Source organism: Bos javanicus, chromosome 9 (assembly GCF_032452875.1).
Source record: "Bos javanicus breed banteng chromosome 9, ARS-OSU_banteng_1.0, whole genome shotgun sequence".
In the NCBI taxonomy this organism is placed as follows: Eukaryota; Metazoa; Chordata; class Mammalia; order Artiodactyla; family Bovidae; genus Bos; species Bos javanicus.
In genome coordinates this window covers 96,197,747-96,316,485 of record NC_083876.1, presented here as the reverse complement: position 1 = coordinate 96,316,485, position 118,739 = coordinate 96,197,747, and the positions used below count along the sequence as shown (strand labels likewise).

Below are 118,739 nucleotides of genomic sequence, written 5' to 3'. Positions count from 1 at the left end.
GACACAGGAGATGCAGGCTCCATGCCTGGGTGAGGAAGATCCCCTGGAGGAGGAAACGGCAACCCACTCCAGTGGTCTTGCCTGGAGAGTCCCATGGACAGAGGAGCCTGGTGGGCTACAGTCCATGGGATCACAAAGAGACTCTGCGTGGGTGCCTGCCTGCAGGTAAGACCGAGGTGTCATTAGAAACTTGGAACTTTCAGCCCCATCTCCCCATTCTCTTGAGCATAAAGGGCTGACATGGTCAGTCATGGGTCATGCCGATGGGGTGAAGCCTGCATAACAGCCCCACTACCCGGGGTTCAGAGCAATCATATCCACACCCCAGGTCCGTGGGGACCACAGCTCCTGCACTGGGACCCACCCCCTACCCCCCACCCCCGCCCTGTGCGTCTCCTGGCTCCTTCAACACTGCACCATATTCTCTAATAATCTGGTGGACAAGTCAACAGTTCCCTAACTTCTGTGAGCCGCTTTAGGAAATCAGAGGCTTCCCCCATGGCTCAGTTGGTAAAGAATCCACCTGCAGTGCAGGAGACCCGGGGTCGATCCTTGGGTCAGGAAGATCCCCTGGAGAAGGAAACAGCAACCCACTCCAGTATTCTTACCTGGAGAATTCCATGGACAGAGGAGTCTGGTGGGCTACAGTCCATGGGGCCGCAGAGAATTGGACACAACTGAGCAGGTAACACTTGCTAACAAATTAGTTGACTCCAAAGAGGGAAGAAGTCAGAGGACCCTGATCTGTAGCCAAGTCAGGCAGAACTGTGGGTCACCTGGGGCCCTAATAGTGACTGGCATCCGAGGAGGGGTGGTCTCGTGGGACTGAGCCCTTAACCAGTGGGGTCTGAGCCTCTCTCCAGGCCGAGGGGGTCAGAAGTGGGTTAAATTGTGGGACACCTGGCTGGCACTGCAGGCAAGTGTCTGGTGTGGGCAAAAGCCCCGCATTCGGTGACCTGAAGTGAAGTGTCCTGGGAGAGGAGTGAGGAGGACTCATGGGAGAAAGGAGAATGGGGTTTCCTACACACAAGGATGTCCCTGCTTTTCTCCAGCACAAGTGGCCCTGAATGCACAGGGCTCCCCCGCCTTGCGTCCTCGGCTTGGGAAGCGGCCGGGTGCTAAGGCCCTGCTCTCAGCTCATTGTGGGGAGGAAGCAAGCAAGGCCCTCCCCGCACCCACTCCCCAGGCCGGACCGGACCCACCACACACTCTTCCTCGAGGAGATGGCAGGCACCCAGGTCTGGGCAGAGCTGCCCTCCTGGTCTCAGTGTCCTGAGAGCTCTTTTCCCCCTCGGACCCCAGAGCAGGGAGACCTGTGCATAGCTCTGCACGGCTCCCCCCGACTCTGTCTCCAAGCCCCTCGGCCAGGTGCACATGGGGTGGCCGGTCATCCCGGGGTCCAGACTGCAGAAGTGACCCAGGCTGGCGGGTAAGTGTCACCTGGGAAAGGCCAGTGCCACCGTCCTCACTGGCATCGGGGGTGACGGGCCAGACTCCTCTCTGAGCACAATATTCACTATGTGATCCCGTGAGAAAGTTTGAGGTTAGAGACAAGAAACCGAGGACCTTGTCTGCTGTCATGCCACTGGCTCTTGGCCAGTTCTTAAGAAATCAATTCACTGAAAGCCACAGGGCTAGTGACCAGCAACCGTGTTTCCAGGACTCTTGTGCTGCAGCTCAACTCGCCCAGCAGCTCAAAACACAGATTTTGTGCAAGACATGTCCTTTGTTCCAGGACAGTTCACCCCAGGCCTTGGGACCTCCTGAAGTTAAGGACAGAGGCTGGGCTCCCCTCTGGGAAAACAGAAAAGGAACAGGCGTTCGGGGCAAGCCCAGAGCTGCAGAATGAAAGCCCGGCCACCAGGGATTCCCTAGGTCCAGATGACCTCCCAGTGGACTGATTTCAACACAACTGGGCTGATTTTCCAGGAGGGCTTTGCGAAGACAGGCTGGCCTGCCTCCCACCCTGTGGCCCCGAAGCTCCTTCCATCACAGGGCGCCCCTCCCACCAGGCTGAGCTGGGGACAGTGGTTGGGGGGCCGTGGCTGTCCCAGGCCTGGCCCCAGGGTTGCTGTTTCCCTCTCTGTGCTGTCCCGAGGGGTCCCCCGGTGACTCTGACATCTTCTTCCAAGGCAGCATGGCTCCATGATGCCATCGGGGACAGGCATTAACTCCAGTGGGGAGCGTGGAAGCCACCAGAGGTATGGGAATGGCATGGGAGCCCATGATAAGGCTCCCGCAAGGCCCTCAGGGGCAAAGCCTGTCTTAGGGGCAAAGTGCGTTCCCTGCACCTCAAGCTCCTTCCCGAAGTCAGGCCGGCTCTGCTGGGTCTGCATTTCCTGCCCCAAAGTCCTGACACTGAAGGCTGCTGGGCAGAGTGCTTCCTCCTCCCAGGCCTCGGTCAGTTGTTTTTGTTTTTGTTTTGATGGTTGAGGATGGTTTATTAAGCTGTGCTTTAGTACGGATGCCAGGGTTTGCCCATGGCGCTCACTGTACAAGGCCCTGACGTGCTGCCAGTGTTTCCTGGCAGGAGTCTTCTACCTCCATTTCTTCCAGGGACAGGGATGGTCCTCCCAGTCGTCTGTGTCTGCCTCACCTGCCGTGACAGTCCTCTTTGTCCCCGCCTGTCCTGGGACCTGGACACAGAAGCATCACCTCATCCTGACTTACCCGCCCTGCCCCCAAAGCTCCAGGGCCCAGTGCCCACAGATGCCACCCCTGGGGCTGGGGGTCCCTGGGGGATGGGGGCTGGCCCAGTAACATTGGCAGAGGCCAGGGAGGATACGGGCATCACCTGGGTCTTCAGCTCTTTTCCGGATGATGCGAGAACATTACAGGACCAGCCTCCAGACACTGTTCTGAAACCTTGTCCAAGAGACCCTGGCCCTCAGCTACCCACCACCCTGTCCCACTAAGGAACCCACCCACACACTTACTCCCTGCAAAGTAGAGCACCTGCGGTCTGCCAGGCCCTGCTCTTGGCAGGGAGAACAGAGCCGTTAACAGAGGAACCAGCATCTCAGGGTAGAGATCTGAGCTCAGTGAGGGAAGTATGGAGACGGTGTCTTCGCAGGTAGGGAGTGCTACGGATACCTCGAGCAGGAAGGGGGGCTGCAGCCTTAAGAATCAGGGGTCAGGGGTGGCCTCTGGGATGCTGAGCCTTGAGGGAGGCAGAAGAGTGGGCTCTAGGGGGTGGGAACTGGAGGACGAACGTTCCAGAGAGAAGAAAAGCAGGGGCTGGGCAGGCTGAGAGAGGAGGCCCATGGGGCAGCCGTAGAGCCAAGCCAAGGGAGCAGGACTGAGGCCAGAGGGGCCTCGGGCCTGGACACAGGGCCCCGCGGGACTGGGGCTTCACCCGGGGCGAGGGCAGCCCCCTGAGGTCGTCTGAGCCAAGCACGGGGAAGCTGCCACTGCCCAGCTGGGCCCAGGGCGCTGGACCAGATGGCACCAGCAGGGCTGGAGAGAAACGCATTCAGGGTCTGATTGCAGGTGGAGGTGGGAGGATATGCTGATGGGCTGGATGTGGGGTGTGAGAGCCAGTGAGGGGTCCAGAGGTGCCAGGCGTTTGGCCCGAGCCTCTGAAAGGACGGCCTTCCCTTGACCAAGGGGACAGGAGACATCCACCGAGCACGCGGACAGCACACGGATGGGGACAGGAGACATCCACCGAGCACGCGGACAGCACACGGATGGGGACAGGAGACATCCACCGAGCACGCGGACAGCACACGGATGGGGACAGGAGACATCCACCGAGCACGCGGACAGCACACGGATGGGGACAGGAGACATCCACCGAGCACGCGGACAGCACACGGATGGGGACAGGAGACATCCACCGAGCACGCGGACAGCACACGGATGGGGACAGGAGACATCCGCCGAGCATGCGGACAGCACACGGATGGGGACAGGAGACATCCGCCGAGCATGCGGACAGCACACAGATGGGGAGGGGCTTTGGAGTCATTCAGATCCCACCTCCATCAGTACACCACACATCTGCTAAGCCTTAACGTTCACGTCTGTAAAACGGGCCAACACTCACCCTCCCTCCTGCCCAGGGTGCAGCCGAGAGGATTAGGAAAGCCTGGGGCGGTGGGTGAGCTTTTCCTCAGAGGCCCCGGTGGTAGGCGCCTAGGTAGAGAGGCCCTTCTGGGCCTTCTAGTCTCTGCAGAGGGCTCCCTTCAGTCCAAGCACTAACACCGCCCTGGATGAGACCTAAATGAAGGCACATGCTTTCTGGCTCCCCGGAGAGTTTCATTTAGGGACACGGAAATTTTTAGTTTCATCTCATTGTCCTGTGTCGTGTGATATCCTTATTTTTGTCAACCATTTTTTCAGTACCATGTTATTTACTGAAAAAAAATCTGCATCTAGGTAGATTCGTGCAGTTCAAACCTGTGCTGCTCAAGGGTCAACTGCACTTCAGCATCAGGGCTGAGGGTCGGTTTCTTCGGGACTTTGACCCCAGGGAGAGTGGTATTGGGGGGACACAAATAGTGGGGGCAGGGAGCAAAGCCTTCCTCTGGGGAGGGCAGGTGAGAGGCAGACGGGGCCCACTTGGCCATGGCCACTGTTAACCATCTGTGTGCCCTCGCAGTCCACCAGGACCCTGCTCCATGGGACCTTCCGAGGAACGCAGAGCCCCGCCCACCGTGACAGCATCCCCGCTGGGCGGTCCGCACACCCCCAGGTCCCAGGGACCACCATGTGCCGCTCCTCTTCTAGGAGACTCGCCGGCCACACTCCCTACACGGACTTCACGTGCAGTCAGCCATCTCGCCTTCGAAAGACCTTCTGCCTCGTACCAAGAAAGGCCATTTCCATTCAAATTGAGCCTTTTCCAAATTTTCTTAAAGCTAAGTCCTCTCCAGTGTTTGCAGAACCTGTCAAAAACCACGCAAAACAAGTGTTCCGTGCGGGGCCCTGCGGGGAGTGTGCTGTGTGAGACACGGGGCAGCAAAAGGGGCGCCTTCTTTCATCCTGAGCCCTTCCCCTGGAAGCCACAAGGTGGGCAGAGCGGGATGGTGGTGGGCTGGGCAAGGCCGGCCCCGAGGGGAGGGCGCCCATCAGGGGTGGCAGAGGGTGACTGTGGGTGAGGAGGGCGACCTCAAGTCAGGGTCACTAAAGTCAAAGACCAGCTTCCCCGATGGAGGGAAACTCAAGACAGGGCAACTGAATGGGGCAGGATTCTGAGTGGGGTCCTCTTAGTGAAAACAGTGTTGCCATGACAACCAGCAGACCAGAGGCACCACAGCTCGAGGGTCCATGTGTGTTGTTTTGGGGGGCGGCAGGGGTGGTGACGTCCCAAGGCATCATGGAAGCAGCTCACTTTCATGTGATTCAGGGAATAAAGTTCTTTGCCTGGTACGTTTCATCAATTTCATTTCTTTCATCTGAAGCCAAGGGTCACAGGGCCTGCCTGGGACCTGCCCCTCACGGTGCCTGCCCCCATGACTCAGCGCTGCTCTGGAGGAGTGAGGCCTGCTCTCGGGATGCTTCCCCTAGGGGGGTGCCCAGAGCCCCGCCAGGTGACCCCTGACACACTCTCCCTGTCCAGGGGTGACAGGACCATTTGTTCAATTCTGTTTTCCTCTAACTGCATCAAAACAGCAGTGTAAGTAAACTTTATTGATTCACCAACTGCCCAAAACAGCATAAGAAGTAAAGAAAGGGAGTGAAAGTCGTTCAGTCGTGTCCGACTGTTCTCGATCCCATGAACTATACAGTCCACGGAATTCTCCAGGCCAGAATACTGGAGTGGGTAGCCTTTCCCTTCTCCAGGGGATCTTCCCAACCCAGGGATCAAACCCAGGTCTCCCACATTGCAGGCATATTCTTTACCAACTGAGCCACCAGGGAAGCCCAAGAATACTGGAATGGGTAGCCTTTCCCTTCTCCAGGGGATGTTCCTGACCCGGGAATCAAACCGGGGTCTTCTGCATTGCAGGTAGACTCTTTAGCAACTGAGCTGTCATGGAAGCCCATAGCTCACTACCAGGAGGAAGCAAAGAAATGTGAGTAATAACTCACAGCCTGACTTTGGCCTTCCCCTGCATCTTTAGGGAAAACAGTTCACTTCCCCCAGCATGGGAATGACAGCGACTGTCATGGGGCTCCTCAAGCTCCACAATAACGCTCCAGCCTTACCTCCCCAGCACCTCTGGCCACTCTGTCCCCAAACACCCAGCTCCCTGCCTTGGAGTCCGTGCAGCCTGGAGAGGAGCTGCAGGACCACCCTGCCTGGGATTCGTACAGTGACCCACCCTCCTGGGAGGCACAACACTCTCAGCCACCCTTGAGCTGCCAACTCCCCGTCGGCCAAGTTCATCTGAAGAAGAAGTCATGTCCCGCTGGGTCATGGGATTCTCCAAAGCTGGTGAAGGGGTTTCTAATCAATCTAACCTGGCCCCCACCCCAAGGCACACCACCTGCTGGTGACCTGACCCCTGGAAGAAAGATAAGACCTCCATGTCCTCCATGCCCACTTCTTGATCTGGTGCAAAGGGGTGGAAGAATTCCTTCTAGACAGCCCCCTGGGGTGGCCGTCAACCTCCCTGAAGGTGGTTGTGGCCAGCGTGTCACAGGTTGGTGGAAAGCAGACAGCTGCATCTAGAAAGCTCTTGGTGGGAGCTGGGTCTCCACTCTTGCGTGGATTTTCCTGGGCACAGGGTTTGCCTACACTGTCCTTACCTTCCACTTATCCCAGCCCCCCGCCGTTCAATACACAGTCTCAACAAAGGTGGGGCTTAAAATCTTGGTTAAAAGGAAACTAAACTAGACTCGTGAAAGGTTGTAATTCTTACTTGCTGTCGGGGAGCGTTTTCCTAAACTCCTACGACCACAGCTGGCACAGACTGTTAGTCGTTTTGCAGGGGCTCAGGGGAAGAGATTACCAAGGTGCTCGAGAAAAGAGCATGAGCAAACACCTCATATGCGTGGTCACATCCCCGTCGCCCTGCGGCTGGCACAGCTGGCCACCAGGGAAGACAGCCCGAGGCGCCGATGAAGGGTCAAGTTCACTCACAGGGCCCGCGAGTGCCTCTCCAGGCAGAGAGGACTCCTGTGTCTTAGTGAAAAGGGAGTGGCTTGGACAAGTTTCCTGGACAAGTTTCCTGGACACAGCATCTGAGAACCAGCAACCGTGGGCCACAATGCAAACCTTTATATAAGACCCCAGAGCGTCCGTCTCGAGAGAGATGCTTGTAAGTTCTCAAGGGGAAAACAGTCTCTCCAGTTGGAAATAATCAGAACATGAGCAGAAAGGAAGGGCGCTGACTCCGATAAGTCTATAGTCAGACATCATACTCCCTGCTCGGTCTGTCTTCATAGTAACATCCGGGAAGCTCTAGTTACTAGTCGGTCATTTCAGGTGGAAACCAGATTCATGCAAGAGAAGCCCCCCTCCCCGCTCCATGTAAGCCTGGGCTGTATACCAGGACTGTGGGATCTGCACTCATGGTGGCTGTTTTGGTAAAAAAATAAATAAATATCCCAAGGTCTGCTTCCTTAGAAGGAGGAAGAACCAGGTGTGGGTGAAGCTGACAGAGCCCCCCGTGGGCCTTGAGTAAGCATCTACACTCGGAGAGACTCAGGGACACTTGTGAAGGGTCGGCCGACACCCGGACACAACTGTCTTTGGAATGGGACAGGAGACGCAGAGAGGGCATCGGACGCGGCAGCAAACTCAGGGGCTTTTCACTTAAGGGCAGAAAGGAGGACCACCCAGTTAATAATTTATCTTTTATTCAAATCGTTGAATACCTTATATTACAGTAAATTTGATTGGAAAAAAAATGAGGAAAGAAATCAATTTTTAAAAATACACTCATGTTGAAATCATATAAGCTAGCCAAACGAGAGTACAAACCCAGGAACCCTGCGGGTTGGTTGGCTTTCCAGAATATGAATACCACTGAGTCTATATACAGCTCTATAAATGCCAGAAAAGTCATCCGTTAAACACTTCAGAGAAAGGCGCCAACAGCCGGGGAAGGACGCGGTCCCCCCTCCCGTCCTGCGGACCGGGCGGCCGGTCTCGGCCGTGCCCGGGCGGGAATCCAAGTGCAAGGCTGGGGGCGAGAGCCTGGCCCACTGGCTTTCATGCAACTTCCGTGAGTCACGCACTGTGCAAATTAAGGCTTCTTATAGGTCGAATGGTCGATAGACACTTTTTTTTTTTCTTAAAAAAATAAGCACAGTAAAGGTGGTATCATGAGAACCTGAAGAGGTGAGACCTACACCCCAAGTCTGGAAAAAAGTCTGACATCTCGACTCCCATTCTCTCAGACACACATGTGCGCACATAGGCACAGGCGTGCGCATGCACGCGCACACACGCACACACACACACACACATCAATCTTTGGGTGGGTTGTTTGACTTCACCAGCTGGCGAGAGAAATACTGATAAGTGTGCTCTGTGCACCTGGAATCGAAGACATCATGCAAAAAAAAAAAAAAAGGCTGCAGCTGTTACTGACTCGGGAGGCAGAGAGCGGGCGGCTCCCTCCACAGCCCAGGCAACCGCAGACCCACGCGTGTGCGCACGCACACACCCGTGTGCCCTGACGCCACAGAAGCAAAAGAGAAGAGACAGAGTGGTGGAGTCTAACTGAGAGGATACATGGTGGACCAGTTCAAAGCGTCCGAGCATGCCCACAGCCTCCCCCCGCCTAAAAGATGGACAGGAAAGGTTACCCCCCTGCCGGCAGGAAAAAACTGTTGGTGGTGTTTTTTTTTTTTTTCTTTTTTCGCAAACCTGAGTAATTGTCAAAAGTCAATAAATAGGAGAGAATTAAATGCTAAAATATAATGATCAAATACCCTACAGGGCCTAAAGCAGCAAGGGTCTTCCTTAAAGGCAGCCCTCAGTCCCAAGACGCGTCTGGCCCCGGCGCCTTTAGGAAGCGCACGGCGGCCACGCTCAAGGTGAGGGCTGGGGACAGACCCGGGGCTGGCGCGGCCATCAGCGGCCGCGCCTCCTCCCCGTGCCCACGGAGAGGGGCGCCCCCCTCCTCCCCCACCACCAACACTCTTCCCTTTTTTGGACAGTTTTCGTTAAAGGCCAAGGACAGAAGCATCACGGAGTCCCATCGGATTTGGTCGGAGCCGGCGCGGGCGAGCCTAGACGTGCAGGAGGTCCTCGTCGCTGTCGTCGTGGAAGGTGCTGATGGGCGTGGCCGCCGCCCGGGGCCGCCCCCGGCGCGCCGGCTCCCCGCGCACCAGCCCCACCCGGTCGTCCGCCCGCAGCGGCGGCGGCGCCTTCCGAGGCAGTGGCCGCAGCGGGGGGCCACCTTCGGCGCCAGGAGCCCGGCCTGGCGGGCGCACCTTCACCTCGGGCAGCGTCAGGACCTCGTCCTCGCTATCCTGCTCGTCGCCGTGCAGGGCGCTCAGCGTGTCGGCAGCTCTCACCGACTTGGCGGCCACGTGCCCGTTCTCCTGGCCCTCCTTCCCGGGCCGCGGCGCCGGCGGCTGGATCTCCTCCATCAGCCACTCGGTCTCGTTCTCGTCCGCCTCCTCCTCCTTGTTCACCTGCCAGGACACCGCAGGGACCATGGGCCCACCTGAGACCTCATCTGACCACCCCTGAAACCCCAGCAGGGAGAGGAAGGGGAAGGCTGGCAAGCGCCAGCTCCTGCTGAGATCCAACCAAGGCAGACAGGGTCAGGGACTCAGGGATGGGCCCTCTGATCCTGAAGCCCTAAGTGGTAGAGAGAGGTGCCGAAGGGGAGAGGAGCCCGGTGGACAACACCACGTGGATGCGTGCAGTTGAGGGAGACCTTCTAGAAAGCAGCTGGCAGGACAATCAAGAGCCAGGAGAGCATTTATGCCACCTGGGCTCAACTGCTAGAAACTCAACCAAAGGAAATCATCCAAATGCCAGGGCACAACAAGTTTCATTGTCATGCTTTCTGTAGAAGAGCCAAAAAAGTAGAAACGATCTGAGTATTAAATGCTGTAAGAAATTAGCCGCCATCACAATTAGAAAACCTTGAAGAAGAAAGGACAAAGAATGTGTTCAGGTTGAGAGCTACGAGAGGCAGTTTCCCCTTCGGCGGTTTCGAATGGCCTGCGATGATGGTTTCCTTGCAGCCACTGGCCGACATCTCGACATGTGGACTGTGTGTGTGTGTCTAGCGGGATTGGGGACGGGGCGGGAAGCCGCCGGAGGCCTCAGCAGGCCTTACCTTCGAGTACTTGTAGGACACGTTCGCGCTCCGGCGGCAGCAGTTGGTAAGCCTGCTCATTACCATCTCCCTGCAAAGGGGGTTCCAGTTACTCCAGCCTGGAGCCACCCCGCCCTGGATCCCCAACACTGTGCCCCCCCGACAGGAGGCTGTGCCCACCCAAGCACACACTCCCTCAACCCACAACAGCAGGGCTTGGAGCCAAGTCAGAGGAAGGAAGGCTATGGAATCAGGAGAAGCAGATTCAAACCCTGTATGCAAAGACACGCCCCATCTTTGTGGTGCTAACAGAGACCAGAGTGAGTTACCCCACATCTCTGCGCATGCTCTTCCGCATGTGGATGGAACAAGCCCACACCTCCCTGCCACCCCAGGGCTGTGCTGAGATTACCGGGCTGAGTGGCAAACCCAGGGCCAGCTCACACCCAGACCTCCTGCCCCACTCCAGCATCTGGCTGATGGCCTCTGGGGTGGTGGTGGTCAGCACTTCCTGACCCTGTCATTTGCCTCTGGATTGGTGGGCAGGTGAGGGGGGAGATAGGAAGCCCCAGAGCCGGCCCATCCCTGCCCTTGGGACACGGCTGACCACATGCAGAGCCCTGGGCCTCGTTCACAGGTGACGTGAAACCTGCTGGACAGTCACACTGGCCTGCCCGTGAGTGACAAGACCTTTCATCCCCCAAAGGGGAGACTACGGCTGGGGGTGAGGTCACAGCTGGCACCTCGTAAATGCTCTCCTCTTAAGGGAAGGGGTCAGTTGATCAGAAGATGGTCAGCTCACGTGGGGACACGTGCAGCGAGCCACGTCCTGGGAACAGGGCGGGCTCGGGCTGAGGCCCATGGGGCATCTGGCCACGTGACCTGACAGCTCAGACGCACGGACAGTCATCGCAGGAAGCTCTACACAACACAGCGTCCAGGGTCTTAAGAGCTCTAGCTGCTGCTGCTCAAGAAGAGGAAGCCAGGGCTTGACTCTGGGCCTCTGGCCTGGCCCCCCGCCCAGACCCTCCCCTCTCCTTACCTGCGCTCCTTCTTGTACAGCAGCAGGGTGAGCAGGCAGGCGGTGAGTGCCACCAGCAGCAGGCTGAGCACTGCCCCGACCGCCTGGCTGCGCTCTGAGAGCCCTTTGTGCTCCTGGGCGTCATCCCCTGCAATCTCCTCGTCGAAGCCCGCCCTACAGGGAGACCACAGCGCTCAGCCCCCTGCCCGGCGAGGCCCAGGCCCTGACTGTGCACACCCACACCCAGGAAGACACGAGCCACTAGCCGGGAGAACCCCCGTGGGCAAACCCCTCTGACGCCAAGACTGAGGTGGAGGGGCAGGAAAGGCCGAAAGACACTGCCTCCGCCACACGAGCTTCCATCACTAAGGGGATGAGGAGAGCTGCTTTGGAGAACATGCCTCGCCCCCCTGCAGCCTTGCTGACCCTGCTGCGGGGCCCTGAAGGCACAGAGGCACTTCTGGAGCAGAGAATCAGGGGGACACACCAGCTGCCCTGGTCTTCCAGGACCACGACTCTCTGCTCTGGGAAGACACAGGGTCACAACCCAGGTAACAACTTCTCCCTCGCAACAACTCATCTCTGGAGCCAGCCTTGGCACTCTGGGGCTGGGGGACACTGTGGGCCAGCACCCCGCTTACCCCAGCGGGCACACGGCAGAGGTGTGCCAGGAGAAGAGGTACTGGCAGTCGGCAGTCTCGTGGCTGAACTCGGGGATCCCGTCCTTCACCAGGGGGTCACAGTGGAAGAAGATGGTGGAGGACACAGACTTTGTCTTGTCTTTTCCACACTTGGAGGACGAGGTGAACACCACATCCAGGTCGCCATCTGTCAAAAAGGCAGACGCACACACAGGCACAGTACCATGAACATGGGTGCTTCAACAGCGGGCTGAGTTTACCTCTCCATCATCTGCAAAAGGTCTGCAGAGACTTAGAATCAGACGAAAGGGTCCTTCGTCTCATGTCCCAGAGGAGCTCTTCACAAGACTGCTCACACACAATATGGAGCCCCTGCCCTAAGTCAGGAAGCGGGAGAGATTTGAACCTTGCCCTAAGACAGGTCTGGCCTTTGTCCTCAGCAAACAACATGATGTGGAGTGGGGGCTGCCCACATGTCTCAGTCCGCCTGGACACCAGGGTTGACCATGTAGGCAACCAATCAACCAACAAATCAGCCCACTAACCAACCAATCAACCAACCAGTCAACTAGTCAACCAGCCAACCAACCCAATAACCGAACAACCAACCAACTAACCAACCAGCCAGTCAACCAACCAACCAACCAGTCAGCAAACCAACTAAAAAACTGACTAGTCAGTCAAGCATACACAATGAAGTATCAATAAACCCTGGACATGGAGGCGCAGTGGGCCTCCCTGGTCAGCTCCTGAGCTTCTGTGCGCGTTGTCACACGTTCACACTGTCACACATTTGTCCGTTGACACCTCCTGACTCCACAGGGAGAAGACGCCACAAGCGTCTGGCTCCCTCCTGGACTTCACCCTGCGGTGCTTCTCCCACTGGCTGGTTTTAATTTACACCCTTTCACTATAATAACCTGTAAGCATGACTAAGACAGCTTCTCGTGGTGTCTTTCTAACGAGCTATCACACCCAAGGAGCGCCCCCTGAATGTGCAGCTGGTGTGAGACGCAAGGGGTCCCTGTGCAGACCCTGCCTCGTGAGGACAGCTTGGCGGCCGGTGCGCAGTTGCCCCCGCTAGAGGGCCAGGGTGTGCGGTGTGTGCGGTGGAGCGAGTGGAGGCCAGCCCCGAGGCCGGCCATGTGGGCTGGGCTCAGGGGGCCCCCGGGGTCCTCACTCGTACGTACCCGGCTGAGCCGTGACCCGAGAGGGCTGCCCCACAGCCTGGACTGTGGACACAAAGCCATGAGGTTGGTGAGGAGCCAAGGTGGCAACACCGAAGCTCAGCCAGAGACGGGCCTGGAGGCCTCCCGCCCTCACCCTCTGGAATGAACGCAGACGTGTGGCGGGGTGGTACGTAGACGAAGGTCTTAAAACCAAACCTATTTCCTACTGGTGGTGAGTGAATGGAGTGAAAAGGTAAGAAAGGGATTTATCTAACCAAGAATAAATAAATGCGCACACACACACACACACACACACACACGCTCCCTAAGTCTGGGGACTGCAGGAGGCCAACTAGACTAGACATAGGCCTTACAGACATAAGGTTCTCAGCCTGGTAACTAGGCCCCTGACCAGGGCTGCGGCGTGGAGCCGGACCACTGCTGCAGACCCACCAGCGGCAGTGCCCCTGGGTGAGAGAAGGGAGCCCCGAGCTGGGTGTGGCAGTGCGGAAGTGGGTGGGGGTGGGCAGGCCGAGGTGTGCCAGCAGGAAGGCCCGAGGAGAAGTGGCAGGGTGCCTGCAGGTGCTCCTGATGGAGAGGCGTGGACGCGAGCCAGGCTGACCTGGCAGGACTCTGCCCAGCTCCAGTGGGCACTGCCAAGCACAGAGACTGGCTTATTTACCACCTACGCATGGAAACTTCTCCGAGACTCCACCTACTCAGGGAGCAGCTACCCACCCCACCTCCTCTCGGGGAGGTCAAAAGTCAGCTGGTTTTGTAAACACATTTAACTGTTTTTAAAAAAGCAAGTTCATTTACCTAGTTCAAAAATCAAACCATGAAATGGTTTACAGAGGAAGACTAGTTGATGAAAACAAAAACACAGGAGCTGCCTCCTGGAAATATTCTTTCCAGGTCAAGAAGGAATTAGCAAAGACATGGGTGAGGGGGGTGAGGAGGTACAAACATCAGTGGCACAAGAGAGAAGCGTACATATGAAGTGCAAAGTGTGGGAACACAGTCAGTAACTACGTCACGTCTTTGCATGGTGACAGATGACAACCAGACCTAGCGTGGTGATGATTTTTGAAATGTACGGAAATGTTGAAAACGCTATGTCGTGCAACTGGAACTAACAGAGCACGGAAGGTCAATTATGTTTCAGAAACAAACCAACAAACTCACAGAAAAAGAGATAAGATTTGCGGTTACCAGGGGTGTAATACTCAGATGCCACACACCACATGCTAAATATAACGAACCCTGCTGTATGTCAAAAGAATAAATCCTAAGAGTTCTCACTACAAGAGAAAAATAATTTTTTTTTCTACTTTTTTAATTTTGTACCTACAGGACATGATGGACAGTCACTAAGTTTATTATGATAATCATTTCATGATGTATACAATGCAGATCATAATTCTGTACACCTTAAACTTATACAGTGTTAGTCATTCAGTCATGTCCAATGCTTGTGAGACCCCATGGACTACAGCCCCCGAGGCTCCTCTGTCCATGGAATTCTCCAGGCAAGAATACTGGAGTAAGTTGCCATTTCCTTCTCCAGGGGATCTTCCCAACCCAGGGAGCGAACCCAGGTCTCCTGCATTACAGGCAGATTCTTAACCATCTGAGCTATGGCTCTATGTCAATTTTATCTCAACAAAAAGGAAGGAAAAAAAGAAACACAGGAAAAAGCTGCATCCGTGTAGCGGAAGGCCTTCCTCCACACCCACTGCGAACACTTGGGCCAGGTCGCTCTCTTTTCATCCTTTTGACAAATACAAAATCTCTTACCTTCCCCTAGTAACATCTGAAGTTTAAAAATAAAGAAGCATTGTGATGAAAACCAAACCAACCAAAAGTAATTCTGGCTGTGGTCCTCCACGCCCACCTCACCACCTCTAGTTTAGACCAGGCTTTGCACATCTGTGTAGGACGTAAGTCTTCCCGACAGTGAACCGCTGCGACTCTGACATGTGCTGCTCAGTCCACAAGACACAGGATTGGATCTGGGGCTTTCAGGTTAAAACCAATCTGATGTTTTAACCGAAGGGAGTGTGTGCTCATAAAAAGGTTAATGTGCCTCCGAGGAAGCTAAACGTGGCACGCGGGTGGAGAGAATTACCTTGAACGTAGTATCTGGTTTGGTTGGAGGTTCCGACTTTGCGACTGAAGTGCTGGTCGTTGGCCTTCCTCTGGCAGATGCTGGCCCCAGAGCAGGCGGGGCTGCTGGAGCCCGTGATGGACGACAGCTGGATCTCGTAGAGGTACCTGTCCCCGTTGGTCCTCACGTCCCCAGAGGCGCTGAATCGTCTGAGGAGAAAGAAAAGGGCTCGGGGACAGCCCTGGATCCCGGGACCCACCTAGTGACGCTGCTAAGAAACTTAAAGAAAGAAACTAGTAAAGCCAGAAGGTTCCTCATCAAAAATCGGTCCAGAAGGTTCCAGCTCCGACCCCTGGGCTTATCACAAATGGTAAGAGGCGGAGGGACATTATTTTCACACTCGAGAGACCTCGCCATCTTTGGGGTTCGACTCGAACAGCTAAGCGATGCCTGCCCTCTGTCTGAGCCAGACGTGACAATGGTAACTGGAAACGGTAACTAAAACGCGCCAACACGGACCTCTTCGTCTCACAGCCTTCAGCCGGGCAGAGACGGGAGGATTACGGGGCGGCGCTCCCACAGAACGGCCCCACTTACTTGAAGTAAATATCCCCGAGGCTGAAGCTCCGGCCGTTGGCCGGGTTGGTGATGGTCCCATTCACCATCTGCACCTCCTGAGGCTTCACGGCACAGGCCGCTCGTGAGTCCCAGCTGAAGTGGTAGGTGCAGCTGTCGACGTCGAACCTGCAGGGGCACACGGACCACGGTCACGGCCCCCCTTCCGCCCACCTGCCAGGGCCCCGGGAGCCCCCCACCGCCCACCTGCCCTTCCGCCCCGGGAGCCCCCCACCGCTCAACTGCCCTTCTGCCCCAGGAGCCCCCCACCGCCCAGCCCTTCCCGCCCCCAGCCAGGGACCAGCCGCTCCAGGCTAGGGGGTTGACTTCATCTCCCTTCCCCAACACCATCCAGCTCAACCACCATGTGAAAAAAAAAAGCAGGCAAGCACTTCAACACGTAATTTTTTTACATTTAGACACTGGGCAACATCTAACAGCTGGGAAGATCTGCTCCCGTATTTTTGAAAGCCTGCTTTACAAGCATTGATTTTGACCCTTTGACAGTTCCTGGGTCTCCCCTTTCCCAAGCCCTGCTTCTATAAGGAAATCGGGCCTGTTCAACAAGCACAGCTCACATGCTCCCTCTGCTGGCCAAACGCCCTCCCAGCACCAGAGGCGGAAATTTCCAGCAAAATAAAAGGGCATTCCAGGTGGTGCCGCCCCACCTGCCGGGAGTCCCAGACCAGCCGCCTGAACAGCTGGCCGTGGGCGGCACCCATTAGTGAAGCCTTAGTTACACTGAGACCTTGAAGACGGAGGCCGGTGAAATCCCACTTTATGCAACTGCTTTATCAGTCTCATGCACGGGTCCCAGCCTCCATCCAGGACTCCTCCCTTGCAGACTTGCCCTGGCCCCACCAGGCTAGGGGTCTCAGGGGCCGGTCCCCCCCATTGCTACTGTGACAACCCCAGTATCCTCTCTGAGGCACGCACACTAAGCCGCCAAGCAGAAACCGCGGGGAGGAGTTCTGACGGGGGCCCAGCCCGCCCAGCGCCCAGCTACCCCCTGGGGTGGGGTACCCCGCACCCTCACCTCGTGAACGAAGGCCGCCCCACTGTCTTGGCACAGGTCAGCTCGATGACAGCAGACGCTGTCTTATTGTCCCCACAGTAGTGGCCTTTAGAGTAAGTTACGATGACTCTGTCATCTGAAACACAGACCATTGAACTGACGTTATCTCTAGGGCATCCTAGGAGTCTCAAGGTCAGAAGTGGCTCTGGAGACTCATCTCCCTGGCGGTCAGCACCGCCAGCCTGGTGACTTGCACCCAGCCCACGTCACTACCTGCATGGCCAGAGGAGACCGGGGGTCACAACTCAGCCCCTACCTGTGAGCACTCTCCTGTGTGATAGGGAGACCCCAGGGCGTGCAGCTCAGGGCTGAGCAAGGAGCCCCCCGCATGGCATGTGTGCAGGGCTGGACCGCAGGTAATGGCGGCAGCCTGAGGTCCCCAGCTCCCTGCAACCTCTGTGCCAGCCCGGCGCTTCCCCCATGTGCCCCACGAGCCACCTGGGATGAAGAGGGCAGGGGGCGAGACCTCCACCTCACAGAGAGACGGCCCACACAGAACCGCTCTGGTCTGCTCGGTATCCTGGCTCCACATGGGGCTCTTCCTGCTCCTGAAGAGGGTGTGGTTGAGGAACCAGCAGAGCCCTAGTATGCAGGGGCCAAGGGAAGCAGGGACTCGCTTTCAGCAGCCTGGCTCCCAGGGGCCAGAGATTCTGAGAGCTGCCCTGGGGATGCCCGAGCCCAGCCCCACTCAGCGGACGGATGGCGGCTCCAGGGGCCGGGACACAGCAGGCTCAGGCCTGGCTCTCGGCAGTCCTCGGGCGTGGCGCTCACACCCAATCCACATCCTTAGAGGCAGTGGGCCCAGAATGGGCAGTACCAGCTGCCAGGGGTCCTCCAGGCACGGCCGAGGCACAGGGGCCAACCAAGGGGAGCTGAGGGGTGAGACCCAGGCTCCCGGCCCCAGTCACGGTCAAAGCTACTCTGGGTGAATTTGTTATAAATAACTGGGCTTCTCTGGAAAACTCTGGAAGTTTCACAGCTTCGAAGAGAAATGCTTAAACTCCTAGAACATGGAAACAACAGGTGGAGGTCTTGCTGAAGTGCTGCCCCGCCCCACAGACGAGATGGGCAGCACTCTTGACCTTCCAGGCCTCAGGCACTCAACCTCAGAAGTGGACTAAGACGCTGACCTGGAGAAGTGCTGAAGGTTACACGTGTGCACACACATGTATGACACACACACGTATGAAGCACAGATCTGGAGAAGTGCTGAAGGTTACACGTGTGCACACACATGTATGACACACACACGTATGAAGCACAGATCTCGAGGACTGCTGGTTCCTGTGATAAGAGTCCGACTCTTCACCCCATTAGGTGATGTCCCCTAAGTGAACATGGGGTCACGGTGACGGGCCTTAGACGGTTGTCCTGTTGGGGCCAGAGAGGCAAGATCCCACCTGGCGTGTCAGAGAACAGGAGGTCTCACTATGCTTTTCAGGAGGCTTCAACCCCCTAGTCTTTGCACTCGGCTGTGGGAAGACCCAGGTCAGACGTCCACACGATAACGAGGCACAGGAAGAGAACAACCCTCAGCCCCCGGCGCCCTTCACGGCAGCAACAACTGAGGTCTCCAAGGTCACGGGCTGGGAGGTCTGGACACTTCTGCTGGGGCCCGGGCGGGGGGTGACTTCACCCCCACTTCCAACCTGCAGAGTCGGGGGTTACTCTCCAGGGTGACAGCTGTCCTCCAGAATTTCCTTTCTCCATTTCAACACCTTGAGTGAAATAAGTCCCCCTGAGCTTTCATCAGGACAGCTTGGGGAACCCCAGCCCCTCCCCGCAGCTGAACAGGCACAATGACGGTTTTCTTCCTTGTCCCTTCCACCAGCCCTGACTGTCCCTAAGTGAAGAAAGCCCAATCTTCTCCCTTCGCATGAAGAGTCTTTCACTCAACAACCAACTGCAAGAGAAATTTTCCATCAGAACTATTAACAAAGAGCTTCATTTTCCGATGTCAAATTATTAAGACATTTACGAGGATGTATCTGGATGGTCCTGACCAGGTTTTCGTGTTTGTCGTCTGGCTTCTCCCGAATAAACCCGTGCACGTGTACGGGGAGACTCGGGCACTCGGCCCACAGTTGGAGCCGCGACTCACAGGAGCCCTGGACATCCCAAGACCACCCAGCCCTCTAGACACAGACCAGGACCTGCCGTCTCAGAGAACATGAGGCGGTTCTAACGCTTCAGGAGGCGCCAGGCTGCCTGAGAAACGGTTACTGAGAATAACACTCCTGCAGGTTCCGACGGAAGCCAGCGCTGACCCTCCAGTCCCAGGACGACACCCTCACCTTCCCAACTCAGACGCGACACGTGTGACCGCAGGGCCTTACCTACAACATCCAGCTTCTGTGTGTGAACGAGCCCGAGGACCTGCACCTCGCCAGAGGTGCTCTTTTTGCACACGCTGGCTCTCTCTGAGCAGTCCTGGGGTCCCTTGTATATTTTCTGACACAGGTTGATGTAGTACCTGCAGAACAACACGGAGGAGGTGAGCAAGGTCGGCGTCTGTCCCGACACGCTTGGGGGCAGCTCTTCCCGCCCTTTCAGAAGAGGCTACCGTCCGAGCATCTCTCAGCACCTCTGGACACAGCCCTGACCCAGGTCTCTGAGTAAACGAAGGCCAGAGAGTGGGTGGACGCTGAAAATGCGCACGTGCCCACCGGGCACACGGGGTGAGTCCCGAGAGTCAGGTGGCTAACAGACTCAGGCGGCTGAGTCAGGACAGGCAGCGGCTGAAACCCTGGCAAGGCATTCCCCCGTCTTCAGGTTCCCGAGGCTTCCGGGTCCACGCTCCCCACTGCTCTAAGCATGGAGCGGTCAGGCCAGCACAGCCAAGGTACTAGGGGCAGCAAAGTGGGGCAAATTAACACCCCCACCAACCCAACACAGATGGGTGGTTTAGTCAAAGTCGTGTCCGACTGTTGTGACCCCATGGACTGTAGCCCGCCAGGCTCCTCCATCCTTGGGATTCTCCAGGCAAGGATACTGGAGTGGGTTGCCATCTCCTTCTCCAGGGGATCTTCCTGACCCAGGGATGGAGCCTGGGTCACCCGCATTGCAGGCAGATTCTTTACCAACTGAGCCACCAGGGAAGCCCAACACGGACAGCATCCCAGACAAGAAGCAAACTGCGCCTGATTCCATCAGGCCCACAGCTGCTCACCAGCTGCTTTGGGATCTCAAGGCTGGCTTTAGCTGCCTCTGCTTCCAAACCCCCTGGAATGCACCAGGCCTGCCCGAGCAGAGGCCTGAGGCTGTGCCACCTTCAGAATCGGAGCTTGAAGCGCCGCACACTCGCCCCGTCGGGGCGACGGACACAGCCGGCAGGCTGGTAGGGGGAGGTACTCACGAGGCTCCGTTGTGGACGAAGGACCAGGAGCCGGTGAGGGAGGAGAGCAGCCGCAGGTCGTAGGTCCGGTGCTTCTGGACGAACTTGCACTCCATCTTCTTCGGGGGGCAGACCACCTTCGTCTTCCACTCGAAGGTCACCTCACACCCGCGCACCTCGCTGAAGACCTGGGGCCGCCCCACGTCGGCGTCCTCGTCACACTTGAAGATGATGACGGACGTCCGGTGGCTGGTGGCTGGGCGGCACGCGAGGCGAGCGTCAGGCCCCCCACCCGGCTGGGATGCCTGCCCCCGCGGCGCTGGCGCTGAGGGGTGCTGTCCATCCCCGGCCGTTCCCCACTTCCTGCTGTGTTTCATTCCCATTTCCACCCTCAAATTAGGACCAAGTTCCCCCTTCTGCACTTAACCACCCCACAGCAACAGTACAATTCCTTTCAAACAGGTATTACTTGATTAAAGTATGAATGATAACGATAATAAGAATCCTGTGATAAACTAAAAATATGTCATCTAACCTACCAGGAAAAAGATGCTTTTGTAATAAGCCTCCAAAGAAGGCTACAGTAGTGCCTTGTAGACTTAATGTTTCTAAATCCTCGTGTGTGTGTGTGTGTTAGTCGCTCAGCTGTGTCCAGCTCTTTGTGACCCCACGGACTGTAGCCCGCCAGGCTCCTCTGTCCATGGCATTCTCCAGGCAAGAATACTGGAGTGGGTTGCTGCTCCCTTCTCCAGGGGCTCTTTCCGAGCCAGGGATTGAACACAGGTCTCCTACATTGCAGGCAGCTTCTTTCCTGTCTGAGCCAACAGGGAAGCCCTAATTCCTTAACATGTATCATTCTGTTCCATGGCCACTTACAAGAACTAAACAACTTGTCATGCAGTTGTCCCATCACTTTCCCTGAGAACTCACATCTGTCTGTGCCCCGCGTGTTACTAGGACTCTCGTGGGTCCATTCTCTTCACAGCAGCAAGGGCACTGAGACCCCCACACCCCGCCCCTGCCCGGCACAGCCCACTGTAGAGCGGACGGTTGCAGACAAGGCCCTGCAGACCTGGGACAGCAGCAATTCTAACGAGCGTGGACGTGAGCCACTGGTGCTGAAAAAACTGGCATGCGGACACGAGCCCCTGGAGCTGGGGAGGGGGAGAGCTGACCGCCCCACACCTATCTGTCACCCTGCCCCACAGAGCAATTGATGACTTTTCTTTATGGAAAATAGCCCCGGCGAGAAAACACCACATGCACCAGAGGCGCTGCCACGAACGTGGACAGTCCAGGAAGAGAACCTCCAGGCGCAGGGCTACCGCGCCGGCCAGCGGGGGCCCCGGCGTGTCCACTTACAGTGCTTGCAGAAGCCCCACTCGTGGTCTCTGTCGTAGTTGGCGGTGGTCGCGCACCAGAGCCTGGCCCTGCTCTCCACAACACACTCCTCGTAGCTCTTCCCGTTGAACACGAAGGGGAACACACACGGCTCGCCGTCCTCAGTTTCTGGGAAGGGGAAATCGGAGTGACCCCAATTATCCACACCGCGTCAGCTGCGCCCGGCCAGGGGCGGTCACCTCAAACAAGGATTCCCCGAGAGAAGCCCCCCTAAACTGACTGATGGTTTGTGGGCCTGAGCACTCACACCCAGGGCTTGTAGGATGGGCCGTTTCGTGCGCTGGGGCTCATGGCATCTGGAGCGCCATTCCTGAGTTCCCTCCTGCTGCCGTGTCTAATTCCTTGTCTACTGGGAACAGACACTCTGCCCGCCCATAAAGACTTACCCGGAGGGCAAGTGTCTCCGTTGGCGTAACTCAGGATGACAGCTTCGTCCTGATGCCTGTAGTCCAGCTTCATGGACGCCAGCCGCCCGAAAGACGCCCCCTTGCTCCCGGACAGCAGGCAGACAGCACCGTCCTTGCAGCCTCCTTCGTCCAGGCCTGCGGCCGCGGTGCACACCCCCACACTGTAGGTGTGCGGGCCTCGGGTCACCTGCGGAGACACCGCCCCGCGCTGTGACTGGGTCTCCAGGGGGGGCAAGGCCAGCGCTAGGGGTGTGGGGGGCACGAGCAGGAAGGCGGAGCTCTGTCCACGGGCCGTGCACTTGCCTGAGAGCTCACCCTCCTTGTCCCCCCCTGCAGAGCGCGATGCCCTGGCCACTCCCGGGCATGTCCCCCCTCACCAAGGCCGTGCCTCCTGGTGCAGCACTGCAGACCATGCTCCCACGGGCCTCCAGCTGCCTGCCCCCTACCCTAAGCCACGTCTCCTGCCAGTAACCCCAGAGTGCTGAAGACTCGGGACAGAGCACAGAGCAGCCACGACCTAATTGAACACGGTTCTTCTCCCTGGCCGCCCCGCCTCTGCAGGCTCTAAGCTGCTGCACACCCGTCCTGGGGGCCTGCACCCAGGCAAGGTCTCTTATTCTGGGAGCCAGAGGGCTGGCACCTGGGCGTATGACTCAGAGCTCACCGCTCCCCGGCTGCCACACGCAGGAGGCGCCGGGATCTCGTGGGCTTGGTCCACAGCCGTGCGACTCATAAGATCTACATCTCAGGGATGGCCTGGTCCACAGCCGTGTGACTCAGTAAGATCTACATCTCAGGGATGGCTTGGTCCACAGCCGTGCGACTCAGTAAGATCTACATCTCAGGGATGGCCTGGTCCACAGCCGTGCGACTCAGTAAGATCTACATCTCAGGGATGGCCTGGTCCACAGCCGTGCGACTCATAAGATCTACATCTCAGGGATGGCCTGGTCCACAGCCGTGCGACTCATAAGATCTACATCTCAGGGATGGCCTGGTCCACAGCCGTGCGACTCAGTAAGATCTACATCTCAGGGATGGCCTGGTCCACAGCCGTGCGACTCAGTAAGATCTACATCTCAGGGATGGCTTGGTCCACAGCCGTGCGACTCATAAGATCTACATCTCAGGGATGGCTTGGTCCACAGCCGTGCGACTCAGTAAGATCTACATCTCAGGGATGGCTTGGTCCACAGCCGTGCGACTCAGTAAGATCTACATCTCAGGGATGGCTTGGTCCACAGCCGTGCGACTCAGTAAGATCTACATCTCAGGGATGGCTTGGTCCATAACCATGTGACTCTGTAACGTCTATGTCACAGGAATGTGGGCCCCAGCCTCTGAAGTACAGCCTCCCAACATTCAGCCTGGGGCGAGACCAGCCCCTGACACCCAAATGTGTCTCAGGTCGGGGCTGAGGGGTGGTCTCTGGGCGGCAGGCAGAGGTGGAGCCACATAGGCTCTGCCAGCCCCGCCCCCTCAGGCACATGGTCACTCACACGGCCCTGAGAGGCCTCCTGCTCTCCATCTGCGACGTGGAACAGGCCACGTGACCCTCCTCACTGAATGAATGAATCCTTGCCAAGCCCACGAGAAAGGCTCACTCTGAACCATGGGGCACAGCGAGGGTACGAGCCGTGACCGGTTAGCACACCATCCAGCGCCCCTGGCAGGCCAAGCCCGCACCGGGGACAGAGTGAGGACCACCCCCATCTGTCCCCCAGACCCCAACAGTGCACGAAGGACTGCAGGTTCTCCACCGCTCATGGAGGCCGCATTATAACACACAGAGGAGCCTGAGAGTGACGCCAGGTGGCAGGGGCCCCGAGGTCACGGGCTCTGGGGCACGGCGTTACCTTGAAGGTGCTCTTGGAGAGGCTGGACAGGTTGAAGCTGTAGTACAGCTGTTCGTCCGTGAGGGAGCAGCCGTCCGTCTTCACTTCGTCGGGACAGACCAGAGGAGTCTCCCACTCGAACACGAAGTCACACACACTGGTCCTCAGCAGTTTTGGCGTTCCCTGTTTGGGAGGGGGGCCCAGGTGTGAAATCCACGTGGATTAACAAGTACAGTAACCTCCCCGCTCCCCCCGCAGGGCTGGAGACCCCTGCCCCAGGCGCTGTGGGCTCAGAGATGCTCCCAGACCAGCAGGGGTCCCGGGTGACCCACGGTGGGCTCTCTCCAAGAGCAGGGAGCCACCATCCTCGCCACGGGCAAGCAAGCAGCAGCCCCACCAGGCAGGCCTGCCTGCACCCAACTCCCCTCCGCCCCCAGGCCCGTGTCCCTGCACTTAGCATGCCAATACTCCAGACCACCAGCTCAGAGAAAAGGGTGGGGGTGGGTCTTTAAACTTTGCGACAGGGAAGCCTAAGACACTGAAGAGTCTCCGGCGGCAGAGGAGGGAGCAAGTGTTTCCTGTACATTCGAGGGGCTGTCCCCACCCACGTCTCTGGAGACTGAGGGGATGTTTATACTGAGGGCGAGACACGATCCAGCCGGACATTCCACAGGCCAAGTATCTAAATAAATATCCATCAACGTCCTCACTGCCTCCCCTCCCTCATTGAGCGGCAGCCATAAAAACAGATGAAGAATTTCATTAATTGTTGCTGAGAATGCGTTTTTCTATTAATGTACACGGAGGAAGTATTTCCACTGAAGATAAAAAAATGCAAGGGAAGGAGAGTTCATCAAATGTCTCTCTGAACTGGACCGCACATGCAGCGTGAGATGCCCTGCTTCTGAGCCCTGCCGAACACTCATCGCTCTCAGCACTCCACCGCTCTGAGACCTAGCGCGAGTCTGGGGGGCACCTGTGGACATGCGTCCAGACCCCCCCCCAGACACGCGAACGCACGTGCAGAGACAAGAGGGGCTAGCGGATCATGGCTGCCCAAACCCCTGTCATTCGGGACTCCCCTCCTGCCCGGCAATGTGTGAACGGAGGCGACATGTCGGTCCAGGAGCTGTGAGGTTTCCACGCAGACGCCCAGGATGGCAGCCCTTCCTGGGAAGGCGGCCGTGAGCCACTTCCTGCCACCATCCACTCACCCACGTCGCCCATTCCCATCAAAGGACTTGTAAGGTTTCCAGAATTTAGGAATTTCAAAAGCACAAGTATGGGGGAAGGGAGTTTCTGACAGACACGTACGCAATGCTATATTTAAAATGGATAACCAAAAAAAGACCTGCTATATAGCACAGAAAACTCTGCTCAACGTTAAGTGGCAGCCTGGATGGGAAGGGAGTTTGGGAGGAGAATGGATGCATGTATGTGTCTGGCTGAGTCCCTTCGCTGTTCACCCGAAACTATCACAACACTGTTCGTGGCTATGCCGTCGTGCTGTTCGGTCACTAAGTCGTGGCCGACTCTTTGCGACTCGATGGATCGCAGCGCGTCAGCCCTCCCTGTCCCTCACTGTCTCCCGGAGTTGGCCCAAACTCATGCCCATTGAGTCCGTGATGCCACCCAACCATCTCATCCTCATTCCTTAAACGACTATACTCTAATACAAAACAAACAGGCAGCACAGGGGGCTGAGACCCAGGCCGCCAGCACAGAGCTCTCCGGTGGAGCAGAGGCGGGGACCCCTGCCTCTGCAGGGCCACGTGACGTCAGGCAGCCCTCCCAGATCATCACGAAACGGGGGCCGCAAACCAATGGTTTATCTCCTGTTCCCAGAGGGAGGGCAAGAGAAAACTTACACAAAACTCCTTACAACAAAACAGCGCTCTTTTTTAAAGGAAGCTGTTTTTTAACTGCAGATAAAAGGAAAATCAATGGCCTCCTTAAAAGTAGATGGCACACTATCACAGCCACTGATACTTTTATCCCAAAGCTCTTCTTTCATTTGCTAATTTGTGAAATATGAATTACATCCGAATGATTACAGCTGCCAAAATGTCTGACTTCCCAACAAGAATAAAATCAGTAATGTTAAAATTTAAAAAGAGAAAACCAAAGTTGACATTTTAGTGTGATGGTAGGCAGGGAGCTCAGACAGTAAAGAATCTGCCTGCAATGCAGGAAACTCGGGTTCAATCCCTGGGTCAAGAAGATCCCCTGGAGAACAGAACGGCAACCCACTCCAGTATTCTTGTCTGAAGAATCCCACGGACAGAGGAGCCTGGCCGGCAACAGTTCGTGGGGTCGCAGAGTCAGACACGACTGGATGACTAACACTTTCTTTCACTCCCAGGCAAAGGTGAAGGCTACTTCTTTGCTCGAGCATTTATCACAACAAGCCTCCTTGTGCCAAATCTGCCCTGGTGACTCCGGGAGGGCCCACTTATTGCTAAACTGAGGGCCTGCAGTGATTCCACACACCACTGACAGCACACGGTGCGAGGCAGGCGCTGTGGACATGGGCAGCCTTCGTCCGAGGCAGGCTTCGAGGGCCTCCGGCTCTGGCTGGCCGGCCCACACACCGGTGCCTCGTACACCGGTGCCCACTTACCATGCTCACGCCCCGCTTACAGTGGAACGTGATCAGTGAGGTGTAGTTGAAGTGCCGGTCCGCCAAGCAAGGAGTGCTGCTTTCAAAGTTCAAGTAAACTTCGTTGGCTATGGGATTGAGGATCGGAGGTCCTGCCACTCGGCCAATATCCTGAACAGAGAAAGCAGATGACGTTTCAGGAAGGTAATCGTTCCCCAGGTTAGAGGAGTAAGGGCTGACGGAGAAGTTACAAAAGTTGCACGTCCTCAGTTTTGAGGACAAGTAGCACCTAAAGAAACCGTGTTATCAGCAGCTCACGTGAAAAGTCCTGACAGCGAGGCACAAAAAAGAAACCTCACTTTGCCGGTGGGCATCGACTACATGAGCAACAGTGGCTGTGCTTCTGCTCAGGGTGGGGCTTCCCTGGGGGCTCAGACGGTAAAGAACCCGCCTGCAGTGCAGGAGGCCTGGGTTCCATCCCTGGGTGGGGAAGATCCCCTGGAGAGCATGGCAGCCGACTCCAGTGTTCTTGCCTCGAGAATCCCACGGACAGAGGAGCCTAGAGGGCTACAGTCCATGGTGTTGCAGAGTCGGACACCACTGAGAGACTAACACTTGACTAAGGGACAAATTTATCACCAAGGCATCTACTCAGGGTCCACTTTCAAAGATTCTAGGCAACAGGAGTCTCAGGTCACACCCGGAAAGCTGCTCAGGCCCTTGACCTGCCGGCCGGAGGCTGGAACCCACATGGCTGCCCTGTCCCCTCAGCGGCACCGAGGCGTGTGCACACAGCACACACTCACACCCCCACCACCTTCTGCGGCTTCGCTCGGCCCTGGCACACACCGGCCGCTCAGCCAGTGTTTTTGAGCAAATAGACACACAAATCAAAGAAATGTGATTGGCCAGGAATGGTGTGTATGTATATGTGTGTTTATGTGTGTGAGAGATGAGTGTGCGTGTGAGATGAGTGCATATGTGAGACGAATGTATGTGTGTGATAAGTGTGTGTGAGATGAGTATAGTGTGTGTGTGAGAGATGTGTATGTGGTAAGTGTGTGAGAGATGAGTGTGTATGTCAGATGAGTGTGGTGTGTGAGAGATGAGTGTGTGTGTGTGGTGTGTAAGAAATGAGTGTGAGATGAGTGTGTGGTGTGTGTGAGATGAGTGTGTGTGTGGTGTGTGAGAGATGAGTGTGTTTGAGACGAGTGTGTGTGTGGTGTGTGTGAAAGATGAGTGTGCAGTGTGTGTGAGATGAGTGTGTGTGTAGTGTGTGAGACATGAGTCTGTGTGTGTGAGATGAGTGTGTATGTGTGTGTTTGAGATGAGAGTGTATGTGTTTGAGATGAGTGTGTGTATATGGTGTGTGAGAGATGAGTGTGCAGTGTGTGTCAGATGAGTGTGTGTGGTGTGTAAAAGATGAGTGTGCAGTGTGAGAGAGGACTGTGTGTGGTGTGTGATAGATTGTGTGTGTGTGAGATGAGTGTGTACATGTGGTGTGTTTGAGATGAGTGTGTATTTGAGACGAGTATGTGTGTGGTGTCTGAGAGATGAGTGTGCAAGTGAGTGTGTGAATGAAGCCACACAACATGCTCTGTTCACCACGCTAAGGCCACGATGACACACCACCCTCTCTGGTTAGAGAACTTTCTCTATTATTTTTAAACCTGGAAGAAGGTAGCCACATGGGAGAAAACGGCTCCCGGCTACCGCCGGGAAGGCTGACCGCAAGCACTTCCTGCCAACACCAACTGTCCAGGCCCCGCGCTCATCACACAGCCACGCTCTGGTCAAGCTCACATCACGGCCAACGTCCCCAACTGCTGCCCACGTCTCTCCCTACCTGCACCACCGGTAACGTCCTCCCGTTACAAGGACATCTCAGTCCCTCGGGACCGGACTCACAGTTAAAACAAGCAGGAAACAGCCCACTCCAGGGGTGCATTTCACTTCAAATAACACACGCTGAGCACCGCGCAAAACATGAACTCGTGAAGGCGATGTTTGGAGAGGCCCAAACCTACGCTGGGAAATGCTGGCGTACACCGAAGCTTTCAAGGCAGAATGCTTAGTTGTTAGCCAACTGGCTTATGCCCTTAATAATAAACTCATTTACCAAAGAACATGCTTGTATTTCACAAGCTTTTCATGACACAAGACCCGCACTTAAGCAGACACCAAGCTCCATCAACATCCTTGGGGACTTCTGACCTGATATAAAAATACCGTCTCTCCGCACACGTGTTCACATTTTCTCCCGTACCTTCTATCACAACAAGAGACAGCTTAATGCACAAACCCTCACATTCCTCTTCCCCTGGCGGACCCAGAATCACAGAGTCCCAGCTCACGTCCCCATTCGTTCTGCCTGAAGACTCTCCACCGACAGCAAGACACACGACACGCTGGGGGGGCTGCTGAAACCCCCTGCGGGGCGAACTCTGCCCTTGGGCCCCACACTCACTATCGGGGGGCCGTCCACGGGAACCTTGCACACAGCCGTGCCGGCGGGGCAGGCCAACCCGTGCATGGGGTTGAGCGGCTGGCAGATGTTGATGTAGAAGTCGGGGCTGGTGTCGGAGCGGTCGTCCTCACTCTCATCGTATGCTTCGTAACCCCCGGTGCGGTGGATGAGTGGGGACAGGTCGATGAGGGAGCTGCCGTTCCTCACGGAGCACTCGGTCTATCAGACGGGAAACACACCTCTGGGTTGGCATCTACAACAACTGAGCTCCTGACCACTGACCAGCAGTCACCGCGAGGATTTAGGCTGAACGAGAAACGCACTAAAGGTGGATCAACCACCACCCCCCACCACGTGTTTTGCTTTATTTAGCATCGGGCACTCTGAACCAAGCGTTATCGGGGCCACGGGAGTGGACGAGAAGCGGGTGGGGTGCCCCAGGACCCATGGGAGAAGTGGAAGGCCCCTAGGTTGGGCGGGCTGGGCCGCCCCGGACTCACCGTCTGCTCGCAGGCCAGGGGTGTGTGCCAGGAGAAGAAAAGCGTGCACGTGCGCTTGTCCAGGGAGATCAGCATGGGCCTGTTGGTGGGCCCGACCTCAGGCCTGCACACGAAGCTGATGACGCTCTTGTAGGTCAGGCCGGTCTTGGAGGGGCAGGGGGAGCCGCCCTCATACACCAGTTGTAAGACCTGGTCCACGTAGGTCAGCCTCTTGCTCGCCTTGCCCACGCTGATCCTGGTCTGCCCAAAGCAGGCCCCTGTGCCCAGCACAGAGCCGGTGGGAAGGACACACAGTCAGGGACCCAAAGCACTTGCTTCCTGATAACGTACTTCCTGCAGACCCGGATGCTGCAAGCCACAGCCTGCACTCCTGGTAGTGCTACCCAATTTCAGCAAATGCTACACGTCTAATACTTCACCCCATGGTTACAAATCACCCCCTCACAGCCCCCGCCCTGACCCCAAGAGGATTGCTGCCGATGAAGGCATCTGATCTCTTCGCTGGAGGGGGCGCGTGGAGGGCAGGCCGCACTCACCCACGCCGTTGGCGCAGTTCTCGTTGTCCCCGCACACGCTGAGGTAGACTAACCCCTTCTCGCTGTAGGCGGCGGTGAAGCCGGCCCGGCCGCTCAGAGAGCTCAGGTCAAACAGGTGTCCTGCACGGGGTGGGCGGTGGGACACAGTGACCCCTCACCCACCTGCTCAGACACGGATCCCACGGGCCATGAGGCCCCGGACTCCTCGTGATGAATCTGCCCCTTTCACCGGCTCGGCCCTGAGAACCTTCCTGACCCGCTAGAGAGTACTGGGGGGAGGTGGGCGTCCTCCTGGGGCCGGGCCTCAGCAGCCCCTGTGATTCGGGGTGGGGGGAAGTTGGGGAGGCCCCGACAGCACTTCCCGCTGCCAGAGAAGCACCCTGCGTTCCCAGTGCTGAGACTCAGCAGTTCCCTGGGTGCCCCTCCAACCTCACCCAGATTAACCCTGAAAGGGAACAGGAGATCGACTCCAGCTCCACAAGCCAAGAGCCAGGGACCGACAACCCCAGAAACAGGGGCAGTGGGAGCACAGGTTTCAGGGGGAGTGGCCGTCTCCTCCACTGAAGGAGAGTCCCGAGTCAACAGCAGCCCGCAGAACTGGCACAAAAGGCCAACGTGCACCCTCCAGACAGGACACTGCCTGCTTCTCAACCTCATCCGGGGCCTCTCATCATGCCGGGGGTGGGGTGGGCGGGTCCCTCACTGCAGGGGCGGGGGAGGCCGGCAGGGTCCCTCACTGCAGGGGCGGGGCGGGGGAGGCCGGCGGGGTCCCTCACTGCAGGGGTGGGGCGGGGGAGGCTGGCGGGGTCCCTCACTGCAGGGGCGGGGCGGGGAGGCCGGTGGGGCCCCTCACTTACCCGTGGCGGGGTTGGTGACCTGGCAGTCGTCGTGCACGTTGCTCTTGACAGCGCAGGCGGCGGCCGTGGGCCAGGAGAAGGTGTATTCGCAGTCCTCCACCGCGCTGATGAACATGGGCCTGGAGTTCTAGAAATGAGCAAAGACAAAGGCGGCTGCCAACGGGCCACAGGGCGGACCTGGGAACAGCGCCGACCCCCGTCAACAGGAGCTCCCCTGCGCCGCCTGTGACTCATCCGTCCCGGGGTCTTCGTGGGACAGAGGCAGGTTCAGAAAAAGCAAGGGGTCAGTGTCTGCTCCGGAGATGCCCCCGAGGGCCCTGACACACACGGACGAGACGAGGCCTGAGATCCACGCAGGGGCCAGGGGTGTGTCCCTGCAGCCAAGCAGTGAGACGGGGCGCGGGGGACGGGCGGGCGAAGGATGAGCAGAGGGCCACCGTGAGTCATGAATGAGGAAACCCGAGGTCATGCTCTAAAAACCGGAACTGAAGTTTGTTATGGGAACAAAAGGGGAAGCGCCTCCAGGACTAGTGACAACTGAGAACCGACCGACCCCGCACCGCCCAGGCGAGGAGACTCCCCGCCTTCCGGACGTGCCTCGTCCACGTGGCTCAGGCCAGCCTGGTGCAGCAGGACCCTTCTCCCCAGATAACCCAGACCCGGGCACCCGCATGCAGAGCCCCCCGGGGCCCCTCAACTGTCCTGCTCAGCCATGAGCCTCTCCGCTCAGTCACACAGGGAGTCTATGGGGGCCCAGAGTGTCTGCACCCCAGGAGCTTGGGGGTCCAGGCTCAGCCTCCGCATAGTCTCCAGAGGAGAACCTCAGCATCCACCCCGTCCAGGGGGGCAGGCCTCAGGCCCCCAGGAGGCTCTCCCTGGGGCTCCCCCACCACCAGTTCTGGCCACACGCAGCTAGACAATGACACTGAGTGGGCTAGCTCAGCCTGTCCTCATGGCCCGTAGCCACAACCCACATCTCCCACAAAAGCACCTTCATCTCGCAGATGGACTTGTCCCCACAGTAAAAAAAAAAACAGTCCAGGAAGACAATTAATTCTGCACCCACCTCCACACTGCACAGACCAACCCTCTGGGGAAGGGACTGCCCAGAGATGAGACAAGACTCCGGCTCTCATGCACCAACCACAAGCCAGCAACGGGGCCCGGAGCCTCCGGTCTCTCCTCTCTAACCTCGCCAGAGCTCGTGTTGGTAACGGGTGACCAGCTGAGAGGGATGAAGGGACTGGGGTGCACGGTCAGGAAGCGGGAGAGCTTGGCTTGGAACCAGGTCTGCCGACCTGCCGTTTTTACCCCCGAAGATGAGGGGCAGGCTGGCAAACGGCAGTTCTCTCTCCAGCCTCCAGGGGGCTGAGTCAGACTTTGACAATGATGAGTCACAAAGTCATGTCGGACTCTTTGCAACCCCTCAGACTGTAGCCCGCCAGGCTCCTCTGTCCATGGGATTCCCCAGGCGAGAATACTGGAGTGGGTAGCCATTCCCTTCTCCAGGGGATCTTCCCAGTCCTGGGACTGAACCCGCAGCTCCCACATTGCAGGCAGATACTCGACCACTAAGCCACCAGGGGAGCCCCTAACTCTGGAAGTTGAATTGCCAGGGTGGGCACCCAGGACCACAGGCCCAAGGCCGCACTGCCTGTGCCCCCTGTTAGGCCGGGTCACCCTGAGGGCTTCACCACGCACCCGAAGGAAGTGAGACGTCAGTCCTGCTGACTCAGGACCCACGCCAGGGTGGACACAGCTGGGTCACTCACCACGTGGCTCTCGCTGCACGTGAAGCGGATGGTGGTTGACTTCTTCCGAATTTGGTCTGGACACAAGTCACCGTCAACGTACTTCAGGAGGGTCAAGCCCTGGCTCCACTGAGGACTGTCCCGCACCCTGCCCAGGTTCACGGGCTTGGGGCCGCCCAGCAGACACACGGCCGCCTCCGGAGGGCACGGATCTGTAGCACAAGCAGAGACGATTAAGAGCGACCATTGGCCGCTTTCCAGACTAGGACTCACAAGGCACCTAACGTCTGGCACGCGACACTCTGACTCTAACAATCACTCCAAAATACCAGTGGTTCCCATTGTTTAAGTCAGATGCTGATGACGCCACGAGCTCTCGTGGCATGAAACATTAATTTACTGCAGATGGATTGGGGGGGGTAGATGTGGAGAGTCAGGAGAATTCAGGACAGGACGGCCTCAGTTTTTCTGACCCCCAAATGGGATGAAGCTGAGAACACCCAGACTGAGCCCAGGGGACGTTGTGAATGGCCTATGTCCACGTGCTATCTTTATTTCAGAAGTCACCAAGAACTGCGCCAACTCCCCAGTCCTGGAAATGTCTGAGTCACCTGCCCGGGGAAAGAACGGGCGGGCCCCACTTCATGGACTGAGAGTGTGGGGTCACCAGGCGGCCAGCGCACAAAACAGGGCCACTTGGCCACGGCCACACCGCATGCAGCAGAGAAAAGTCACTCAGGATGTGAGTGGGCTGCACAGACCTGCCCGGGAGACAGAACAAGCTCCGCCTGCAGGGCCCCAGCAGGCCGAGGGGGCATCGGGGTCGCTCCAGGTTGCTGCTCCTGGTCCCCTGGGTCCAACCAGCTCTCGCCTCATCACTGGCACCAAGGGTCTGGGTGCATCGTACCAGGACCCCCACCCACTTTACTGTCAGTAAATACAAAGGGTGTGTGGCCACATGGCCATTCGCTGCCTTCCAATCTCCTGCCCTGGCTGAGAACCACCCACCACCGTGATTACCTCCCACTACCTCCGACTCTTGACACTTCAAACAGGTCCTCACGCTCCCAGCACGCCTTCAGCACTGACTTACCCTGGACCACACCAGGGCCTGGTCATCAAGACCCGCAAGTCCTCCTTCCACTTCCGGGCTAACGTGTCCCGACTCCCATGTCAGAGAGTGACATGACTTCGAAGAATCCGTCCTGACTCCCTCTCTCCCCCACAAACTCCCTACGAGCCCCGAGCCCCTGCGCCCCCCGCTCACCTGAGCCAGCCTGCGGGGACAGGGACTTGCACACGTTGATGAGGTAGTGCTCGGTGGACCCTGTGCCCGTGACAGCCTCCCAGTTGTCGCTGTACCTCGACAGAGACGAGAGGTCGTAGGTTTCCCCAGCCTCGTTTCTGCAGGGAAGGAAAAAGCGCCCTGGTGAGGTGCAGCTGGATTCCGATTCAGGCTTGAGCACCCCGGCTGGAAAGGCTCAGTGCACAGGAGGAGTGTACTCCTGACACCCAGGGCACCAGACCCTACCAGAGGCTGGACTTGACCCCTGGGGTCTCCAGCTCCAGGCGGAATCAGCAACGACACAGCCTGAGCTCAGGAAACGCCAAGCCTTGGTGCGACGAAATTACGTACTCAACAACAACAGAAAAAGCAAAGTGTAAGTGCGCGCCCTGCTCAGGGCAGTCAGGAGACAGGGGTACACAGACGGCTGACACACGCAGCGCCCAGGGCATCCCGGTCAGGCCACCTGCTGAACAAGCCCGAGGCCCCCAGCGGTTCCCGAAGTAAATGGGGCTGGCGTTGACCTTCCTGGAGAAAGTTTACTTTCTGCACGAACCCCAGGCAGGGACAGGTACTGAGAGCCAGCCCTCCGCCGGGTGCAGAGTCAAGGCTGAGAAAGACACTCAGCCTGCTCAGGGGCCCGAGTCAGGTGGGGACACAGGGCGGCCAGAGACACCACTTCACCTGGGGAGACCAGAATCAGCCACTTGTTCAAAACTACATGCCAAAGGCGGGTGGTGTTGATGGAAACGGATAAAAATCGCCCATCCTATGAAGACTGGAGAGGCCACAGGTTTTTGTTTTTTTTTTTTTAATGTACAGTAGAACAGATGGTAATCAGAGTACAGAGAAAAAATAAGGCAGGGAAGGAATATGAAGTTTGGGAGGGGAAAGAGGAAGTGAGATTTTTAGACAGTGGCCAGAGAAGGCCTTTCTGAGAAGGCCATCTCTGAATAAGCTTAGGATGATGCGGAAGAGCCTGCCCCACAGGAAACCGGGCAGAGGGAGCAGTGGGAACCAGGAGCCTGGGGCACAGAACGCCAGGGTGTCCACAGGAAAACACGGGGCCCTGTGTGGACGGAGCAGAGCAGACAGGAGCCATGGCACAGTGGGAGCTGAGGCTGGCAGCGGGGCGGGGGGTGTTCCAGCCCACCAGACGACTTCAGCTGGTAGCTCCAAACGACACAGGGGCTTCATCGCATCACGGGGCCGCAACGACATTGGCCTGGGCTGACTTACAACCTCCCAGGACCACTCTGGTCTACAGCCATACCACTCTGAACACACACCTGATCTCGTCTAATAAGACCTCTAACCCCTGTGCAGGGCCAGTCCACGGTGGCCAGGGGATCACTGAGGGGCCGCTGCACCCATGCAGGGGGAGACGGGGATGGTCGAAACGGGGGGCGGAAGGGGTTGGTGCTGCTTCTGGAAGACAGAACTCTAGGTACTTTGAAAGCTGAGGGACCATTAATGGGATGAGAGTGAAGGGATGGGGCTGGCATTAACATCGGCATCTGTGGGAGACACAGACATTTGCAGAAGCTGATCCTCAAGAACTCCATATAACGGATAGAGATTTACTGTAAACGGTTAAAGACCTAAAAGAAGAAACTGCAACTATAATAAAAGGGGGGTGGAGTGGAGAGAAGAAATGATGAAATGGAGGAAGAAATGAGAAAGAGTACCAAACAGAACTCAGTCATGAAAATTAAAAAGACAACGAGCAGGTGGAAGAGCAAATCGAATCAGCTGATGAGAGAACCAGTTAACGGGAAATAGATCTAAGGAAACAGAATGCTGTACAGAAACAGATAAAAAAGACACTTAAAATATACAGTGCATACGACAGGCAAAGTTAAGATACGATTAATAAAAGGCCCACAACAAAAGGCAACCTTCAAAAACGCAGTCACTGAAAATATTCCTAACTGAGTAACAGGCATACGTCTTCAGTTTTAGGAAGTACCCCCTTCCAAGCAACGTAAATAACAAAGCCATGCGTAAGCAAAACAGACTGAGACCACAGAACAAACCCAAGAAAACATGTACAGAAAAGGCAGGTTATCTACCTGATAATGAAGCTAGGACTGAAAGGCCAGACTCTCTAACAGCAACCCGAGATGGCTCACCTCCCAAGGGCTGGTGCACACACGCAGAAGCATTCACCTGGGCTTCTGTGCCAAGTGAGTGGTGATAAAACTGAGCCCTTTCACATGAAGGCCAAGATTAACGCCACACACTCCCTACTGGTACAGGACCACCAGGCAGTGTTACGGTGCGCGTGGACCCCAGGACCAGCTCCAACAGCCTGAGAAGCCAGCGTCGGAAGACGCACTAATTCCTTCCCAGTCCCAAGTGGGACATCCTGATACAAACTCCTTACCCCAACAGAGACCAGAGGCAAGCAATCTGCAAACAAGCATGCTGCGTAGCATTATACAAACAGAGCACTGAGAGAATGAAAATTAGGTCAAAAGGAAAGGGCGCAATGCAAAAAGGAAGAGTAAGCCAAAGAAACAGAGATATTTCTTTTCCTTTGCAAAGGGAAGAAATTTATATAGTCAAACAACCAATGAGTATTTTTTAAAACCACAACTTACAACTTATGTGAGAAGGAAAAAAATAAGTCAGAACTAAAACACTAGACCACAATCCTGTGGAGTTTGGGAGAGTGTGTTTGGTGCTAAAACATTCTCTATTATTTCATGGTTGGAGGGGTGGGTAGAGCTATGGGTCAACTTTAGCTTCCTGTTAAATCAAAATTACATGTGTAAAGCAACCACTAAAAGAAAATGGATTATAACTCAGGGAAAGTGTGATGAGATTTTTTTAAAAGAAAACAAAAATTAGAATCCGTATCCTCAGAGATAATTAGAAGGACTTATGTGAAATTTAAAATAAAACTTTCCAAAGGATCGTTTTTTTTTAATTCAGAAAATATTCCAGAATGGAGTAAAAACTCATAGAAGATGAGCAACAAACTTTTTCACCAAATGTGCATGGTTCTTGTTGGAAATGGGACAAGGCCTTCAAAATTGAAGGAAACCTAATTTGACTCTGTCGTAATCCTAGTCCCAGCTAATCAGATCTGAGAGCAAGTCAGTGGCATTTTCAGACACTGCATGGGTCCTCTGCTACCCAACCTCTCCACAGTACAGGAGGATACACTCCAACAAAAAAGAATACAAAACAGAGGACCTAAAACCCAAGAAGCAAAGGACCTAAGCCAAGAGCGATCCAAGAGTTTAATATGCAGAACTAAAGCCTAGAGTACTCACCTAATCTAGTTCCCCGTCCCCACAGGCCACTATTGAAGCAAAGTATTACCGTGTAAACCGGACTGCCCCCCGAGAGTCAACGCCCCATCGACTTACTTGAACGAACACTCGGTCAGGTCGTAGGGCGGGCAGGCGTACTGCGTGCGCCACTCAAACAGGTAGGAGCAATCGGACGTCTCCTGGAGAAACACGGGCTGCAACGGCAGAGACGAGATGTGAAACGGGAAACCCTGGGTGGCCGGTGCTTAGGACGCATATCGGAAGGGACAGACCTGCTCATTAAGCTTGAGACAAAACTGATCGAGGTTTTGAACACTGAGTCTGTAAATCACACACTTGAACTACGTTTAACCAGGAGGTTGCACGAGACAGTAAGAGCAGGCTCGTTTTATGAAAGACAAGGCAGCAAAGCCAGGGCGAAGTCCCGCCCTGAGTGCACTCACCGCCTGCGTGCTGCGGTCGCAGTAGAAAAAGATGGTGGTGGAGCGCTGGTACACTTTGTGGCAGGTGTCGCCCCCGGTGTAGTTCATCTTCAGCACCCCATTCTCGTAGGTCAGCTTCTGATTAAACAGACCTGCCGAAGAAGCAGCCAGGGATGTGAGGATGGGCTCAGGAAGGCCCCGGCCGGTCAGCACAGACGCGGCCCATCGCATACCCTGAACAAACCCCCACAAGACCAAGCACGCCAGGCCCGCCAGCTCCTTGAACCAGGCCTCCTCTCACCCCAGGCCGTGACCTTCAGACCAACAGACACGCAGACCACAGACCAACAGATAGATGCCACGCAGACACTCCTTGACCTGATGAGCTCAGAGGATGCCGGCTCCTCAGGGAGGCCCATGGACTCACTCTGCCAGCTACTTCATGATTTGTAAAAAAGTCGTAAGTGCATCACCACCTGCCCAGCTGCTGAGAGAGCATGAGGACCGACAGTCTGCCCTACCAGTTTCACGGCCCAGCCCAGTACCAGACACGTGCCCTTCGTCTCTGTTCTACAAAGTACCACCCCAGAGCACCTACCAGTAGTCCAGTGGGTCCCAAAGTTGGGATAAAAAAGAAGAAATATGAGCTGAGAACTAACCAGTGTCGCTAAGTAAGAATGAAATAAGCTCTTAACGACACGCGTCAGCGTGTGTCCTGTGAAACCAGAAACATCGCTAACACGCTGTTTTACCAGGACACAGCAGATGTACTTCTTTTGCAAGAAAGATACCGTCTTTAGATCTTAAAACACAAGATATAATCTATCATCTTAAATGTGGAATTCCATACTTAAATACGGAATTCCAAGAAGAGAAGGAAGAAAACCACAGTACCTGCCACTTTTTGAAATCCCTGGGGTCCCCGCTTTTCCTGGCATGATGAGATGACCTTGGACTTGTCACTGGTTGGGCAGACGCCGGATGTCAGCTCTCCGCAGACGCGGAAGTAATAGGTGTATTCGCCGGCCCGCACGACAGTGTCGTTCAGACCAAGAGGTATCAGGTTATACAGGTTGCCGTGCCTTGGGTCTCTCACCTCGCAGTAGTCTCCTGCAAGAACGTGAGAGGGGAAGGGCAATGACACACACACACACACACACACACACACACACACACACCTTCAGGCAAAACTTCTGCAACCTTTAATCAGCTAAGTACTGTCTTAAAACAGGCCTTAAATACCATTTCCACCTTCTCTCCTTCTGGCTTGTATGCATAAGACAAGCTGCCCACAGTCTTCTAGAAAAGCTTAGGTCACCGGAGGAAGGAAGATCCACTTAAAATCAAACCTCATGTTCACGCTCTCAAGTGTGAGACGCCAACAGCCCATCGACCCAGCAGGGGAGGAAAATGTCCCTGGTGAAGGGAACAATGGAGTGGAGTGGAAAATTCAAGGACAAGAAGCTATCCATCCACTAATAAATACATAGGCGTCTCGAGATCACGCCCAAGTCTTCACATCTAAGATGCTATCAGAGCACGCCCTACATCACACTTTCACAACTTAGGTGGGCGGGGCCAGGTCTTACCTTCCGCACGCACGACGGGACAGGCTTCCACGGTTCTCCAGAGAAACACATACTCACAGTCGTTCTGGAGCTGAAAGGTCGGGGAGCCCTGCAACGGAAACCAGCGCTCAGCACATGCTCATCCACTTAAGAAGGGAGTCAGAAGGTAGCAGGATGGACACGCAACTCTTCACCTCCATGAGAGAAGTACATGGACAGCCCTCAGGAAACACACCAGACCAGGACATTCTGGTCCAATCCCATCAACAGCCTAAAACCCCCCAACACTCCGGCAAGTTCAACATCAGATGCAAGGCCTGGAGTCTGGGGGAGGCGGAAAGGAGGTTGCACGGACACGCACCGTTGTGTGGGCACACTCGAGGTTTATCCTGGTGGAGAAACGCTGGTTCTTGCACTTGTCCCCGTTGACGTAGACGAGGCTCAGGGACCCGTTGGCGCCCACCTGAGGACTGATCTGCACGACGCCTAGGTTCAACTTGCTGTCTTCCGTCACCAGGCAGGACCCCACAGCGGTGCCTACAAGGGCCAGGAGACAGCGTTGAAGGTGGCGGGAGGGGAGGAAGGCCAGGTGAACTCGAGTCTAGGGCACGGCACGCACCGTGGCAGCCGGGAATGTACGGGAGAGGCGTGCACACGCTCAGGTAGAAGGTCCTCTTCTTCCCCTCATCGAACGTGTCAACCGCGGTCCACGGCTTCCTGGCCTTGCTCAGGCCACTCAGATCATACTCGTTCCCAGCGGGGTCTGAAATACACGGGAGCACTGCAGAGCCCTGCCCTCCTGGTAGCTCTGGACACCACCTTTCAACCCCTTAAGGAGGCAGGAACTTAACACTCGTAACAGAAATGAGCAGACCCACAGGAAGCCGACAGGCACCTCCTGCAGAAACATGCACCAGCCCTGACGCTCAAAACTGCCATGACGGGACTTCCCCAGCGGCCCCGTGGTTGAGACTTGGCGCTTCCAATGCAGAGTTCGACCCCTGGGCAAGGAACTAAGATCCCACACGCTATGTGCCACAGACAAACTTTTTTTTTTAAGTAAAAAAAAATTAATTAAAACTTTAGTGATTCCTGATTTTAAAAATTTCTTTTAATTCCAACACAGAAACAACCAACCAAAGAAACCAGCTGTTACAACAGAGCACCACGGCTGAGGAGGTGGGGGCCGCCACAAAGAGTGAGGATCCAGCTCAGAATCGGGGACCCGTTTCAGAACTTTATCCTCTTTTCCTCTTCTCCCTCCAGTAAGGAGCTCCAACAGTGCACTTGATTTTCCCCCCTTAGTTTTCTTCTTTGTTCGTAAGTAGCTTCTGATCCCAAACGATAGCTCAAAACCATGAACCCAGATTCACTTCAAGAGAAGTTTTACAACTCTAAGCATCATTCAAGGGAAACATGTAACACAAATGTCATGCTGCCTGAAAATAAAACACACACACACACGCACATATACACACACATATGCTCACAGGCATGCACACACACTTCCAACCAGTCTCACCTGTGACTTGGCAATCTACCGGAGAAGGTACACAGGCCAGCGCGGTTTCAAACTCGAAGAAAGTGTTCCGGATCCCCAGGCTAGAGTCGATGTCCTGGTGCAGGAACTTGGTTGTCCCTGGGTAAACGTCGTCATTGCAGACGAAGCGGATGATGAAGGCATCAGCCCTCCCTGGGAACAGAAGGCCAGACTGTTGAGAAACAGCAGTGACCACAGCGTCGCCAGACACACACGGCTCACTGGGACAGCATGCCCAGACATGAGCCTCCAGGCTCGTCTGCTAAGACAGTGTCTCAGCACCCAATCTGTTCCAGGGACCTGAGCTAAGAAGAGGTCACACTCATTGGGACAGTGACCCTCGTAAGGAAGGTTCACACCATGAGCACGGTGTCTTGGCATTCCTCTATTCCAAGAAGGATGAGAGCACTACATCCATTTATCCACCCAAACACTAGAAAACCACCACTCTCCTTCAAGGGTTTATTCAACAATGTTTACTACATTCATACTACACACAGGAGTGAGAGAAACAGAAAAAAACTCGCTCTCCTGGGAGCTGACCCTCAAGGCTGCTCAGCGCCCTGACAGTGAGCAGACTTCATGCAGCCTCGGCAGGACAGATGGAAATGCAGGAAGACACTGCAGGATGGGGCTGAGAAACCCCAGGGTTTGGCGGGGGGGGACAAGGCACGATGGCTGGGCTCACTGGAAGGTGCCATCTGACCCCAACCCTGCAGAAGGGAAGAAAAGAACCGCCTGGCTGTCTAGAACGGAGACTGCCGTGAGCAGCGGGAAACACCAAGGACGAGGGCTCAGATGGGGAGGGTGGGCCTGCCTGGTTGAGGAGCAGGAGGTCGGAGGGGCCCGAGCAAGGAGCAGCAGGGCTCCCGTGGCCACTGGACAGGCCTGGCTGCTGCTCTGGGCACACGGGGAACCCTGAGCCAGGAGGGGGTGGTCTAAGCCAGGAGTGATACAACCCAACACTTGGAACATCACTCGACTTGCGGAGCCGAGCACAGACCACTGGGGAGGCGGGCAGGGAGGAAGTGGAGGTGGCACAGCCAACATGGAGGCTCCTGCGGGGAGGGGACCACGTGGGCAGAGGCTCCACGGAGGGAAGAGCCCCGGAGTCATTACCATGTCACTGAGTCCCACAGTGGCCCCCAGAGATGCCTGGTTTTCAAGGGAGGACACTGAAGCGGAGGGAGAGGGAGGGACAAGCCTGGAGCAACACAGCTCTAAGGTCAGACGTGCGCTGCACCCCCAGGGGGGCTGCTGGCGCCTGGATCCCAACCCAGCAGAGAAATGTCAGCGGCTGTCAGCCACACGACCACACTGATAACCCCGCAAGAGACAAAGGGTCATTTTCCAAATTAGGGTAAAAAATATATATGTATATATACACACACATACACATAAATGTCTAATCTAGTTCATTATTAAACAGTGGGGTCATTTTCCAAATTAGGACACACAAAAAAGGATACATAGATGCCTAATCTATCCCATTTTTAAACAGTACCCTGGAACTGGAAACAAAGAGAATTATAAACAAGACGGAAGGGACTTCTCTGATGGTCCAGTGGTTAAGATTCTGAACTTACACCGTAGAGGGCGTGCATTCAATCCCTGATTGGGGAACTAAGACCCCACGTACCATACAGGGTGGCCAAAAAAAATTTTTTTAATAAAATATCAATAAAAAACAAGAGTGAAGCACATTTCTTTTTGGATATTGAGGTGAGTGAGCAGCTGACTCTTTGGACCCAGAGGTGAAGAAGTTTACATCTATAAAGCAAAGGATTCCCGTCCCCCTGGGCTCTACGAACAGACTAAAATCATCCGTCTGTGTCTGAATCCTCCCCAACAAATGAGGCATAATGAGAGCAATTCCCTTTCTAGGCCAACCCTTCATAGACCCAACAGCAGCCCCCAGACCCAGGTCTTCTGTCCTCGAAGTTAAGAAGACCCCTGATTTTTAGCCCCCTTCCCAGGAATCCTGAAATCAGCCTTTCAACACCCTACAGTCCTCTTCCCGGTGTGTTAATGGATCTGTCAGCTTGAGGCAGGGTGCACAGCACGAGCTGACGACCGCAGACTGGCAGAGCCATCCCCACTCCCTTCCGGATCTTGGCTCCCTCTGACATGGACTCAGACAGCCCGTTATTTTGGGCACCAGACATCACACAAATGCCCCTTCCTGAGCCCACCCCAGTGCAGTGAGAAGTGCGCAGGTCCAGAAGTCAGACCACGTGGGTTCCGACCTCAGCTGTGCTCATTACCAGCTGCATGGCCCTGGACTGTGTGTGTGGGGGGCACCTCTGGGGGCCTCTGATCCGCAACACTGAATAAATGTGTCTGTCGGCAGAACCAGGATTAGAAGCAGGAGACCTGGCTCCCAGTACTGGCTCTCTGTCCAGGGCGCGAGGCCTTCTGGGCCTTCATCACCTGGGACGCCAGGAGGTGGTTAAGAAGCACATACGCCAAGAATGAGGGGCCTGGGGTTGGTGGAGAACCAAGCAGTTCAGCACACACAGCACCTCCACGTGGGACCGGCAGGCGGTGGCCAGCACGCGTGCACGGCAGCTGCTACTCCACCACCACCGTCCCCCAGGGCTCTCACACTCAGCGTCACACCTGATGACGCCAAAACAGCAACTATCTGTTTACAGTCACAGCTGCAGGAAGGAACAGAAATGAGAACCCAGTAAAGATGGCAAAACTGTTATTATCTTCACCCATCACTTCAATATCTGAAAAACAGGGGACAAGAGGCCAAGTGAACACTTTCTTATCAGAGCAGCCGCTGGGGGAAGATGCTGGGGGTTGCGGGTGTGAACAGAACCCAGCAGCCTGGGACCCTCCGGCTGCAGAATGCACTCAGGGGCTGGGGAAACACCCTGGAGGCCAGGCACGCACGATGCACGTGAGGCCAGAGGGCAGCCAGACCCGGAGCGTCTACGGACGCGCACGTTACTCTTGGAAAGGTCGACAGTCACAAAACCACCAGGACGCTGGTGAGTCGCTAAACCAACAGGGATCTGAGCTCACCGTTGGGGTGGGAAGGAAGCCCCGTGTAGTTCAGGGTTATAAAGCCCTCGGTGGACAGCTGCAGGCTCTTCTCCAGGCCCACCAGCCTGCCCGGCTTCAGGGTCTTCATGTCGTCCATCTGGACTTCTGCCTCGCAGCCGGAAGCTGGCTTCCCATCCAGGGTGCCACAGGCGGGCATGTCACCGCACACGTTGAACTGCAGGCCAGAGGGCGAGAACAGCACACCAGCTCAGGCTGCGTGACCCACCGGAGACACAACCCCGCAACGCAAACCCTGCCCTGCCAAACAGCTGCTACTCTTCAATATCACGCAAATGACCAACCTGCCACGTCTGGGCAATTAAATCCTAAAGCTAGTACCTAAGGCAAAAACCAAAGCCCAAACAGCAATGCCCAGAAACTGCCTCTAATGGTTTAGACAGCCCTGTATCTTTAAATGTATGAGACAGTCTGCATGCAACAATATATGCCAATATATATAGCCAGAATGTTGCAGTATTTTTGATTGTAATAGGAAAAGCACATATGGCTGAAGTCACATTAAAAAGTAAATATAATGGGATACCCCTGTTGTTTTTATTTAAATAAAAGGTTTTTGTTGTGTAAAAACCTGTTTTATGTTCTGAAAAACTGTTTTAAACATTCTGAAATTCTGGAAAAACCTTCCTATGGCTTTATGAAGTCACATATGAATGTGATATATGTGAATATACATATGTGTGTTTTATAGGTATATGCGAATACACATGTGTATTATATAATACACATAACTCGTTTCATTTAGAAAAAGTACAGGTAAGATTTGCCAACATGATCGATTCCCACACATTCCTAACCTGCTTAATACTAATCTAACAATGTTCCTGAAAATTCTTGCTCTAAGTTTATATCCATAAGATATGACACAGAAAACTGCACGTTATTTAACCTTTTATCCGGTCCCCTTTTATGTAATGATTTATCCATTTACACTAGATAAAGACTATTATTCAGTTATATACTAGTAGGCATTTTAGAAATGATTCATTATTGTCAAAAAATTAATTAAAATTTGATTTTTCTCCCCAAACCTGAATTGTTAATCAAATCTAAACGTAATTAGATGCATCCAAATTTGGAAAAAGTAGATCCCCCTGTATTTCTTTTTTACTTTTAATTGGAGAATAATGGCTTTACAGTACTGTGTCGGCCCTGTATCTCTCGAAGCTACTGACACCGTTCCACTTAAATCCAGCAGTTGACAGAATGAAGCGTAACTTGCTCTTGGGTGTGAGACACGGACAGATTTCTCTATCACCAGTCCGTGTTTATGGACAATGTACACAAAGTTAAGATCTCCGTACACACAGAGTCTTTCCTTAAGATCACAGTTTCCTATCTAAGAAACAGCCACAGGAGAACACACCCAGGCCGATGGCCTGCAGCCACGTGGGCTGCGCGGCCACAGAAGCACACAGCCAGCAGGAGGACACGTGGCGGCCCAGCCCTGCAGGGCCAGGTGCCAAGATGCAACGCCAAGTAGTCGGCTGGTGGGCGGTGCTGTCCGAGGCCCTGCTGGCAGCACAAAGCCCAGCGCCCTGGCTCCCGGGAGCCTGGTCACCCCACCACTACCGTCATCCAGAGCCTGTCCCTGTTGTCTGCGACCCTGCACCCGTCACCTCCTCCTGCCCCCCAGCCACCGCACAGAAGAGCCTTTCTGGCTGGTTCTCCATGGGATCACCTCTTCCAGCATGGCCCCGACAGAGGTCGTCATCTTGTCTGGCATGTTATTCCGGGCTCACCTCCTCGGGCAAGTCCTCCAGGGGACTTACCTCTTCTGACAAATCCCCTAAGGGGCTCGATCTTGAAGTTCCTGTCTGCCTCTCGCACTCACACAGGCAGCCAAATACACTGCAGTCACCTATTACAACCTGTTACGAACCAAACTCTAGGGCGGCAACTTCTGAGAGGGGGAGGGGAAGGGAGGCACCACGAGTACCGTGCTGCTGGCTGACAAGCCCGCCATGTGTCGGTGACAAGCCCCACTGGGGGTCTCGAGGCTCCAGAGGAACCTGCATGCCCTCCCACATGCGCTGTGCCTACAATGCCCCCCCCCACCCCCGTACTGGTTTTATGACATTCTCATCCCAGCTTCCTTTGGGATGAGACCCCCGCTTCAAAGGTTACTCTCTTCTTCCAGCGTGGGTTCTGCTAGGAAAAGTTAAACCAAAATACAGATTTTTAAAAACCTCTCTCTGTCCAACAGTGCTTAGTTTATAATGGAACACACTAAGTGGAGTTTCTCCTCTTCGCTGCTCCAGACACACTGCCAGGGCCGCCCACAAAGGAAGGGCTGTCTGAAGATTCTGGAGCACGCCATCAGCTCGTCTCCCTTTTACAGGCAAGCGTGATCAACATTTCCTTTTGACCAGGGACTCGAAACCCCAGTGGGCATGAGAACCAGCCTGCTGGGCCCCACCCCTGAGATGCTGCCCTGGCCACAAGTTCGCAGGCCATGTGCATGCTGCTGGCCTGGGACCACCAGGCCAGATGTAGGGCCAGGACCAGGAGCAGCCCATCTTCTGTTCCTAGTTCCCATCTGCAGAGCAGGAGGGGCAAGGGTTTCACCTCATCTCCACTTACACTTGGACTCCTTGCCTCCTCCTGGGCGAGGGCTGCCATCCATGCCCTGGGAGGCTCCTAAGGACACCTGCCTCCCCTGTCACGAGATGAGGGTGAGCTCTGTGCCTCCTCCCATCCTTCCAAGGCAAATCAGAGTGCACCCCGCAAGTCTTACCAGAAACGTCTTCCCGATGCCCGAGACCACGTATCCTCGGGAATCGTTCAGTGGGTTCAGATCAAACACGTACCCGCTGTTGGGGTCCTTGATGGAGCAGACCTGCGGGAATGAAAGGGGCGAAGAGGCACATTCAAACCCAGTCCCGGAGGACATGGCAGGGACAGAGCATCGCCCACGCCTGTCTGGCACTGACCCCATAGGAGAAGCAGCCCCGGGCGAGCTCATGGCCCCTTTTGGTGCCGCATCTGAGGCGCCCCAGGTGGGACAGAAGCTCAGCGGTGCCGCCCTCCCCTGAGACCCTGAGACTGCTGTATTCACCCGAACAAGACCACGGCTGAGCCCCGAGGAAAAGTGAGGAATCATAAGTGAAGTGAAAGCCGCTCAGTTGTATCTGACTCTTGGCCACCCCATGGACTAGACAGTCCATGGAATTCTCCAGGCCAGAATACTAGAGTGGGTAGCCTTTCCCTTCTCCAGGGGATCTTCCTGACCCAGGGATCAAACCCAGGTCTCCCACATTGCAGATGGATTCTTTACCATCTGACCCACCAGAGAAGCCCTGGAATAGCCTATCCCTTCTCCAGGGGATCTTCCCAACCCAGAAATCGAACCGGGGCTCTCTTGCATTGCAGACGGATTCTTTACCAACTGAGCTATCAGGGGGACCCAAATCAGAGACAGGTCCATTAGAGATCCACAAATAACTCCCTGTCTCTCTTCAATTCTAGGAGGCGCAGTGAGCCCCCTCCCCGTGTCTTCTTTCCACCCCGCCCACCCTACGCAAAGACCGGCACAGGGGCTTCAGAAAGCCCTGCCGGCGGGCAGGGGCCCGTGGGCTCCCACCCGCATGCTCCGGGTACACTCCTCTGGGGGACCTCTGCCACTCAGAGGAGACTTGAAAAGGGAGGTGAGGACAGCAAGCAAGGCAGAGGCAGGGGCGTGGCTGGGGTCAGAGCGCGAAAACCTCGAGCGCCACGTGAGCCACCCGGGCCGTAGCCTACGGCCGAGGGGCCACCGACGCATCCCGGGTGTGGCCGTGATGTGAAATTAAGCCTCTGTCCCCACAGTGGCAGAGTGCCCCGGGCCCCCGTGAGGCCGGAGGGACAGCGGGAGGGAGAGGGAGGGCGGGGTCTGGGAAACTGGGGAGCAGAAGGGAAGTCCTGGTTCTCATCCCAGGATGGGAGGTGAGCCAGGGCAGAGGGCGGGGAACACAGGACCCCTTCCAAACGCCTGCTGTCCAGGCAGGGATTAAGAGGCCAGAGGGAGGGGTGGGACCGGGATGCAGGGCGGGGCCGGAGGGAAGGGTGGGGCCAGAGGGAGGGGGCGGGGCCAGAAGGGCGGGCCCAAGACCCCACCCGTACCTGGTCTATGTCCGTGGTGATTCGGATAGGACAGGCTGCCGCCGTGTTCCACAGGAAGCTGACCACACACTCCCAGTTGAGAGAAAATATGGGATGGGTATACTGAAAGGCCAAATCCGGGATACAAGTCAACTCAAGGCCATGAAACATGCTCTAACCACCAGAACACTAGTGGGATAATAAGAATTCAAGTCGGTGGATTAACATACAGCGGAGCAGGTGAGGAGTTAACCTGCCTCAACTGATGAGGATGTCATCCTTCCTACTAAGGAGACTGCTCTCTCTTACACGTGAATGCCAGTTAATCTACCTGGGGGGTCACACCAAGAGTAAATGGTAGAACTGGGATCCAAATCTGGGTCAGAGTCTGAGACTGCGCTTTTGAACACCATTCTACACCCAGAGTTGGACTATAAAGAAAGCTGAGCGCTGAAGAATTGATGCTTTTGAACTGTGGTGTTGGAGAAGACTCTTGAAAGTCCCTTGGACAGCAAGGAGATCCAACCAGTCCATCCTAAAGGAAATCAGTCTTGAATGTTCATTGGAAGGACTGATGTTGAAGCTGAAACTCCAATACTCTGGCCACCTGATGCGAAGAGCTGACTCATTTGAAAAGACCCTGATGCTGGCAAAGATTGAAGGCAGGAGGAGAAGGGGACGACAGAGGATGAGATGGTCAGATAGCACTACTGACTCAATGGACATGAGTTTGAGTGAACTCCGGGAGTTGGTGATGGACAGAGAGGCCTGGCGTGCTGCGGTTCATGGGGTTGCAAAGAGTCGGACACGACTGAGAGACTGAACTGAACTCAACTACACCCAGACACAGAACAGCTGGGCCCACGGGCCAGGTGCACACGAGCACAGCCACGCCACTGCGGACCCAGGCAAGGCTGGCTGACGGGGTGAGGTGTGCTCGAACATGAGCCGCATCAGCTCCCACACGGGCACAGTCTCCACAGCCGGCCAGACACCCAGGGTGTGATCAGTCTCAGGGGGGGACCTCCGCCACCCTCCCTGACAGAGGACTTGGTGGGGGAAGGGGAGTCATGGAGAAGCTGAGCCACCCAGCCAGACACGCGGGGGAAGGGGACACAGCCGCTAGTCCCCACGCCTCCCCACCCTCTCCGCTGCGGCATCACCCACGGTGAACTGCAAACACGCCTGTCCCTGCAGCCCCACCACGTGGCTGTGAAGAGCCCGGGGAGGACTGCAGCACAGCACCCCTGGAGACGTGGCTCTCTGTTCGCTCCGTGTTGCCTGGGCCCACGAAATGCACCAGGCCATGGACCGGTGCTGAGGGATACAGTAACAACGTGAAATCGCTGTGAAAACTGAAAAACACCGTCCAAATAGGATGACACAGGGAAGCTAAAAAAATAAGGGTCTGAGAGGGCTTCCTAGAATTGTCCAGTATCTCCACCACAAAGAGATTCCAGAGAGGGGAGTGGAGGGGGATGAGGCCCAGCAGAGGGGAGAGGGGGCCCAGGGTGGGGTTCGGAGGGGCCCCGGAGGCGGCCAGCGAGGTCCCAGCTGCTCAGCCAGCATTCCTTCCTGGCGCTGAGAGCAGAACTCGGGAAGCCCAGCTCACGCTTATCAGTGTGTGTTTATGGCTTAGCTATGCGAAGCTTTGCTTGTACAAGCCGAGCTCAGCCCGCCAGCCTTCTCCTCCCCTTATCAGGGCAACTTTCTTAAGCTCTTAAGACGTGATCTCCTGGGAAAAAAATCGTGTGCTGGCAAAGGACAGAGAGAACTTGACGTCTGTAAGATGACTAGGATGGAAGTGACCGAGCCCCCCGCCTGCTAGGTGGAATGGACTCACTGGGCCAGTAACATGTCCACCGAAGTGGAGGACGCTGCAACTAACCCTTTCGAAGCACCTCTATCATCCCCACTGCACGTCCATCGAAGGGCTCGGTGACTGCTCAAAAAACACGTGATGCAACCGTAAATGTAAAACTCCAGGTTAAAAAAAAAAGCAATTAGGTTTAGAATAACAATGGACACGGTGGAAATGGACCCAGTGATGGGTCCACAGCACTGTGACAGCATCAATGCCACTAAACTCTACACCTAGAAATGGCTAAGATGGTAAATTTTGTGTTATACTGATATATCTTCTACCACATTGCTTTTTAAAAACCAGCAGGGAATGAGTGAAGTGAGACAGAGAAAGAGAAATATTGTGAGACACCCCTTACATGCGGACTCTAAAACGAAATGACACAGTAAATGAAGTTATTTACAAAAGAGAAATGGACTCACAGACTTAAGAGAATGAACTTAGGCTTCCCAGGCGGGAAGGACAGGGGGAAGGGACAGTTAGGGAGTTTGAAGGGACATGCACACACTCCTGTATTTAAGATGGATAACCAACAAGGACCCGCGTCGTGGCACAGGGGACTCTGCTCAACTGTAAGTGGCCACGTTGGGTGGGAGGGGAGTTCAGAGGAGAATGGAGACTCAGAACTGTGCGGCTGAATCGTTCTGCTGTCCACTTGAAACCATCAACAACACTGTGAATCGGCTAAACCACAATACAAAATAAAAGTTAAAAAAAAAGAAAAGCGTAGACTGTATATAATGACCCCAAAGCATCCGTGCGTCGTGTTTTCTCTTCTGCTCAGCCCTGGCTAAGGAGCTCAGGCCTGCCTGCAGCCTCCGTCACCTCCTCCATTTCCCAGCCTGGAGATTTCATTCCTGCTTTCCCAACAGACCGCTCGTTATTATTCTGTCGGTGTCCACCCACAGGGCCCGGCCTCCATCCCCTCATCTGTGAACCATGGTGTTTGGACCAAGCCATCTCTAAGACCTCTTCTGCTATGGGGTGTGGCCCTCAGATCACAGAACTGTGGGGCCCTCCAGAACTCACAGAAACTCACATGCAGGACGGCGTCTGTGTGGCTCAGAGAGAAAGCTCATGTCTAAGGGAACACCTTGCAGTGTGCATCCCAAGCCAGCACGTAGGGCTTGGGCGTAACCTGGAGGAGGACAGGTGCAGAAGCACCACTGCCGTGGCCCTGGCCTCCCCGAGTCTGCAGCACATTCGGACCTGAAGTAGAAGCAAGCAGAACCCGAGTCCCATGCAGAGATAGAGGAGCCCGACCAAACGAGGCCACGGCGCTGCCCCGCCCCCCTCACCAGGCTGCCGGTAGAGCAGACAAGGTGGATCCTGGTGGTGTAGGTGGTGCGCCTCTGGTCGCTGGTGGTGCAGGCGGAGCCGTTGACGTACTCCAGGAGCAGGCTGCCGCTGTCCTCCACCATGGGGCCCGTCTTCGCCACCCCCAGGTTGCTGATGGAGACGGTCTCAGAGTACGAGCCCTGCGAACACACGTGGCTGTTAGCTTTCCCTCTGGAGAGACCAACTGTGTTCTTCACTACTGACACAGTGGGTGTTTCATTATGCACAGCAGGTGTGTCCTACAGATTTGCCACAGATGCTGGATTAGCGAATTCGAACCACCACTCCTCTGCAGAGGGGAAACACAGTCCGCCCTCTAAACCCACAGGTTCTGCATCTGCAGGTTCAACCAACTTCAGATGGAAAACACTCAGGGGAAAGAAATCCCAGAAAGCTCCAAAAAGCAAAACTTCCATTAGCCACCCACGTCTACTAGCACAGCACTGACACTGTGTCAAACGCTGTGAAACCACGGGGCGGATGTGCACCAGGGCGTGTGCAGACACTGCGACACTGCGCATCACGGACTTGCGCATCCTCGGGTTCTGGGGACCAGCCAGGACCCTAGAACCAATCCGCTCCCCGCACACAGAGGGAGGGGGGACGTTTATCTCTACGGACATTTATCTCTCACAGACTTCGATCCTGATGCCTCAAAACCCTGGTAGATCCTTTTTATTTCACAAAAGTGAAAATGCAGTTCAGACATGTTAAGCAACCCATCCAAGGCCACTCCTCTCCCAGGCATTCGAGGAAGGACCAAGCCCGGTCCACGTGTGGCCAGGAGCCAGGATTGTCCGGCCACCACACTGCCCGCCCCCTCTCGCCTCCGTTGTTTGGACGTCTGGGTAGCAGAACCGAGACAAAAATGCAGAGCCATGCCAGGCCTCTCTGCACATGTCCACGACAGACCGTGAGAACACCCGGGCACTGATTTGGGGTCACGAATGAACGGTAGCGAGTAGACGGCTTGCAAATACAGAATCCATGAATAATGAGAGCAGACTGTCCTTGGAGGCCGTTGCTCCAACCCAGAGCACACACGTGCCCAAGTGCACGCCAACACACCACCACGCTCCACTCAACCAGCAGGGTGCGCCCGTCAGCTTCCCTGAAATCATCTCTGAGCTGCCGTGTAACGGACCCCGGGAAAAGTACATCCTCGACATGCTATTTTTAAAGAAGCACACAGACATCTTTATTTTAAGATGCGCTGTGTACAACAAGGCACCCAGGGGAGCGTTACCAAGGTTCTGGCGGTGACTGCATTCCATCGAATGACAGAGTGCAGCCTGCACCCGGGCAAGAAGAGCTGGCGCTTGGATCTGCCAAGCAGGCGTCCCCTCTAATCAGTCCAGAAGCAAGAGCTTTTGGAAGCTTAAACTCTCCTTGATAAATGTCTGCTGTTCAGAGTCACTTCGTCTGCTGAGAACCGTGAGCAGAGGCGGTTCCCCACACCCAGGGGTTTTGTTTTGTTTTTTCTTTTTTTTCATTTTAAATCTGAGCAACGACTCAAGTGTGATTGCATCTCTGGGAAGGTGGGGCAGGTGAGTTTGCAGCGAGACCCCCCTTATCTGTCTCAAGGGGCTTCTTGGCGCGAGCCAGACCCACTCAGACCCCTCCACCCTCTACTGCCAAGCCCTGGGCTCGGGAGGGCGGGGAGGGCCGCCTCACCTGCTCGCCCTGGTACTTCATCTGACAGGCGGACGCGTAGCGGTCACAGCCTGGCACCGGGTTCAGGGGACGACACACATTGATGTAGTACTTCCGCCACGTGCTGCGCGCCCCGCCGTTGTCCAGAGAGTACCAGTTTCCCCCAGGACCGCCCTCGGATTTCGCTAGCCTGAAAGGTCAAGGGGGAAACGCACGCTTTTTCCAGCCGACAGCTTTCGGCCCGATGATTCATTTCTAAGTGGTTAGAGAAATAAGAAGGGAAGGTGCACTGCCTATCAAACCCCCCCAGAGGCTGGCCCACCGCGCCTCCTCTCTAGCCTTACAAGACACAGACCTCTCCGCATACTTGGGACTGCCCCCACACCTCTGCAGTGACAGGCATCACTCTGAAGGATGCAGCTGAAGACGGAGGTTTGTGCTGGGCAAACACTGGCTGATCCTGCGCAGGCTCCCAGATCATTAGAATTCATGCAGCTTGGAGCTCCCCACCCTGATCCTGCACGCTCTCTCATGGTCTCAGGGACATGTCCACCGGCAGGGCCTAAGTGACCTTGGCCCTAACTGGACGGGGCCAGGCCAAGGGCAGGCGGGCCTGCCTCACCTGGAGAGGTCGTACTGGTCCAGTGTGACGGGGTCAGTCACGATGCACTCCAGCGGCTCCTCCGGGCAGGCGTAACTGGTGTACCACCGGAAGTTGTATGTAGAGTTATCTTCCTCCTAATCTCGGGACACACACACACACACACACACACACACACACACGGGAAGAATGGCAGAGAAGGGGACTCGTTACCCAAAGCCAGCATTTAGAAAGAGGTGGGACATTTTTTCCTCAGTAAGAATCGGAGGCAAGTTCATCTCCTTTGCCCATCCCCTCTCGTTCTATTAAAAGGAAGATTGCCCAGCAATGAGTTAAGATGGAACTCTAGCTTGTTATGTGGGAATAAGGCAGGGCTGTTGATGCTTTTGTGTGGTATCTACCCCAAACCAGCAGTGTCGAGGGCTGTGACTGAGGGTGGTACGGCCCACTGTTGGTCAGAAAATACACACTGCCCGTGTCCCCTGGCAAATCTAAAAGGATTAATTAAAATCAAAGGAGCTGAGGATGTACCCAGGAAACCAGACTAATAACGGCTCTGCTACTAAATAAAGGGCCCATGACAGGCTCCTGGATAAGTCCCGGAAGCCAGACAACATGACAGCTTCTCCCCGGGGACCGCCCCAGTTCCTGTGTCACCTACAGCAGAACCTCCCTCGCTTTCCTCGTTCCAGAAAGTCACGAGCCCCACCTTCACCCGCTTTCTTCTCTTCCCCCGCCTTTACGAGGCTGACAACCTCTCTCTCCCTCCTTGGCCCCTGTCGCCACGCAGACGCACACGAGCACCTGTGACTCCCACCTGATATTCGGGGAAACCCACTCCGGCGTCTCGGTCACAGAGGAAGGTGATGAGCGTGGCTCTCGGCGTGCGCTTCTCGTTATTGTAGGGTGTGCCGTCCCTGTAGGTCAGCTGGATCATCCCGTCGTAATACGAAAGCTTAGCATTGCTGCGTCCCAAGTTCCAAGACTTCCTATCACTAAAACAAGCCAAGTGTTTCTCAGAAAAGATAGCAGGACCAGTGCTGGGCAACACTAGGAGCATGGGGGTTGCCAGGACCTGGACAGGAGGATCTCCACACAGTGGGCGCGGGAAGGCGACCCCACCCCCACGCCAGACCCGGATCCACCGTCAGCGCCGCGGCTTCAAGGCCCAGCTCCCTTCATCTAGCTAACGCTGCACTGAACTTGGAGAAGCGTGGGCACAGATCCCCCCAGGCAGCCGAGAAGTGCTGACTGCACAGAAGTGAGGGTCCCTCCCAACCCCACGCACCCACTTCCTGTCCTGCCCCTCCTCTGGAAACCAAATGCCCTTAGTCCAGGCCCTCCCGGGGTTTAAAGGCTCGTTGGGGAAGGACGTCGGCAGGCGGCAGACCTGTCCTGGAGGACGACATCCGCGCGCACGGGACACCCGAGGGAACGCCCGGATCGCAGAGTGGTCATTTGCCTCCTGGACACCTGACAGGCCCCTGAGTCCGGCGGGCAGGCGCCCACGGACACCCGAGGGAACGCCCGGATCGCAGAGTGGTCACTTGCCTCCTGGACACCTGACAGGCCCCTGAGTCCGGCGGGCAGGCGCCCACGGACACCCGAGGGAACGCCCGGATCGCAGAGTGGTCACTTGCCTCCTGGACACCTGACAGGCCCCTGAGTCCGGCGGGCAGGCGCCCACGGACACCCGAGGGAACGCCCGGATCGCAGAGTGGTCACTTGCCTCCTGGACACCTGACAGGCCCCTGAGTCCAGTGGGCAGGCGCCCACGGACACCCGAGGGAACGCCCGGATCGCAGAGTGGTCACTTGCCTCCTGGACACCTGACAGGCCCCTGAGTCCGGCGGGCAGGCGCCCACGGACACCCGAGGGAACGCCCGGATCGCAGAGTGGTCACTTGCCTTCTGGACACCTGACAGGCCCCCGAGTCTGGCGGGCAGGCGCCCACGGACACCCGAGGGAACGCCCGGATCGCAGAGTGGTCACTTGCCTTCTGGACACCTGACAGGCCCCCGAGTCTGGCGGGCAGGCGCCCACGGACACCCGAGGGAACGCCCGGATCGCAGAGTGGTCACTTGCCTTCTGGACACCTGACAGGCCCCCGAGTCCGGCGGGCAGGCGCCCATGGACACTGGGCCGCACACGTTGATGTGGAACTCATACTTGTCCGTCTCGACCTTGTAGGCATCCTTCTTCGTGAGAGGCGTCAAGTCGAAAGAAAACCCTGAGGAAGAGCCGAAAGCACCTCAGGCGGGTCGGACCGTGGGGTGCAGGAGAGGCTGGGCTGGCCCGACGGCATGGAGACGCCACCGACCTTGCCCTGGGGACGGGCCTTCTCCACCACCACCACCTCACTCACCCCTTCCTGCCGTGTTCACCCAACGCCCGAGTCAGAGCCCACAATTCCTGGCCGAATGAACCACCAGTGTGTGGGAAGCGGGACCACAACCACAATACAATGACCTTGAAAAGGCTACGGTGGGTTTCACGGCCAGAAAAGCACTCGGAACGTCTTTCCAGACATGATTTATTTCCCGTGTTCCTTGGGTTTCATGATTAGCAAACCCACTTCAACTATGACTACCAAGAGAGGTTTTTTCATTATCTCAAGTAAGCCTCAAACACCAGATTTTCAGAGTTCTGGTTAAACAGTTTTACTATAAATTCTGAAGCAGGTTATCAACGCTGAAACACTCAAAGAGAAAATGTTAGAAGACAAACAGGCTTTCTCTGGTGGCTCGGTGGTTAGGATCTGCCTGCTAACACAGGAGACATGGGTTTGATCCCTGATCTGGGAGGATCCCAGGTGCTGCACAACAGCTAAGCCCACGCTCCACAACGAGAAGCCAAGAAGCCACTGCAATGAGAAGCCCCCACACCACAATTCGAGAGTAGCCCCCTGGTGCCCGAAACCAGAGAAAAGCCTAAGTAGCAATGAAGATCCAGCGCAGCCAAAAAACAAAAGCCAGCTGAAGCGGCTGCAGGAGAGGCCGCCCCACAGGCGCTGGGACACGCACCTGCCTGGGAGTCAAAGACAGTGCAGTTGTTCCCCTCGGTCCTGGAGAGCACGCAGGCTGCGGCCGTGCGCCACTCAAACTCGTAGAAGCAGCCGTCAGCCCTGGAGGTTGTCAGCACCGGGGCGCTTTCTAAATCACCTGTTGATGGGTACACACAGACTGGTCACTGATCCAGTCTCGAGAAGCTTCCATGGTTCCCAAACCAGCTCTATAAATACTGATCTTAGATCACTAGAGTGCTCACGCCGACAGGGTCAGGACAAGGGTGCGGGTGGACCAGTGTTTAATGGGGACACAGCTTCAGCCTGGGAGAACGAGACGGTTTTGCAGACGGACGGTGGTGTAAGCATACCTAACGTACAATGTGAACGGAAAGTGCTTTCACGCCACTGAACTGCGGTTAAAGGGGCGAATTTCAGATTACGTGTATTTCACAACTCCTTTATAATGGTAAACTTCATGTTATGTATATTTTACAATCTTAAAAAAAAAAACCAAAATTAAAAAAAAAAAAAAAAATACTGTCCTGGTCCTTGAACTTAACTCACAGCCGGGAATTTATCCAACGGAAATCTTCCAACAGGAGGCAGCGGGGACATGTCACAGCACAATTAATGCTGGAAACATGTTATTAATCCAACAATAGAGAAAAATGAGTAAAAATAGTAAAACCAAGCCAGCAGCAACAAGGAAGTCCCGACAGATGATAAATAATGACTGTGAGACACAGAAGAGCATTCACAGAATGCCATGTTTTGAGAAACATAAAAAATGTGCAGATATATATATAGATCCTGACCCCTGGAAAACAATGTGAACCTATAAATAAAGGCACATCAAGAGGAGTATTTATTGTGTGCCCGCTAAGGTCATGGACGATGTTTTGAGCCGCTCTCGATGTTCCCCCTCTGGAGGAAGTCAGGGGGCCCCACGATCGGCCGGCACCAGGCCTAAGGAAGAGGAAGCCGTGCCGAGAGCATAACTCATCTGGAAAATTGCAACATGACCCCCTCGGACACCATATGGTTTCTCCATCTCTGGGCCGGTTTGGGGCGGGGGCGACAGAATCCAGCGGGGCCACCACGACGCTCCTGGACCTCAGTGCTCTACCGCGCTGTCCCAGCGGTGGCCGGGGAAAAACGCAGCAAACAGAGAATGCACGGGCGCCCCTGGCAGGAGCCCAGGAGACCCCGCGCTTTCTGATTTTGTGTTTCATTTGTACCTGGTTTGCACATGAGTGTTATATTTGTTATTATCTTCTGGCCACCACCACACTCATCACCATCTGAGTAAGAGAGCTGAATATTTCCTTTCTCTCTGGTGGGAGAAGAAATAAATCTGCCCAGATTTTTACTTCCATTCTTATCTAGAAAAGAGAAAGCAAAGGGGGAACAAAACATAAGACATGATCAAAAGGGGTTAACAATGCAGACGAAGAGGTACCAAGAGGGAGCCGAGGCCCACAGGTGTGCGTTGGCCCCTTTCCCAGCCCGCCAAGCCTGCTCAGGACGGTCAGCGGGTCTCTAGACGCGAGTGACACATCTGACCGAGCAGGGGCGGCCCCGCTGAGGACCCTGCGGGCACCTTCAGGCAGAGGACGAGGAAAATGCAAGAGTGACTCACAGCATCCTTCAAGGGCAGGGGAGGCAGACAGAGGCAGAAATGCCTGTCACGAGATCCCAGAAAATAACAACGTTCCCCCATTTAGGGGGGCCTCAGCTGCCCTGAGGCACAAGGTCATTTGAAACCGAGGGGGTAGCATTTGTCCCGTGACCAAAGTAGAAACTAAATCTGTTCAGGGGGCCAAGCAGGTGACCACTCAATTCTCAGTTCAGTGACTTTTACGATCAAGCAATGAAACTCTGTCTCAAGTCCTTAAATAAAGGCAGGGACACGCCTGCTTAAAAAGACACACCACCAATTCTGAAGCCTGGGATAATTCCTAAAATCCAACCTGGATTTTAAATTTAAATTCACAATCCCTTATAACTCTACTCGCTGCTCTGTGGTGACCTAAATGGGAAGGAAATCCAAAACAGAGGGGATACGTGTATACGTATAGCTGATTGCCTTTGCTGTTCAGCAAACTAACAACACTGTAAAGCAACTGTGTGTGTGAGTCGTTCAGTCGTGTCTGCCTCTCTGTGACCCCGTGAACTGTAGCCCACCAGGTTCCTCTGTCCATGGGATTCTCCAGGCCAGAATACTAGAGTGGGTAGCCTTTCCCTTCTCCAGGGGATCTTCCCAACCCAGAGATTGAACCCGCGTCTCCTGCACTGCAGGCAGATTCTTTACCACCTAAGCTACCAAGGAACTAAAAAGCATCTGTACTCCAATAAAAATTAATTAAAAAGTTAACAATTCACAATCGCTTATCTAATGCTTGCAAAACAGATTCCAATTATCCTGCCTGTCGCTTTCCAGGTGACGCTTAAGTAACATGTTTAAACACTTAATATCCAATTGAGAAGTTGAGGCAAACACAGTTAAAAGCCAAAGGAACTCAAAGGGTCTGTCCACTTCTCTCATACAAGATTCTGAGAGTCCCCTTCTCCGGAAGCCATAATTCTTGAACAATTCCAGGCAGTACGGTCGTTAACAAATCAAAATCAGTTTTTTTATACAAGCACTGGCAGTTCTCTTCCTCGGGTTACAAGGTGAAAAGATAACCAAGGATTTTCCCACATGCTTCTTCCTGTCTCTAGGGAGCCCACATCAGAAGGCTTCCGTCTGCTTCAAGACGCCCGAGTGCCCCAGTTCCCTACATCTGAGTCATTAAACTCTCCTTTCCCGCCCATCCTTTGTGCGCTGAACCCAGAGAGAGGAGGCTGTGATGAACCACAGGAAGCTCATCTTCATTCCCTGCAGCCTGGATGCAGCCCAGCTCCGCCTGCACGCACGGGTATGGCTCACCGCAGGGCACGGCTCACCGCAGGGCACCACTCACCCACGGCACACACGGCCGCATCTTCGGGGCAGCCCCGTGCCTGGCCCGTCTGCAGGACCCTGTGGCAGATGTTAATGAAGAAATGCTTCTTTTCTGCTTCCCTCTGACTGCCATCCACAGCTTCCCAATTTTGTTCCAGTTCTGTAACAGAAAAAAAAAAAAAAAAGCTTTTTCTAGCCCTAGGCAGTGATTGCTTTTCTGTGTGAGTCACACCATAGACTGTGATGAAGCGGAAGGTAAAGGCCTGTGGTCACTAAACAACAGGCTCTCACATCTCTGGACCTGAGTCGGCTGAAGGCACAGACACGCGGCGGGAATCTCAGGCTTGTTTTGAACATGACAGTAATAAACCAGCCCCAAAGAGCTCCTCAGAAGAGGCGGCTCACCGGGGCGGCCTGAGGGTTAAACAGCAAAAGTTCTCCCAAGCCTCCGAGTTTGAAATCAAAAAACTGAAAAGCAGAGCCAGGCGCCAGCCCTGGGACCTGGCAGGCGCAGGCCACGGGTGACGCGTCTGCCTCCAGACCACAGATAAGGCAGACCCGGCCCGGGGCTTAGCACTCGGGGCCCCCAGAAGATAAACAAGACACGGGTGGTCCCTGAACTCAAAACCGTTCACAACCCAGTCGTGTTTGAACAGAAAACATCCACAGAGGTAGAAGCAGCAGGGGCTGAGAGCAGAGGGCAAGTCAAAGGCAGACCATCCCCAAACGGCCCCCACGGACGTCACTGAGGACCGGGAGGGAAGGCGGATGTACACACGGAGAGGATGCTCCTGCACAGACTGGAGTCCGGGGTTTACAGCGAAAACCCCTCATCAGCGGGAGCACAACCCACTCACTACCCAGGGCTGTCAGCGACCTGGAAGGACCACTTGCTAATCAAGGACAATCGTTCTGAACGCTGCGGTGGGAGCGCTGAGGGGCCTTCATGCAGAAGGATGTCTGACTATCAGGGAAGGATTGTAGCTCTCACTTCACAGCATCTTAATTACCTGGGTGCAAACGCTACACAAAAAAACCCTGCTCCCACAGAACCAGTTCAGTTCAGTCGCTCAGTCGTGTCCGACTCTGCGATCCCATGGACTGCAGCACGCCAGGCCTCCCTGTCCATCGCCAACTCCCAGAGCCTATTCACACTCATGTCCATCGAGTCGGTGATGCCATCCAACCATCTCATCCTCTGTCGTCTCCTTCCCCTCCCGCTGTCTATCTTTCCCAGCATCAGGGTCTTTTCCAATGAGTCAGTTCTTTGCATCAGGTGGCCAAAGGATTGGAGTTTCAGTTTCAACGTCAGTCCTTCCAAAGAATATTCAGGACTGATTATTCATGGAACCAGAGAGGGGGGCCAAAGTCAGCTGATCTTGAACGCATCTCTGCATCCTTCACAGACCTTAGGCTGGGCCTTGGACAGAGAGATCGTTACAAAGAAAAAAAGGAAAGTGAAGAGAGGGATTGGAAAGGAGCACTCAGTTTACAGCAAGGAATAACCGGGGGAGGAGGAGGAGGGCAAGCTGCTCGAGTCAACACAGCTGGACGTGGCAGCAGAGGCCTCGCACCCCGGTCTGAGCAGAGTAGAGAGTCCTACCCGCTCAGCAGACAGAAGGCCAGCCTCTCCACCAGCCCACAGAAGGGAACCAGGGCCCCAGGCCCACGGCTCAGAGGTGCCAAACCACAAGAGCACTGGGATGTTAACTCCCCGGGCAATCCACTACCTGAGGGCATCTGCGATGGGGCTCATGTTCCCAGACTGGCACCCACAACAAAGGGATCCTCCTTTCAACGTGAAGCGGCCCTCAGCAGCGGGGGCTCAGAAACATGAGTCATCGTTCCCATAGCAGCGGGTGATTATGCGACTTCAGGCCCCTCTGGCTGTCGTGTGTTCTATTCCACGTGACAGAGGCAGCTCGTCGGCCCTGTGCTGTGCTGTGCTCAGTCTCTCAGTCGTGTCTGACTCTTTGCCACCCCCACGGACTGCAGCCCGCCAGGCTCCTCTGTGCACGGGGATTCTCCAGGCAAGAATACTGGGATGGGTTGTCATGCCCTTCTCCAGGGGGACCTTCCCAACCCAGGGACCGAACCCACGTCTCTTAGGTCTCCTGTATGGGCAGGTGGACTCCTTACCACTAGCACTGCCTGGGAAGCCACACGCTGGCTACAGGTACACAACACAACTCGATGTATATACACACAACTCGACGTATATACACACAACTCGACGTATATACACACAGCTTGACGTATATACAACACAGCTCGACGTATATACAACACAGCTCGACGTATATACAACACAGCTCGACATATACACACACAGCTCGACGTATACACACACAGCTCAATGTATATACACACAGCTCGATGTATATACACACAACTCGACGTATATACACACACTGTGAGATGAACACCTCAGTAGTGCAGATGAACATTCATCACAAGAAACTAGAAATTTCTATGTGTGTGGTGAGAATTTCTAAGATCTACCTTCTCAGCAACAACGGTTAAAAAAAAAAAGTTTCTAATCACAAAATACAGGGCCTGGCACACGGAAGGCACTTGGTCATTTTTTCACTGAACTATGATAAGAGGAGCCCAAGGCACTCCAACTGGGAACGGTAACACTGACCTCAAATTCAGATATCTCACCTCCTGAGTCAGTGTCATCTCTGATAATTCATGTTGCTCCCTGAGAAGGGAGGAAGGGCTGGGATACGATCAGTTGACAAAGAGAACGGTAACAGCATTTCCAACCATGCTGGTGGGGAAGGAGGCGAGAGGGAAGGTTCTCGTGCACTTCTGGCCGCCTACCTGAGTGCCGGGCCAGCGCCGACAGGTCGAAGCGCTGTTTCCCGTCGGAGACGCCGCACAGCAGGGCCTCCTTCTCGTGCACGCAGGCGTACTTCGTATCCCACGTGAAGAAGTAGGTGCAGTCCACCTCCCCGGTGAACACAGGAGCCCCTCTGCCATTGTTACCTGCGTCAGGTAGAAAGGGAGAGAGTGCCCATGACGTGAGAGACGCCAGGACCGCCAGTCGGCACACAGGACGGGACCCCTGGGGCAGCCGTGCAGGCCAACAAGCTCAGGGCTCCAGCCCCAGAGATCAGAGGGCCCCCAGGCCAGAGCACCTCAGGCAGAACCCCTGCGGTCAGCCCTGTGCCCCTTTCATCTCGGGAGGATGGCCTCAACAGGACAGCAGGGTGTTTTCAATGGGTGTGAGCCCCTGGGCAGTGCTAGGCAGCTCATGGCCTGTGGTCAGCTTCCCAGAGGCTCATAAACACCCTTTTAAGTCAGACCAGGGAGTAACTCCGGTTCCAGGACCATCACAGTCTTAACGATGTGCTTGTGAGCAGGACAAGTCCCCAGGGACTCGTCCCTGAAATGAGCAAAGAAGAGAGATAAGGTCTGATGAGGTCTGGGCCTCCCCCCACCCACAGTTGAAGGGCGCTCAGGTCTAGTAACCTCACTCCCAGAGGGGCCAGCATCCCAGATCCTGGCGACTCGGGCACACGCGGGCCTCTAACATCGCCCTCCAATCCATCAGCCCTCCCTGCAAGCCAGTTTTCCTGGTCCACGTAGCCTGGGATTCTGCAAAGTCTGTTGACTTTTCCCCAACAAGAAATTCTATCCCCTTGCCTTTCCAAGCTAGTGCGCCACTGGCACGGCAGCCGGTTTTCCACCCTTGATGGTTTAATAATCCTCCTCTGGACCTCCTGCACGACTTGCCTTTCTTAAGGTTCAGTGCCCTGAAGAGAACAATGTTCTAACGAAAAGCAAGATAATTGCACCAAGGGTGAAAGCTGCTTCAATTGCAACTTCTATTAAATCTTTAATAATATAAACGTCGCAGTTGTAACACCAGCAACAGCGGCTCGTTGTACACGGACCTCAAGCCAAGGTGGGCAGGGCGCTAAGCCCAGCATTCTCCACGGGGCTGGATGGCAAACAACGTGCTCTGCGTTAAGGGCTTCGCATCCGTTCGAGGATTTCATCCTTTCACCCTTCACACCCTGTGGCATGGGGACAGTTTTAGCCCCGTTCTGGAGATTTAGGAGGGCTGAGTAGTCTGCCTATGGCTCCAGAGCTAGAAAGCCAGAAATCAAACCCAGACGGTCTGGCCCCAGAGCCAGACTCAGAGCCACAAAGCGGTAGTACTTCCCTGCACTACTGTGGGTTTTTTCTTTCTTCTGTTTTTCAGATTTTTTTTTAGTACCCTAAGCTGTTCTCCCTAAGAACTGGTGTTCCCAACCTCCTTACCAACAACACAGAGTCCACCCTCTCCAGCTGGGACAACGGTGCCCCCCACGCTGGAGCAGTGAAGCTCCTCCAGCTCCCTTCAACACCCCCGACCCCCAATCCACCCACAAGGTTTGCACTGCTCCCCGCTGGATCAGTATTTCATGAATCCGAAAAGATTTGTGTTTCCTGAAAACCTGAGGCATCCGGAGTGTTTTTCTTTCCCCAGGTAACTTCACAAACGATTAAATACCAATAGTACAGTGAATGCTTCTAGGGTCATCCTCCCTTAGGAGCTAGGTTTGCATCTGAAACGCCCTAATGATCCACAGGGAGAGTCCATTGTAAGTAAAATTTAAATAACCACTGGCCTGCCTGCCCCTGACCTGCATTCTTATTTAACTCCTCGGAGAACTTTTGGAGAATAGAAAACTAAGACTCCTCACGACCAAGCCACGTTGCCTTTATTTTGTTTGGTTGGTTTTAGATTCAAACACATAAAACTAGGTTCATCCTTATAATCCTTATACAGCTATTACAAACAAGTCGGATAATTTAAAAAATTAAAATAAATGACTCGTTCATTCAGACCAGGTGGCTTTTTAAATACACAATGGCCTTGCCTCCAGGACCGCTATTTTCCTATGGGTTTCCACCCACCAGCGGGATCACCGGTGACTTTCTGTAATCTCTCCATCATTGCTCTCCATGCAATTCCGAAAGCTTCCCGGGTGTCCCACCTGCACGGGCTCATTCCCAGCACACCCTTTACGTGGCCTCAGGGAATGTGGCCTCCACAACCAGCGGGAGGCGAAGCGGACTCTTCCCACCGTAGGGGGCGGGGCGGTGGGGAGCGCTGCCCCATCCCCACCCCCACCCCCCCCACCGCCCCCCGCCCCATCCCACTCGCCAGACCGGTTCAACCTTCCCTCAGGGCACACAGCTCAACAACATTTCCTGTCTCCCTGCCTTTGAAGTTGGATCCTGTCTCTTAGTTCTGGCCCATTAAATTAAAAGAAAAAAAAAACTGCAGTTCCCAAACTACGTGGAGTCCTGAGGCCACGTCCACAGAGAGCAGCAATAAAAGGTGGGAAATGGACTTGTCTCCAAGCGACCGCACAGGGCGGAGGCCCCCCAAGACCGGCACGGAGACCAGAGAAATGAAGTCTTGGATGTGATGACCTGTCACTTGGATTTGTGGATGGTGTTTTACTAGCGCAGGCTAACGTAATTCCTCCCCGCAAAATAGTCTAATGTCCTTATTTGACAGGATCACCAATAATAAGATCTATTCCATCAAACGAGATGTTAAGTTATTGAAACAAATGGGAAAGAAAATACATCGTGGATGAAAGAAAGAAACTTCTGCACCTCTGTGTCTTGAAAAGCAGGAAACCCTAAACTCATAAGCCTAAATAATTCCTGGAAATCCAAGTTGAACTATAAACCACCCTTCACAAGACTCTGTGGCCAATTAACACCCATTCAAACATGCAAAAAATACATTATTACGTTTATCCAATAAACACAGACTCCACTAAAGGCTTCTCTTCTCTAAGTTCTCTAAACTTAAACTCAAATAAAGCAACAATGAAATAATTTTAGACTACACACAGTTTCATGCATTGGAGAAGGAAATGGCAACCCACTCCAGTGTTCTTGCCTGGAGAATCCCAGGGACGGAGGAGCCTGGTGGGCTGCCGTCTATGGGGTGGCACCGAGTCGGACATGACTGAAGCAACTTAGCAGCAGCAGCAGCAATATAGTACATATAGTTAGCTCCAAATTACAGAGCTGGAAGGAACCTTAAATATTTCATATCCAACTCCAGCCTGAAAGGGGCTCAGAGTCTCCCACAAAACATCTAAAAGTCTCCGGGTCGGGTCTCTGTGTCACCAGTCACAGGGACCTAGAAGACAGGTGTCTTCAGAATTAGGGCATCGCCGTTCACCTTGGCAGCTCTTTGGCACCAAGGTTACGTGAAGGAATGCCCTCTCCCAGAGTCGGGGTGCAGTGTTACAATCCATCGCTGATGTGATGGAGCGTATAAACGTGGAACAAATTCGGTAAAACATTAACGACTGTTTAGCCTGAGGGGTAGGCATGTAAGTTTTCATCGTAACGTTCCTTCTACTTATAGATTCGAAAACTTTCCTAACAAAAAGGGAAAAAAAAAAAAAAATGACCTCTAATCGTTTTTCCAGTCTCCAGCCCACTTGGGCTCTCTAGCTTCCTGGCACGACTCCCGGGTCTTTCCTGGGAGTCCCTGACCAGAGGCCCTCCTCAACATCCTCCTGCGGTCTTTGGGGGTGATCATTCGATCCTCCCAACGTGCCCAGATGAGATCAGCGCATTCCCGACCACCTCGGCCAAGTCATTAATAAAAAGCGCAGACGGAGCGCGGCCGGAGGCGGCAGCGACCGGGCGGAGGGGGCCCTGGCCCACACAGAGCGCCCGCAGCAGAGCCGCCCACCAGGCTGGGGTGGGGGCAGGCCGCCCGAGGGTCTGGGCAGGGGACTCGGGGGCGAGGAGAAGGCTGCCTTTCCCGGGAGGCCCAGGCGGAGAGGAAAGGGTGGACTTCACAGAGGGCCTCCTGAGGGCCCGGAGGAGCTGGGGATGACGGCAGAGGGATGGAGAGTCCGGGGAGGGCCGTGGGGCCTTCCAGCAGGAGGGAGACAGATCCAGAGGCCGCACCCAAGCCAGATGTGTGTCCCACCTCCCCCCACCACCACCACCACCACCACCCAGCCCCTGCACACTGGTTTCCGGACAGAGTCCAGACCCTCCACAGGACATGAGATCCCCACAGTGCTCCCCACACTCTCTTTAGCCAGGGGTGGGGCCTTCAGCTCTGACCTGCTCGTGGCGACCCTGATGCCCACCTCTGCGTGAGCTTCTCCTCCTGCTACGAGCGTCAGCCCCGTGGCCCCCGTCTTTGGAGCCTGGCTCACCCCTGCACTGTCCCGTAGGCCTCACCCACACAGCACCTCCTAGTCCTCAGGGGGGACTCAGACACCAGCCCACTGACCTGGGGGCCTTCCTCCTGACACAGGCCCCCAGCGACAGACCTTGCCGGATGCCCTGACCCCGCCCGCGCCACCCTGAACTGTGGTCCCCAGCACCCTTCTCCCCTGCCTCTGCTCTGCACACACCCAGAGAGCTCTCAGCCATCAAGGCGTCCCCAGGCCTCGCAGACAGGAATCCATAAAACGTGTTCGATGAATCAACTGAGAACAGGACTCCAACGTGAAGACCAGGATGCGCGTGGGGGGCGAGGGGGGCTGACGGACCACAAGCAGGGCCGTGAACCACAGGGATGGCGGCGGGGGGCAATGGGAACCGAGGGGCGCCCTGAGGCCCTCCCACCTGCTTCTTGCCAGGTGAGTCTCTGCTTGTGCCCCAGGGGCGAGTCACCCCCTCTCCTGCCCGCGTTCACCTCCAGACACCTGCCTCTAAAGCTCGGCTCCCGCCATGCACGGCTGCCTCTCCCAGACCCCCGGTAAATCACGTAGGAACCTGCCCCGGGACTAGAAGGTTAAAGCTCTTCCATGGGAACGTACAAAACAAACAGAGGGAGGAACCAGGGGCCCCTCGGGGTGGAGGGATGGGGCGAGCTGGCCGGTTACGCGGACAGGGCCGGACTCGGGTGGTTCCCAGGCTGCAGCTCTGGGCTGAGGCCCGGCCAGCATGCAGAGAAGCGGGGGGGTCACCGTTTGGGGGGCCTGGGAGGGGATAGCGCTCTGATGAGGGTGAGAAGCCCATCACCTCTCAACAGACCCCAGCTGCATGGAGGATCGCTGGAGTGGGAACAGAAACGGCAGTGCCACGGTGGCCTCGGGGAAGCTTCTCAGTCTCTTAGAAAGACTCAGGGTGTCAGTTGTTCAGTCGTGGACCCCATGGACTGTAGCCCAGCAGGCTCCTCTGTCCACGGGATTCTCCAGGCAAGAATACCGGAGTGGGCTGCCATTCCCTTCTACAGGGGATCTTCCCAACCTAGGGAATCAAACCCAGGTCTCCTGCATCGCAGGCTGATTCTTTACTATCTGAGCCCCTAGGGAAGCCCTCCACTCCACTTAAAGACGCCCTGTGGCCTCTTACAATCCCCGGAATCCAACTTCTATAGCAGGGCAACCAACTGCAGAAAGGTTCACCTAGAAACTCGTTTCCTGGAAGCAGAGTTGTTGCGTGACAACCCATCAGAAGGTGGTGAGCAGCCCAGGCCTCAGGCTCCGTCCACACCCCAGTGAGAGCTGAACGCGGGACAGAAAGGCTTTCCTGGCGAGGCGAGTGCCGGGCCCACTCCCAGAACAAACAGAAAATGAAAACAGGATGTGTGTGTCCACCATTGGCTGGGTGGGTGGGGGGGTCCTCCTGCCCACTACCACAGAGGGGACCTTGTGGGGCCCCGTCTGCAGGAGAAGGTCTGACCACCCCCCCAGCCCTCTGCTTCCACGAACCCAGCCCACCGACGCAGAGCCGCCACTGTCTCCAAGCGCACTCACCTGCTGTCTGATTGCACTCGAAGTTGATGACACTCATCCGCTGGAAGCCGGAGCTGCACTCTTCACCCCCGAAATAGATCAAGGTGAGGTCTCCATCCGAGTACCTAGGTTTTTGTAACATACACACACACACACGTTTGGTAGAACCAAGAAAGAAACTTGAACGTCTAAGCATTTCTACATAAGACTTTTGCACACCATCCATAGACCAGCACAGACGCAAACAGGTGGGGACACGCTCCCGCCGTCTGGGGCAGGACCGTTCAGAGGAAAAGAGCCCCAAATGGATGCGCTTGTCATCCTCTCACTTCAAAGTGATAACTGGCTGGATGAAAGCACGAAAGCTTCTACTGGGAACATGGGGACTCTTCTGCTCTCATTTTGGGGTTCTGTACAAAATAATTTATGCCCAAGAAGACACTGCTCTACCAGCAACTGCCACAGAAAGTCTGACAGAGGGACCCCAGATGACAATTTCAGAGAACTAAGGCTTTGATAAAAGCTTTTGTGAAGCTAAGTCCTGATTTCAGGGCTCAGGAGAATTGTCCTGAATGCATTCTCCTGGTTGTTCAACTCTTGGATGTGATGCCAGTGGTGTTTCAGATTTCTCAAACCGCCAGAGAAAAATCAAAACTTCTAAAAAACGTAAGTTGTAAAACGCCAAAGCCACATCAACTTACCATGTAACCTTGCTACAGTACAGTTCCCTACAAACAACAGATCATAAAACAAACCGTACTAACAGAAGCAGTGGTAGTGTGAAGCCAGGAAAACTTCCCCCTGGGTCAGGAACGAACGGCACTTGCCTGACTCAAGCAGGAAAAAAAATGCCAGCTTAGCTGACTTCCCTGTGCTTAGGTGACTTCCCTGTGGAAAATGGAAGCAGGCATCTGGCAGGGGAGTGTGTTAGGCTTCACAGGGACATGCAGGACACCCTTGAGAGTCACGCGGGGGCCATACCCACCGGAGGGTCAGGTTCTGGGGTCTCCCGGCCACTTTGACTTGAGTGGAATCTGCCTTTTTCACTTGGCACACCGCAGCATCTTTCTTATTACAGATGGGCGCTTGGCTTCCTCCGCAGATGCTCAAATAATATGTATACTCGTCCGCCTCCGAGGTGTAGAACAAGGAGTCTGAGGCTAAGGAAAGGGGGACACACGAGAAGGGGCTTCGCGAAGCTCACAGGCCTGGGACAGCCACAGCGTCCTCCCGTCTGACCTGCAGCGCCCGCCCTGAGGCAGGGGGTGCTCGGCCTGGGCCCCCTCCCGGCCCCCAGCTCACCTTCCACCCGGCTCAACGGCTGGAGGTCGACGGCCACGTCATGCTGCGCGCTGCTCAGGGAGCAGCTCCGGCTTTCCAGATAATCCCTGTGGCAGGCGTACTCGGTGACCCACTCGATCTCAAAGCGGCAGTTGGATTTCGCTGTGAGCTTGGGAATGGTGCCCTGCCGCAAACCCGGAGAAAAAGGGAGAAAGATTCGTTTTATTCACACGGCTCAAATGCAGACGGAGTTTCTCTGCTTCCGGAAAAGCTCAAGGGTGTGCTGCTGGGCTTTACCATTGTTCTCATTCTAGTACCGCATGGCCCATAACGGATTGTGATGATTTGACTCTTGACTATTCTGCTTCCTCGCAGCTCTTCTGGTCCCTTTCAGAGTCACATGCAAACTTCAGCCTGGGAGCCCACCCTGAATGCAGTCTCCCCTGCCCCACCATGCCCCTGGTGAGCAGTCACAATGTGTGAAGGGCCTGTGGTCTGTTCACTCCTTTCTGTCACAGGTGCCAGATGGACCCCCTGCCCCCAACCAGGGGGGTGGAAATCACTGCATCTGTGCGCACCTGGGGAGACAGGCCCTAGCCCCTCCCAGGAATGTCCATGGGGTAGACGGTCCCTAGACCCTCCTAGGAATGTCCATGGGGTAGACGGAACCTAGCCCCTCCTAGGAATGTCCATAGGGAAGACGGTCCCTAGCCCCTCCTAGGAATGTCCATGGGGGGAGACAGTCCCTAGACGCCTCCAAGGAATGTCCACAGGGGAGATGGTCCCTAGCCCCCTCTTATCAAAGTCCATGGGGGAGACAGTCCCTAGCCCCTTCCTAAGAATGTCCATGGCGGAGATGGTCCCTAGCCCCCTCTTATGAATGTCCACGGGAGAGATGGTCCCTAGCCCCCTCTCATGGATGTCCACGGGAGAGATGATCCCTAGCCCCCTCTCATGAATGTCCACGAGAGAGATGGTTCCTAGCCCCTTCTTATGAATGTCCACAGGGGAGATGGTCCCTAGCCCCTTCCTAGGAATGTTCACAGGGTCTTGGGCAGGCTTCACTTGTACTCAGATCAGTTTTGCTCCCGGGTGGGGCCAGGCTGTCACCCCCCGCCACAAAGCCACCCTCTGGGAAGGGTGCTGAGCAGTAAGTCACTGTGAACAAGGGCGCAGTGCCACCCTTCTGACGTCCCTGGGGAAGCGGCCCTCTCCCCGGCCCCGGCATCAGGGGCAGCCGTGCTGCCTCTGGGCACGTCGCGCTGCCAATGCTTACTGAACACCTGCTGCATGCCAGGCATGAGGCCCAGTGCCAGTTTTACCATCACGTGGCCAGCAAGCTGCAGAGGTCCAAGTCCAGCCCCGACCGCTTACTCAGGAAATCGATGCCCTAACTAACCCCTTGGCTGAGGGCAGCCTGACAAACAAACAGAGATGTGGATCGAGAGCTGAGCGAGAGCAGCCGGACGCCCAAGGCCGTGTGGGGTGTGACTCCATGTACGTGGGAGGTCGGGAAAGGCAGAGGCCAAGGGGCGGGGGGGGGCTCACGGCGGCGGCCAAGGCTGGGTGAGCAAGGGGTGATGGTGGCTGGGCACGAGGCTTCTCTGGGTGATGGAAAAGTTCTGAGGCGATAATTGTGCAATTCGGTTAGTGCACTAATAACCATTAAACTGCACTTAGGCTGGGCAAATTTTTACAGTATGTAAATTCAAGTAAAGCTTTCTAAAAGAGATTTATGTGACAAGGTGAACGTTTTACTAAAGTTCCAGCTCCTAAAAGCATTTAATGAGCCGGTGAAAATGCTTCAATAAACCTTCTAAGTATTAAGGGCCCCGGGCCTAAGTCACCCAAGCTCTGCCCAGGCGACAGTCAGGCTGGACACAGAACCTCGTAAGCTCCACGGTGGACACACTGGCCTCGACCGCCTCGCGTGGAGGGGCACTCCCCACCGTCTCCCTCGTGAGAGTGTGGACTGAGGCTCGCTGGACGCGGCACAGATCAGAGGGGGAAACGCTGAGACCATGGCTGCCTTAGAACATCTCCCTGATTCTGATTCCCACTTGTAGGATGGAAAGAAGAAATACACAAATACATGCAAAAAAAGAGTATAAATGACACTCCTCACAATCACATGCGGGACCAGCGTCGGTTACTGGCCCGCCGGGTCTTGGCTGAGTTGACACCATGCAGCCCCGGAAGTCTGGCTGGACCCGCACTGTAGTCTCATTCTCCACTACCACCCCACCCGCAACACACACACACACACACACACACACACACACACACACACACACACACAAAACGGCCAGCTGCCAGCCAGAAAGCAGAGAAATTCCACGTTTGTTTGGGGGAGGACATTCTTTGGCAAAAGAATTCCGTTCCTCCTACTTCATTCTGCGGGGAGGACAGGCAGAAATAAATTGGAGGAAAGCCCTACCCTTCCTCCCTGGGGACGCCTCCCTTCAGCAGCACTGCCATCTGCAAAGACACTTAAGCAGCAGAGGCCCTGAGGGACTGCGCTGGCCCGGGGCCCAAGGACACAGCAGATGCAAGGCCCTACCCTCAAGGAGTTTACAGCGGGCACTGGAATTTGAGTAAACAGCGAGACATCAATCTGCCCATGGGCAGGGGGCAGGAGGCAGGTGAGGGGGCCAACGCGCTTCTCTTGAGGCTACAGGAATCTCCCTTCGGGCCCTCATTTCCCCTACACCAGGATCCACCCCCGGAACCCCAGAGCGCTGTCTGCCAGGCCTACACGCCATCTGCATGACTCGCTTCTTACTACGCTCCTAAAACCACTTAGCCGTTTTTACCTTGCCTCACCCGAAGCAGTCAACAGACACGTGAAATCCACAGGTTCAGGGTCATATGTACATTTTTTTTTTTTAAATATTTACTGACATCCGCCTCGCTGTGAAGTTTTTAAAAAAAAAAAAATCTGTCCCTGAACCACTGGAGGTCATTCCGCGCGACCCTTGAACAAAAACACCATCCTGTGGGTGTAGACGGAGGTCCCTCGGGCTGGTTGCGAAATAGCACACAGCCAGCCAGGCACGTTCAGCACACAGCTGGGTCCAGCCCGGGCCTGCTTGGCTTCCACGTCCACGGTGGCTCGTCTTCTGCACGAGGACCCCCAGATGCAGGACTGCTGAACACCACTGGGGTGCAGAGCTCAGGTCAAGCCACTCACCTCTCTGCGCTCCGACGGGCACACGAACGTGATGGTCACCGCCGGGCTGTGGCCGTCACAGAAGTCGGGCTGGCCGGCCCCTTCCTTCACGTAACTCAGGACGAGCCTGGAGATGCACACATCGGGGAGAGAGTGGGGGTGAGCAACGCAGACATCACAGCCCTCATTCTGCCCTCAGCACCCTCATTCAAGCGAGAGGAGAACAGATGCAGGTCACAGACATAAAAGAAACCACAGGACAGACTCACTTGCGTTTATTTTCATTTGGGGGACATAAAATTTAAGTGAACTTCAATGACTGCTGTACTTTCTCAAAAAACAAACAAAACCCAAAAAAAAGTCAAATAATCACCATGTAAACTTAAGTTCTTAGAAAAGCTGTCGGGAGGACAAGGAACAAAATCATAAACCATCTAACAAAACAAAACAAACACAGCCCAGCTGGCCAAGTGCGTTTCAGCCCACAAGGCCGCACGACCACTTCCTCTCTAAATGACAACTTTTCAATGCAAACCGAGGACTTTCCTTTTTAAACCCGATGACCGCCCAGAGCACTGGCCACATGGCCTCCCACCGGCAGGGAGACAGACCCTGGAAAGGCCCGTGGGGCGCTGGCCTTGCTGCAGGCTGTGGCCACGGAGGCACCAAAAACAGACAACCTTCCTGGTCTCTGAAGGTGACCTCGGGCTTTCGCTCCATGCCCATGCTCTCCAGAGTCCTCTCCAGCCCCTGCCAGCAGGAAGAAGAGCCCGTTTATCACTTGAAGACAGGGCAAGAGGCTGAAGTCTGCCCCCGCAAATTTCACAAGCGGAAGCCCCGATGCCCAGCACCCCCGACGTGACTGTATTTGGACACGGGGGGCCTTGGAGGAGAGGATGAAGATGAGGTCGCTGGAGTGGGCCCCCGAGACAGGACAGCTGTCCTTATAAGGAGAGGGGCTCGGGACACAGACACACAGGCCAAGACCATGAGGGGACATGGGGAGAAGGCAGCCGTCCACAAGCTGAGACCAAGGGTCTCAGGAGGAGCCCCTCACCACGCCCCCTGCAGACATCTCAGCCTCCAGAGCTGAGAGGGAGCTAGAGGAGCTGCCTGGGCATCCTGCAGCCCTTTGCCTGGGCGGCCCTGGCAGGCGAACACACTCGCACACGTGGGAATCTCCCAGCATGCTTCAATTTAGGTCACGCGCCAGTGTTTTCTGGGGACAGAGTGCAGTCTATAATTGCACACGCTGACACACCACGAGTTCCAGACGGGAGCAGGTGCGGCGAGACGTCTACCAAAGGGCCCCGGGAACAGAGAGTGGATAAAAATCCTCACTCCAAGTTCAGGACGTGGTCATGTGGGACCCACCGGAGACAGCAAGCTCTCTGCCAAGCCAGGGGCAAACCCAAGTCAGGAGGAGAGTGTGTGTCAACAGCAGGGCTCCTTAAGAGAAAATGAACCACCCCTGCCGGAAGCTAGGGGGCCCACGGCGGGCTAGGGGGCCCACCGGACCCCAGTCGGGAAGCAAACTGTACCCAGAAGAACAACGGCAAAGTGGCCCTCCTGCCGCTTGCCCTCCAGGACTGTTTTTTTTTAAAGAAGAGATAAAACTATGGACATAAAACCAATGTCAGGGGTGATGAAGCAGGGAAGACACTCAAACACACCATAAGGTAGTGGCAAGCTCATAAAATGGAAACCATATGGATGGATGCGGGCTGCATCGCGATAAATGTGTTCCTGCTCTAAGGAAGAAATGATTAGAAAGTCACCAAGAATGTGCGACTCAAGCAATGACCAGTAAGTTTACAAGCACGTGTGAAGTAGTAGTCACTTGGCAAGGCCTTTCTCAAGCCCTGTTGAAAAGGGGTATTCTTGCAGCTCCCCTGAAAAAGCCAGGCTCTTGCTGAGGACTGCCCCTGCCAGCAGCAAACTGACCTGTCATTGCTCACGAGCTTCAGCCCCTCCTGGGGCCGGCCCACGTCGAACGCGCGGTCCCCTCGCACCAGGCAGGCGGCCGCGCCGGTGGGACACACGCGCACTTGTGGACTCGAGGCCCGGAGCACCTCTGGAAGAGGTAACATGTGACACTGCATCAGACCACGCGCCGGGCACAGCAATCACACTCAAACCTTGGGTCCAGGGGCTCTTGTAAAAACTGTCAAATTTTCTTAAAGTCTCCAATATAAGGTAATAGAAATTTGGAAACAAGGACAAGTAGGATCCCATCCCAAGACCCTGGGCAAGCCAAGGCCCACTCTGAAAGTGGACAACGGGATGAGCTCTCTGCCCGGCTGGGCAGCTGGGAAGCGAGGACGCAGCACTAGAACGCTGGCTCTGCCCCTTGTCCGCAGGAGCGGCTGGGAAGCAGGGACATGGGACGTGGCTGGCGGCTAAGGGATGTACCCCTTCCTCCCGGAGCCATGGATGGGAACCCTACGGTGCCAGGGCAAAGGCACTGAAGCCTCTAAAGAAATCTTTCCCCCACTCCCACACCCGACGCCCTCAGACACAGACCTATGTCCCTGCAGACATTGATGAACAGAGATGTGTCCGGGTCAGAGTCGTCCACCAAGTAAGCACCGCTGGTCTTGATCAGTGGGTTTAAATCGTGCTTCTTGAGCTCTCTGTCGAAAGCGTAACAGGGCACCTGGGAGAGAGAAGGGAGAAGGAGGGGCTTCCACACACGCCTTGGCGGGGTGGGGAGCAGGGGTGAGGCTAAGCCTGCGACCTCTGCCACATGACACCGGGCTCCATGCCTCAGGTCTCCAATGAGGCCCCCGAGGACGGCATAATCAAGGCCTGCAGGGCTCCGGCTGCTCCCATGAGCATCTCCTGCCTGCCCCTTCCCTCCCCGCCACACGGTCCGTTCCCATCAGGGTCCTCACTCATGGCTCCCTGTCCCTACCCTCCCTTAGCAACCACCTCACATCACCCTGGCAGCAAGTCCTCTCCTGCCTGCAATGATCTCTTTTAAGGGGGCCTCTAGGTTCCAGCTTCCATGTACCCGACTCTGAGCCAACATCTCTACAACCACCAGATCAACCCTTTAACAGTTCCACCAAGTCACAAGAGATTGTCACATACCGAGTGAAGTTAAGTCAGACAGAGGAGAAATACTGTATGACATGCCTGATGTGCAGAATCTAAAAAGACACTATGCAGCTCAGTTGACTTACAAAACACACTCACAGACATAAGACGATGAACTTACAGTTGCCGTACAGTTGCCGGGAAGGACGGAGGGAAGGGAGGGTTAGGGAGTTTGAGATCGACACATACACCCTGCTGAATTTAAAGTGGACCCACAACAAGGGCCTGCTGTACAGCACAGGGAACTCGGCTCAACGTCCTGTGGCCGCCTGGATGGGAGGGGAGTTTGGGGGAGAATGGGTACCTGTGTATACATGGCTGAGTCCCTTCGCTATTCAACCTGAAACCATCACAGTGATGTTGATCAGCTATTCCTCAATATAAAATAAAAAGTTTAAAAAGGAAAAACTAAAAAAAAAAAATTTTTTTTTTAAATAAAATTCCCTCGAGTCACATCACTCCTGCTCAAAATCCACCAGGGGAGGGGGAGTTTGGGGGACAGTGGGTACAGGTATATATATATTGCTGAGTCCCTTAGCTATTCCTCAATATAAAAGAGTTTAAGAAGAAAAAACTCAAAAAAAAATCTTTTTTTTAAAGTAAAATTCCCCTGAGTTACACCACTCCTGCTCAAAATCCACCAGGGGCCACTTCCCATCACCTTGAGGGTGCAATCCCAGCTTCTCCATTGTCTCCGACCCTGGGGACCACTCCACGCAGTCACACTGGCCTCGAGGGGCACTTCAGCCCAGGGAAGTGACGCTGCCTCTGCCTGGAATAGTCCCTGGCATCCCCTCTCACCTTGCTCAGGCCCCGGGGGAAGCGTCACCTGCTTGGCGTGGCCTTTTCAACATCTCCAGCTCTCTCTGCGCCTCCCCTACCCTTTTTCTTCATTGCACTGGTGTCTGTCACCAGACACCTCCACCTGCTAACGTGCGAGTGAGCTCCTGAGGACGGGGGGCTTTGTCACTGCTGTGGCCCCAGGCAAGGCTCAGGACATGGCTTGGAGCCTGAAGTTCCTCCTCTGGGCATCTGGCCCACGCTTGTGAGTGTGTGTTAGTCATTCAGTCGCCTCTGACTCTTTGCCACCCCAGGGACTGTATCTCACCAGGCTCCTCTGCCCACAGGGCTCTCCAGGAAAAGAATACTGGAGTGGGTTGCCATGCCCTTCTCTAAGGGATATTCCTGACCCAGGGATTGAACCCAGGACTTCTGCATTGGCAGGTAGATTCTTTACCATCTGAGTCACCAGGGAAGCCCTACTGGATTCTAACTCACATGTACTCTCTCATCTCTATAAAAGAATGGCCTCTGTTTTTAAAAAATTGAGAACTAAACCAAACCACTGCATTGTACACTTCAAATATATGCAATTTTATTTGTGAATTACACCTCAATAAAACCGGTGGCGGGGAGGAAAAAGGGGTCCAGGGGAAGGTTACACATGAAACCCATTATAGCGGGCAAGACCCTGTGCTTTCCAAGCTCCACCAAACTCTGAAGGTAAAGCGGCCAAGCCCACAGGTGTGCCCCTGAGGAAATGCCTGGTCACCAAGTTTATGTAAAACAGCCCCCAAATCTCAACTGCAAACTAATACACCACATCGTGTTAACTGCCTTAGCCAAGAAATATTCTAAAATCTCATGTTCTCTGCAAATCATTTCAAAGGATCGATAGTCTATTTCATCATTTCCACTGGGTAATTTTCCTTAAACTGTTTATTTGGAAAACTGAAGCTATTCACAGGCAGGTTCATTTACAAAGGTTAACTGCTTCATGTTAATGTTTAGCTTTTAAATGTTTCTCGGAAAGATGCTATCAACCCTGCAGGAATGCTCTGACCCACTAACCCTCTTCCCCTGTTCTGTTTGCAGAGACTTCAGAGAGAGCTACTGGATTAAACCCAAGGACTCGCACCCCCTCGGCGGAGGTGGGGGAGGCGGACCCAAACTCATGTCAACCAGACCCTTAGAGCAAAGCTTCCCGCTGCCTGCGACACTGACCAGACAGCCCGATGCCAGCCAAGGAGGGCAGGCACAGGCACAGAGCGGGTTGAGGGCAGGAGGCCAGAAGCCACGCCTGGCACCACGTCCTGCCGAAAGGCCATCGAAGTGCACGAGCGGGATGACCGCAGACCGTGACGAAGCTCCAGTGGAAGTAACCCACGTCCTGGATCCTGCAAATTCAAAGCTTGCCAGTCCCTAGCAGAGTAATACAGTTAACAGAAATGTGTTAACTCAGAGGAGGGGGATGGAATTGGGCTGACTGGTGAGACAGGAGACAAGAAGCAACTTTCCAGCTGCGAGATTAAGAGAGTGAGCAGGACAGCACCCAGCAGGCGGGGAGAGGGGCCACCTGCCTCAAACTAGCTCTGTGTCACCCCAAGGCTAGACGGATCCCCGTGAGCCAGGCCTGCAGACCCCCCCAGCTCAAGGCCACAAGCAACTGCTGGCCGTGTCTCAACTCCAGGAAGGAACAGGAGACACGCCCGACGCAGCGCCCCCCAGAATTGGAGCGAGCGTCGGAAAAACAAGCAAGGCTCCTGGGGAGAGTCCTCCCACTTCCTGCTCCACTGAGCCGAGCAATGGAGACATTCATCAGCCCCGGGAATGCGGCGGCCGGCAAAGGGGGTCTCTGCCAGCTCCACACACAGCACACTGAGTCACCCTTGTTAACGGTGTACGTCTGTACATTAACCATATTTATGCAACTCCGCTAGGCCCACACGCTTGCCAGGACTGCGTTTTCTGTGTTCCCTAGGGGTGGAATGGTAGGGGGTGTGTGTCCACAATCTTGTAAAGAAATTACGATCTAAGAGGACTCCACCGGGATCCACTGAGCAAAGCATGACACGGGTGGGTTTAGACGACACTTTCTGGAGCCCACCCCCGCCCCATGCTCTCTGCCCATCACTCCATTCTAAATCTGATGAAGCCAAAACAACAGAAGCAATGAGGAGACACTAAGAATGGGTGGCGGTCAAGACCACATGGCCACAAAACCAAGTCTAGGTTTGTTTTTTTTTTAAAAGAGGAATGATGAGTGTTTCTGCATTTAATGTAATTCTTGAAGTTATAGTATAGCCTATATGACGCAATCAAATCCTACTGAAGACAAAGAAAAGGGGATATGCTTTCCCACGACTTGTAGGGAGTGAGAGCAACACTCCTGCAGCAGCCATCAGGCTCTCACGTGTGTCAGTCACTCGGTCGTATCTGACTCTGCAATTCCATGGACTGCGTGAACTGAACCCCCCAGGCTCCTCTGCCCATGGGATTCTCCAGGCAAGGATACTGGAGTGGGTAGCCATTCCCCTCTCCAGAGGATCTTCCCTACCCAGGGATCAAACCTGGGTCTCCCACATTGCAGGTAGACTCTTTACCAACTGAGCTGCCAGGAAAGCATCAGGCTCTTGTGTTCTTTCTACTCATCGACACCTAAGACAGAGCAGATGCCCCCACACCTTCAGTCTACGGGCCCCATGAATGCAACAGCGTTTTCAAAATGTAATGACATTCCTGGCGCTGAAACCCTCCAGAGAGGAAAACTCAACAGATAAAAGCCCTGCCGCCAACCAAGCCCAAAGAAAAGGTCACTGGGAGCAAATCAACATTCCCCCTGCATCTTTCGATCAGCTTCTAAGAAAAGTTAAACATCACTTTTGAGAAAAACATAGGCTCTAATCTCCCCATTTCCACCCCCCAAAACGGCTCAGGTCCAGGGTCAGCACCCTCGTTCTGTAAACATGTTAGGCTTTATGAGTGACGTAGGTCTCTGCTGTGTATTCTCGGCTTTTTTTTTAACAATCCTATAAAAATGTAAAAAAACAATCTTAGATCTGGGGCTGCACAAACACAGGATGCAGTTTGTGACTTCTTGACCTACAAACACAAAGAAAACCAAAAACAAGTCACCATTTCTTTCTTTGGGGAAGTAATTATTCTTCAGGTGGTGGGAGACAACTGTCAGTTCAGCAAAGCAAGGTAAAAGGGAGACCCGGTTAGAACAGGAAAAATGGGGGTAATAACTATCGCTTGCAGAGTCAGAGACCGAGAGAACCTCCATGGGGCCTGGGGTCTCCTGGGAAAGCAGAAGGCACTTCACACTGGTTCAAGGATGCTTTACCTGCTGCTAACGAAATATTGGCAAAGAGTCTAACCTAAGTTGTTAAATGCAAAGTTTAAATCTGACACCATCTCCTACTAGTGTTATTTCATTAGATCTTCTTTGCTTCCACAGTTTGAACTTCCTTCCCATTGAACGTTCCTTACACACAGGAGGCACTCCGACTATCTTTTCTTTTACAGATGGCCACATCTGAAGAATCGGTGACAGCTCAGTATTTGTAACTTAATGTGGCTTTTAAAAAAAAAAGATACAAACGTCTCTTTTTGCCCTTCTTAAATGACAACGTATTAGGCCATCAGATAAATGACAGATTACTCCCATAACTGATCACTCCCAGTTCCTAGCTCCTAAGAGGGTCTCTGAACTCAACTCTACAGAACAGAAAGCGAATAGAGAAAAAAGAGAATGCTCAACCCAGGAAGACTATTGCCTGGGTGAACACGGGAAAGCCACCTTGAAATCCCAGGATGCAGAGGAAAGGGCCCTCTGTCCCCTCCACTGCCAGGGAAAAGTCAGAGGCTATAGGTTAGAGAGGATGGTGCTTCATCGATCACCAGGAACACGAGCCAGATACCAGAGAAACAAGGGAAGAAGTGACAGTCATCTGGCCTCTGAGGTGAGCTGGCAATGAATGTAAGGGCCAGGCACACCTGACCTGGATCCAAGATGCATTCAGAAGCCACTCCCAGGCCAAGGAGATGGTCTCTGCAGGCAGCGTGGTGATCTAAACCCCAAAGTCAACTCGAGACTTAGTTCTTGAGATGCATGGCATCAGAAACCAGGAAATCACTTGCTCTACGCGAGTGAGCCGTTCCATTTCCAGTCTGTCCTGTGTGTTTAAAACACCCTGTCCTAAAAGTAAGAACCATCCAGGACAAGTTATCAAGGAAACCATGCGGTGTGCCTGTGCGCATGTGTGTCAGCTGCTCAGTTACATCTGACTCTTTGTGACCCCATGGACTGTAGCCTGCCAGGCTCCTCTGTCCATGGGATTCTTCAGGCAAGAATAACTACAGTGGGTTGCTGTTTCCTTCTCTAGGAGATCTTCCCAACCCAGGGATCGAACCCAGATCTCCTGCATTGCAGGCAGATCTGAGCTATCAGGGAAGCCCAAATCATATGGTCTCTCTGCTCAAACGGAGTTTGAAAACCAAAAACAGACTTCTACCTCAAAAAGGTATGTGTCTGCACTTCAAACACTTAAGGTCCCAGAATGTACTTCACAAGCATGTAACCCTGAAGGGCCCTTGTTACCTCTTTATTCGCTTTAAATATATTCTTTTTGCAGGCTGCAGTAGTCCTCCACTCGAAGTAATGCACACAATCTGTTGCAGTTACAAACTCGGGAGTTCCCTATTTTTAAAAGAAGTAAAAATAAGTTAGCATACTGCGTATTGTAAAGTGCTCCTTTTCTAAAGTTAGAAACCATGAAGGCTAACGAAAAATTTTAAACTAGCAGCAGTGGGCGGGGGGGTAGTAACACACAACTGTTTTAGTTAACAAGGTCAGCCGAGTGAGAAGTTCCCAAACTCAAAACTTCTGAGACAAAAGCTTCATAAAATCATGATGGAATTTGGCTCTAACTGATCCAAAACTGTTCTACTGCCCCAGCTATGCGAGTACAGTAAGCTCATGGGAAGTAATCCTTGCAGACCTTCCACTCTCAAACTCCAAATGTTCTCTGAACCAAATGCCAACAAAACCAAAGCCAGAAAATGTGACCTCATGCTTCCTGGAAGCCGATGGAGGAGGCCCATCTGGACCTGACCGAGCTCATACACCGGCCTTCCTTAAACGCCCCCACACTGGACGGGGGCCCCTTCTAACAGACGGGGACCAGCAATGACCACGGTGTGGCTGGTTGATAAGACCCAGCGGGAACTTACCCCTACACTCCACGGAGCAAGCCTAAGGAGCTCTGCAAATTCTGGTTCTTGTAGCATGAACACAGAACTCCTCAAGAAAAGTTAGTTAAAATTCAAACGACAGCTTACTCTGTAACTCAGATCTCCAGATTTCATACCACTGCAAACAGATTATTTCCCAAAGTTTCAACATGGACAAGAGTGCAACAGACAATCTGGCCCAAAATTAACAATACTGAGTTATTTTTCAAGTTCTTCACACAAGACAGGATGGGCTTAAAAATGCAACAGTCACAGCACTAAATTCTAAATATGATATTTTAAAGCAATCTGGTAGCCACGTGAGCTTCACTCTCTCTGATTTTTCTAAACACTTGGATTCTTACTCTGATTACAGAACACTCGTAGAACATGTACACAAATCGTTTTTCCTAAAAGCTAGCAATCATTTGCTGAGAGTCCCTTTCTAAACAGTAAAGACTAAAACTAAAATATCACATACAATATGCAGAGAGTGAGGACAAATGTCATGCTTTAAACAATTATGTTCCATTTCAACAGTAGTAATACCCCAAAAGTTGGGCACCCCATTACCCACTGGCCAAGGTTTCTTCTTGATAGATGTCAGTTTGTCCAATTAATGTAAATGAGAAAAAAAAAAAAGAAAACACTTTAAGAAGCAAACACGCTGCCCTGAAAACTATCAAAAGAAAATGCAGAAAGAAAAAAAAAATTATGCCTGCAACATAAACATTAAACAGAGCTTTGAGTTTAAACACACTAATCTTTACATTGTCCTTGTACACAGGATGTGGGTCAAGTTTCACTTAAACATTGTAACTATAGGCTTAGGATTTGCTTACTTATTGGTTTTTAATGATGGTGGTCATTTGGTTGGGGTTTCTGTTTATCTGTTTGCTTGAGTTTTTAATTTTACTCACTTACTTGTCTTAGAATACCAGGACAGCAAGAACGCCCCAGGGACAAATGTTTTTAAAAGAAAGATTATGAAGTGATTCCCCATGGACTCACCAAGGTTTTCCCACATAAGAAGGTGATGCTACTCTGAATTTTGTGATTCTGCTGCTTACAGTTCACTGTTGTGTTAAATTCCAGAAGAGATCTGCTTGCGGTTTTCAAAAGAGAGTCACCTATTCGGAGAGAAAAGAGCATGAGCAAGCTAGAAAACATTCCTAACCAAATGCTATTTCCAAGTGCGAGCACACTAAAAATGGCACTGCAGTTCATCTGAAAAGCTTATAAGCTTACACAGTGCCCTGTCCCAAGAATTCTCTGTCTCAGGAATGCCATCCTCGCCCCACCTCCTGCTGTTCAAGCCCCAAAGAAAACGGCATGAAGTCCTGTCTTTCTCTCATCTGTCAGCACGGGCAAGTCCCAGCACTTCTGCCTTCTTCTCAGATCCACCCACGTCTCTCCATCTACGACGCTTGCAACCACTGGTACCCGTGTTCTGGCTACAGCCTCTTGATGGGACCCCTCGCCTCCAACTCCTGTCTCGTCCCTCACCATCCTCCCTTTCCCACCCATCTTGCCCCAGTCTGATCTTCAAAAACATAAATCAGAATATATAGTTTGGCTGATGAAATCCTTCTATAACTTCATACATACACGCTGTAAAAACAAAAATGTTTAGAACAGTCCACAAATCGGGGTGATCACTTTTCAGTTTGCCTGAGATATTATTATAATAAAAAAATCTATATAGTATCAGTGATGATAGTTGGCACAAGAACAGACAGACTGGAACAGAGATCAAGACATCAGAACAGAGCACAGACATCAGGGTTCTTGAGTCAAACTTTGATATACAAGGTATCAAGTCAGTGAGCAAAGAGACTGTTCAGTAGATAAAACTGGAAACAAAATAGCAATCTGCACTGGCAAAAAGATAACTGAATCCCCACTTACCATTGTATACAAAAATGAACTCTAAATGGATTAAAATATATAAACATGAGAAACCAAATTCTCTTAATAAAATATATAGTTATCTTTTAAATTCTAATGCAGCAAAATATTGAAGACTCTAAAGCATTAACTACCAAAAAAATTTTAAACTTGACTTTTTATTAAGTTTAAAAGTTTACATTCATCAAAAAGTACCTTGAGGAAAACAGAAACAAATTATAAACTAGCCGATACACTGAGCTGGCAAAGTACTAGCATCAAGAATATATATACTCATACACAAAAACAAAATCATTTTTTATACTTTTAGGAAAGAAAAGGAAACAAATGACCTCTGAGAGAAAACGCTGAGAGGAAAAAGGGGAAAACCCACACCAAGTCATAGTATGGCGATTTCAATATCAAAGGCAAAGAGAAAATTCTAAAGCTTCTAGAGGGAAAGAATTTATCACATGCAATAGATAACAATATGAAATGGGCAAGACATGATCAGACAGAAGAAAAACATCTTCATAATACAAAGAGATGTTCAACATCACTGGTGATCAAGACCACATGGCATACCAAACCCAGCCATTATACGGACAAAAATTAAGTACCAAATGTTGAAGGAGAGACAGCCCAGAGCTCTCCTGTGTTGCAGGTGGAAGTATGAACTGGTTTAACCAGTACATAAGTTGGCATGGCACTGAGTCCTACCACTGAACATCACATACCCTATGCCTTAGCTAGTCAACTCTTAGGTAAATACATAAACAAAAGCCAAAACATGTGAAAGAATATCTCGTGTTCTTCACACTAGTGAAAACCTGGAAACAACTCAAATGCCCATCAAAAGAAGAGTGGATAAATCAACCCTGCTAGACCTACACAATACTACAACATAGGCATCAGAGGAATAAATCAGGGAAAGACAACAATACAGCTGTTTTTTAGCAATATGCTGTTACCACTTAAGCGCCTCCAAAACTACACATTGCATGATATACACTTTTTAGTAAGTTAAAAACACCATATACAGCCAGACAGGCTCTGACTAAAGTAAGAGAGAAAAAAGGAAATGTTGGTATACAGGATGTGGGCAAATGATTACCTCCAGTGAGGAGAGACAGGAGCATGGAGAGATAGTGGTTATTCTCAAGGTCCTAGATTTTGTGAGAGAAGGGTTTCATTGCATTATCCAAAACAGCTAATTTAAAAAACAAAACGGAAAAAAAAGATTAGCTCACAGACTAATGATGAGTGAGTGTCATGACCTCAGGATTACAACTGGTCTACTTTGATACCTACACCGGAGATCTTTAAGCAAGGGGAGAAAAAAAAAAAAAACAGAAAAAGAGGGGAAGGGGTAAAAATTTTAAGACGCCAATGGAGAGGAGATAATAATGGCTTTCAGGCTCCATAGAACCAGATTTAACAGTACACCGGTTCTCTACCTTGCCTGTCTAAACCGCGGCAAAGGTTTGCCAGGATCGTTCTTCCGCGCCTAAAACTCCAGGAGGTTGCTCTGAAAAAAAATTTTTTTTCTCTCGCGACCCAACAGCCTCAGAGGCCTGCGGAGGCGGCTCCGGGACCGCGGACAGCGCCCCGCGGCTCCGCCCACTGTGGGCGTGGCCAGGGAAGCTGGTGACGGGGCGGGGCCTCCCGCGCCCCAGCAGCGCGCGCTCCAGGAGACTCGGGGCGCAGGAGGTGGGGGGGGGGGCGGGCTCGGCCAGCGGGAGGCGGTGCGCACAGCCGCCAGAAGGGGGCGCTTCCGGGCCATGGCAGGGGGCGGGGGGAGCCCCCCAACCTTAAAGACCCTCCCCCGCGCCTCTGTCCCCCCCAACGCGGCGGCCCCATCCGGCCCTGTGCCCAGAGCTCCCGGGGGCGCCTCATAACTGCTGGGCTCGCCCTGCGCGCAGACCAGACGGGCCCTGGCCTTGAGCCGAGACGGACCGGCCGAGCTCCGCGGCCGCGGCGCTGGGGACAGCGGCGTCCCTCAGCGTCAGGCCCCATCGGCACCGCGCCCGCTCGCCCGTCCAGCCTGCCTGCAGCCCGCTCCTCCGCCTACTGGCCAGGACCGATTGCCCACCCCGGCACTCGGCAAGAGGCCGCGGTGCACCGCGGCAGCGCCCCCGCGGCGGACTCCCGCGGCACCCCGGCCAGCCTGGCCGTCCTCCCCGGACGAAGGCCGGGCGAGGACTGCGGGGCGGCGGCCAGCACGCCAGGCCCACGGCCAGCTCCCGAGGACGGCGCCAAATGGGCTGGGCCGCGCTCGCCGGGCCCGCCAGATCGCGCCGGGTCCTCCAGACCGCGCGCCGGGCCCGCCAGACCACGCTCTCCAGGCCGGGCGCGCCAGACCAGACCACACTGGCGGGGCCCCAGCAGACCAGACCGCGCCGGGTCCTCCAGGCCGCGCTCTCCAGGCCGGGTCCTCCAGACCGGGCTGCGCGCGCCGTGCCGGCCAGACCGCGGTCTCCCGGCAGGGCCCGCCAGACCAGGCCGCGTCCGCCCAGGCCCGCCAGGCCGCGCCGGGTCCTCCAGACCGCGCTCTCCAGGCCGGGTCCGCCAGACCGCGCTGGGTCCTCCAGACCGCGCGCTCGGCCAACCGGACCGCGCCAGGCCCGCCAGACCGCGCGCGCCGGGTCCTCCAGACCACGCTCTCCAGGCCGGGTCCACCAGACCAGGCCGCGCGCGCTGGGCCCACCAGACCAGCTCGCGCTCACCGGGCCCACCAGATCGCGCCGGGTCCTCCGGACCGCGCCAGACCGTGCGCTCCAGGCCCTCCAGATCACGGTCTCCAGGCCGGGTCCTCCAAACGAGGCCACGCGCGCCAGGCCCACCAGACGGCGCTCTCCAGGCCGGGTCCGCCAGACCAGGCCGAGCTCTCCAAGCCAGGCCACGCCGGGTCCTTCAGACCCTGCGCCCCGGGCCCGCCAGGCCGCGCTCGCCAGGGCCCGCCAGGCCGCGCCGGGTCCTCCAGACGGCGCTCTCCAGGCCAGGTCCGCCAGACCAGGCCGAGCTCACCCGGGCCCACCAGACCAGACAGCACTGGCGAGACCCCACCAGACTAGACCGCGCCGGGTCCTCCAGGCCGCGCTCTCCAGGCCGGGTCCTCCAGACCAGGCCGCGCGTCCAGGGCCTGCCAGACCTGTCCGACCGCAGCCTCCAGGCAGAGCCCCCCAGACCGAGCCGCGCTCGCCTGGGCCCGCCAGACCAAACCGCACTTGCCGAGCCCGCCAGGCAGTGGCGGGTCCACCCGATCGCGGTCTCCAGGCCGGGGCCGCCAGACCGCGCCGGGTCCGCCAGACCACGCGCTGGGCCCTCCAGACAGCGCTCTCCAGGCCGGGCTCTCCAGGCCGCGCTCGCCCGGGCCCGCCAGACCAGGCCACGTTCACCCGGACCCACCAGACCCGGCCACACGCTACCGGCCAGGCCCCGCGAGGTCCTCCCGACCCTGCACGCCAGGGCTCCCGCCAGGCCACGCTCGCCCGAGCCCGTCAGACCCAGCCACGCTCTGCAGCCCGGGCCGCGCCGGGTCCTCTCGACCCTGCGCGCCAGGGCGCCCGTCCGGCAGCGCTCGCCCGCGCCCGCCAGCCCCAGCCACGCGCCGCCGGCCAGGCCACGCCGGGTCCTGCAGACCCTGCGCGCTCGGCCGCGCTCACCAGAGTCCGCCCGACCAGGCCGCGTGCCAGGCCGGCCGGGCCTCGCCTGCCGCCCTCGGCGCTCGCGGCCGAGCCCGGCCGAGCTCGCAACCCGACCTCGCTGAGGCTGCTCGGCCTGGCGACCGCGCCTCCGCCGGCGGCCACGGGGCCCAGCCTGCGGGCGCCGAGCCTTCTCAGCACCTTGCTCAGGGCCTGCCAGCCGGGCCGCTAGCCCTCTGCGACGTGCTCCGGCCAGGCCGCCCCCTCGCGGAACACGCCGCGCTCTGGTGTATCGTGTCTTTCGATGTGTACCGTTTCGCGTGTTCTTCGCCAAAAAGAGAACCCCCTGCCCAGCTCTCGCCTCCGCCTCCTGCCTCACCTTTCCGCTCCTCTTTCTATGAACACTCCGCAAGAGATTTCTACTCTGGCTCCTGCCCGCTCAGACCCTCCCTCCCTCTAGCCTTGACCACCCCCACCACCCTCCCGCCGCCCCCTAACCCCGGAGCCAGGTAATTCCTGCTTTCAGTTTCAAGTCTTTGCTCAAATGTCACTTTCTCAGCAACACCCACCCTGCTCAATATTCCTGAACACACACTCCCAAGGCCCCCTGGCACTCCCGCCTTTCCCCTGTCTTTTCTACAGCATTCATCACAGTCTTAATATCCCACTTAGCCACTGTCTTTCTTTCTTGTGTGCCTCCTTCTCCACTAGAATGTAAGCTCCGTGAGAAAAGGGGTTTTTGTCCGTTTTGGTGACTGATTCATTCAAATATTTGTTACAAATCAATAAATGAGTATTAAGTGTTAGCTGTTTTTAAAAAAAAAAAATTTATACATATATATGTTATGATTTAACCAAGTAAATCAGAATATACTACAATGTACTGAACTATCCCATGGTTAGGCTGTTTCAGCATATTTGCCACAATTTTCAATGCTACGGGGAATTTTTTTTGTACAAAAGTCTATGTACAACAGACGTTACAGGAATCTAAGTTTTTAAATGTAACAGATAATTCTAGACTATCAGGAGACTCTAAATGAGATAAAAATATGAGTTACACCTAGAAGGCAACCAGGTATCACCAGGTATCATCTTATATATCTAACAGAGTTATATCTTTTTTGAAAATGAAAGATACAAGGCACAAGAAGAAATGGTATTTTCACATGTTAAGAGACATGAAAGTAAATCTAGTGATCAACCTGGATTGCTGCTGTAGACTTCTGTGAATGCACACAGGGATCATTAGGTATAACCTTAAGTTAGGAGTCAGTCTGCTTGGAGTAAATGAAGTCACGTGACCAGCGACTGCAGCTGAATTTCACACTCTGTGCTACCCCCAGGTCACCTATAAGAAGCCAGTCAGAATCCCAGGCTTTGGTGGTGAGTAACCTCACTTAACAGTGGGTCTGTTACCTTGGTGAAAGGGGCTATAATAGCCTTCATGAAGTGCATACATAATTTTCAACCTCCAGAAAGATTAATTAAATGAAAATCATGGTATTAATATTAAAGCTGTTAGGAGGAATGTGAACATATTCAGTATTTTTATATACTTGTGATGTTTAATGTTACATCTAATTCAGAGGTTATAAACTAAGCAACTGATTTAGAACTGTGGCAATATTAGAACAGCTAAGAGAATTTCAAGTTTATCATATTTCTACATTTAAACTATTAAATTTATAAGAATTATTGTTAATCCTTAAACTTTTATCGTCAGATCAGATTATCTGATGTACTTTAAACAGAAATCAAATGTATAAAATGCATAAATCATTGTAAAATGTGATGAAGATGATTCAACTAGGTTGTAAATGGAACCAAATGATTGTTCACTGACCCCATAAAAATGACTGCTAAACTCTGCTAGATTTATATATGTAACAATATCACTGGCCTAAGGAAGAACTAATACAGGATTTTTTTAATCAAAAATAATGTAATATTATTTAGACCAAAGTTGAGGTTTTAATATTTGTTTGTAAGTACAAAAACTATGGGCACTATAAAACTCACATCAACAATTTTCTTCCCACAAGGGTTAGAGACAATCATCTTCCTATAGTAATATATGAATGTGCCCGTTTCTAGGCTGCCTGCCAGCATTCCATGATTCAACCATTTAAAGTTCTGCCAATGTGACTGAAGGAAAACTAGATTTCATTATTGCTTTGATTTGCATTTATGCCTGGCTTACTAATGAAGCTGAATTGACCATCTGGATTTCTTCTTTTGTGAATTGCCTGTTCTTAGAGACTTTGCCATTTTGCTCCTGCATTGTTTTTCTTATCATTAAGAGAAATTCCTACCTCCTTCAGATTATATTTCTATTTTACTAGGTTTCCCCCACAATGTTCTATTGTCTTTTTACTTTTAATCTTAATCCATAATCTCTGTAACACAATACAAAGGAGATGTCTAGTATTGCTTCCTAGGAGATATATAGCTTAATTATATCCAAATTTCAGGTTATACATTCAGTTCTCATGTGTTTGGATCTGTTGCTAAACTAGCTCTTCTCTCTGATCTGTTGGGAGCGCCAGTCTTTGCGGCTATTTTCCAAAATCCACGTTTGTCTTCCCTTTCTAGCAAATTGGTGTTAGCGTCCAGCGGTCCTCTAAGAGCCAGGAGTTCAGGTTACCCACCATAGCTCCCGTACTAGCGCTGTAACTGTCTGATGGGACACTGTGATCGCAGAGCAAGAAGCCAAGCAAGTCCACAGGCTCCGCAGCTGGCCTGTCAGCATTCAAATCCACAACCACACAACCTCTGGCGAGCTGCTTATCCATGCAGTGTTTCAGCTTTCTCCCTTATAAAATGAGGGAAATGAGATCATCTACTCCAGAAGTTGATGAATGAATTAAATGAGATACTTTTTACTTAGAACACCTGGCATGTAAGTGCACACCAAGTTTAGTGATTAGCTATAAAACTAAATTTTCAAGAACAAATTTAGTTATTTCGACTGTATAACACAGATGAGCAAAATGAGATCTGATTCAAGACGACCTGTGCTCGTGTTAACGTCGCTCTCGCTCGCTCACACCCGTGTGCTTTCCTGAGTTGAAGGACAGGGCAGTAACGGCCAGTGCTGAAAGCACACGTCATCCAGCATGCCATTCTCTCCCCCGGGGGGTCTGAGGCCCCGGGAGAAGTATGTCATGTGTGTCTGGGAGTAAAACGAGATTAGAAACAGCTGTTTTATATCATTGTCAACCGGTAACAACTCATCTTTTTTAACTCTCCCTTTCAACCAACCTCTCCTAGTCCACCAGGCCCAGCTTTCTAAAAACACATTTTATCAGATCACCTCCCCCAATTACCGTCACAAAGAATTTATAACGGATCCACTATCTGCCCCAGAAAAGACCAACTCTCCTGCCTGGGCTTCCAAAGCCTATCTAACTTGGTCATTCTCAAATTTTGTGCCAACTTCACAAATCCTCCTGCTAGTGACTTGTGTGTGTCTGGTACGTTACACTGCTCTGCACTGCCACAAACCAGAAGCACACTTTCACTAGCCAAAAATACTATAGCCCATGCTATAGTAAAATCAAGAGGAAAACTACTTTTCCTCTTCCTGAAAACCTAAGTAACACCAGCCAGCAGGCCCACTTGGGGCCTCTCTCCCTGAACTGTTCAAGAACTGTTCAAATTAAGAAACTGATGATCTCATTTGCACTCTTTTTTTTTTTAATTTGGCTGCCCTGGGTCTTAATTGTAGCATGCAAACTTGCCTCTTTGCTGAGGCATGCAGGCTCTAGTTTCCTGGCCAGGGGATTGAACCCAGGACCCCTGCATTGGGAGTGAGGACTCTTAACCACTGGACCACCAGGGAAGTCCCACAAATGTTTTAGGTATATCACAAAATAGTAAAATTTGGCCCAGGAGTTCAGAACGAGCTGGTGCTTTCTCAGATCTCTATCCTGGGCCCCAAATCCCTCTGACCACTGTTCCCGGTCTAGACTGTCTCCATGTCGGGGGAGAGGGAAGCCAGGCAGACACTGGAGCTGGACCAGCAGACCTCCCAGACCTCACTCTTCTTTTTCTAAACATTACTTTCTAAAAAGCCCTTTCAAGTGTGCTTAGGAATTTGCGTTCAAGATGACAGATGGAGCTACCAAAGGAACCCGCCCCTCCCAACTCCAAAACCGAGTCTCCTCTCCCTGGCGCCACACCATCATCACCAGTCATATGCCGTGTCCACTTCGCCCCAACCCACACCGTCAGACCTCACCCCTGAAAACACCCGGGTCGCAGGTCACCACGGACACCCATGCCACCACCCCCGAGGATGACACCTCCTGCTTTCACATCCGCCCCACGTCTCTTTACACATCTGCCCCTTTCATGCTCCATGTAATGTGGCAGGGCCATCAACCATGTGGATCCATTATCCTCCCAAAGGAAAGGGATCTCGACCGAAAAAAAAAAAAAAACCCACCACCAGGGCTGCTGGGCAAATGAAATGAGCCCTAGGAAAGAGGTCTGTGCTTCTTCCTCTGGGAGGAAGCCCTTAGGACCATTTAATTTTTAGGGGGACCATCTATGACCCCACATGAATAAATACTGCCTGAGACTCAAACCACCACAGCAGAAAGCAGAAAGATACAAGCGGGAAGGGAGTTGGGCGCCAGAGGAAATGGGGGGGAAAGAGAGAGAAAAGGAAAGACAGAGTTTAAGAAAAAAACGGGAGAAGGCAGAGCCATATAGGAAACATCCTCCTGTAGCAATAAACACAAAGGCGCATCAATCTTCGTAACGACTGACTGCACGGCATCCTCTGGACGGGAGGAACCTAACGCTGTCTCAGGGCAGACATTTACATTGCTACCACTTTGAACTCCTATAAAACATAAACTACATATTATGGATTATCAGCTTATATAGTTAAATAGACAGCTTACATACATAGAGTCATTTTTGCAAAATCAGGATCCCGCACGTGTAGGAAGCTAATGGCAGTTTTACTTACCCACAGAATGAAAGCTGTCTGTCTTCAAGTCATGCATACAGACAGCACTTGATGGTCCACACTGGGCAACACCCATATTTCCACAGATGTTGATTTTATAAAGCATGTTATTTTTGGTATCCACTGCTTCCCATGTATAACTAGAAAGGAAGAAAAGCAATTTGTCACTGTCACTGATCTGCCAATAATTAAACTTCTCTCTAGTTTCATATTCAAGCCACTTTCAAGCTTAAGACTTCCATAACCTAGAAGATACACTTTCATTAGCCAAAAATACTAAAGTCAAACTATGTTAAGTTGAATAGAAGCCAGGGCAGAAACCACTAAATACCACCTCGATCTGGTTCAATCCGCTCTGAAGCAGCCTCAAGACTCCCTAAGCATTAAAATACTTAAAATTCTACCATTAATTTAAGAATACCAACTCAGATATTTAAGTAATTGCTCAAGAATTATGTTGAGTTTTAACGCAGTGACCTTTCCAATCACCGTGGAATGCTGCAAAGCCAAATGTTTGTTTTTAATTTTGTTTATCTTATTTAAAAACTAGTTACAGCATGTGAGATAGTTCTGGTTCTGGTTTTACCTTTAATAGTTCAGACCCGAAGTGACAAGATGAAGCTGTGCCATCAGGCAACAGATCCAAAATCAGACAAAATTAACTTTTGATTGATTCACTACATGAAGTATTTTATATGCATTGAAACTTGCTGTTCAAACCTCTGGCAAAGTAGATACTGAGTAACTGTTCATGAACCGATCTGCATACTTGGGACAAAATACAGCTGACCCTTGAACAACATGGATTTGAACTGCACGGGTCCTCTTATACAGCAATTTTTTTCATGAAGTACTGTACTGCCATATACCTAACGACACAAGCCATGGTTGGCTGAACACACAGATGCAAACTGTGGATGCAGAGCGTGAACTATAAAGCTGGATGGGGATTTTCAGGAGGGGTGGGGACGGCAGGGTGGGGCGTCATTCAAGGGTCAACGATAATGTCTGCCAGTTCTCTCGTAAGGATTCTCAATTCTCCACTCTTCCCAGGGAGAATGCTGTGTCAATTTTGTAAAAATTTCCTCAAGAAGGGTAGATAGGAAACGAGAGCAAATAAAAAGTTCCTCACAAAACGCAAAAGGTACATGAATGCAACGGTATTGTCGAAAGGACAGGAGATAAATCAGAATTCCTATCCTGGAACTGTGGAGGAACCGGGTATGAGACCTTGAGGTTGCTAAGCCTGGAAACCACAAGTATGTGTCAGGAGCTTACCGTGGGCAGCACCAGCTTGATGGGAAAATACAGCCCCCATAGGACCAGTCCACGTTTCGGGCTCCCCTTTCACTGGGTGTCAGAGCGCTGACTCGGCACAAACCCCAGGCAACGCACCCTTCCTTGCCCACAGGCAGTCTCCCCAAGAGCCCCGTCCAGCAATGAGGAACCCCAACAGGAAGGTTACTGGCAGACAAGGAGCCAAGTGTGCTCCTGAACCCAGATCTGGGGACCGATCAACGCCATCTGCCAGGAAACCAAGGACCTGGGCACATGTCAGCACTCAGACAGGGCTGTGAATGCTCCGCTGAGAGTTCTGACAGTCACTGAACTTCAAGAAACCTGAAAAACAGGCTGGAGTGCTTTGGCAAGCGCCGGCCTTGGGATGACACTGGACTCAGATGCAGTTACCACTATAAACTCAGCCTTCCTACCAGTAACACCTTTTACCTCCCCAAGCCCAGAGCTCCATGGCCCAAGAAAATGACCCAAGTAATACCAGGCGCCAGCAAGTCATCTATCCAGGCCTGTTTCTTTTGACCTTCATAACCTTTCTTCATTCGCTTCACAAATAAGTCTTAAGTACTTAGTGAGGAGTACAGAAATGATCAAGCAATGATCATTCCGAAAACCCCCTGCCCTCTTGGAGTGTATATTCCAGGGGAGGACAAAAAATAAACAGGTAAGCGAACACACAGGAGAATTCCACCTTGTAACACAAAAGAGTAACAAAGTAACAGAAATATGATTGGAATCCAGAAGAGTAATTGAGATAAAACTCAGGCTAAGACTTGAATGACAAAATGCACAACCCAGAGGAAGACCTGGTGGGAAGGATATCCCAGCAGACTGACCAGTCATTCCGAGGTCCTGTGGCAGGAATAAACAGCACACGGATGGAAGGGAAGGAAGGGCCCTGTGGTTGGAGCAAGGTGGAGAGAGCAAGCAGCAGATGAGATCCAGGAGATGGGAACACCGGGTCACAGAGACTAAAGAAAGCAGTTTTGATTCTGAACTTGAAGCAAAAACAGGCTGCTCAAAGATCCACACTACGGATTTTTCCTTAAAATTTTAAGCTAGTGTTTTTATGTGCAGAGTATTAGTAGACTTTTCTATTAAATACAGTTAAATTAAGGCAAATCGTGAATCTCTTACTCAGGGCCCCTAAGTTTTTCCAGGATAGCAGACACCAAATTTAAAGCACTGGCATCATGAAAACGTTCCACAACACGAGAGGTGTGTGAAGGTATTTTAGAATGAGTGAACTGGTAGCAATCAACTCGAAAGAAATGCACATGGTGACTGAAAACACTATGCTTTTCTTAAAACAGAAACCCACTGCCATTTTTGCAGAGGTGATAGTTAAATAAGACAGATGTAAGCAGCATGTGTGAGTGGAGCAGAAAAGAGAGGAGAGAGCAAATGGTGGGGGGGGGGGTGCTGTCCTGACGATCTGGCAATCAGAGTTCCTAGAAAGACGCTGCCCGAGTCAATCGTATTTCTTTTCTCTACTTGTATTTCATATTTGCGTTCTGTCAAGCTTCATCAAAATGATAAGTGGTTATGGGAGTAAGGGGGGAGGGTGCCGTGAAAGTACTCGAGTGCCGGGTGTCTTCGAGGGTTTGCCTGAACCACCAACACGAGGCAGTAACTCACAAACCTAAACTGCAGCTCTTGGGTGAAGAGTCCTCAGTCAGCGCTTGAGAGGGTCCGATTCCAACAGACACGTCTCTGCTTTAAAACAGACACACACGCCCAGCGCCTCGTCGTTAGGAGCTCAGCAATGATTGTTCAGTTGAAATCATCAATCTGAAAACTCACGAAGCATATTCCAAAACCTACAGCGTCAACTTCTGTGCCCCTCAGTTAGATTAAATTATCATCCTTAATAAACACGTTTTAAAGATGATTTCCCTAAATGTGAAAGTCAAATAAATATCCGTTAGCACTTGAGAGAACTACGCGTTTGGCACTAGATAATCCTAGCCTCCTTGCCAAGATTGAAAGGCAAACTACCAGAATGGCCGAGGCCGAAATCATTCTTTAAATTTATGCTGAAGTTTTAAAGCACTCTGATCGTATTTGAGAATGAGAGAATGGCTTCAGAAACAATAAAAGTACATAGACTAAATAAAATTTAATGAAATGTTAGAGGAATATTAATATTTCGTCCAAAAGTTTTCCACTAGAAAATTCTCTACATGAGGTGAACACGTACAGCCAAAATGAGGAAACACAACGGTAAGATTTATTTAAGAGCCAAGCAACTGAGACCATTCAGCTGAGATTCCCAGAAAAGTCTATACACTAAGCTTTTGGGGCTTACATAAATAAAGAAGGGGAAAAAAAAAAACTAACAGGAAAAAATGAGTCTAACGTGTCAGACCAAAGAGAAAAATGAGCTATAATATTAAAATTTTAAACTTTTAGCGGGGAACAAACCATGGAAGAAAATATCTCCAAGTTGGGTGGAAATGTAGTCTTTATTCAGACACACACACACACACACACACACACGCATGTTTGAAATATATTTGCTTTACAAGCATGGACTAGCATGCAGATGGTGTAAAAGCCCAGTGGGCATCTTCACAGAACTCTTGACTCTCCTATCAGGCCAAGACTTCTATGAGACACCGTGGTTCTAAGCTGTCCCCCCCCCTCTCATCTGTGAGAAACAGGACGCGAGGAGATGGAGCAGAACCCCAGGAAGTGCCTGGTCTTTGGGAACCAGCACCCAGAGGCCCCGCCCACTTCGGGGTCTTACAATCAGTTCCAATTCTTCGAGGAGACAGCCTAACCTCAGTTAGCAGCGCTCTTCTGGACACAAAACCACCTGGACAAGAATCCTGGCTTCGAAAAGTAGCACACGCAAGCAAAATCTTTGCCATGCTACCTCTTTCTCCAGAGTATGAAACATCATCAGCCAATGTCCCCCTCCCGCTCTTGAAAACTCCCAAGTTCACTTCGAGGCAAACCTGGCAATTAGACACACAGGTCTGCATACAATGCCCTCTGGACCGCATGGGCTGGCCCCTGCTGTTATCCTCAGCTCTGACACCAACTCTCCTGGCATTTCCCACCACCCACTGGTAGATCTTATGTGCCTGGTATCTCCCACTGCCCCATGACTCAGGACAGGAGTGTCCTCCATCCCAGAATGACATAGTGACATATACATGGACAGAATCAACATATGCTGGCAGGCTGGGAAGGAAACCGGCCAGTGGACCCCGGGTCCTGATGTCTGTACAGCAGGCCGCCCAGGCACTGTACATGGTTACTCAACCCTCTCTAATTCCTCCACTTTACAGCCAGACTCCATGGCTCAGAGATATGAAACCCCCTATTCAACGTCACACAGCTATGAAATGACGACGCCAGGCACAAGCCCAGGTCCATCCCAGCCCCAAGGGCAAATACTCACACTAAGATCAACTGCCTCATTTATCTGAAATTTTTTTTAAGTTTTTTTTTTTTTTAACTTTTCAGAAGATATTTACTTTTAAGTACAACAGTGAAGGTAGCAAAGCATTCCAGGAGACTGTAGGAGCTTCAGTCTTGTCGCAATAGGTGCCCCTGAAATGGCAGACCCCAAGTGCTGATTTCCAGAGTGAGTGAATGCACCTGAGTGTGGCCCCTGGGGAGAAGCTGTTGGTGAAGACTTCTGTGAAGATCCAGGCCACTCCACACCATGCTGATCAAAAAAAACACTTTTCTGAGCTCACTGTTAGTTGCTCAGTCGTGTCCAGCTCTTTGCGAACCCCATGGACTGCAGCCCTATGGACTGTAGCCTGTCAGGGACCTCTGTCCACGGGATTCTCCAGGCAGGAATACTAGAGAAGGTAGCCTTTCCCTTCTCCAGGGAATCTCAAACCTGGGTCTCAAACTGAATTCTGTGGCTGATAGGCCCTGGGGGTGGACGATTCATCTCATCAGATAAACTGAGGACACAGGCTGTGGTCCCTCAGTTCAAGAAAGCTTGAGACCATCTGCCCTTGACCGTGATCCCACGGCCTCTGCCGAAACCACCTTGGATGACAGACAGCAGTCAGCCTGCGTCTGTTCCGAGGCCCGGAGGTTCCATTTTAATCTAATTTGGTTTACATTTCATAATATCCTGAAAAGTGCTGGCACACAACCAATTAGAAGATCACCAGTTAGAAGGAAGCACACAACGAGCAGACCGTCAACCAACGGAGACAGCAAGGCGTTCCTACCTTCCCGATACTGTCTCCGGCAAATGCCACACTGAGAGCCCGACCCGGTCAAAACAGGACCGAATCGGAGGCAGCAAGGAAAAAGCCAATCTAACTGGCCATCACAACTGCCTGGAGATCAGAAAGGTTCACAAAGAGAAACAGAGAGCCATCTCTACCAACGTGGTGCCAACGTCCGTGCGAAAGAGAGAAAGCAAAAGAAAAAGCCAGACGGCCACAACTGGACAACTCCTCTCAGCTATTTGACACTGGTGTCTTAACAGGACACCTCTCAAGCTTTCGTACACATCACCACTGAATACCTGCAGAAGTGTAACACTCTGCAAATACAATGTGGTGGTTCTTTCTAATTCTTAAAACAGCTAACATCCAAACTGAAGTCTAGGACTTCCCTGATAATGCTGTGGATAAAAATCCGCCTGCCAAGGCAGGAGAAGTGAGTTCAATCCCTAGTCCGGGAAGATTCCACATGCTGAGGAGCAGCAACTACACCCATGAGCTGCAACTCCTGAAGCCTCTGCCTCTAGAGCCCACGCTCCGCCACAAGAGAAGCCTCCGCAGTGAGCAGCCCCAGCTCACGGCAACTGGAGAAAAACCTGCTCAAAGCAACCAAGACCCAGCAGAGCCAAAACTAGGTAAAATTTTTAAAAAATAGATAAAACAAAGTACATACAGTTTAATTATAAAATGTTTGGAATGCCCAACACCTTAAAGGAAAAAAAAAAAACAAATCTCAGAAAACTGAGTCCCTTCCCCTCTAACACAAAGGAGCTCCATGAACCTTCATTCTGTCCATGTTCTTTAGAGATCTTAGTTCCCCCACTCCCACAAGTCCTGGGGTTATGGTAATAATGGTCATGTGGCCATGAGACATTTGATGACTGGCCTACCATCATCAGTATATAAAGCAGATGAGAAGTACAATGGAACCAGCAGTAAAATTAACAAGCACGTGTGAATCTATAATTTGGTTTCCTTAAAAGAAAAAGTTGGTGGTATACGAGTAAATTCACATAACATGGTCACTGCCTAGAGAACTGTTTTTTTAAATCTAGAGTGAGCAGCCAATACCAAATCTGGGGGACGAGGGGAATGCAAAGTCTTTCCAACCTGAACAGCAAAAAAAAAAAGATTTCTCTGCTTCTGGCCTACATCCAAGGGCTCTAACGAAACACTCAGGGAACATTTGGCTCACCACTGCCTCTTATCATTATCAGAGAGTTTCTCAGCTCATCCCTCCAGACCACCGACCCTCAAAAATCTGGAACGTTCTCCTAAAATAGCAAAGGGGGAGGATGGTGGGGAGAGGGGAGGGGTGGCAGGGGGAAAGGAAGGCAGGGTTTCCAAACGCACATTTGCAGCAGAAATGTCAAGAGCATAATGTAACCCCTGTTGTCAATAACCCTCTGCTTCCGACACGACGAGAGAAGAATCTGATTTGGCACAAGGAATAAGCACCCTGATCTGCAGGCGCAGGGGAACACAAGAGTTTGATAGAGCATCGTGGCCAAAACTTATATAGGAAGTACTTCACTTCCTATTCTAACAAACCCACAAAGCTGTGGATAAAGATATGAGGCCAGCAAAAAAAAAAAAAAAAAGGCAAGGAAATGCCAGACATTAATTTCTGGTTTTCCCTGTAGTGACACAGGGTCTGGGAGCAGGAAGCCAGTGGTCTGGAGAGCGATCACGCTGGAGGAGAGACTCCGGTCGGCATGAAAGTGGAGGCGCCAGGGGGTCGGCAGGCACGGCTCTAACGCCAGCACCCTGAGTGTCTGGGAGAGGTCCCGAGAAGCCAAGGCAAGCCACGAGGTGCCAAGGGGATGGGTAAGGCGCCCACACCCGTGGGCCTGAATCCCACCCCCCGACCCAGCCTTTCGGGACACACTTAAGCACTCAGAGCCTCACCTTCCAGTCGCCAAGAGTCATCCACCCGACAGCCACCACCAGGAAAACGAGACTGGAAACGTGGAGCTGTTGAGGGACTGTCACCTAAGCCCTCATCTGGATCACCAGCAGGACTCAAAGACAGGTTAAAAACTGAGTTGGCCTGGTTAAGTCCTTTCGAAAGAACTGTCACCTAACGACACTGCCAGGATTGAGGTGGGAGCCTGGTTTGGGGGCCAGCTCCACGGAGCTGATGAAGCTCAAGACAGAGAGTGGGGGGGGGGGGCTCAGAACACACACCCAGACACACGCACGCCAGCTGCCTCCTGGGATCTCTCAGAACAGGACAGGCACTCGGGCCCACCCAAGCCCGCACCATGCAACCACCAGCTGCACCAGAACAAAGGCCTGATGGATCGGAAACTTGGGGAAAAGGACAGACACGCTCTTCCTCAAGGGGCTTCCAGGAACCCGGCGGCCACGGCCCTCCGCACCCGAGATCCGCCTCCAAGGGCCGGCCGGTGAGCCTGCTGCTGCACTTGCTGCATTTTTGCTCCCAGCGACTCTACGGCCCCAGGACGCAGGCCAGGGTTTCAACCCTGCTCCGTGAGGCCCCTTTTACAATCTGGGTGCTTTCTTACTTTGTTCCTCAAATGCAAAACGAAGGCTTGAATTACAGGCTGAACCTCCTCCTTAATCATCACATGGATGTCGGAATTCAACTGCCTTTAACATCAACTCGGCCCATGGCATAGAGATCAAACTTTAAGGCTCAGTCCCCTCAGAGGCCATCACCAACGTCCCCCAAACCCTCACGGACCCAGTACCCTGCCCCTGCTTCCAAAGCCACTAGGACAAGAGAAAGTCTGCCTTCCTAACTTTTTTTTTGGCACGGGGGAGGCTATGCCAGGTTCATTGCTGTGCAGACTTTTCTCTAGTTCAGGCAAGCAGGGTTTCCTCTTTGCTGCCCTGCAAAAGTTCTCTGCTTGCAGAGCACAGGTTTTAGGGTGCTCACGCTTCAGGAGTTGCAGCTCCCAGGCTCCAGACCACAGACTCAGTAGTGATGGGGGCTTGGGCTTAGCTCCTCCTCGGCACGTGGGATCATCCTGGATCGGGGCTCGAACCCATGTCTCCTGCCTTGGGAGGTGGATTCTTTACCACAGAGCCACCAGGGAAGCCCTCATCTTCCTACTTTCCGGGCAGTCAGCTCAGCCGGTTAGTTCGGATGGTGATGGGGCCACTACCCAGGGTGAGTTCTTCACAAAGGGAGGCTGCCGCAGGAGAACAGTCTCTGCTTTGAAGATGCTGGGGTCACACGACTCAGAAACCCTACCACCCGCTGCTGGCAACAGGAAGCGCAGGGCCACGTCAGCGTCACCTTCATGCCACCTAAAAGGACTGCGGCCCCACCGGCTCCCCACCCCCGCAGGGCACTTCCTCGGAATGACCCCCACACTGTCACAACTTCCACCCACGCTCTCCAGGCGGCCCCTACTTCCCCACCCCCCACCCCCTCTGAGAACGGCAGCTCCATCCTTTCAGCTCAGTCCCTCTCCCCCCACCCCACCCCATCCCACATCCAGTCCTAGGCAGAGTCCACCAGCTCCACCTTCAAAGTCCCCAGAATCGGACCACTCTGCACCACGACCCTGGTCCAATCTGTTATAACCGCTTACCTGGTCCGGCAAAAATTCCCCTCAGGCCGTCCCCACCCGAGGTCACTCCTGGGCTCAAAATCCTCCCAGGATTCCGCCTCCCTCAGAATAAAATTCAGAGTCATTCTTCTTTTTTTTTTTAATATTTTTTATTGAAATGGAGTTGACTTACAACACTGTGCCCATTTCTGCTGCATGGCAAAGGGATTCAGTTAAACACACCTACACACTCTCTTCTAGAGTCACTCTTGATGGCCTATGGGACGTGGCCCCAGCCAACCCTCTCCAAAAATTCCCGTCTCCCACCCTCTTTCTTGCTCTTGCTACACGACGGCCCCTCTGCCACTTCCCAGCCACGTCAGCCAGCATCCTGGCTGGAACACTTGATAATGTGATCCCTCTGCCTAACACACCCTTCCCTGGGTCAGATGTGCAGGTGACCCCCCTCGCTTCCTTAAAAAAAGCAAAAGTCCCCCCCACAGACAGGCCTGCGGACCCAGCACCCTCCAACAGCCCCGCCCCATACACCTCTCCCTAGGCTCGCTCACTCACCCAAGCAGCTAACTCACCCACCTCCACCGAAGGATGGACACTCAGAAGTGCGGAGAGTGAGCCACATGGGTTTCTCGCTTTGTTTGTGGTGACACTCCTCCGGCAGATGGCAGGCGGAGGGGCCTCGGAGGACACGGAGGGGTGACTCAGCGGGGACACATCCTTGTCATTTCTAAGAAGCCACCCTTCAGCACATCCATGTTCGTGGTTTGGGGTTTCTGTTTGCAGGCTGGGGTGCTGGGGAGAGGCTTTCAGTACCAAACAAGTGTTTTAAAGATGTCTAACTGGCTTTTGACTAGAGTGAGTCACCCAGATGGCGACAAACTAACGTTACAAGTCAACATCCAGTGGCCAGTCAGCTCCTGGAAGAGCTCTTCACGTGCACACCACGTGTTTATTCCCGCACACACGTACGTGGGAAGAATTGCACATGACCCCACGGATTGTGGCCCGCCAGGCTCCTCTGTCCATGGGATTCTGTACGCAGGAATGCTGGAGTGGGCTCCCATCCCCTTAAGCACGCAGGCTCTGATTTAAAAGACCTCCCTGGCTGCCCGCCGGCAAAGGCCAGGCTTCATTGTCTCCACGTTCCTTCATCTTTCCCTACTCCCTCTACCCCAAAACAAAACTCGAATTGGTAACTTTCACGACCTCAGATTTCTTACATCTCTGAGCCCCAAAGTGAAGAGTGACACGTGCAAAACTGTACCCACCCCCTGGCCCTGCGGGGGGGAAGCCACCCTCCAGAGATTCATGGAAGGATCTTAAAGCAACAACATAAAAATCCCACCCAAGGTCTCTGGCCCATCTGAAGGGCAAGCTTCATGCTTGCAAAACTCAGAGGGGCTGGGATCTTCCCCTCCACCCACCCCAGCCATGGAGGATGCACACAGGCCGGCCCCCCGCGCTGGTTACCACGAGGACAGAAATAGGTGTGACGCACCACTCCAGGCACCTCAGAACCCCGCCTGTGGCAGCTGGTTCTTAAGTCATGCGGCACCGTGAAGCTGGCGAAGGGCTCTCACAACGCTTCCCACTGGCCTGCATTCTTGCGCCCAGTCCCCACCTACAGCAGACGCCCTGGAATCCAAGACCCACCCGCCTCCAGGGAGACGGGACTGGGCCCCTCCAGAGCACTGACGCCCGTGCAGAAGTCCTCGGGGGCTTCAGGACCTTCTACCAAAAAACAAAATCTGGAGGCTCTGCACTCCCCCGCTTCCCCGGGGTGGTGGACTAATGTGGCCACCACAGGAAGGAGGACAATGCCAAAAAAAAGGCAGGAAAGGGCCCGGGGCCACCCGACATATGGCACCTGGCACCCGCCCCAACCCCACACCTCCTATCAGCAAGCTCCTCCTTGTGTAAGCAAACTCGAGCTGGGCTTTCTGCTACTTGGGAGCTGGAGGAATCCTGAAGAATGGAGCCTCAGAACCGCAGAAGCCTGGATGCAAACTAGACCCTGAGAATCACACAGCCCCGTGGTTTTAAAACTTTAAATGATGGAAACACTTCTTTCTCAAAAGAACTTTCCCATGGAGTGCCAATGTATAGGATGGATGAAGAAGAAACGCCCTCGTGTTGAGGCAAAAAGCCCCTGGACACTAAGAGAACCAGGGAGGTGCAGAGGAACCAGCTAAAAATATCACTGACCTGGCGCACAGAGCCCTAACTTGCAGAAAAAAGCAATCACCGCCACCACCACCATTTATGACCACAAAGGGTAGCTAGGCACGTAGACACACTCTGGTTCTCACACCACCCTAAAAACGTGATTTGCACCCTGATTTGACACAGAAGAAAATCAAAATCTCAGCAGGTCAGTTAACTGGCCCGTGAGGCTTTCCAACTAGTAAAGAGGAGAAAGAGTCCACATTCGAAAGCAGGACAGTGACTTCCAAAACTCCACTCCCAGCCCTCCTGAGGAAGAAACTGAGATGCAGAGGAAAGAGGTGACTGGCCACCGCCAACTCAGAAATCCAGCTCTGCGGACTCCAGCTACAGGCAGAACACACTGTCCTCTGCCAGCGGCCGTCAACGAGGGCCCAGCAGCTGTCTCCGAGCAGGAACAGGGCTGGGAGTGATGTTTAGGAGGACGGAAAAGCACCTAAGACCAGCCACAGGGACACACCAGCCAGAGGAACGCCCTGCCCATCCCCCCGCCTCCCCCCAGCAACTTGCAGCCAAGCTTCAACAACTGCTCCCAGCTCCATCCTGCACAGCTGCGCAAAAAGAGGCCACAAGCGTCCCAGCGGAGGCTCGATGCAAAGAGCACAATCAAGAGGCACCAGCCGTCGCAAGGGCACCCACACCATGAAAATGGGATGACAGATGCCAACAAAGACACTGGGCCCAAGGAAAGAGCAATTCATAGAGCAATCCGAGGAGCGCTTTACGTCTTCCAAGGGATGAGCGAAGTCGTGGCAACCATGAAGAGGCAGCTGTGAGTATACATCAACTCTAGACCCTGCTGGAATGTTTCTAAGAAACAGAAAAAAGTTGAAGAGCTTACAAACAACAGGAGAACTGCTAGGCTGGGAAAGAGGACAGAGCCATTCTTCTGGAGCCCTGCCCACAATGGAGGTCAGATACAAAGTATAAAGAACAAACCCAGCAGGACCGAGTACGCTATGATAAAGCGAGGCTAAACAGCACAATAAGGAAACTTTGACCCAAAGAAAGAATCTTTTTTTCCCAAACACACAGAACACGCAACTCAAGGAGGTTCTAGGCCACAATTTCACATTTTTACTGCCCACATGAGGGGACAACTCTATTTACCTAGAGAATGAAAAATTTTTAAAAACTGGTGGATCCAAGAAGTTCAAATAGCATTTTGGGGTACAAGAAGAAAATATTTAGAACTGAAGGATGAAAAATCTATGTATCAAAACCCATAAGTAGCATAGTACTCAGACAAAGAAACCCACAGCTTTAAATTCATAGTTTAGTCACTCAAGCTGATTTAAAAGATCTAAGCTTTCAATTTAAATTAGGGAAAAAAAGAGGATAAATAACAAAATCCTAGTGTACAGCACAGGAAACTATTATAGTTAATATCCTGTGATAAACCAAACGGAAAAGAAGATGAAAAAGAACATGCAGGAATAACTGAATCACCTTTTGTGCAGCAGAAATTAACATAATATTGTAAATCAACTCTACTGCACTAAAAGAAATTTAAGAAAAAAAAATTTTTAAGAAAAATTAGAAAAAATTTTTAAAGAAATTTTTTAAAGTTAACAACAGAGAACATAAATAAAATAAAAAATTAATGGTGACAAAGATGGTAAAATAAATACTAGTTGTTTTGAAAAGACTAAAAAGACTAGAAAAATCTTTAGTAAACCTAATTAGCAGGAAAAATATATAAATTAACATCAGGAATTTTTTACATTTACCTACAGATTCAAAAGGTATTTCCAAAAGCATAAGAGTAAATGCTACGTATTTATATGTGAATTCATAATTAAAATGACAATTTCCTAGAAAAATACAGATTATCAAAACTTGCTCAAGAAAAAGTATAGAATCTGAGTAAACAGACAAAACTGAAGCAGTAACCAAAACTCCTCCTCCACCACGTTCTACCTCCACAGAGGCACAGGCCCAGACAGTTTTACCACTGAGTTCTACTAAAATTTAAGGAACAGAAATTGTCCATCCTATGCAAAAACTATTCCATATCATACAATATACTAAAAACTAACTGGCTCTTCCCACAAAGCAAAACATTCTTGATACTGAACTCATCCAAGAATAATACAGCAAAGAAAGCTGCAGCCTGAACTCACTTAAAAACTCAGTCGCAAGCTTCCTACATAAAACATCAGGAAATGCGTGTGTGGGTGCTCAGTCATGTCGGACTCCTTGTTGCCCCACAGACTGTAGCCCACCAGGTTCCACTGTCCATGGAATTTTCCAGGAAAGAATACTGAGTGGGTTGCCATTTCCTTCTCCAGGGGATCTTCCTAACCCAGGGATTGAACCCACATCTCCTGCATTGGCGGACAGATTCTTTACCACTGAGCCACCTGGGAAAACGGGGTGCTCTTAACATCCCACAATGCAAAGGACAGACCCCACAACAAATATTTATTCAGGCCAAATGTCAAATGTGCTAAGGCTAAGAAACCTCAGTACAAAGATTTCATAGGCTACAAAAAGCCTGATTTAAAAAGAAAAAAAAAAAGGTAAACTGAAGTTCATCAAAATTAAGAAATACCTATTTTTCAAAGGACATATTAATGAAAAAAAAAAAAAAAGCAATCCAAAGACTGCGGGGAAAATACACCCGGTACAGACCTGAGGAAGGACCTGACTCCAAAAACATAAAGAACTCTTGAAACACAAAAAGATGACCCCCAAAAAGTGTGTTCAGGGATGAGGGGCAAGAGATTTTTTTGAGAATCACAACAAAAGATACTCAAGTGGTTAATAAGCACATGAAAGATGTTCAACCTCATGAGGCATCCAAATAATACAAGAAAAGATGTTCAATGTCATGAGTCAGCAGGGATGTGAAAATTAAAACCATACTGAGATACCACTACAACCCCACTAGGATGGCTAAAATTAAAAAGACTGACAAGATCAAGTGCTGACAAGGACGAAGAAACACCGGAACTCTCACACCGATGATGGAGATGCAACGTGGACAACCCCTTCAGAAGTCAGTTTGCAGCTCCCATAAAATCAACCCTCACTCCCCAGCCACTGAACAATCTCACTCCTAGGTGTCTATCCAAAAATAGAGTATATGTCCACACAAAATCTTGTACATGAATATTTACAACAGCTTTGTTTGTAACAGCCCAAAAAACTAGTAACATCTAGATTAGTCTTGGGTCAAAAAAAAAAAAAAATCAAAACTTAGATTACACATTACTTAAAATTAACAAAAGAAATTCAAAAGTTTAATAAAGTAAAATTAGCAAAAGGGGAGCAGTGGTGGCCACCAGTTCTCTGGATCCAGTGCTGTCCAGAGGGTGGTGTCTCCAGCTCTAACCCCTCCCAGTTTTCCCCCCTACTTAAGAAATGTCGATGGATCACTTGGAGAATAAATGAGTCCTTTGTCACCTTGCCAGGATTAAAGGTGAGGAGACACCATTAACAAGAATTCAGGCCTCTGTCCCTCACTGGTCATGAGTCAACTATGCGGAAAATACAAAGGACTCACAGGTATATCCGATCTCAGCTACCTCCACCTCCATGACCAGTGGGGTCACTGCCAAAACGGCTCCTGGCTGGGATAATAAAAAAAGGCGGAAAAAAAAAGGAGAAAAAGAACAGTATCTGCAAAGTAACGAGTTACTTTCTTCCACCAGTCCCCATTCTGCGACTGTTGTGAATTCTCTCTTCCCAGCACAGCACAGTTATACATGCCAAGATCGAAATAAAGATGAGACACCTAAATGATTTCACTCAACCCCATCTTTTAAAACTCCCTCTGTGAAACACTGATAAAAGATACGAAGCCCAATCAGGAGTTCATTCCCTGGGATCTTGTCAGGATGATGGTCCTGACAAGAATTAAAGAATTTAAAGAATTAAAGCATGTGTCTACCCACAGTTAATAATCTTGGGCTACACACACACTTATTGTTGCAAGAAACATATACACACAAGTGGATGTGATCCAGGTTCCACATGTGGCCCAAATTAGGCATATAAGCACTGTTCCTTCGGAAAAATCGCAGGGAAAAAAATGTCTCCTTAGAGACATCAACTAAACCAACCTCAACTCCCAGCTGGCTTCATTACTCTCTTGTCCTCAATAAAAAAAAAAAAAAAAAAAAAAGTTGCAGCTTTTATACAGAAACAATTGGGGGAAAGCTTGTTCTAAATACACTTTAAGGTACTTAACTACTTAAATCAAGACAGCCCAAAGCATTATTTTATAACTCGTATAAACTGTTAAGCCTTCACTCATTAAGAATGTCGTTAACACCAAAATAAAGGGTAGAAAGTCACCCATTACCACGCACGTGTAGAACGGCCTTTTACAAAGTGTATCTCGTACAAAAGAGGGTGAAGCTGTGGACAAGCGGAGGGCCTTCTGGTCTCTTCGGATGACTTCGCACGGCCTCTGGCCTCTGCCCCCTGACCTCCTGTCCCCGCAGACCCTGCCCCCCAACCTCTGCACATCCCACACAGCTCAGCACTCCACGCCCCAGCCCCGCCGTGCCTGCCAGACCCACCGCGGCCAAGGTGGCCTCTGGATTCCAATGCTTTCTTTCCACCACACACCACCTCCCAAGAAACAGCCGAGGGATTAAAACCTCCGACTTCTTCCACAGCGCAGGACTCGCCGGGTGCATCCATCCTCACGAAGCTTCAAAATCGCACGACTGAGGCTGTCCAAAGGACACGCGCTCAAAGTGCCGGGAGAGCAGATACACTCTGGGTGACTGGCCGTCGTCATCCCTGCTCTGCAGCACCCAGCTAAAGACGCTAAAGCTGCTGCAAGCACAGTCCCTCCTCTGCTGCCTTCATCCCTTCTGCTAACGAGCCACTTGGGGACGACCCCTGCCCACCACGCTCACCCCAAGATGGGTCTGGGCCACATGGGTGCCCTGCAGGCCTCCCTGAAACGGGTCCCAACTTCCCTCCTGTTGGTCTTAAGGGGCCATAGGTGAAAGGTACCCTCCCGGGATCTAAAAGCTAGACTTGGGAGGAGAGGCCGCTGCCCCAGAATCAACCCCCCTTTCCAGGGACCGTGAGACCTGCCTGCCAGGGTTCTCGCGGCCACCAGAAGGTGTCCAGGCACCCCCAAACCTGCGAGAAGGCGGCTGCGGACTGCACCAAGCAGCAAACCACCAGGAACCGGGAGAGTCTTCCACGGAAAAACGTGTTCCTCGTTACCAGCAACCAATTTGCGGACGTTTGGAATGTGCCCCTGTGTCCGTGGGGACCGCTGCCACCGACAAGCAGCGCAAACACCAAGAGCAGAAGTCTGCTCTTCACACTCACGGTGAGGCCTGGGCAGCTATTTACGGACAGACGCCCAGGGCTGGAAGAAAAGGCCACAGAAAACAGCCTGCTTCAGGGCCACTCGGTAGAATTTTTCAAAGTGGACTTAAAGACATGATCAGCCCACATTCCCATTTAAATATGCGCTACAGTGAAGGAACTTTTAGGCAGTCTGACTTCATTCAAGAAAACAGATTTTTTTTTTTAAACCCCTTCCCTAGAGGGGGGTAAAAATGTTTTCAGTATTTAAGCCAAGGTATGCATTTGAAACGGGAACAAACAAAACAAATTTCAAATTTCAGGGAGTGGGTCTGAAGTAGAGACTGTTAAACGCGGCTCTAGAGAAGTCTGAATGTGAAACCACAGAGCAGTAACGGGAAAGAAACGTGCTGAAGCCCACCCAGCTGCAACCCAGCTGGGGCTGCAGTCCTCAGAAGCCTGGCAAAAAGGACCTGTCTGAAGACCACAGAAGGCACATGCTAAAAAAATGCAAGTCCCCTCAGGACACTGTCAAGCACTTGCTAAGTCAGGCCCACGTGTGACCGTGAGGAGAGGCGTTTCAAGATACAACGGCCATTTCCTACTGGACCAAGAGGCCAAGTTCCATCTGGAGATGAGTTTGTGAACCACGGTCCAGGCGTGGGATGACTACCCTAAAGTAAAAGCAAGAGTCTCCTGCAGCAGCTCCAGAGTAGGGGTCTGCCCTTGAGGCCAACTTTATTAAGAAATCAATTCCAATCTGCCAGCAACCAAGACCAACACCACTAGGCCAAGCTGAGCTAATTTCTCATGGATGCATATGGTTACAGCAGCCACTACCCCAAAAACGTCCTCCTTTAAAGATCAGTCACAGCCTGACCTTGGGTCAGCGACTAGCTTTTCACTGTAACAGGGGGCTTCTATGAGTAACTATGTATCTTAGGGCAGTTAACTGGCCTACAAACTAATGTGCAGTTAACTCTCCCTCGGGCCCCCAATACCTTTCCAAAAAAGGACAAAGAATATGGGCCTTTCCGCTTCACTGTGCGTTCAGCCTCACTCTCCTCAGGGTAATAATTTCTGAAAGTTCTCAATTCAGGGGTAATAAGACCATCTCTAATGCAAAGAAGACCCCATACACCTCACCGTAAGCTCAAAATTCAGGTCCAAGTGGGCTAAACTTGGCTTCATTCTGAGAGGTGACTTGCTAGTGCCAGGGATAACTGCTGACTTGTTTGTCCACGACTCTTCCAGAACTTTTCACCCCTTTTTCACCAAGCTTTAAAAAATTAATTAAAAGCTGCATTTTCCATCATCCTAAACAGTCCAGAGAAGGTTGGTTAGAAAAATACATGGAATCGGCAGTTCTCCAACCCCGGGACTCCTGGCCATGGCAGAACACTTAACAGTCCTCACTGGGACCAACGATTATACAATCATGGTTCCCAAAGCAAAAGACTCCACTAGAATAATCCACCCGGAGACAATGACATCATGTGAACAGCGAGACAGGAAGTTCAGCTCGCAGAAGTGAAGGGTGAAGTCTCGAAAGCCAATACTGGATGACCACCCTCCATTCTCCCGATTAAAAAAAAAAAGTCAACTTCTGCAGAAAAAGCTACTTTAAAAATGGAAAACCCACATGGAGGAAATCAATCAGCAAATGAAACCAACCCCCCCCCCCCCCCCCGGCCTGGCCAACTCCACGGCCGTTCCTACGGATGAGTCTGTCCACCTTAAGGGGCGCATCTGAAGCCCCGCTGGTAGAACTTTGGGGGAAACGTGGAGTGGGAACAAAGCGAAGCCGGGGATTCCTGCGTCCTCCCAACTTTTTCGCAGGCGCACCGCTGGGCGTGAGGGCGCCCACAGGGTGTCACCCGGCCGCTCGCACGCACGCAAACCCGCCCTGGACTTGGTGACAGCCACAAGTGGCCGGACGGCGGACCCCGGGCCAGCGCGGGCCATGCGCCCCCCACCCCCTGCCCGTGGGCACCGATCACCCCCGGGTCTCTTATCCTTCGCCGGCACGGTGGCAACTTTCCATCGGGGACGGGCAGACACAAGGAGAAGACTCGGGGACCCCGGGCCCTCCCCCGGGGGCGCCCCCTGCACCCCCATCCCGCCCGCTGCGCGCTGGGGCACCGCGACCGAAGCCCGTGCCCCGGCGAGCCACCCACCTGCACAGCTCTGGGAACTCGGCGCCCTGGGTGCCCGCGGCCCCGGGAACCCAGCCCGGCGGCAGCAGCAGCAGCAGCAGCAGCAGCTGCAGCTGCAGCAGGAGCGGGCACCGCGGCGGGCGCCCGGCGGGCGCGGGCCCCAGGTGCGAGCTCCGGCCGGCGGCCGCCTCCATCGCGCCGGGCCCGGGCTGCGCGTCCGGAGCCGGGCGAGCGGCGCGCGGCGGCCGGGGGCGGCGTCCGGGACACGGGTGTGCAGCCAGGGCGGCAGGCGGAGACGGACAGGAGCGCGAGGAGCCACGGACGAGCCGGGGGAGCTCGAGGGGCGCGCGGCTCTTCTGGGCTCGGCGGCGGCCCCGGGGCCTGTCACGTGACCGCCCCGGCCCCGCCCCCGCCCCGCCCCGCTCACGTGACAAGCTTGTTCAGGTGATCCCCGCCCGCCCGGCTCCGCCCAGGCCCGGTCACGTGAGCGCGGCCCCGCGCGCGGCCGGAAGCGGCACGTCGCGCGCGCGCGCGCAGGTGCGGGAACCCCCCCAGGCCTGCGGTGCCCCCCGCTACCCCCCGGGACCCCCCGCCTCCGTGGCTCCCCCGGGGGCGATCTCGGGAGATGGAGGTGCTGCCCAACCTGGACTCCCATGTTCCCACCCTCGACGGACCGGGAGGGGGAAAATGAGGTTTAGAACCTAAGTGCTGTAAAGGCCGCCGCGCAGCCCTGTTACCATACATTCGATCCCTTAATGAATGGGAACCCACTTTTCTTGCCCTCCGGGGGTTCGATCGCTGAGCCCTGCACCGCGGTGTTCCCACCGTTACACACCCACCAGAGCCTCTCACAAACCTGTGGCAATGTGATTTCCCAAGCGTGGGCTTCCTCCAATAAGGAAGGCAGCCCAGATATAGGAACTTGAAACATAAAGGAGGTAAAAGGGTGACTGTCGAGCGAGTGCCGCCCAGCAAAGCTTTTTAATCGCTCTAATCATGTATTTTGTTAAGCCCATAACTGTGTGAATGGCTGAGCTAGGCACAGTGAGAATAAGAAGGTGAATCTGAAAAGACATGAGCTTAAGAAGTTTACCTGATACAGAATAATCTGATTATAGAATAACCACGATGGTAACGGTTCAATTTTTTTTTTTTTTTAATATTTATTACTTTTGCTGGACCACGTCTTCGTTGCCTCATGGAGGAGCTAGTTACCTTATCCGGGGTGGGACCCAGGTACCCTGCATTGGATGTATGAAGGCTTAGACACGACCACCAGGGAAGTCCCCAGTTAACTGTTTTTTAATGCTTACTCCATATAAGAAACTGTACTAGCAATTGCCATGCATGAATCCAGGAACCATATTCTAAATGAGGAACAGAGGCACAGAGATGTTAAGTAACTTAGGCAAAGCCACTTTGATGCAGCAAAGGAGAAATTCAAACACATACAGTAATAGCTAACGTTTATTGAGCAAGTTAATTATGTGCCAAGTATACTTCTGATGTTTTGATTTAGCTCATTTAATCTTAACACAATCCTGTAAGACAGATATTTTCATCAGATCAGTCGCTCAGTCGTGTCCGACTCTTTTCAACCCCATGAATCCCAGCACGCCAGGCCTCCCTGTCCATCACCAGCTCCCGGAGTTCACTCAGACTCAAGTCTATCGAGTCAGGGATGCCATCCAGCCATCTCATCCTCTGTCGCCCCCTTCTCCTACTGCCCCCAATCCCTCCCAGCATCAGAGTCTTTTCCAATGACTCAACTCTTCGCATGAGGTGGCCAAAGTACTGGAGTTTCAGCTTTAGCATCATTCCTTCCAAAGAAATCCTAGGGCTGATCTCCTTCAGAATGGACTGCTTGGATCTCCTTGCAGTCCAAAGGACTCTCAAGAGTCTTCTCCAACACCACAGTTCAAAAGCATCAATTCTTCGGCACTCAGCCTTCTTCACAGTCCAACTCTCACATCCATACGTGACCGCAGGAAAAACCATAGCCTTGACTAGATGGACCTTTGTTGGCAAAGTAATGTCTCTGCTTTTGAATATGCTATCTAGGTTGGTCATAACTTTCCTTCCAAGGAGTAAGCGTCTTTTAATTTCATGGCTGCAGTCACCATCTGCAGTGCTTCTGGAGCCCAGAAAAATAAAGTCTGACACTGTTTCCCCATCTATTTCCCATGAAGTGACAGGACTGGATGCCATGATCTTCGTTTTCTGAATGTTGAGCTTTAAGCCAACTTTTTCACTCTCCACTTTCACTTTCATCAAGAGGCTTTTTAGTTCCTCTTCACTTTCTGCCATAAGGGTGGTGTCATCTGCATATCTGAGGTTATTGATATTTCTCCCGGCAATCTTGATTCCAGCTTGTGCTTCTTCCAGTCCAGCGTTTCTCATGATGTACTCTGCATATAAGTTAAATAAGCAGGGTGACAATATACAGCCTTGACATACTGCTTTTCCTATTTGGAACCAGTCTGCTGTTCCATGTCCAGTTTTAACTGTTGCTTCCTGACCTGCATACAGATTTCTCAAGAGGCAGGTCAGGTGGTCTGGTATTCCCATCTCTTTCAGAAATTTCCACAGTTTATTGTGACCCACACAGTCAAAGGCTTTGGCATAGTCAATAAAGCAGAAATAGATGTTTTTCTGGAACTCTCTTGCTTTTTCCATGATCCAGTGGATGTTGGCAATTTGATCTCTGGTTCCTCTGCCTTTTCTAAAACCAGCTTGAACATCAGGAAGTTCACGTTTCACATATTGCTGAAGCCTGGCTTGGAGTATTTTGAGCATTACTTTACTGGCGTGTGAGATGAGTGCAATTGTGTGGTAGTTTGAGCATTCTTTGGCATTGCCTTTCTTTGGGATTGGAATGAAAACTGACCTTTTCCAGTCCTGTGGCCACTGCTGAGTTTTCCAAATTTGCTGGCATATTGAGTGCAGCACTTTCACAGCATCATCTTTCAGTATTTGGAATAGCTCAACTGGAATTCTATCACCTCCACTAGCTTTGTTCATAGTGATGCTTTCTAAGGCCCACTTGACTTCACATTCCAGGATGTCTGGCTCTAGGTCAGTGATCACACCATCGTGATTATCTGGGTCGTGAAGATCTTTTTTGTACAGTTCTTCTGTGTATTCTTGCCACTCTTCTTAATATCTTCTGCTTCTGTTAGGTCCATACCATTTCTGTCCTTTATCAAGCCCATCTTTGCATGAAATGTTCCTTTGGTATCTCTGATTTTCTTGAAGAGATCTCTAGTCTTTCCCGTTCTGTTGTTTTCCTCTATTTCTTTGCATTGATCGCTGAAGAAGGCTATCTTCATAGCACCCATTTTATAGATAAGGAAACTGAGGCACAGACAGATTAAAAGGCTGGCAGGGCATATGGCTACCAAGTGGAGAAGCCAGAGTTTAAGCACAGGCTAGACAGTCCCAGTGGAGAAGGCAATGGCACCCCACTCCAGTACTCTTGCCTGGAAAATCCCATGGACTGAGGAGCCTCGTAGGCTGCAGTCCATTGGGTCGCTAAGAGTCGGACACGACTGAGCGACTTCTCTTTCACTTTTCACTTTCATGCATTGGAGAAGGAAATGGCAACCCACTCCAGTGTTCTTGCCTGGAGAATCCCAGGGACGGTGGGGCCTGGTGGGCAGCTGTCTATGGGGTCGCACAGAGTCGGACACGACTGAAGTGACTTAGCAGACAGTCCCAGAGCCTGCAGCTTAGCCATGGTGGTATATTGCCAAAGAGGAATATGGCCCAAGAAAGGAAAGTTGTGGTCCTAAGAGGGTGCTCAGATGTCCTGCTGAGGGCATCCTAAAAGGGTTCATATTTTGCACAACAACAAAATTTGCACTCATCTCACATGCTAGTAAAGTAATGCTCAAAATTCTCCAAGCCAGGCTTCAGCAATATGTGAAACGTGAACTTCCTGATGTTCAAGCTGGTTTTAGAAAAGGAAGAGGAACCAGAGATCAAATTGCCAACATCCACTGGATCATGGAAAAAGCAAGAGAGTTCCAGAAAAACATCTATTTCTGCTTTATTGACTATGCCAAAGCCTTTGACTGTGTGGGTCACAATAAACTGTGGAAAATTCTGAAAGAGATGGGAATACCAGACCACCTGACCTGCCTCTTGAGAAATCTGTATGCAGGTCAGGAAGCAACAGTTAAAACTGGACATGGAACAGCAGACTGGTTCCAAATAGGAAAAGCAGTATGTCAAGGCTGTATATTGTCACCCTGCTTATTTAACTTATATGCAGAGTACATCATGAGAAACGCTGGACTGGAAGAAGCACAAGCTGGAATCAAGATTGCCGGGAGAAATATCAATAACCTCAGATATGCAGATGACACCACCCTTATGGCAGAAAGTGAAGAGGAACTAAAAAGCCTCTTGATGAAAGTGAAAGTGGAGAGTGAAAAAGTTGGCTTAAAGCTCAACATTCAGAAAACGAAGATCATGGCATCCAGTCCTGTCACTTCATGGGAAATAGATGGGGAAACAGTGTCAGACTTTATTTTTCTGGGCTCCAGAAGCACTGCAGATGGTGACTGCAGCCATGAAATTAAAAGACGCTTACTCCTTGGAAGGAAAGTTATGACCAACCTAGATAGCATATTCAAAAGCAGAGACATTACTTTGCCAACAAAGGTCCATCTAGTCAAGGCTATGGTTTTTCCTGCGGTCACGTATGGATGTGAGAGTTGGACTGTGAAGAAGGCTGAGTGCCGAAGAATTGATGCTTTTGAACTGTGGTGTTGGAGAAGACTCTTGAGAGTCCTTTGGACTGCAAGGAGATCCAAGCAGTCCATTCTGAAGGAGATCAGCCCTAGGATTTCTTTGGAAGGAATGATGCTAAAGCTGAAACTCCAGTACTTTGGCCACCTCATGCGAAGAGTTGAGTCATTGGAAAAGACTCTGATGCTGGGAGGGATTGGGGGCAGTAGGAGAAGGGGACGACAGCGGATGAGATGGCTGGATGGCATCCCTGACTCAATAGACTTGAGTCTGAGTGAACTCCGGGAGTTGGTGATGGACAGGGAGGCCTGGCGTGCTTCGATTCATAGGGTCGCAAAGAGTCAAACACAACTGAGCGACTGAACTGAACTGAACTGAATGTTATAATTGCTACAGCCAAAGATCTTCAGTGGAAACTGAAACCATCAGGTGAAAAATAATTGTAAGCTAGAAAATTCACTTTGTCTAAAAGAATGTTTCTCTACTAAAGAAAAATATATCTTTACAATGGAAAGATCTAGTGGAACCATCTTGATCAAGTGATTAAAATTTGTGGCACCAATATTTGGAAAAAAATAATATTTTCTGCTTCCTAAAATGACACAATTTTTTCCTGAATTGAAGAAAGTAGAGAAAATCACTAGACCATTCAGGTATGACCTAAATAAAATCACTTAGGATTATACAGTGGAAGTGACAAGTAGATTCAAGGGATTTGATCTAATAGAGTACCTGAAGAACTATGGTCGGAGGTTCATGACATTGTACAGGAGGCAGGAATCAAGACCATCCCCGAGAAAAAGAAATGCAAAAAGGCAAAATGGTTGTCTGAGGAGGCCTTACAAATAGCTGTGAAAAGAAGAGAAGCAAAAGGCAAAGGAGAAAAGGAAAGATATACTCATTTGAATGCAGAGTTCCAAAGAATAGCAAAGAGAGATAAGAAAGCCTTCCTCAGTGATCAATGCAAAAAAATAGAGGAAAACAATAGAATGGGAAAGACTAGAGATCTCTTCAAGAAAATTAGAGATACCAAGAGAACATTTCATGCAAAGATGGGCACAATAAAGGACAGAAATGATATGGACCTAACAGAAGCAAAAGATATTTAGAAGAGGTGGCAAGAATACACAGAACTATACAAAAAAGATCTTTATGACACAGATAATCATGATAGTGTGATCACTCACCTAGAGCCAGACATCCTGGAATGCAAAGTCAAGTGGGCCTGAGGAAGCATCACTAAGAACAAAGCTAGTGGATGTGATGGAATTCCAGGTGAGCTATTTCAAGTTCTAAAAGATGATGCTGTGAAAGTGCTGCACTCAAAATGCCAACAAATTTGGAAAACTCAGCAGTGGCCACAGGACTGGAAAAGATCAGTTTTCACTCCAATCCCAAAAAAAGGCAATGCCAAAAAATGCTGAAACTACCACACAATTGCACTCATCTCACATGCTAGTAAAGTAATGCTCAAAATTCTCCAAGCCAGGCTTCAACAGTACGTGAACCGTGAACGTCCAGATGTTCAAACTGGATATAGAAAACCCAGAGGAACCAGAGATCAAATTGTCAACATCCATTGCATCCTTGAAAAAGCAAGAGAGTTCCAGAAAAACATTTACTTCTGCTTTATTGACTATGCCAAAGCCTGCGACTGTGTGGATCACAGCAAACTGTGGGTGGAAAATTCTTAAAGATGAGAATACCAGACCACCTGACCTGCCTCTTGAGAAATCTGTATGCAAGTCAGGAAGCAACAGTTAAAACTGCACATGGAAAAACAGACTGGTTCCAACAGGGAAAGGAGTACATCAAGGCTGTATATTGTCACCGTGCTTATTTAACTTATATGCAGAGTACATCATGAGAAACGCTGGGCTGGAGGAAACACAAGCTGGAATCAAGATTGCGGGGAGAAGTATCAATAACCTCAGATATGCAGATGACACCACCCTTATGGCAGAAATCAAGGAACTAAAGAGCCTCTTGATGAAAGTGAAAGAGGAGAATGAAAAAGTTGGCTTAACACTCAACATTCAGAAAACTAAGATCATGGCTTCTGGTCCCATCGCTTCATGGCAAATAGATGGGGAAACAGTGGAAACAGTGAGAGACTTTATTTTGGGGGACTCCAAAATCACTGTATATGGTGACTGCAGCCATGAAATTAAAAGACGCTCACTCCTTGGAAGAAAAGTTATGACCAATCTAGATGGCATATTAAAAAGCAGAGATATTACTATGCCAACAAAGGTCTGTCTAGTCAAAGCTATGGTTTTTCCAGTAGTTATGTGTGGATGTGAGAGCTGGACTGTAAAGACAGTTGAGCACCAAAAAATTGATGCTTTTGAACTGTGGTGTTGGAAAAGACTTTTAAGAGTCCCTTGGACTGAAAGGAGATCCAACCAGTCAATCCTAAAGGAAATCAGTCCTGAATATTCATCAGAAGGACTAATGCTGAAGCCGAAACTCCAATACTTTGGCCACCTGATGTGAAGAACGGACTCACTGGAAAAGACTCTGATGCTGGGAAAGATTGAAAGCAGGAGGAGAAGGGGATGATAAAGGATGAGATGGTTGGATGGCATCAGCAACTCAATGGACATGAGTTTGAGTAGACTCCGGTAGTTGGTGATGAACTGGGAGGCCTGGAGTGCTGCAGTCCGTAGGGTCACAAAAAGTCGGACACAACAGAGACTAAACTGAACTGAAAATGATGCAGACCATTCTACATCACAGTTATCCAAGTTTATACTCCAACCACTAATGCCAAAGAAGCTGTAGTTGAACAGTTTTATGAAGACCTACAAGACCTTCTAGAACTAACACCAAAGAAAAAAGATGTCCTTTTCATCATAGGGGATTAGAATGCAAAAGTTGGAAGTCAAGAGATACCTGAAGTAACAGGCAAGTTTGGCCTTGGAGTACAAAATGCAGCAGAGCCAACTCATTGGAAATACCCTGATGCTGGGAAAGATTGAGGGCAGGAGGAGAGGAGTGCAACAGAGGATGAGATGGTTGGATGGCATCATCGACTCAATGAACCTGACTTTGAGCAAACTGCAGGAGATAGTGGAGGTCAGGGAAGCCTGACATGCTGCAGTTCATGGGGCTGCAGAGTCGGACACAACTTAGCAACTGAGCAACAACAACAAAATGATGCAATGAAAAATATTGCTGATGGATAATATTTAAAAGATAATATAATGGTGACTCAGATGCAGATGTAAAATGAACATGTGTCAAAGATAATACTGAACTCTTTAATGTGAGAACCAGTAACCTGTTCTAATGGGTTCAAAAGAGAATCCAAAGACAACCCAACACATACACATACAGTC

The 118,739-nt window shown here is 52.7% G+C and overlaps 1 protein-coding gene across 1 annotated transcript; it reads right to left on the bottom strand.

The window, feature by feature from the left end:
- Positions 1-7,732: 7,732 nt before the first annotated feature.
- On the bottom strand, positions 7,733-111,044 carry IGF2R (insulin like growth factor 2 receptor). The gene is made up of 48 exons (XM_061428479.1): positions 110,668-111,044; positions 91,951-92,090; positions 82,450-82,568; positions 80,807-80,905; positions 74,848-74,980; positions 74,269-74,398; positions 72,346-72,451; positions 69,177-69,339; positions 68,860-69,034; positions 67,896-67,999; positions 61,969-62,133; positions 59,162-59,302; positions 57,437-57,580; positions 56,215-56,352; positions 55,277-55,421; positions 54,009-54,186; positions 53,213-53,328; positions 52,612-52,780; positions 50,898-51,077; positions 47,757-47,858; positions 46,393-46,494; positions 43,617-43,812; positions 40,566-40,736; positions 39,663-39,806; positions 39,405-39,580; positions 39,065-39,152; positions 38,370-38,585; positions 37,497-37,627; positions 37,150-37,247; positions 33,755-33,891; positions 32,509-32,699; positions 30,737-30,863; positions 29,880-29,999; positions 29,344-29,600; positions 28,844-29,062; positions 26,398-26,547; positions 23,799-23,960; positions 21,922-22,129; positions 21,497-21,643; positions 20,156-20,390; positions 19,137-19,273; positions 16,762-16,876; positions 15,708-15,854; positions 15,132-15,319; positions 11,835-12,021; positions 11,215-11,367; positions 10,194-10,263; positions 7,733-9,537 (listed from the first exon to the last, which is right to left on the bottom strand). The coding sequence occupies exons 1-48, from the start codon at positions 110,838-110,840 to the stop codon at positions 9,130-9,132; spliced, it is 7,500 nt and encodes a 2,499-aa protein (XP_061284463.1). The 5' UTR covers positions 110,841-111,044; the 3' UTR covers positions 7,733-9,129.
- Positions 111,045-118,739: the final 7,695 nt, after the last annotated feature.

Excerpts from the sequence above, each read along its gene's own strand:
- IGF2R (XM_061428479.1), bottom strand. The coding sequence starts at position 110,840 with ATGGAGGCGGCCGCCGGCCGGAGCTCGCACCTGGGGCCCGCGCCCGCC. Across the intron at positions 22,130-23,798 it reads TCTCCAAGAGCACCTTCAAG|GTGACCCGAGGCCCGCACAC; the intron begins GTAACGCCGTGC and ends GTGTCTCCGCAG. Across the intron at positions 11,368-11,834 it reads TCTGCCGTGTGCCCGCTGGG|GGCGGGCTTCGACGAGGAGA; the intron begins GTAAGCGGGGTG and ends GTCTCCCTGTAG.